Source organism: Podarcis filfolensis (assembly GCF_964270895.1).
Source record: "Podarcis filfolensis genome assembly, chromosome: 10".
NCBI classification, from domain to species: Eukaryota; Metazoa; Chordata; class Lepidosauria; order Squamata; family Lacertidae; genus Podarcis; species Podarcis filfolensis.
The window spans coordinates 40,928,477-41,050,372 of NC_139612.1; the positions used below are offsets into that span (position 1 = coordinate 40,928,477).

General features: G+C 39.8%; 1 protein-coding gene across 2 annotated transcripts; it reads left to right on the forward strand.

Moving 5' to 3' along the window:
* The first annotated feature begins 16,138 nt into the window (after nucleotides 1-16,138).
* Nucleotides 16,139-121,397, forward strand: LOC310743392 (uncharacterized protein). Of its 2 annotated transcripts, none has more exons than XM_083573606.1 (10): nucleotides 16,139-17,646; nucleotides 18,445-18,500; nucleotides 50,560-50,695; nucleotides 53,305-53,429; nucleotides 81,748-81,956; nucleotides 83,149-83,259; nucleotides 83,939-84,071; nucleotides 104,672-104,770; nucleotides 114,510-114,664; nucleotides 115,047-115,267. In XM_083573606.1, the coding sequence occupies exons 1-3, from the start codon at nucleotides 17,425-17,427 to the stop codon at nucleotides 50,687-50,689; spliced, it is 408 nt and encodes a 135-aa protein (XP_083429732.1). In that variant the 5' UTR covers nucleotides 16,139-17,424; the 3' UTR covers nucleotides 50,690-50,695; nucleotides 53,305-53,429; nucleotides 81,748-81,956; nucleotides 83,149-83,259; nucleotides 83,939-84,071; nucleotides 104,672-104,770; nucleotides 114,510-114,664; nucleotides 115,047-115,267. The 2 variants fall into 2 exon arrangements, 1 of the variants encoding a protein (XP_083429732.1); XR_014538989.1 differs by lacking the exons at nucleotides 16,139-17,646; nucleotides 18,445-18,500; nucleotides 115,047-115,267 and adding exons at nucleotides 24,869-25,314; nucleotides 114,755-114,987; nucleotides 119,278-121,397.
* The last annotated feature ends 499 nt before the right edge of the window (nucleotides 121,398-121,896 follow it).

The window sequence follows — 121,896 nt, forward strand, 5'->3', positions numbered from 1 at the left end:
TTCTAGGGCTTCAGACAGGAGTCTTTTCCTGGCCTTACTGGATTGTACCAGAGATTCAACTGGCACCTTTTCCATGCAGGCTTCTGCTCTACCACTGAGGACCAAACTAGACCTGATGTTAACTGTGTAAACATAATTAAATCGTATGTTTCTTTTAAAGTAAATACCATTTCTCTCTCCCTCTCCCTCTCTGTTTCTCTGTCTCCCCCCCCCTCTCTCTGTGTTGAGCATCACTGGGGTCACAAGGAGAAAGAAGGAAGAGTAGAACCTTTCCCTCTCTGGTTTAGTCCCAATGAAAATCCCTCCTCCCCAGTCCTGAATCTGGACAGGAGATTTTACTCAGGACCATAACTGGGAGGGGACATGAAACTCTCCCACTCTAGTGACCTGACCTCATTCTGATAGACTCCCCTGCAGTTTCTATTTATGTAACAAAAATATGCACATTAATTGCCATGATGTAATTATTATCATATTTAGCATGGCCCTGAGTTATGGTTCTATTTTGATGCACATGGGTTGCACACCATGTACGGTGGAACTGCAGCCAATGTAACTCTTACGTGAATTTAGCTGAATGCATGTTGATCTCACTTGCAGCATTTTGTATTCTCCATTTTTTAACAGCGCTCAAAAGCACCTGTGCGGGGCATTGCACAGTTTTAATGGTACAATAATGAAAAATGTCCAGTATGTGTAGGTACATTCTGTTAGCTTCAAAAAGTCTAGCTTTTTGTGGTTCTTGCATAAATGCACATGAAGGTTGCTTGACTGAAATTTGTATTTTTTGCTTTCTGAAAAAAGTCAGCAGAATAGAAAAGAAGAACCATCTTAAAAGGTCCGTATTGTTGGCGATAGAAGAGAACAGTTTTTTCCTGGTTTATCTGATGAGTGAAATTTTGCTTTAGGAGTTTGAATTGTGTTCTTTCTCCTAACTGAAAGTAGAAGATTTTCAGAGAAGACTGAGCAAAGCTCAAGTATTGTAAAGTATATAAAAACACCATCCATTCTGAAATTTTTAGAAGGTGCAGGCTGGAAGCTCCCTTGATGTTTGATCCTGCTACCTTGGCACACAAATTGTGCTGCCTCTGTAAGGACATGACTTAAGACTTTCTTCTATTAAAATATACAGGCTTATTCTCTCTTGCTGCTCTCAGTCTCTACTTCATCTGTAGAGAAGGAATGCTAAAGATTTCTGAGCTGCATGCATTTCAAACTAGGTACTATTGTGAGAATGTTCTTTGGCAGTTTCTTCCATATCTCAGCTCTCTCCTGCTCAGAAATTGAAGGATATAATCACTAAGAATATTTGCATTTTACATTTGGATCTCACAGAAAGTTTATTTTTCTTATAGGACACACTCAGACAGACAGACAGAGGGAGAGAGGGAGAGACAGACTGAGAAAGCCTATAGATTACATGGGTAAACAAATGATTTAGGTATTCTTGGAGGTAAAATATAACCAAGTAATAAAAAAACCCACTGTCACCGCTCTAGAAATCATTTTATGCTTTTTTGTACATGCTGTTTCTCTATTTTACTATCTGTCATTCCATATCCTATTTAAATCTTGCTCAATACTGGAATTGTATTTTGATTTCTAACTAGGTCCAAATAGGTTATTTTCAAGAAGACTTTATTTTCAGGGCTGTGATCAGGGGTTGTCCTCACTGGGCACCTGCTGAACCTGTGCCTGAGGAAGGGGCTCACTACCAACACCGAAGGCTCTTAGTCCTCCTGAGGCTCCTTCTGCTTGCTGTGGCTGCTTGTTCACTTGCTCTCTCTGACAAGCAAGCAATGGCAGGGGTGGGGGTGGGGGGAAGGCGTGGAAGTCTCCACTTTCTGGGTGGCCATTCTGAAGAAGAAGGGAAACAGATGGGCAGCGGTGATAGCATCAAGAGGTGGGTCTACTCACAGAGCCCATTCCCAAGACATAGCGTGCAAAGCCTCCCCCTCAACCTGAAACACAACACTACCTTCTTTGCAGCCATAATAGTTGTGTTGGGTTGCCCCAGTTGCAAATAAATGTCCTGTGTCCTGTGTAAGTGCACTTATTTGTGTACATGCAGGTATGGGGAGAGAAATCTGGGCTATGGCACAGCTTGATAGGATAGAATGTTTTCCCTTTGGGCATTTTTCTGTCCTCTGTAAGACTGCTTATTGGATTTTGCATTCTTTGATGGACTGTGGATAAGTACATGCTTCTGCCCTTGTGGTTGATTTTGATGCCTGCCCCTTGTGCCTGGTGCTATTCTGATTTTTCAGTTCTAGTTTAACATGGGAATTTGTGCACGTCCTTTTTTTAATCCTGTGTTCAGGTTAGTAAGAAATTTCTCTGTTAAGCCTTACATGTTTATGGCAAATATTTCTGCAATTTCCTCCCTGCCTCATAGATTTTTAAATCTGTTTCTTACTCTGTACAGTTCTGGCAATTTCTCTCTCCTCCATTTCTTAGAGAAAAGGGATGTGTGTGATGGGAATGGAGAGTGATCTGAGCCCCCTTCATGTGTTACATGTGTGAAGATAGCCTCACACACAGAAGAGGCAGGGAAGCTATGTCTCTGGTTCTGCCCCAGACATGGATCCTGACACCCATGCATTAAGTGCTGATGTTTGAGCAGGGAAGCCTACATTCTTAGCCTTCTTCTGCTCAGATGTCTGTGCACAATATGTGGACATCAGGGTGGGGGTGGTTATGTTGGAATAGGGACATGAATGCAATTCCCTTGCCTCTTAATGGAGCCTTATTCACATGGAGTTCTGGCCTCTATTCTCAACATACATTTTATGTACAATTATTTGAATGACGAGACCATTTTTGTTGTGGATTCTGATTAGATAATAAACATGGGGACCCATGCAACATTTCAGTACAAATCTTTGGGGGTATGATACCAAAGAATGGATCTCTTCTTTTGTCTGAAACATATGTTGTGTTTTTGAGAAATGACATCCAATGAGAAATAAGAGCAATTAATAAGGTATTAGATTGCATGATAGACAACACATATCAGTGTGAAAATTATTACCTGATATGTGAATGTTCAGCACACAGTAGTGGAGTTAAATTAGTGTGAGATTTTGAAATATAAATGTAAATGAGTTCAATGAGCTAGGTTGCCTGTTCCTCCAACGCACGCCATGGAAAGCAAGAAAATAAGCAGTTAAGTCACAACACCATATCTCTGCTCCACTAATCAGTTTTGCTTTCACATCTCATTCTCAGCCACTGCCTGTCACCACCCACAGCCCATGTACCTTCAGCATCTCCCTGAGCAGTGATAACACAATCCTTAATTACAATACATAAACACAGAGACAGATTATCGTTCCATATTTTTCTGCTTTAAGAAAAAATGCTGCCTTATTTAGAAATTGTGAAAATGTTTCTAAAACTAAGCCTATAGATCACTCTTTGAACATGTGGCTGTACAGTGAGGAAGGAAGAACCTTGAATTTAAGTGACTGAAGGGCTTAAACAGCTAAGGCCAGGACATTGCCACACAGCCATAGTTTGTCCAAGACACCACTGGAGTAATTCTTAACTAGAGCATAGGCAATTGGAGAAAACCTGTAATTGAACCGAAGTTAATCCATGTGCCACAGGACACTGTATGGTCAGAGCTAGGGTTAGTTTCTAATAAGTATTTGCAGCCCCTAATTAACAGAACCAGCAGCAGAACCTGGTGTCATCAGGTATTGCTCCAGCCAAGTTCAGTAGATACCAGATGAATGACAGTGGGGATTAAAAAGTCTTTCCACCAGTGTGTTCCTTCTCATCTGCTCGGAAGGCTTAGAACAGACTTCAAATTCTTGACTGTAAGATTTTAAAATGGCCCATTAGGTTGACACAGCTCTTAAACACATGGATTTTCAGTGACATGTGAAAATGGCAGCATCTCCTTAAGACAGAAAGGTCAATATCTATCTATTTATTTTATTAAATTTGTATACTGCCCTTTATTTGAAGATCACAGAGCAGTTCACACCATAAAAAACATAAACTGAAAACACAAAATACATAATAAAGCAAAAGCAAAACAAACCGGCCATAGAATGTTAAGCAGTCAAATGCCTAGTTGAAGAGAAATGTTTTCACAGGTGCCTAAATATATGCATTGAAGGGGCCAAGCAAGCCTCCTTGTCTAGTGCATTCCATAAATGGGAAGCCACCACAGAAAAGGCCAGTTCCAGTGTTTCCCCCCTCTGGATCTCTTGTGGGGGAGGTACCCAAAGAAGGGCCTCAGATGATGATCATATTATCTGGGATGGTTCAACAGCCAAAAGCTGGAGATATCATGCCATAGGCTGATAAAAAGCAGTGTGTGTGTGTGTGTGTGTGTGTGTGTGTGTGTAGAAATGGATTTATCACCACACTTTACTATTTGTTAACATGTTGACCTTGTGCCTCAACCCTCAGTGACCCTGTTTGGTAGAGAAAAGGATCTGCCAACTGCTCTTTCAAAAACCAGGCACTCTCCCAGCCTCAAAGGTTTCAATGCTCAGAGTACATATATGAAGTTGCTAATTCATGTCACTGATCCATCTATCCCAGTATTTGTCTTCTTTGGCTGACAAGAGCTCTCAAAAGTCTCAGGCATGGATCTTTGCAATACTCTGAGATTCTTCAACCTGAGACACCAGGGAATAAGCTTAGATGCTGGACCAATAAAAAAAAAGTAGTTCTTTGTTGTACGTAGTTAAACTATGGAACTGGCTCCCACGGGAGGTGGTGATGGCCACCAACTTGGATGGCTTTAAAAGAAGATTATTTAAATTCATTGAGGATAAGGCTGTTAATGGCATCTGGTTGGCCACTATGAGACCAGGCTGATGGACTAGATGGGCTATTGGCCTGATTCAGCAGACTCCTCTTAGGAATCCCATACATGCAGAGCATGTGCTATGCCACTAAGCTGTAGGCTGCTCTTCATAGACTGGGCAGCCTTCTCCTTTCTCTGTCTTTGTGCTGGCCAGCTGATTGGTCAGATTTCATCATCACTCTGGCTGATACCATTCTCCTTTTCTTCCATTGTTTTATCATCTCTCTCTACAGTGGGGGCAGGGGAACAAAGTGAATCCAAGATGGTACTGCCTTGGGAAGTTGTCTTTGCCTAGCTGCATCTTGGAGGTCTTTCTGACTGCATGAGGCTAGAGCCTGTGTGGTTAGGGCTTAAAATAGGCTGCCAATAAATTATGTTCTAAGTTTGTAGCTTGAAGTGGAATTTTCATCCCAGCTTGTGACTGGGATGGCACGAAGGATCATACGACATTCATGGTTTTCATCTCAGGATAACCTTGCCATTTTATTAAACATCTCTGAATGGCAAACTGACTTTGATGACAGTTAAAACCAGTTTCATTGTTTCTTTTGTGGTTTCTTTTGTGTGTGTTATGGTTGGTTTTTCTGTAATTTTCTGTAATTTCGTTTTTAGACTGCACAGTGGTACCCCGGGTTACAGATGCTTCAGGTTACAGACACTTCAGGTAACCTGACTCTGCTAACCCAGAAGTAGTACCTCGGGTTAAGAACTTTATCTGAGGATGAGAACGGAAATCGTGCGGAAGCAGCAGCGGGAGGCCCCATTAGCTAAAGTGGTACCTCAGGTTAAGAACACTTTCAGGTTAAGAACGGACCTCCAAAACAAATTAAGTTCTTAACCCGAGGTACCACTGTACATAGCTTTATGGTTTTAAGGAAAAGCAAAATAAAATGTTTTAAAAATGAAAATGTAAATCAAGCTTTTTCAAGTGTTTACAGTTAAACTGTTATATCTCAACCTCTTTCAGAAAGTTAAAAGTGGTCCTTTCTGGTAGAGATATATGTTGACAGCATGGAATGTACTAATGCCAATGATTGTAAGCGTAATTTGATAATTAAGTTATGTTATGGATATTGACTATAAATTATGCTGCCTGAACAAAAGGACCAACTGCTGAGACATCTTCTCTGCCTGCTTTATTTTTACATAATACTGGAAGCTTGTCCATGTGCAATGATTTCCTTATCTAAGGATACCAGCTGCTTACTGTCTGCTGAAAGCAGTTGCTCCTTTCTCAATCACTGTCATTTGAAGACAGAAATATGCGCATGACTTTCATTATGCCTTTTCATAATGATGGATGCACTTTACTTAGAAAATTGATTATAAATATAGAAAATCAGCTTTGAAAAGCAATTTAAAGCTAGGGCATTTGTTTGTTTGTGATCATATTAAGGCTAATGAGTATATTTTCCTTGTGTAGTTAATATTTTCAAAGTCTTACAACAGTGTTAATGTGGGGAAGGCAGTGTTTGCAATATGATAAACATTTTACTGATTTGCACCCAAATTATATGCTAACTGTTTAGTCTATTATTTGAATGGAAGAAGCATGCAGAATGCAAATATAATTTACTGCTAAAGTGGTAATCTGATTTATAATAAAAACAGAACTGCAATAAGCACATTTATACATTGTTAACTTAGAACGACAGAAGTAGATTTGAAGTAATGAATTGAGCTGAATGCATGTTCTGTTGTTAGGGTTTTTCTCCAACTTCTGGATGACTTCAAGGCAGTGTACTCATCTTGAACTTCTCATTTTTTAAAGTTTGTGGACAGTAGTAGAGATTAGAGAACTGAAAGCTATTAAGTTAGCTCTGAAAGCTTTCCTTCAATTGCATATAACAGAAACCAGGACAGCTATTGATAGACAACAGAATTGCACTGTGTTATATCAATCATTAAGGTGGCACTGTCTGACTTCCTGTGCCAAGAGCAAGTCTCACATTTATCAATGGATCATGTCTTTGGCACTTCATAATATAACTAGAGAAATGGGCACTGAATGACTTTGCCAGGGTACTTTGCTGTAGACGACAGGTAGAATAGAAGGAAATTCTGGCTGATAGATAACGTCTAGGAAATTGAAATAAGTATATTTGATCATTCCTGCTATTGTTTGTGAGCCATATGAAGGTAAGAGATGTCACATTACACCTCAGAATACACATAATTTTATAAACATTGGCAGAATTTGGTTTCCCCCCTGCACAAAATGGCTTAAATTCAGTGTGCAATGTGAGACATACCCTCAATGGCATTCTGTGGTTGTGGTCAACTGCGGTGTAACAGCTTCAAATGGTTTTGGGTCATATTTTTTGAAGTCTGATATAATGTGACATAGGCTTTTCTGAATGAAAGTCTACTTCATCAGGACCTCTACAAGGAAGCAGAAATCAAAAAGGTCTCCTGAAGTGTTTTGTGTTATCAAGCACAGATTTATTTGCCTGTAATTTGGCGGGCCTTATCTAGATTGGAGGGTCTAATACTCCTGCAAATTTCATTCAGTTCAGATGAATCAGACTGTCCATAAAATGTCTTAGACTGAGGTGGGCTGTTTTCTGAAGTGCTGAATCAGGGTCTGAACAAAATCCTTTTGTCAATGTACACCCCTGCTGGAAAGAATCTACTATACAAAAGACACAGGACCAACGGTGACAGAACAGCACTTTCACCCACAGTTATTACCTCTCTAATACAGACGGCCCCCTTACACGAAACAGCTACTCACCACCTACAATTACAGGGAAACAAACACAGATGCCAGACTCTGCCAGAAGTGGTTTACTATGCAAATGTGTGTGCTTTCCAGCAGGTGGTCCATCTAGCTTACCAGAAGGGACAAGGGTAAAGCAGCAGCAAGGTTAGTGCAGTGCAAACCTACTGGAAGCAGTGCCAGATTAGTTCTGCCTGTGTGTTCGCACCATGCTGACCTTGCCACTTTATTCTGTCCCTCCCAATAAGCAACAGCAATGCACCTGCTGGTGAGCTGCTTCTGGGCTCTGCAATAAATCCAGGTGGCAATTTAGTATCCATATCCAACCTGGCAACATTGTCACAGGACCTAAGAACATCAGGTGAATGAACAAAGGTGAATGAACAACATCACCTTTTCACCCAATATATCCCAGAAAAGTGCAGTGTCAAAAGGGCAACCAATCCCCTCTGGTCAAACCTGGCGTCTCATGACAGGTAAATGCAGAGGCAGAAAAAGGGGAGGCAGCCCACACAACTCTGCCTAGAGGTTTCATACACACGTACATAATTTTGTTTGTATGCCACCTTTCCATAGTCTGAATCACGCTCAAGGTGGCTTGCAACATGAAAAAATACATAATTACAACATAATAAAAGCAGTCATAAATCATAAATAAAACGTCAAAAACTGCAGAACCAAATTGAACAATTTCCACATAAATCATAATAAGATCTACCATAAAGAAGCAGTACTCAGAAATATATCCCACTGAGTTCAAAAGGTGGGTTTGGGATCCCAAAGTAAATGAGAATACAGTTTAAGTCTCTTTGTTTGGTTTTGAATAAATATTATCTCACTGAAATTGAGACCCTTCTCATTTTTTCTTGCTGTCACTTTTTTCCCTGCAATTGGCTCCCCAACTGCCTCTGTTGTGACCACCTGCTTTATTACCATTTAAATCTCTCTTCCAAACTCATCTTTTCATCCCACTGTACCAGAGGTAGCCTCCAAATGCTGCACACTACAACTCCCATCAGCCCCTGCCAGCATGGCTAATTGTCAGGGATGATGAAAATTGTAGTCAACAACATCTGGAGTGCACAACATCTGCCTTGTACCTTATTGCAGCTAAGGCTCAGCACATATTCTCTGCACTGTTACTCAACCTCTATGGACTGCATTCCTCTGTTGTATTTTAGACAGGAAAACCTTAGAGTAGGGCCTGCTATACCAGATTTTTGTGAAGTTCAACGTGCACAGTTGGTTATAGAAATAAATAGGAAAAATAATAATACTAAATACTAAGATGGTTGTGTGATCAGTTATTGCAGCCACAGAGATATTCTTGCACATATACTTTAATTCGCCATGCAGCCAAAGAAGTAGGCTCTAATCCTTGAAAGCCTATGTCACAATAAGTACTGTTGTGTATTTTACTGTTGTATATTTTTTAATTGTGTTTTGCATTTTAATATATTCTTATTGTGTAGGGATTTAAAACTGTTGCAAGCCACCCTAAGTGGTGCATAGAAACTAGAAGGACAGGACAGAAATGCTTAAATAAATAAAATCATTCTTAAAACATTTATTAGTCTTCAAGGGATTTTTGTCATTTATGCTGCAATAGAGTTATGCTCCTCTGGACGTTTTTTTATTGGGGTTACACAACTGAAGAATTTAGTGCCTTTGCTCTTAGCTTCATTGTCATTTGTTTCGATTGCTTGGTCATATAGAAGAGATTCATTGTTTATTCAAGCAAGGAATTAAGATTTGAAATCTAAAAACACAGTGGTGAGTTCCAGGAAGAAGCTTACAGTCTAAGACTACTCAAACCCCAGTTCTTAACTGGACCAAGTTTTGATATGATGGCTCATCATGGTAAGGCATTTCCGTATGATTTTTTTTAATATATAAAAATTATTTGTAGACTAAATATAATTTCTAGAGGATTATTTGGCTGGCATATATTCATTTTCTATGAGAAAATATGGTTTCGTGTCTCAAAAACCAGCTGACCAAATGGAGAAGTGAGAGAAAAACTTTAAAAAACCTTATAGTTTTTGTACTTTCAGGACGACATTCTTTGCTATATGAACCTTGTAATATTTAAAATGAAATAATAACGTTTTCAGCCTGAAGATATGAACAGAATTCAGGTCCCATCACAAGAAAATCATGATAAAAAGATTTTAAATATTATATTGTGCTGAAAGGGGAAAGTTTCTGTCTGTATGAAATATGCTGTTATTACTTTTCAGCCTTTATTCTTTTGTAAAAATAATACAGCCTTTGTTGTCCAAGGATGACTTGATTTTTGTGAGAAATAGAGTGGTTAATTCTGTCTTCTACTGACAGAAACTTTAATGGAAAAGATCTGAAATCTTCAGGCAATGTCAGCTATAAACTGCTTCCATAGCTTTTCATCAAATAGGCAACAAATGGCGTCCATAGCAGAAATGAGCAAGTTCCCAAATTCTCCTGGCACTATTCTCTTATTCCCTGAAAGACTGACAGTTGTTATTGATGTTTATCTTTCACATTGTGGTAGTGCCCAGAATCCTGTTTTGGTTTGAACAATAAAATATAATAAAAACATTGTCCTCACCCAGTTATAGTCATCCTTGAGAAAAAGCTGAAGAGCACTTGTCCAAAATGAGGTATTTTCAGTTAGTAGCATTTTCAGTTCTTCCAGAATAGGACCTGTCTCACATGGCATCACTCAGTGAGATGTTAGCCCATTCACATGTACACACTTAAAATAGTTACGGACATAAGTTTGGATGTGGTAAACATGACCGGAAATGCAGTGGTTCCACTCTGTGGGTAATTCTAAAGCATTCAATGACATCACCTATTTGGTAAAGGTTCTGGTGGCACTAATGCTGTACTAATGTTGTCTATCGTCTGAATTTGTTTTATTAATGTCACATGATCATGAATCTTATAGCCATGTGAGGTTTAGAGAAGCAAGTAAATCTGAGGTTCACTACATTAACTTCTCCTAATAAAAATATACTCAATTCTTTCCAGCAGCAACAATAAACAACCACCTAGTTCTGTCTGAGAAGTCACTGAAGCTTAACCCAGAGTGAAATGTAATATTCCTTAAATATTTCTATGGACTTTGGTTCTTAAACTGGAAGATGCAGGGCAAAAGGCAGTTCTGACGCTGGTCTAAAGCAGAATTAACATTTTACACATGACCTGCATGCGATGGCCAGCTCAGAATCAAGAACAGGACGTGTGCATATTTGGCTATATCTCAACATGGCTCCAATATCAGAAGTGACTTGACTGAGGAAAAAAGCTGTGAAGCAGTGGAGTCCAGAATGGGTGAAGGGTAGATTTCCCCCTGCTCCCCGCTTGGTCTAGTAAATGAATTCCCACCTTCACTTTATAGCCAAATAAATGGATGTGCATGTTGTTTGTCCCTCAGAAACCATACTTTTGCATCATGTCATGAAGTGAAAAGTAGCGCAGAGGTCTCCAAGTCACATAAATAATGGCCACATTCACAACATACATTTCTCTCTCCCCTGCCCCCCCCCCAATTCTGGCAATTGTTGTTTGTTAAGGGTGCTAGGAATTGTACCTCTATGAGGGGTAAACTACAGTTCCCATGATCCTTTGGATGGGATAACATGCTTTAAATGTATGGGGTATGTGTGTAGCACTGGAAGCTAGCATTCATAAACAGGTAAATAAAACCATGGTCCACAGTTCATGGCCCCCACATAGCTAACTCAGCATGCCCAGCAGAGCTTTTGAGCCTAACTTCTTTTGTCAAACAGCAGTCATCCATGCGGCGCGGCAAGCTACATTTGAAACTCAGGGGGATTTCAAAAGCCATTTGGAATGTGGATGAAGAGCTGCTGTTGAAAAGAAAAAGAGTTGTTGTTTTTAAATTTTTTTTATATAAAAAAGCAACCTTCTGGTCATTCAGAATGAGTCTTGCGGTACTGTGTATTGTGCCTGGACTGTGACCTTTGTTTGGAGGAACAAGTTTCTACCACCGAAAATTAATTGCAAACAGCCTAGGTTAATTAAATACAGGTATCTTTTTTCATAAGGTTACACCCTCTGCTATTCTTACTCACAGTAAACCCATTGAAATTGAAAAAGGTTCAATTAATGGACCCATTAATAAGTCTGCTCTGAGTAGATTTAGTTGGCAACAATCCATAGTTTCATGTTTGTCATGCTTGTTAGGTATACAGCTTTAAATTAGTAGATTCCTCAGTTCATTTTATGAGTTTGTGCTTACAAAGTTACTTGGGTACTTTCCTATTGAAGGAAGGAGTTCATGTTTTGCCCTTTTCATTGACCTTTGACACTTAATTTGAGCATCAGCAGTGCTTGTCATTTCATTTGTGTGATTTCTGAAGCGTCAGGAATTGGAATGTATTCCACAAATACAGACTTGGCATACTTCTGCAACGATATTCTGGCTTTAGCTTCTACAGTTCCCTAATTTTCCCAAATAATTACGTATGCTGTTTAGAAGCCAAACATACAGATGGCACTGGAAACACTGAACTCTAGTTCAGCACTTGGTATCAGTTATTAATGAACATGTCTGACAAATAAAACATTGTATTTTGTTACAGTTTGGTATTTTGGGAGCATGGAATGACAATCTGTTTGGAAGGAGAATGATCTGTTTTAGTGATAATCTGGTAGTGTGTGCATACATATTTTTTCTAGGCTTACGTGAGTTAAATTTGGAAGCAAACCCTTATGTAAATTTGATATAAATTATATATGGATATGTGTGTGTGTGTTGATATAAATGCTATAAATGTATTATCACTAGTTCCAAAGTATCCATGCTCAACTTCTGGGAAATCTGAGCCCTGCAGTCAACTTCATTTAGCCTTCATTGCTGAAAAGGTGAATGTACCTTCTCGAAAGAAATTTGCTAGGTAATGGAGCTGCCTGGTGGCCTCCCTCCTTATATTGGGTAGGCCTGCCGAATGTGAGTTGCCTAAAGGCATTAAACTTGAGAGAGCTAAACAGAAGACTGCCTATGACTGGCTAAAACATTTTCAGCCTTTTTCATTCTTAGTTCATGGACAAACTTGCAACCTGAAGTTGGGAAGAAAGAGTCAGACTCACAGTGTTGGTTGATCTATGGGCCACTTTATTTAAACACAAACCACCTGCAGAGGTATAAGTGGGGAAATGAGCAGCCTGCAGGCAATAGCATACAACCCCCGACAATGGAAAATGTGGTACTGCCTATCCCCTTTCCCTAAGACACCTAAAAGGGTGAGCAAGGGCCTTTCCGGTAGCACCACTCCCCAGGGCCCCATAACTACCCCATAACTTCTCCTTTGTTGAATGTATACTATTCTGTGCCATTTCATTTGGAACTGTTTTTTCTTGTTTTATGATTGTATCTGTTTTTATAATTCTACGTGTTATTGTTTTAACTAGCTCTGGGACCTTTTGGTGAAGGGCAGGTAAGTCATCTTACAAACAAACAAAGATTGAATGAAATGGAAGTCCTCCTTAAATTCAGGGAGCTAGTTAACTATTGAGGAGCCTAACTATTTTCAGAACACTTTATTACGAAGACTGATTCCAGAAGCAGCAGTAAAATAATGTGGGCTTAGCTTGCAGGTTGTGTATCTATGGGAAACAAGGACATTTGGTTAAAATCAGGGTGGATGAGAGGTGTGTGAACTTTACCTATTCCATAGCTTTGTATTCTGGCAGGAAAAAAATTACACAAATGCTAGGTTTTAATTAATGTCTGGGATAGACAACACGTCCCGCATGCAGAAGCTTCAAATTTAAATCCCTGGAAGCTCCAAATAGCTGCTGAGCTGAGAAAAAACACTACTTGAGACCAGGAGTTGTACTGCTAGTCAGACCAGACCATAGACAGAGTAACCTGATTTGGGATAAGACATCATTGTACATGTATTAATTGTTCTGTGTGTCAGTTGATATGAAAGGGCTTTTTTAATGTTCCAGGTAGGCATTAAAGTTAGTAAATTATGTAGATAATATAGTGGAATACACTGGAACTGAGTATTTACCTCTTTTTGTCTCCCAGTTCATCAAATTTTTAGGGCGCGATCCTAGATTCACTTACCTGGAAGAAAGCCCCATTGAAATAAACGAGTCTTACTTCTGAGATGTTCATGCGTAGGACTGTACTGCATTTTTCTGTAGTCATAATGCCCATTGAACTCAAGTTGGATACTTTTCAAAAACCTTTTTAAATGAACCAAAATATGTTTTAGGCAAATCGGGGGTTAGAAATTATTATGAGGTATTAGAAAATGCTGTATTTCAGGACTTCAGTTTGTTTCCAGCTAGAATCAGGAATGTAAGGTAAGTGCGTGAAAATGGATTAAATTGTAATTAAATCATAGAAAACTAATTGGAATTTTGAAAGCCTTAAAATAAGAGTTAATGTCGACTTTGATATTATTGAAGCCCATAGTTTCAGGATATTCATTATAAATGCTCTATTTTTTAGGGCTCTTTTAAACAGGAGTTGTTTGTTTACACATGATACGTTTGCGGAGATGAGCCAGACATTTTGAAGAGACCTGCATCAACTTTTTATAAGCCAAGCTTATTGTTGTCATGGGAGATATAGCCCAACTGATTATATAGGGATAGTCCTATAATTCATAGTGACCATTTGTGACTGGTGTCAGCTAGAGGAATAATTCCAGGCTACAAATTTCTTTCATGTAATAGGAGAGTTAAGGTTCTTACAAATTTATTTGTAAACTCCTCAAAGCATGGAAGGGGTAAGTTAAGGCTCCTGCCTGATCTTTTGCACCACAGTCTTACATATTTCAGGGTCAACCTGAAAATGAAGAGGAGTGGGGCTGAAAGAGTAAGTCAGCTTGTGAATGCATGGACAAACTTGCATAGTGTACCCACAGTCCAAAAGTTCACACAACTGATCAGCTGTGCCTGTGTGGGTGTGTGGGTGTGTGGGTATATCTAGCTGTCTCTCTGTCTGTCTTATATATATACCTCAAAATGAATTCACCAAGGAATGTTTAGCTTCTGAAGGTAGTGCTTCATCCACCATTTTAAATAAAAGCCTTGGAGCTGATGCTGGTTCTGGCTGATAGTGGGCTTTCTTCTTCCATAGTTTAGTATCCTTTTCTAATTGGATTTGTTTTTATTATGGTTTTAGTAGTTTTTCTAAGGTAAGGGGGAGATAAATAAGTTTCAGATGAGAGGTGTCTACTTGTATCAAAAGTGGATTGGATACAGAGCAGATGAAGGGAGTTCCTCTGGACCCAACTGTCTCTTTTTCAGCAATCTTATCTGACAGAAGCTAGTGGAAAGCGTGTTCTCCTTCATGGAGAGCACGTGTTGCGGTGGGGTCTGCTGAGCCACCCCTCTGTTACCAGGCAGGGTCTCTAAAGATGGCCTGGGGCAGTGATTGGTTCACTGGGTTGCTAGGGTAAAAGTTATGTTGCAATTTTGGTGGGAGGGGTAAAATGTTTAAATACTCTGCACACAGCCTGGAGCTTTCTCTTTGCTGCGTGCAACGGATCACCCGCCCACCCGCCCTTGAGTAAGGGGTTGTTGCATTGACCTTGCTATGCCTGTCATGGGGTCGTCTGCCGTTGGGGCAGGGGCCTGGTAGGAATTTTGTCCATCTGGCTGATTGGCTGGGCCATTTGGTTTTTGCCTACTGCGTAGCAAATTGTCACAACTTGTAAGGTTGTGGTTAGGCATTGGTTATAAATTGGTGGAGGAGGGGTTAGGATAGGCTAGGCCTGCCCCTCCATGGTTGCTGCGGAAAGGGAATTCCGTTAAAGGAATCCTGGGGCTTGCCATCTTTTCGTCCAATCCCTGGAATGGGACTAGGGCCGGCAAGCCTTCGGGGAGCATGCGGATGAGAATTGAGGGTCTGTGACTCAGCTCCATTTCTCCCCGACTTGCTTTCCCCCGCACTGTCTTTCAGTGGTGCCCGGAAGTCAGTTCTGTCCCCAGGCGGGGGGACAGATAGTCTTAACCAAAGCCGAAACAACCACTCACGGTTTTGTATTTAAATAAAGTTGTGGCCAAAATTATGCCAAAAACCTTAAACAAAAATTAAGTGTGCGTTGTGAGTTATTTGGGGGGTGGCTTGGTGACCTCGACACACAATACTTTGGCAAGTAGAATAAATATGGGATAGCTTTGAACATAAAGGTCCTGATACAGCAAAAGTTAATTTCACCACTTCAACGAATATAAATGGGCCTTGGTTAGTAACAACTTGTCCCATTGGTTTCAGTTGTATGACTAATTTTGTGTGGCTGAGGCCTTTATGTCCAAACTGGCATTTAATTTAATTGTCTTGAATTGCCTACCTGTTCATTTCAAATACACATTGCCTTCCTGTCTTTTACTGAAAATTATACAAAATGCAATTGTTTGGAAAACAATTGTAGATCGCCCCCATAGATTCTGCCCCCCCATAAATTGTCTATGCGCTTTGCACAGTCTCACAATAAATTGGGAATTTTATTGTTTTTATAGCATGTCAGTACTAGGAGTATTATCACTTTCTAATAAGCTAACTTAGTCTACAACAGGAAGTCCCCCAGGACAGCTGTAAACTGCTCTTGGAATTCACACTATGGAAGAAAATTTGTGAAGGAAGGTTAAATACATTCCAATACACTGGGTAGAGCCAAATAAGATTACTGTATCTTATTTGGGGATAGAAACTTAGGGGGAATGCGTGTATAATATATGCTACATATTAGGAGTTTTATAATAACTCCTTGTTCAAGGAGTTTTTTTAGAAAGTATTGCATTCCAGGACAAAGCAGACAAGTCCCCGAATAATGCCACAACTCTCTTTTTTAAACAGATTATCATTTTAAAAAACAAACAGCAAAGAAAATAAATATATGATAATAACACCAATATAAACATTGTCTGTGGATGAGCTTAAAATAATAAAAGTGACCAATGAATGCAATGTTAAAGCTTTTGAAAAAGAGATGGTTTTATGTATTTTGACCACTTAAATAACTGTATCATAGATAATGTTTGAATGTAACGGTTGTAACTTAACTGTGTACATTTTGACAAAATCACATTCCGCCTTACCATTCTCTGGAGGGGATGCAAATATTATGGAAAGCTTTTTGTGTGTGGCTTAAATAAAGTATATTGTTCCATCTTTGGAAGTAGCACCAGTCCTATCCCATCGACAGTTGGGAGCAGAAGCCTTTTAATGTACAAAGGGTAGCAGTACTTCAGCCAATCTGTGATAAAGGGGGGAAATGAGATCACTATGGAAACGGCAGGGAGAATCTAAAAGGTTTCTTTATAAAGTAAACGTCTGATGTTTGTGACTGCGGGGGCAAAAAAAATCATAAATCTGTATGATGCTATCATTTCTGATTTGTTATCGCAGCAAATGCCAAGTGTAAGCACTCTGACCATGGCTTTATTAAGCGCTTTCGTTTGCTAAGATAGCTACTATTCGACAGCAGAGGAGAGAGAGAGAGAGAGAGAGAGAGAGAGAGAGAGAGAGAGAGAGAGATGGCAGTGCTGTAGGGGAAATCTCATTTGCTTAAATTTTTCATCATACCTTTTTTTTTCTTGTAATCACAGAGAAAGCTCAGAGCTTATGCAGTGAGCAACACCATGAGGTTTCCAGAAAGGCAGTCACTCGGGGAGCTGAATACAACTGCGAAAGCAATGTTTCACCCCCTTACGTGTCTGCCTTTGATCTCAGATTGAAAATCTGTGACCCTCTCCCTCCAATCCAAAAGCAAATAAATGCAAAAGGAAAGAAACCTTCAGAACACAGGCTGGCAAGGACAAAAAAAAAATTAATAAAGAAGGAAGGAAGGAAGGAAGGAAGGAAGGAAGGAAGGAAGGAAGGAGAGAGACTGCAGTTGTAATAGCTCCCATGGACCTCCTTGGACAACAGGCAACTGCCACTGGATTCACTGGACGAGCTAAACAAGGGTTGCAGGCAGCATCTCTGGTCCTGCAAAGGACAAGGAAAGCTTTTAGGCTTTCTCTGTACTTGCTGCCGAAGCTCTCACAGAAGCAACAAGACAGTCGCAGCTCTCCTGAAGTCCCAGTTCTTCATAATTCATCTCAAAGCTTGCAGAGAAAGAAAACGATGGTAAGCCAACAATTATGAATACTGTTTACTGCATTTAAACATGATTTTTATTTTGTGTCTTGCATCTAATAGGAATTATTGCTTCTCCCTAGATATCCTGGTCTTTTAAAAGACAGGTGTGAATTTTGATTGGTTTTCTGAGTTATAATTTGTTGATTTGGTCCAGTTTATTCATTTGTGGCACGAGACATACAGGGGCCATTCAGAGATTGTTGTGGTGCAACTGTAAATGGGTTGTGTCAACCCCAAGTAAAACTACTTCCATTTTCAAAGCACCATGTTCCTATAGCTTAACTTTTAGCATGTGACTCAGATAAATAAATTTTAATGCTAAGGTTGGATATCTGGAATGATAAGGGTTTTAAATTATAATTGCAGTGACATGCAAGGTTCAGATGGTAGTTTTTCTTGTGAAAGCATTTAGAGATTGTAGTAGACTTATGAGTTTTAACTGGAACAAAAACTCCAGCCAAAATCCTGGCAGTGCAAACTTTTGAAAATGCAGAAATAAATATTTCAGTGATAAATAAATGAAATGATTTGAAACCAATTTCAGTGTTGCTTTTTAGGCATATCATAAAAATCAATGATCTGTGGATAAATTTGTGGAGTGAAATGAAACTGCTTTTTTAAAATTTTCTGTATAGCACTACCTTGGAAAAACAGTTTGAATTACCTTACTACATTGACAGATAATTTATTCAGACATTTATCAGATGTTGATGATAAGACTAACTATATAGGGCTGGATGACACTAAAGGGGCAGTTTTTGAATGTTTGTATTTATTTTCTTCAAGATATTCTACACATGGCCTTTCCAGACCAGTAACTTCATCAGAACAAAGCTTATAAGGTAGGTCAGAATAAATACTCATACAACTTGATAGCTGGGGGGGGGGGAAGGGGGAGAATCTAAATTGCATGCAACACAATGTTAATGAATAATCTCTTCTGCCCAACTATATTGTATGCAGTATGAAATGAGAGGTTGATTGATTTACGCGAATGCTCATTTGTTGTACTGTTTTTATTCTGAATATTCGGTCCTGGCTAGTGTTGGTAGGATAACAGAACTGAAAACCAGGAAGCTGTTGCACATATCCCATGCCAACACACCCCCTTGGGTCACAATATTCAGTATAGATACCTAACAGCTTCTGAATTGTACATTTGTGTTTAGAACAAAACGAATACCTGAAAAGAGCTGAGAAACAAGTGTAAAATACACCACAACTGAGAATACTGGAAGAAGTTGTGATTTTTAAGAGCAAGGGAAATGTTACCACCAACATAGTGATGGTTCCTACTGCAATGAGACTTTCTGAAGATACTATCTACCAAAAAGATAATGCTCTAGGAGTTTCAATATGACAAGCACTTTTGATAGTGGTTCTCTGAATTAGAATATAGCAGCTGCCTATCATCTTGCTGTTCAATTCTTTCCAACCTTTTTAGTAGTACCTAGGAAATAATGCAGGATCCTAAACAATATTTCTATAGCAATGATATTTAAAAGGCCAGTTGTTGCACTTGTTTGGGGGAACGCATCTATTTTGTTATAGATCATCAGAAGGGAGTTTAGGGGAATTAACTTATGCTGGGTTTGAATCATTGCCATCAATAGACTTCAACAGAGAAAGTGGTTGGGTTTCAACTTTTATTTTTTTCAGTCCAGTGTTTACATGCTATTGTTATTAAAGTTTAACCCTGATTAATGATTTTTTTTATTTCTTCATGTGGAATCTGCCACTAATTTTGCTAATACCTAGACAATAAAGACTGCAATTGAATGTAAAGCCATGCTGTTTGAACCCCGCTGGAGTCAATGGGCAATATCCAACTAAGTCATACTCAGAGTAGACCTACAGAAATCAATGGACTTTGGTTGGTCATGACTAATTAAGGTACATTGATTTTAATGGGTCTACAATCCAATGGGATTAAAGTTGCATTAAATGTTTTCAGGATTGCAATCAAAGACTAAAATATTTATTTTAGCCTTTAAAAGTTTTAATCTTTAAGAGTTTATGCCTATCCAAACACCATACATTTGTTCTCTCCTTGCACTTTTAATTTTGTTATTAATCTTATTATTTTGTTAATAGATACCATTCATTCTGTAAGTTATATGCACTAGGAGATGCCACATTAGTGATCTTAAACCTATAGAGGGGAGTTCGCCATTTTAAATAATACAGATTTACACAGTTAGATAAAAGGTTAATTAAGGTTAATATTGGAAAACATGTTCTGAGACTTCCTTTAGCAAAAACTTGAATGAATCTGATGTAATTCTATGCATTTTCTCTCTGTGTTTGATATGTAATATTTTTCTAGATCTAGGCTGCTGCTAATTCATTAAAACTTTCCTTGAGGGCAAATGGACCCTAGATATAAGTAAGCGCCTTTGTAGGAAAGCACATAGCATTATGAGTTAGCTAAGGGAATACTGTAACTGTATCCTCAGGTAACATTTTTGTGTACGAGTATATTATGCAATAAAAGTAGGTATTTTTTCCTATTTTTATATTTCTTCTGGGAAATATCCAAACCTTTTCAAGCAGGTTATGCTTCTGGCTGAAATTTGCAGAAAACAATCAAAATAAACCCTGAAGAATATCTAAGAGAAATACTACTTGTGCTTGTTCCTTGGTTCACGAGTAGCATGGGACCTCTATTTTGGTTGAGTTGTCATCACATCATGTGAACTTCATTGTTAATTATGATAAGTATTTGTTGAAATGAAGATCCATGCAGCTGGTCGTTGTTGAATTTAATAGGGCAAACTCTTTGATAACTGTATAAGACTGCAGCCTTACTCTGCAACATATCATTCCAAATTCACAATGAAAGTTCAGCAATTCAGTAGGTTGGATCCAGAATTCACTCTCATCTGCGGCAGCATCCCCTAAGCAGAGTTCTACTCAGGGGATTTACTTGCTGGTGTAGGGAGGGTGACGTCTGCTCATTCCCCCTTTAGTTCCCAGTACCACCTCCCGCTGGATTTTGGGGGGACACTTTGGAATAGTGTGGGAGATGGCACTGCAGTGTGCAGGTGAAAGGAGAATGCCAAAAGGCACCTCTCTCCTCCTACCAATGGGATCTGCCTTCTGGATCAAAAGTCTTCCATTGGCAGAAGTGGTCTTTCTGTCTGTGGAAAGTGAAGTCTGGATCAGCCTCAATTTCTCTTACCTGCCCTGCACCACCACTTTTAAAATGTGTAACTTAAAATAATGGCTTTTTTCCAGCCAGAACTCACTAGAACTCAGTTCTGGCACCTTCACCGCAATGGACAAATGTCCCTGCTGTTCCTGAGTAATGTTGTGTGTTGTGGTAATGGTGCAGTGGTGCGCATAGATCAGCATACACACATATTTGTCTAGTGTACCATCTCTTAAGACTGGGCTGCCACCAGGTGCCAGAAGGAGCAGTAGATTCGTTTTTATTGAAAGATAAGAAAACCTGGACCATCTTTGCAACGGAGTATTCTGACTTGCACATGGAATTGTACTAAATTCCCTATTGACCCTTTTTAAGCTTTTGATTTTGTTCTGTTTTTATTTGATTATTTAAAAGATTTCTAGGCTACCTTTTAGCGTTGTTTTCCTACAAGGTGGTTTTTAATAAATAAAAACGACATGCCATAAATATAACAAAAGACCATAAAACGGTGAAATTATCAATAACAACCAACATAGCAACCTCTAAAATAGTTAAAACTATTTCTTGCCAAACTTTTATGCAAAAATGTATTTTGCGTTTTTCTTTTGTAAACCACCCTGTGGCCTTTGGATGAGGGCTGATATATAAATTTAATATATAATAATAATATTTCCTGAATATACTAATAATACACTAAGCACTGTTGTCAACCTTCCTACTCTACTTTTCCTGGGGAAAGGATATTGGTTATAAGTGTTCATTGGGGACTTGCATTGTGGGAAAGTGACTAGATTGTTTGGAAAGCAAATCGAGTTTGTTTGCATGCCATGTTAGGGCCACCACAATGCATTTTGCTGCCTGAGGCAGGCAAGATCCCCTGCTCTAGAAGTTGACTGGAGTGGCAGCTGAATCATACTTCAAGACTGGTGATGGGATAATATCTTATTGAGGCACTAGGACAGCACAGGTCTGTTCTTCAACAGAAGGGAATAGCCAGGCAGCTTAAGAAGGGCACCCAGGGTGCTGTTGCCTATGCCTCTCCGTAACTGTCATCTAAGGCAGCTGCCTTATTTTGCCAAATGGTAGGGGTGGCCCTGTGCTACACTTTACACCTTGTCACCTGCAAAGACCTCAAAGTACAGTGGTACCTCGGGTTGCATATGCTTCAAGTTACATACACTTCAGGTTACATACTCCGCTAACCCAGAAATAGTGCTTCAGGATGAGAACAGAAATCATGCTCCGGCGGCGCAGCGGCAGCAGGAGGCCCCATTAGCTTCAGGTGCTTCAGGTTAAGAACAGTTTCGGGTTAAGTACGGACCTCCAGAATGAATTAAGTACTTAAGCCGAGGTACCACTGTAGTACAGTTCCTAGGTAGTCTTCAACAGTATCATGGTATTATGTGCCTTCAGGCCATTCTGTTTGCAGATCTGTTAAAAATGAAGGTAATCTTCACATACACACCTCCCCGGGGTCTTTTTCTGTTTTGTTCAGAACAAGCCTGCTGATTAGTCGAGGAAGACCCACGCATTTAGCCCTGTCCATGTATTTCTAAGCGAACATACTCTAGAATAGCTTGGGAACGAAAATTCCTCTGTTTGTGTGCATGCACAAATAATGTTAGGATACGCATAGACTGATCTATTCATAGGAAATATAAATCATTCTGGTAGAATATCTGCAGAAATCTCATGTTAAGGAGATATTTGGGGCATCATGGTTTCATAGCATAAATATTAGTAGAGCCTTGTCTAGATAAGTACAGGATGATTGATAACAGGGTTAGCAGACTTGTCTGATGTTAGCATTTGCTTTTCTCGTGAATCTCCTGTACTTTTGATAGAATATATATAGAATATATATGGTTACATAGATATAGCACAGAATGTGTTTTGAATGTGCTCCTTAGGGGTTTACTTTTAGATGTAAAGAACTACTGGACATTAAACAGTAGAAGATTAATGGGTTCTAGCTTTCTAGCTATGGAACAAGAAGTGTCTGGATAGCAAGTAAAAGTCAAAGCCCATCTAGCCAAGAAAGCAGAGAATTATCATTCTCTGCATATTATAATAGTAGCTGGGATGGGCAACTCTCAGGGCGCCCTAAGAAATTTTGTCATTGCATAGTGGTTGGACTAGATAAAACTTGAGCCATCAGGCAGCTCTAAAGTTGTGTTTCCATTTGAGATTCTATCTCAGTGCTACTTGTCCTTGATAATTGTTTAATTGAACAGTGCCACCTCTACATAAGGAGATAGTCTGAAGCTCCTAGAAATTATTTTCAAAGCAGACATCACTACTGAAATCTAGTGATGTTAGAGCTCGGCTTGGATCTGAGAAATCATTGTCTCAGCCCCACAAGCTTGTTGAGATGCCAAACCTTGCTGCTCACATCTCCTTAGAGGAAGAGCAGGACACAAATGTAATTAACATTTGCCACTATATATGGCTTTGAATGTTTACAGCAGATCAATCATTCCACCATAAATGGTTTAGCCTTTACTACATTGAAAAGTGAGACGGTAGAATTGCATCATGTTTATGAGAAAGTTATAATCTGGGGTGGTATTCAACTACTTTTTACTCAGAGTAGACCTACTGAAATTAAATAGCACGACAAAGTTTGGCTTTGTAATTTCAATGGGTCTACTCTGAGTAAAATTTAGTAGTATTTCCCTTACAAATTTAATTTGGCTCATTTTCTTTATTAGGTCTCTATAATAAAGGTAGTTCTTTAAAATGCCATACTTCTTAAGAGGACAAATCTTTTTTCAAAAGTATTTTTGTTTCATCATATTATATTACAAAATAAAATCACACTTTTGCTGAAACATTTCGTCTGAAATTTTAACCGTGAAGACATTTCACAGCATAGAGAGAGAGAGAGAGAAAGAGAGAGAGAGAGAGAGAGAGAGAGAGAGAGAGAGAGAGAGAGAGGTGTCAAGAATTCACATGGTATCCAAAGTTGCTCTTTTGGTATACTTCTGAAAACCAATTCATGATCCAAAGGAAAGTAATCCTCCAGGAAAAAGAAGAACCCTTGCATCATTCAGGGTTAGGCCAAGATAAATACAAAATCTGAAGATGGCCTCATTCATTAGAATCTGTTTTCAAATAGCATTCTAATTTGCTTTAAAAGGAAACTCAGTGTAGAACACTAAAAAGCTCATCAGATCTGACCTGAAATTATCTCTGTAGAATAAAAATGTGCAATGTTGTCTCTTTGGGTGGTTTTAAATCCAATGCTTAATTTTGAGCTTTTCTTATTTTGTCCATGTAAATGAATTCTTAAAATTTATTTGGAAGGAGGCTTATTTTGGAAGCAAACTTGCAAGGGCACATATCTGCCTTTGGAATCAGGTACAGAAAAAAACTCCACTGTCCAGATCTCACAAAATATAAATATTTTCTAGACAAAGATGTAAATTTATTGTGCAGACAGATACAGCTCACTGAAAGTAGAAATGTAGGTATTTGTTAATGAATCACGTATCCCATTCAATGATAATATCATTTGGGATAGAACCAGGTAGTAAATTGGAATTAGAAAACATTTTGTATGCTAAGATATATATCAGGCCATATATAGAACAAATAATTTAGTTTTTTTTCTAAACGAACAGTATATGTGTTAAACTCTTGTAACAACAAAAAGATTATTCATGGAAGAGTAAAGCAGATCTAGTTCATGTTGAATTCTAAATATGCCCAAAGAGTATTATCAGTTATTCATTTTGCCTACCTACATTTAATCTCTCTCTCTCTCTCCCCCCCATTTTATTGAGTGTGTATGTTTTATAAATCAAGTAGATGTGTTTTTCATTCTCTGGTTTTGTCACGGAAGCCTAGCAATTGACCATTGATTTTATTCCCCCTACTCTTCTGTGGGTTATAAAGAGAACTGTGGGTGGTTAATTTATGAAAGGGATGCGTGAGTAAATAAAGAGTTAAAATAAAGGCAGGCTCACTGGTTTGTTGAGATCTGTCAGAGTCTGAGTGGCTGGCTGCATATCTGTCTCAGGAACAATAGGTACCTGTATTCTGCTGGGCAGTCAGCAGCAATATGGAAAAGGTCTGCTTTGGTTAAGATGTTTCTTCATGAGAAGCCCTAAAGACAGTCCCACTTTTTTTGGCGGGGAAGCAGAGGGATGCAATCTCAACTGCCTTAAGATGAGGGGCAGAGCTTTGATCATTTCTATTCAGCACTGACTTGGCCTGAGATTGAGGTTCCCAGTCTAGAAGTCAGCAGGCTGTCTTTTCACTTTCTTCACAGAGGCACACACACGCACGCACGCAAACATATGCTCTCTCTCTCTCTCTCTCTCTCTCTCCCTTACGCACACACACACACACACCCTCCTTTGCTGGTCTAAGCAGGCAGCTTAGTGTCACAGCTATAACCAAGGCACAGTGCACTGAACACAGCAGCACCAGTCTCTGTGGTGGGAAGAGGGGGCACGGAAGGTGACAACAATGGAGAAGCCTCAGTCCACTTGCAAGTTTAGGTAAGAAAGAATGATTTGTTTTCTCAAGGTTTCAGACACATTAGAATCCGTTAGCTTGAAATGAAACTGCTTAAATGAAACTGTTTAAGGATGAAGATGCCATACTATAGGTTTTTCCCCATTCAGTTTCTGCATTGCTAGTATAAAAACACAACTCCATCCCACCCCCACTCCCGAGATGGTGACTAATCTAATTAGAAATGTTTCTAGCACTCACTTTTAAAAAATGCATTGTGATGCTTTCTTTTACAGGGGGATTGTGTCACGTAGAGCAGTATTTATTCATTACGGTTCAATGGGGTAAAATGCCACTTTGCACCTGCCATACATATACAATATTCAAACTGTGCTCCATCAAACCCAATTTTTAATTATTTTCACACTCTTAACTGTACCGAGTTCAGTGAGTTTTAAAAATTAACGAGCTTCCCTGCGGAGTTCAAATAGTATAATCTACATGAACCACTGCAGCAGGAAGAAGACATTATTCTGGGAATATATTTTTAATGCAGGTGTAACCTTTAAACTTTAATGCATTGCTTTCTCAACAATTTCAAGGAAAACAGAGGCATGTGCAGTCTGTACTTTAAAAGAGTCAGTGGCTTAAAGAAAATAATAATCAAGTTGATCATTAACAAAATGAAGCAAAGCTTATGTATATATATCTGTGTAAATAAATGCATTTATGGTATTTTCTCTTGATGCGCTGTGGGAATGCTACAAACAACTTACTGAATGTGTATTCCCGGATAACCCATAATTGTTACAGGGAAAGTATAGTAAACAGAGTTTCTTTTTGGGAATGCTAGAGTGAAAATGCTGGAGAAACAATTTGAGGCATAAAGTTAGACTGCTAAAAGAACACGAGGGGAGGTGAATCTGCATTGGTGCTTTTTTTTTAATTGACTGTAAACCAGATGCCATCATTTCCTTATCTCAAAAGCCTAGGATTTGCTACAACATGCCATCCCTTTATAAATATAAATTTACCGTGTGACTCCCATACAGGAACAAAGACTAACTTTGACACTGTGAGCTTTATAGCACTTTCTATTTATTGTAAACTACTGAAGATTTTTAATGAAAGAAAAAGGAAGGCAATTTGAAGCTTGAGTGTACAGTAATCAATGTGAGGGATGCATTTTATTCAGTTGCCTATTTGCAAGATTCATTCTGAGCTTCCTGTGATATATTGTTATGTAAATATGGTTCAGCAGGGGAAAGCGGTGCTAAGGAGATTCAATTTACTTTGAAAGTTGTTCATTTTAGCTTGGGATGAATGTTATCTGTTTGATGTGACTCAAAGGAAAGAAGTGACTTTTTCATTGTGAAACCTATTGTGATGCGAACAGGGTGATATAATCTTTTTAATTTTGGCTTTCACACCACAGAAGATAAAGAGAGATCTCAGCTCATTTAGTGATTGCTAAGTCTTCATGGGTGCCCAAGGACTGATCTTGGTTGCTATGGCTAATCTGACCTCAATCTATGCCGCTTTAAGAACCAAGGCACTTTCTCTCTTTTTTACATTTAAGAGCATGTACCTTGATTTATGTCCAAAATTGTGACTAAATGTCTTTGTATCCATATGATAAATGGCGGCATGCAATTAATCATTTTGTAGAAGTAAACACTGCTGTCCCACTCGAAATATGTTTTGTTCTGAGTTAATGGTATGGAACAAGCCAGTCTCGGCAAACAGCTATCTATTATTTTAGAGAACCATTGAAACTTGGATCAAAAAGAAGAAAACTGGCATTCACTTTGCCTTGCATTAGTATTTCATTTCTGCTATCTGGTGATGAGACGGCATGTAGATTGACAATGAATGACTACCATTCCATCTCTCTACCTGAATATATAATAGATTAGTTCTGAGTGTATTTGTTCCACGAGGCCAAAAAAAGGGTCCCTGCTGCTTTATCTGATACTGTTTGTGTGCTACTCCATTATCAGTGGCTGTACAAAGATTTGCAGTTAGAAGTACTTTTGCTCTTCTGAAAGAAGCTCACTGTTTTAGTCTTATGCAAGTTCCCTGAACTCAAATACTATCAGATTTTGTTACTATTAGAAATGTTCTGCCTGTATGATACTTAATGGCCCTTGCATTTTCATGTATTAGAGAATCTCTTTCACAAGGAACTACTGTGATTAAAAGGATTTTTTTGTACAAAGTGTTGGTTTTTTTTAGGGAAAGGAACAGTAATATTTCTTTTCTGCTGGATGGAAATTACTGGTTTGACTTCTTGTTTGGGTTCTGTATGCCAGGATAATGTAACAGTGATCTCAAGCTAAGAGAGAAAATGATCTGGTGTTTTTAGCATAGCTAAAAAGCACAGCAATACTTCACAGTCTTTTGCTTAATAATGAGTTGGCTAGTTAAGATTGCCACTACTGTAAGGACAGCCAGTTGCTGTGTTGTGCCTGATGGGATGGTTGGCATTATAAACAAAGAAAAGCTTGAATTTGTTGGTAATTGTACAAAAGCAGCCCTTTAGAGGAAATCTTTTATTCTCTTTAAAAGAACCCATAACACATAAAGGCGGCAGAAGTGAAAGTTAACAGCTACCGGTAATTGGCTGCTGTTAGAATTGATCACTGGTTCATACCTAGGCACTACTTTGGAGACCAAAATAAGTTCAGCTATGAATGTCATAATTACCGGTATAGTAGGTCTAATGTTATATGAGGGTTTATTTAAAGCACTTGCTAACCTTGATATGCCACTTAAATCTGTTCCACATTTTTATCATTTAAGAAGGTTAGTCTTTCGAGCCCACCCAGGGATGGCTGTGAGCTGGATCCCTGCATTGCAGAGGGTTGGACTAGATTACTCGGGGTACCTTCCAACTGTACAATTCTACGATTCTATAAATTTGAAGTATTTTCATACGGTTTAATTTTCAAGAAGTTCAGTGAAAGTTGCTGGTGTAGAGAAGGTGGGAAACTTAATTAGCTGGTTTGTTAAATGGACTGTAGAAGGTGGCTCTTTTGAGAACTTTTTTTTTGGGTGCTGGATCGATAGCAGTATTTGACAGGATAGTACCAATGGCTTCTCTATTGGATTTTAATAATGGTCAAAATGATAATAAGTACAGCATAACTTCTTGAAAATCAGGAAAAGTTTTGCTACTGACTTTAATGGGATCTGAATTACAATACCTTTCAATATTTACTATGTAAACATGTTTACCTTAAAATAATGACAGCTTAGGAATGTACAGTGGTACGGAAGGGTCCTTCAGTACCTCGGGTTACAAACACTTTGGGTTACAGACTCCACTAACCCAGAAGTAGTACCTCAGGTTAAGAACATTACCTCAGGATGAGAACAGAAATCGTGCAGCGGTGGCAGCGGGAGGCCCCATTAGCTAAAGTGGTACCTCAGGTTAAGAACGGTTTCAGGCTAAGAATGGACCTCCGGAACGAATTAAGTTCGCAACCAGAGGTACCACTGTATTGGCACTTTGATCACATACAGTGTAATTCTATACATGTCTACTCTGAAGTGAGTCCCATTGAGTTTAGTGGGGATTACACCTATAAATGAATAATAGGATTGCACTCTTAGTTTCTGGTTTAATAACAGTCAACATGTGGAGATCCAGATTACTGGAGTGCACTCTCTCTCACTCTCTCTCTCACACACACAGTTGTGTCTGCGTGTGTAACAGCAACCCACTAAAATGTACTTATCACAAATGTACAATGTACCAGTTAATGTCTAGAAGTGAGAGTACCCAAATGGGAATCCTCCATAATTATATGGGATGAGCGATGGCAAAATTCAAACCAACAGTGCCTTCATGTTTTCATTGTCACTTGTCTTTATGGTGTATGCAAATTTCAGTGACTTGAGCATAATGGCCAATGTTCCATGTGTCTACTTAAAAAGATAAAGTGATAGAATTACATTGTCTTAGTTAACTGCTGCCAAATACAGAGGTATTGATTAACCAGCAGGAGATGCTGTTTAAGTGTTTCAGCTGTCACCCTTCTATTGGAGACTGAGTGCATCATTTTCACCACTGACTCATTCTCCACTAATCTATGACAAAAGGGAAATACTTTATTCCTACACTTTGGCTTCCTTATGTTCCCTTATGCTTATGAACCAAGTCTTATTTGCTTGTTGTTTGCTTTTAAAATCTGTGGTGCCATACTGTTTTCTGCTTCTGAAATATAATCTTGTTGTGGCATGTGTTTATAAAACATACAGAAAGCCAAAGGGACAGAAATGTGTTGTTCACATAGAAGTAATGCTATGTTAATCATTGTTTCTTATTTTTCTCAGCTTGCTTAATGCAACATTGCTTGAACCTACATTTTTTAGAAATGTTTTTTTTAAAAATACATACATCTAATACCGCCATTCAGATTTATATGAAAACATTTTTGTGGCTGAATGATGTTCAAAATTATACATGCACACAAATATTCACATGTGAGATATCATAGAATCAAGAACTGTAGAGTTGGAAGGGACCCTGAGGGTCATCAAGTCCAACCCCCTGTCACACAGGAATCTCAAGTAAGGCACACCCAACCTCTGCTTAAAAACCTCCAATGAAGGAGAGTCCATAACCTCCCAAGGGAGTCCATTCCACTGTTAAACAGCTGTTACCACCCAAAAGTTCTTCCTGATGTTTAGTCATAATCTCATTTCTTGTAACTTGAATCCATTGGTTTGGATCCTACCCTCCGGAGCAGAAGAAAACAAGCTTGTTTCATCTTCCATGTGGCAGCCCTTTAGATATTTGAAGATGGCTATCATTTCTCCTGTTACAGATAGGTAGCCGTGTTGGTCTGCCATAGTCAAAACCAAAAAATTTTTTTCCTTCCAGTAGCACCTTAAAGACCAACTAAGTTAGTTCTTGGTATGAGCTTTCGTGTGCATGCACACTTCTGAAGAAGTGTGTATCTGAAGAAGTGTGCATGCACACGAAAGCTCATACCAAGAACTAACTTAGTTGGTCTTTAAGGTGCTACTGGAAGGAATTTTTTTGTTTTGTTTTGATCATTTCTCCTCTCAGTCTCCTCTTTTCCAGGCTAAACATACCCAGCTTCTTCCACTGTTCCTCATAAGGCTTGGTTTCCACACCCTTGATCATCTTGGTCACCCTTCTCTGTACACGTTCTAGCTTGTCAATATCCTTCTTACATTGTGGTTCCCAGAACTGAGCACAGTAATCCTGGTGTGGTCTGATCAAGGCAGAAGAAAGCGATACTTGAAACCTACAGAAGAGATGCAATAATATGTTTCATTGTAATCTGCACCCTTATAAGAGTGTTTCTGTTCAGAATTCCAGCCATTCACTTCAAGTAGGCATTTGAGTCCCCCAACCCCGCCCCCTTACCACACTTACTGTATGCCTCTGAATACCACTTGTTAAGGACCACAAGCAGGAGAGTGCTATTGCACTCATGTGCTTTTGGACTTCCCATGGGCATGTGGTTGACCCCTGTGAGAATGGAATGCTGAACTGATTCAAGCAGCCTTCTTCTTGTGATCTGCTTTTCTGTTCCAAGTACCATGGCATTCTGGAGCCACTGAGCATGCTCACTGGTCTTTTTGAGGGGAAGGTAGTGATTGACCCCATTAGATTTGCTTTCATTTCCTGTATCTCCATTTGCCATGCTAAGAAAAGAGATACCCAACATATTTCATCAAGAGAGGATCTGGAAGGGATAGCCTTGGGAAAATTGCCACCAAACTACTAGAAGCTACTAGAAGGATGAAAGTGCTAAAGATTTGCACAAAGCCTTTGAAACACATTAGGCTGGAACACAGAATATTATTGTAGGGCTTTAGATGGTTCTTCCTGCCTTATAAGAGTGAATTGAACCTAAGTTTGTAGATAGCTTTAGTCCTTGTGGATTTGTATTTTCCTTGCATTCTAGGTAGATAAGCATTTATCTTCCAGTATCATAACTTACAGGGGTAGTGGAAATTTTTGGTTCAGTTAACATTTAAAGGTGACCTACCCAGTTTGCAGTTTTGCAAACAATATGTTAACTAAAAAAGAGCCATCCCTTGAAATATGCATTTCTCCGAATTTTGCAATGCAGTTCTCCAGGCAAGTGAAGTGTAGAAAAATACATATATTTGGGTAAAGTGTGCACAGAAATGCATATATTAGTGAAAATACAACTACAGATGCATTATACTAGTGGCAATTGCTTTGCAAAAATGTGTTATATTTGGGGAAATTGTATACAAACGTGTATATTCTGGATTTAGTCTGTAGTCCTGTGTACCCACTTTCCTGGGAATAAGCCCCATTAAAATTAGTGGGATTTTTCCTTTTGAATAGACACTTATAGGCTTGTGCTGTTTAAAAGTTTAAGAGTCATTTGTGATTATTAAATTATGCAATTTTTTTCTAGACATCGGGAGGCACCAATTCACCTCCTTGCCAAGGGCGCAAGACATGGGAGGGAGAGTCAGATACGGGATGTGAGGGAGCCTAGGTACACCTCTGCCCCTCTTTGAAACCACTGGCAAGCCATGTTGACAACACTGAATGAGATGGTCTGACTCAGCATAAGGCAGCTTCCTATGATTTTTTAAAATATGAGGTGTGAATGTCACAGACAGGTATTTCAAAACACTTAAATGACACAGAAGAGAGCCACAGCTGGGAGCAGCACCATTGTAGCTGTGTGATGTGTGAAACAGCCCTGCACTTTGAAAATCTTTCCTCATTTTAACGTATGGCTAGTTCAGTCTTGCCCCCTTTCCTTTCACCATCTGTGGGCTCTGTTGCAGTGGGAGAAGCCTAGCAGCACAAGTTCCAATACAGTGCAAAATAAAATAAAAATGTTAAGTTAACAAGAGGCCTTGGCAGAGAGACTAAAGTACGGGAAGGAATATTTGCTGCAATTATTTCTTGCCTCTCATCTTAGTCAGAAACATGAAGGGCTGTTACATCTACACAGCTTGGCAAGAGCATCATTTTGTTGTGACTGGGCTTCTGTTGAGCTTTGCCAATGTTCATTTATTTTAGAACATAAAGAATGCTATCCTATCTCCAGTCACCTGGGAGGAAGCCCAGAATTGTGCTGAAAATGGATCAAATTCCAGTCCGTTTCTGATTTCTGTAGGGTAGGTCCATTTAACTCCACTTCTTAGTGGGATACTCCCCCCTTCCCTCCCCCCACCAATGGGATTCCCATATATTGGCACCTTGAATTTGTGTGTTATGTGTCACTCTGTTACACTCTATCTTGCTCATGTCTAGGGCATAAGTGTGTAGAGTATGGGGTAAAGCTGCAATCCAACATCACGTTTCCCCCCTTTAGTGACCATATATTGTGTACAGCTGTGCAAGCAAAAAGCCCAACATCCAAACTCCTGTGCAGTTAATACATCTGATTATTTGGGAGCCTTAATCATGTAGAGCTCCTCCTCAGGTGTTGCTCCTTAATCTATACACATATGTCATACAGGTGAGTAATGTGTGATAGGGCTGAAGTGAACTACTATTGAGCTATAAAAATATCCATTATTTGGGGCTATGGATGTTACAATCTACTCAATAATATCACCATGGCAGTTGTTTATTTCATTGACATCTGACAGGAGGGCATTCCACAGGAGGGCATTCCACAGGGTGGGCGTGACTTCTGAGAGCCTTCTTGGTAGTTGTGGCTGCCCTGTGGAATGTGCTCCTGTCAGATGCCAAGGAAATAAACAACTATCTGACTTTCAGAAGGCATCTGAAGGGATGTATAGAGAAGTTTTTAATGTTTTGTGTTTTATTGTTGTTTTATAATCTGTTGGAAGTTGGGCAACCCAGTCAAATGGGTGGAATATACACAAATTAATATTACTACTACTACCACTACTGGGAGTAAGTGATAGCATATAGTAAATTCCGCTGCCTTTTCTATTTTCCCAGTCCCATTCAGTACATGTCTGTAGAAAAACCACCTGGTGATTGGAAACTACTCTATATTATTCATTCACTGCCTTCTCAATTATTCAGTTCAATATGTCTATGCAGTTTCTCTTGTGGTTACTCTGGGCCATACATTTTCTAGTTTTAAAGTTGATCATGTGTTTATTAATCCTTGAGGTTATTTTTTTACAGTAGATTACTCTTGGTTATGGAGAGACCCTGTGTCTGTTCCTTTGGTAAATTATTCTTGACAGGATGGCCACAGGAAGGGCTGAGATACTTCTGTGAAACTGGCCCAGGACCCCCTTCCCCCTTAGTCACTTCTCTTCATGGATCAAATTTGGGGGTAGAGAGAGTGAGCGCTCACCACTCTGCTTTCTAGCCCTGCCACTGCTGTTGTATCCCCTTCCTGCTACCCACACTTTGGGGGTTAAGATCTAAAGCAGGAAGTCTTCACACATGTAGGCTCTTCTTACGATTTAGAACAATTATAACCATGGGGTGGGGAAGAAACACTGAAGAAGGCTTAGAACTTACTCCTCCTTCAGAGCATATGGTCACACAAATAATTTCTTAGACAGCTATGCCAACAACATTTCTTAAGTTATACCCCCTCTCAGTCATCCAAAAATCTTATGGGCAAAGACAGCTAATTATTTCTAGTTTACTTTTGCTTACTAATGAGATATTGCCTGTACTACAAAATGTATCACCAAATGGCATGGAGAAGGGAAACATTTACCTCAGTTCATATAGATCTTACTCTTCTGCCATAGCCACCAGCTTCTGCTATTATAGATACCTTTCCTACCTGGCTGTGTCTGCAGTTATGTGGAGGCCACACATGAGGGCTTTCTGTGAACCCTCCATTACTTCCTGGCACATGGACTGCTGGAACGATAGTGTCCGAGGCAGAAGGAGCCTCAGGGTATAATTTTTGGGGGTATCTAAATTCCATACTAAGTACTTTGATGGCCCGTGTGGAAAAAAACATGAATCCCCAGGGCCTGATTCTCATTTGGGAAGTAGTCCTGAGTTTGTGCTGTACCTTCAGATTCTGTGTGTGGGCTCTCGTAAGGCAAGAAAGGTAGTAACCTGGAGCCCTTCTCCCCCAATGTGCTAGCTTTCTATGATCAGTTCAGTGATCTAGATGGCAGGATGTAATTGACGCTGGTCACTGACATCAAGAGGTGAGTGTTAGAGGAAAAGAGAAGGGCAGTGGGGCAAGGTACAGGGGAGTTGGGGTGGTGTTTGAGTCCTGCTTCATTCCCATTGACGTCATTTGGACATGGGAGCTGAACATTGGAATGGGCTCAGAAACAGCAGCAGCCTTCTATTTCAACCCCCCAAAAAAACTCCTTACAAATCAAGATGGTGGTGGTTCATCCATCACTCAAAATGATACAGATCTGTTTTCATTCGTGTCATCTTATGTGGAAAAATGAGGTTTAGTACAGAGATTCCGAAACCTCAACTCTCCATCCCCTTCAGATGTCTAGGCCCCCCCATCCAATAGAAATATGGAAACCCAGACTACTGGGGTGAAGAGCATTCTGCTTTGAATTAATCATTGTTTTGCTATCCAAAGAAAGTGATAATATCTGACATCGCATTCAAGTCACCAGAACAACTTTAGTTGAGAATGGCAGCTGTAAATATCAGTTTTGTGTTGCCAAGGCTTGCAGTTTGCTTCGGTGGTTGCTATTTAGCTTGTCACTTTGCAGAACAGATCATGACATCATTGACCACAACTGAGCTCCCTTCCTGGTCGCATTAGGATAACAGTGGCTAGCCATTTCTATTCTATTTCTGACGGTCATTCTAATCAGTCTGTGTATGTGAGCTCAATTTGGAGGGCTAACTGAGAGGGGGCAGCTGCTGCACTGAGACTAGAAATAACACCACAATCAAAGGGTGAAATCTTAATAAAAGAAGTAATAAATTGCTACCTCTCCACAGTTTTACCTTTGGAAAGCCTGCTGTAGAGATCCTGATCATCCCAGCCAGCATAATTTTCCCAGAGTACCTGGTTGGAGCAGACTTGGGAATGGGAATGAATTTACAAGGCTTGAGTACTGTCCTGAATACTAGATGCTCTGGTTTCTATGGCAACAGAAACCAAGGATGACAGTCAGGAGGAGTAGCTAACAAAAGCTCCTACTCAACTGCTGGATACTAATTTGAAAATATTGCCTTTTTAAAAAACAAAAACAAAACAAAAAAGTCTTGCTTTATTTATCCCCATTCAATCCTCTTTCCATGGAAAGGAATAATAATAAAAAAGCATTGGGTTGCGCTTCTCAGCAGCAATATGTGAAAACAATTGCTTGACACTTTGATAATCCAGCTATCAGGCAAAGGCCCATAAGTGTTTCAGTTTTCAAAACTTGGAACAGGCTTATAAGGTGTGTGGTTTTTAAGAGTAAGAGGAACAACGCTAGAGGACCTGTCTCACCTTCAAGTGCACTTAAGCACCTGTAATACAAATTCTACGTGCTAAAGAGGTTTCATGAGATCAGAATCAGGCTGACCAGATGCTGTCATACGTTGAATTGTGTGTATTTGAGTCCTGGTGCAACTTCGATGTGCAGAACTGAGCTTGGCACTGCCGCCGTATTTCATTTACTTTACTTTATAACCTCAAGATAATTTAACAACAGTTTGAAACAATTAAACCTGCAAATATGTCAAATCCCCTGAAAACAAAAGCATAATAACTAAGCATTCCAAATGAAGTTTTATATGTATTTGTCAAGGATGAGTTCTACTGGTTCTAGAAAATGTTTCTACTTTAGCAAACCCTCATTAGATAAGATTTCCTCGGCTGTAAAGGAAAATTATTTTCTCCATGCTTTTGCTTTAAATGCCTGAATGGGTGGAAACAAAAATAGGTGCTCTGTAAATTTTATGACATATTATAGGAGGTCTCTTGGGTATATATGGCCTGAGGACATTTGGGATATACAGATCAATACCAACAGACTCTCTAAGTATCCCTATTTTTCCAGGCACCGTCCTAGATTTACAGACGGCTGGAGAGTATGGAGTTATGTGATCCCCTCCCCCAAGCCAAGGAGATTAGTAACTATACAACCTTTAGAAGACATCTGAAGGCAGCCCTATATAAGGAAGTTTTTAAATGTTTAATGTTTTATTGTGTTTCTGTACATGCTGGAAGCCGCCCAAGTTGGCTGGGGCAACCCAGTCAGATGGCCAGAGTAGTAGTAGTAGTGATAGTAGTAGTAATAATAATAATAGCTGCTATTATTGAATAGGACGTCCCAATTTTCATCGGAGAAATGTTGGAGAGTATGTAGTAACATTCTAAATTATGACCATAAGGCTACAGAAAACTGGTGCACACTAACATGAAGCCGGGTCTTGAAGCCTCGCAAAGACTATAAATCTGAATAGATGTGAGACGTCATGTACCTTCAGGGCTAAAGTGTCCTCCAGTGACCAGTAAATCAGTCATTCTCATTATACAAGAGTTGTGTTGCTTGTTCCAAGGGACATTCATGATAATCCTATGCTTCTCATGCTTATGAGTCTTGTTTGAAAGGGGACAATGTTTTTTAAGTTAATAAAAAAGTCTGTGGGACAGATTTTCATCCCCTTCTGCCCCTGATAAGATCAGAACTGTGGGAAGAGGAAGTCAAAATGATCCATATTTCCGTTTCACCACTTCCTTGGAACGCCCAAAGTGTCTGCTGCTCTTATATGAACTTGGGTTCAATGGACTGACCCTTACTCTGACTTCATCTATAGGTGGTTTCATGGCATGTGGAGCTGAAACAAATGTACTCCCAAATCCTTGTTACTCTGGAGTAAACTGCATGGGAGAGTGGAAATAGTATCAAAAAGTCACATGGAACTGTAGAATACTAATATACTGCAGTCCTATATAGGTTTACTCAGAAATAAATCTCACTTTATTCAGTGTGACTTACCACCAAGCAAGTGTGCATAGGATTGCATTTATACAGTGTCAATCATTTTTAGGGCATTGGATGCCTGGATTGCAGAAACTGATCCTTCTGGCTTTGTGATTCTAGGGTGAGTGTTACATCTTGAGGTAATGAAGTGGGGACAAGAGGTGAGACATCTGTCACTTTTCTTCTCCGGCTGTCAGCACTTCAAATGCCTATTCCCCCACTCCCATCTTTGTCCTCTTCTCTCCAATCACATTTATTCCCATGTGGCCAATTGGCACGCTTGAGTCTCCACTATCTTTCAGGATCACCCTCAACCTTCCTTTTTCATCAATAAATTTACTTTATTTCTCCATCCATCCAATTCATAGCTAAATGAACTAAATTAATAGCTAAATTAACTGTGGATGAAAAATTGTACTGGAGAATTACATTCTCAAAATATTGTTCATTTACTTTCATGTTGTTAAATCCTCTCCATACTGCCCTCTAGCTACCAGTCTAGTGCTTTGGCACTTTTAAGTTTTCTTTTGCAAATGAATCCTTAATTCCACCTTGCATGAGCATTTCTGCTTCTTACGAGGGATAAGCATGTGCTTATTAGAAGATGATAAGGAACATAACCTCAGGACTGAAGTACACGTTCCAAATAAGTGACAACAGAAGATGCACACCTTACTCATGAGCTCTGCCACATTCATATGCTCCCGATACATTTCAAAAGAAAAGGAGTTAAACATGCCTGTAAGCAACAGGTAAACCTTATCCCTGAAAATAATATACAGTATCCTCTCCCTAAATGTTGTAAGGAGCCCCTCTTATAAAATTAAGGGTTTGGATCTGTATTTAATTTCTCAGTCACAGGTACTGATGCTCAAGGGTGCCTGGAAATATATTTCCTCTAATCCTGAACAGAGTCCAACAATCTTGCTTGCCATCTGACTTACCATCTCAGTATGGTGAAAGGTCAGCCAGGCTGTGGTGAGCAGGACTTCTTACCAATGTTGGAGCTGCAGAGTGGGAGATGGTGATCCATGCTCCCTCCTCAAACAGGGGAGGAAACTTGCTGTTTGGTTTACTTCTGTGCTTGATGGGTACAAGCAAAGGCCAACTAGCCAGCTTCTGGCTCCCCTCTCTGGCTCCAAGCTGGCAGGGATGGTGGAGGTGTGCTGGATTTTAGAGGCCTGTCAGCCTGGCACCAATGGAGAAGGCCATACACTTTTGGTTCCGAGCTGTGAAGTTTCATGTCTGTGCTTGTCAGGGTGGGTGGAGGTTGGAGCTCCAACAATCCCATACATTTGTAGGCCTAATGTGGACTGTGGCATCTTCATGCCTTCCACACCTCTGATGCAGCAGAGGTCTTTGAACTTATGGGGCTTAGAATGGCCTATAGACACCCTTGGTTCATGAGATATAGTGTAGCCTGCACAAGGCAGACTCGATCTGCCCAAGAAATTCTAACACCTCTTAAAAACTTGCTCTCTTTCCCCCTGCAGCTTACTAGCATTTGTTTTGGATGGACTTCGTCTTGTTTATGCTTTCACTGGTGACCTCCAGACTGGGTTGCCATATTGTACTCTTTGTGGGGCTGCCTTTGAAGGTGGTTTGGAAACCTTAACTGATACAAAGTGAAGTTGCCCAGATGTTGATTGGGAACAGGAAATCAGATATGATCTCAAGATTCCACCCGTTGTCACTGGTTTGTTTCCTGGCCCAATTCAAACTGCTAGTGCTAACTCTAAACTATTTGGGACCACCTGGACCCATATGACCCTGCCCACGATTTAAGGTCATCACCAGAAGTCCTGCTTCTTTGCCTGTCTGGTGGCCCCTTGTTTAGTGGATCTCCCTTGCAACAGATTTGCATTTGGTCCCTACAGAGCCGGCCTGCTAACGAGCCTTACAAATGTGGTTGTTTGTTTTGTTCTTCATAATATATTTTGGCACTGCTGTTTAGAAAATGATTGTGATGGATCAAGTTGTTCACTGGTCTTATGGAGTGATTGTGGCTTATGTACCTATTTTAAGTACCAATGGTTTTGGAATTGTTTTCAAAACTGTTTTCTCTTCCAATGCATTGTTCTTCAGATGAAGGGCAGTCTATAAAATAAAATAAAATAAAATAAAATAATATAATATAATATAATATAATATAATATAATATAATATAATATAATATAATATGCCTCCTGTGTAATCTACCCTGAAAAAGTTTGTAGGTGAGATCCAACATTGTGTGAGTGGACTCCATCTTCCTATCCTCCTCTCCACAGCCCTAGCAACCCTCCGCTAATATGCTCTGGACCCCACCCCCCCAACTGTCTTGAGCAGATTTTGGGTATGGTGGGGACTTCTGGTTGGGAGAAGAGGAAGTGAAGTTATGCAAGCAGAAGTTCATTTTACTGATGGCTAGACACAATTGAATTTCACTCTTAATAACTAACATAACTGCAGAAAACAGTAATTATAATTGTTTGCTTTGAAGCGGTGAGATTGTTGTTATAACCAAATTAACAATAAGCAGTGCTCAGTCAATCATTGTTTAAAAATGTATTTCATTACTATATGAAAATGGGACTTTAATGACAATTTCAAATGATTTAGAATGTGGTACAATTATTTGATTTTAATCTGCAGTACAGGTTTGTTTCTTCATCTAAGAGGCCTCATTCAGCGTTTTCGCAGGTGAACAGCTCTTTCATAAGTTTTGTCCTTGGAAATTAAGGTGGTACACAAATAGCCAAACATCACAGAAAATTAGGTTGGGTTTTGTGATTTTCGGGTAATGTGTCCACATTTTCATTAACCAGTGGAGATTAATAGTGGCATATACATTCCAAGGTGGCTCATGAATTAAAAAGATACAACTAAAAAAACACCATTTATAAATATTTAAACAGTTACCATACTAAAAGCATCACTGAATCAAAACAACTTAAAACCATTTAAGCAGAGAAGAAAATATTCAAAATCTACCGTTAAAAGTCCCCACCGCTACAGCTAGTTAGTGGCCAAAGGCCTATCTAAACAAAAGAGTCTTTGCCTGCTGCTGGAGGGAAAACAGAGAGGGGACCAGTCTAGCCTCCCATGGAAGCATGTTCCACAATCTGGGCACATCTTCCAAGAAGTCCCTCTACTGTGGCCCAATGCACATGGCAGGACCAAGAGAAAAGCCTGCTTGAAATATAACAAAAAGTGGCTCATATCGTAAAATACAACCCCTCAGATAGCCTGGACCCAAGCTGTATATGGCTTTAGAGGTCATAACCATCACTTTGAATTCTGCCCAGAAATGGACCTATGGCCTGTGGAGCTGTTGCAACAAGGAGTTTCTGTTATCTCTGTAGCTGGCTCCAGTCTAGTTACTAAAGGTTAATTAATTAAAGGACACATATAACCATTGCACTTGTTATTGTAACAGGACTCATTACCACTGAACCTTATTCATGGAGGATAAAGCTACTAACTATGATGGCTTTTCTCTCATTCACAGTTGGAGGCAGTAACATTTCTGAGGACCAGTTGTTGGAAACAGCAAGAGGGCAGAGTGGACTTGTGCTCAAGCTTTTTTTATTTTATTTAAGCTCATTATGTTAGGGACTTAAGTTTCAATTTGGTCTGGGACATTTTCAGTTGCTTTGATAGGTTGCATCTACACACATCATATGAGCAGCGCATCGAGTAGAGATAGATGAGGAATTTGATACAATCTGCATTTAAAGGCAAACCTACCTAATTTGCTCTTTCTGAAATAATACACACATCAAAATGCAGTCCTTCAGAAATTTCCCTTCTCTTAATTTTTCAGTGCATTTCTTCAGCTAAGTCATATTTACAAAATTTTCGCAGAGTATTTGTACAATATAATAAAATACACAGTAGATCTAAAATCTAGTGGATTAAAAGTGTGTGGATCTAAAAAGCTGGGGAAATGAAAAGGTATCTGTCTGGTGCCAAAGAAGGTACCTCTCCAGGGAGGGTGTTATATAATTGTGATTAATAATTATGATTAACTTAATTTATTACTTGCCTTTCACTCTAAGGTCCCAGAGCAAGGTATAACAATTTAAATTACATTAAAAACAGTTTTGAATAACTTAAAATCAGAAAATAAGGTGAGTCCTAAAAAATACACAGCTCGCCACAACCCAAAACTTAGACCAAGATTTCTTTTTCTTTTTTAAATAGAATGCAGTTTTGCCCAGGGTTGTCTTTTATTCCCCTCCAAGGCCTACAATTTTGGTGTCCCAGCAGATGCAGGGAAATTCATTGTTTTGAATTTACATGTGGAAATCTCAGAACCTGTATTTTGCTTATTAATAATGTACAGAGTAATGAATTTATGTGACATTTTCAGTTAAGTGCTATGCAAGTAATTCTTTCCCCCAGATAATACCAAGTAGGCATGCAAGTTGGAAACAGCATGCCTTGATTTTTGTATTATTGAATATTATTGGCTAGTAAAAATGTTTCTGTTGCACAACTAATACTGTGAACAGCTTTACCCAGTTTAAGATGACTGCTTGGGCTCCATGACCTTAAAATGTTTAGCATGGCTGCTGGTAAGCCAAAACTGTATTCTGCCACACTATCTACACTGTGTATATTTGTTTGATATGATTTTAATATATATGAGTCCAGAAGCACATATAGGACATAAGCTTGTCAAGATATATTATCTGTCTGCGGAAGAAATGAATGCATGCTCAAAATGGGTAAAATTACTCAAACACAGAAGGACTTTTTATTCTACAGTTTTCCCAGGAGGATTTGAAACCAATTTTGGGTGTCTGTTACAGCTGACCTTTGAAAGAATAAATTAGGTTTTCAAGATTTCTCAGATGTGTAGCCAAAAGGGAGCTGTCTGGTTACATGCATTTTTAAACATCTGCTAGCAGAATCTAAGATCAAAATGCAAAATCTTTGGCTCCGTGATAGTCCCTTGAGGACCTGGGGAATCTCTGAACTTATAAACCAGAAGCACTTTTAGACATGCAGTGTTTTCTGCACAGAAAACTGTTCTTAAAAAAAAGTGTGATTGAACAAATACCATTGTGGTAAAATCAAGAAGCAAATATGTGGAAACTCATCTGTGTGTTTTGTTTCCTCAGAAACACTATTGGAATTTGAACCATGCATGACAAAGTAATTCATTCAGTTTCCATTTCCCACCCTTCCTCCAATAATGAACCAGAGGAGATGAAGGTTTCCTAATTTTATCTTAGCACCAACATCACAAGTAGGTGAGGTTGAAAAATTGAGACTATCACAAAGCAAGCCAATGAACTTAATGGTTGAGCAAGGATTTGAACTTGAGTCACCTTGGTGTAAGTTCATCTCTTACACACTGCATTGCATATGATGAATATATAGTATCACAATTATATCAAAAAATGTTGAGGGAATTATGATGTATTTGCCATATACTTTGGGATCCATTCAGTGTCTAACATTTGCTTGTCACAGGACTTAATAGAGGCTTCTCAAATCTATTTGTCACCCAGCCAAACACACCTAGCATACCCATTTCCAGTAATTTACAATGTGCCACCAAAAATCGTCCAGAAAATTTGGATATGACAGTACACAACTGAAACCACCACAATAGGAAAATTCTATTCATATGCTTTCTGTTTGGCAAGATAGTACCATGACACATGCTGCCTTTTATTCTGTTCAAACAACACAATCACTGTGGCTGGCACACACACACACACACACACACACACAGAGAGAGAGAGAGAGAGAGAGAGAGAGAGAGAGAGAGAGAGATGATAGGGTCAGCACAACTATTTAACTATTTTAGGGCCAATAAACACAAAGCTAACAGCACACAGAATCTGCTTTAAATATCTCTGTGTGGCTGATTCATCCACTTGGTAGAGTTATTTTGTCCCATACCTAGAATGAAGAGTCAAGACAGAGATATGGTTAAAAAGTAATGATAGATTGCTTTCGTATTTGCACGTTGAGGTCCCCAAGCCACCCCAAATAAAAACACGATTCACACTTATTTTTTGTTTAAGGTTTTTGGCATAATTTTGGCCACAACTTTATTAAAATACAAAAAATGTGAGTGGTTGCTTAGGCATTGGTTGTGACTATCTGACCCTGCTGGGGACAGACTGACATTCGCATGACCGCGAAAGTCAGGAAAGGAAAACATTTTGGGGAGAGCGATGGAGAAGGGGACCTTCCCTCACCTCTCCCCAAATGCTCCCAGGGGCTCTTGCGTGGCCCTAGCCCCTTGTCAGGGGTTTGGACAAAAGCATGGTGAGCCCTTGTATTCCTTTAATGGAATACCCTTGCAGCAGCAGCACAGCCAATCCATGCCGCTCCACCAACCAATTCATAAAACCAATGCCTAACCTTACAAGTTGTGACGATTTGCTACGCAGTAGGCAAAAACCAAATGGCACCAGCCAATCAGCCAAATGGACAAAACTCCTACTGGGCCCCTGCCCCAAAAGCAGACGACCCCATGACAGGCATAGCAAGGTCAACGCAAACAACCCTAAATGAAGGGAGGGTGGGCGGGCAATCTGATGAGCGCAGCGAAAAGAGGAAGCTCAATGCTGCGCGCAAGGGTTTTAACATTTCAAGCTGTCAGTCACGAAATGGCAACATCAAAATCTCCCCCACGACAAGGAGAGTCCAATTACAGCAGTGGCCAACTCAATTTTACCCGCCCAGCAACAGTGGGGTGTCTCGCTAGCCCCCACCGCAACACGTGCTCTCCATGAAGGAGAACACGTTTTGTCTAAATGCTTTCTTTTTCCTGGAATAAGTCCTTTCTCAAGAGTCACTTGTTTTGAAATTCCCAAATCACTTTTTCCCTGCCTAGTCAGTCATCTGATCCTTCCCTAGCCAATCCCCCCATCTTATATGACTCCCTAACCTCTTCCCAGTCTTCCCTGCTGTGTCTGATAGTCCTCTGAGTAAGTAACAATGCCACTTAGCGTTTGAAACATACTGCTCGTGTGGTAAGAGTAAGAGCCTCCCAGTATAAGAGCCTCTTGGCGCTTTATGACCTTGAGAAACATGTAAGCTCTTTCTAAAATGCAGTGAATAATATAACATTACCTTATTATTACAACCTTTGGAGGATTAATTATCTGTAAAAATGTAACACTGTATATTGTATATTCATTTTAAGTGAATCTAATATTCTACCCATCTGCTCTGTTTAAAGTATATTGTCCAAGGTATTCTGTGAATTAATTTGTGTTGAAAATGGGGTTTTGATTTCTACATTATTGTTTACTTCTCAGTAGCTGGTTGAATGAAATAGCTTTGTCATATCAGTTTTATACTACAGTGGTACCTCAGGTTACAGACGCTTCAGGTTACAGACACTTCAGGCTACAGACTCCGCTAACCCAGAAATAGTACCTCAGGTTAAAAACTTTGCTTCAGGATGAGAACAGAAATCGCACAGCAGAGGCGCAGCAGCAGCGGGAGGCCCTATTAGCTAAAGTGGTACCTCAGGTTAAGAACAGTTTCAGGTTAAGAACGGACCTCCAGAACGAATTAAGTTCTTAACCCGAGCTACCACTGTATTTCTTATTAATTTACCCAACAATTTATATGCCACTTATATTTAAGAGAAAAAATATCTTAAAATGTACACAGAAAGAAAGAGACATTGCACGTTCTTTTGTATTTCATGAAAATCTTTAATACAAAATACTATTCAAATTTACAACTTACCTTAAAACATTACAAATAAAAATCAAATAGAGAAAAACTAGAAAAAACATCACAACTAACAACTAAACCGTGAATCCCAACAGTAAAACAACTAGAATAGAATGAAAATTCCACGTTTTAGAACATATAGAACTAAATAAAATCTTCTGTAAAAATCAGATTAAGTATTACAAATGAAAATTAACTACAAAATATGAATTCCACATGTTAAAAATAAAATAATTGACAACTAAGCAAAATGAAACCCAGCCAGATGGGCAGGGTACAAATAACAACAACAACAACAACAACAACAACAACAACAACAACAACAACAACAACAATATTCATTTTGAAAACAGTCCAAGAAGGAACATCCTATCCCTTTCTGCTTCCAAGATTTATAAAATGATCCCCAAATAAATTTCATTGTATAGAAGGTGTACAAAATGGTTGGAAGATTTTCATTACCATCACATTTTACTGGCATATTCTTCCCACAACTTCCCACCTCTTGGGTCGAACTTTAAAAAATCAACATTATGGGAAACTTTCATCTATTACCAAAGTGTAAAACAACTCAAAAATTTCTTACAAGGTTACCCCCTCTCCCTGTTCCACAGTAACCTGTAGCTTCATTTATCCACAGAAGCGAAGCCTAGAATAATCAGCTTCCCACTAAACAGATGATCCTTAATCAGTGTCAATAGGATGCTGGGAGTGATCACATCCTTTTGCCATGATTAAAATAGGCTTTGGCCAAACAATTGATGGAACACCTGTCTGGCTGCAGACAGGATCAGGAGGCCCTCCTGTCATTAGACCCTCCAAGCTTGCTAACCAATGGGAGGTAGCTTAGCTACTCATTGAAGCTAGGTGGCCTATGCCTCTTCTTGGAATCGAAGAGTGTCAAGTGCATAATAGTTGTAAGAGTGGCTGCAGGTGGTATTGTGCTCATCTCCCAGCCAAACACAGTAGGCTAGAGTTTGCCTTCCCCATCTGTAGCCATGCATTTCATGAAATGCTCTACATGCCTAATGATTGTCTTTGTATGCTGTTTTGGACTTTTGAAATTGAGTTCCCAATCAGAAGCAACATTGCCAAAGCCTGGCCTTGAAAGATGCTTTTGCACCTTTTATAGCTGCTGGGAGACGGGGAATATGAACATGCAAATTTGTTTGCCATTTTCAAGACTATTTTCAGTGCTGGATTACCAAATAGGCAGAGTAGGCACCGGCCTATGGGCCCCATGCTTTTTAGGGGCCCCGCAACAACAGATCAAAATAATATTGACTTGATCTTGAAAGAAAATTACAATCAAGCTTTCTTAGTTCAATGTTATCCCACTCAAGCATGCATACGAGCCTCAATATTTCAACTGCCTCAGGGCTTCCACAGGGTTTAATCCAGCACTGACTGTTGTGATAGAAGGAGCTGTGTAAATCCTCCTTCTGCATGGCATATAGCTAGTCAAGACAAAGGGGGATTTCTTTGGCTTGGGGGATTGTAACTGTAGTGGAAAGTTGAAATGCATTACGGTAGCTTTAATATGTCTGTTTCCTCCACAGCTTTGTAGCTCTTAAAGAGATGGGGATTTGCAAGTTTTTGAGATCCTTCAGGATAACAACTTATCACTTATTTATCCAAATTATTTGTATATCACTTTTAAAACAGAAGTCACCAAGGTGGTGAACATCATAATAACTTAAAGACACACATGGAAACACCAGTACAGTATAACAATTAACATCTGTCACACTGAATGTAAGCCTGACTAAAAGATGAGCCTACTCTAAAATGACTAATATTGGAAGAACCAGAATGCTTACTGGCTTTTAAAATCAGCTGTTATTATAAAATAAAGCCACATCTCCATTGTGGATATAAGCCTGTTTTCAGGCTTATAAATGTAGTCCTCCAGGTTATTAAAGAAAAGTATAGGAACTAGTGTTGTGTGAAGGTGCTGGGAATGTTCTACAGATCATTCTCCTTGCTCTTGAAGCTCCACTGTGTTCAGTGGGCCTTACTCCTATATATGCCTCTTAGTGTCCTTAAAGAGCTAAGCATTTTAGATTCCAGCTGGGAAACACTATAACTTATACCACTTCTGAGTTTGCAGTGTAGAGAATCCAACAAATTACTGCTAGTTTATTTGGGTAATTTGTGTACTGTAATGTTTTCAAAAATCACATAAGTGCTCCTGATTCAACAAGCAAATGTCCACCCACCTGGCGCCTAATCATTGTCTAGTTCTTTCTGTCTGGTCAGTATGTTTGCTAAGAAGATTGGCTCCACATCGAGGTGTTTATAAAGCACTTATGTGATATCTAAAAATATTGCTGTGATTTCTCAGCTCTGCTTACAGAACCATTTACGCTTCCCTTGTGGTATAGTTAACAAACAACAGCTTCAGATAGGCTCTGTTTATACATTTCAGAAGGAGTTCTAAGCAGAATCCAGATCCTGAATGCTTTATTTTTTGTTACTTTTCTATACCACCCATCCCCTGGGTGGTTTATATATTTGCTAATACAAAATAGAAATTAAAAACTTTCAATGAAGGATAGTCCGCAACCACCCGAAGGAGACCATTCCAAATCATTGAGTTGGAAGTGATTCCGTGGGTTATCTAGACCAACCTCCTGCAATTCAGGAATCTCAACTATCAGTCTCAACTAATGATGGAATGCTCTGTCACATACCCCTCAACTGTCCCAGGAAAACTGGGACAACCCATTTTTTCCATACAAGAGTGCGGTGGCCATTTTGGGTGCTGTGATCTCGTGCCATTGCATGATCTCCTATGGGTCACATGACTCCCCCTGAAGCGAGGCCCGGAAGATGCAAGAAAATTCTCTTTGTGTGTCTAGTCTTGCCCTCATGCTATCTTTCATGTTCTGTCCTTGAGCCCAACAGGAGAGCTTCATGGGTGCCCTCCCAAACCCCCACTATGTTTTGCACCAATCAGGTTCTACTTTGTCTCTATGAACTGCATGACTTGTGCCATCCCTTTCTCACACTATGTTGACAAGCAGGACCAGACTGGGGGACAAGCTCTGGATGGATGTGTCAGTGAGTGCAAGGGACAGATGAGATACATCTAATGGCTCCTTAAAATGATCATCTGGTTGTACTGTTAAAACTAGTGACATCACTGAAGCTCATAATCAGATGCTGTAGAAATCAGATGTGTTATTTCCCTCAAAAGTTCTTCTACAGCTCAGAATGAAAGTCTCACTTTTGTATGCGCCCAAAGGGTACTTTTAAAAACTTTAAATATACTCTTAGCCCAAGTCCTGGATCCCAGTTAGGGCTTGCATAAACCTAAGGAAATCCCCACCACCACCATCTTAGAGGTTTATTAAAAGGCTCTATGGACTGGTTGACAAGCCTAGTGACACTCCAATGCATTGTGTGGTGCTGGGGGAGGGAAATGTGCAACCCCTTAACTTGACTGGGAAGCTTTCAGACCCAGATAGCGGGTAACAAAAGCAAAGGTTTTCATTACAGGCAATGCTCGCTGTCCTTGCCACCCATGTTTTCGACCTGTGTAGCATGGCAAAAAGAGTCAAAACTTCCTCCCAGGTGCCTACTTCTTCAGGGCAAATTACAGCAGTAATTACCAAGTTCCGAATCACAATGAGCGGAATTAAATCCTCTTGAAAACCATTCCACAAAATTTAGTAATCCACCTTATGTTAGTGATTGATAGCCATTTACAAGGTGGTCACTTGACCCTTTATGTGTCCACACAACTGCTTCGATTTGTGGAACTGATGCTGTTGCAGTTGCTTTGTAGTATTTATTCCACAGTTGTAAGAAATTAAACTTACATGCTGAAACTCCCTGCCTATTGTCATCAGTCAGATACCTTCACTGTACTCTTTTTGGCACCTACTTAAAATATGTTTGTTTAGGCATTCAAGACATGTTGGTTTTAATTCTCGTATAATGTTTTCACTGTTTTTATTGACAATGTTAATGTTTCTTGTAAACTGCTTACAGTTTTTACTATAATCAAGTAGTATATAAATATTGTTAAATACGTGCCCAAGTCCTACCCAACACCCTGGTTGACTGGGGGTAATTCTTATTTTGCTGCAGTGGCCTGGTTTCTAAATCAATGATACTTACATTGATTAGAAAGTCACTTTAAAAAGGCTTTCTCTCACTTTCTGTAGTGTGTCTATGACATTTAATTGTGATATATTGGCAACTAGAATTCCAATCCTATAAGCAAATACTTGGTAGCAAGCACTATTGAATGAAATGAGAGTTGCATCTGGGTAACTGTGTACAGGGTCATACTGTTAGCCACAGATACAGATGCAAATTCTTCTCTATCATTCTATAATGTGACATGTTTGATTAAGTCAAAAGGCTTTTTGCAGCTTTTATTAGCAGAAGCATTCAAGACCTGAACTGACAATGACATGGAGAATGGCTTAATTTAGAATAAGCTTGAAAGAAAACAAATACACAGTGTGATGAAAATTAATCAAGGGAATATCAAGTCAACACTTCAATATGAACATAATTATGTTTGGCAGAATGGGTGTTCTTCTGGATTTAGCTTTCATACCTTAACTCATGCTTTGCCACAGATTAACTGTTCTGTTCAAACAAAGTGCATTTCATGTGTTCTCTGTCAAACGAGTACTACACCTGCTCAGACAGTCTGGCCTTATTTTGAATTGGGTCCTGCTTTCATTGAGCTGGGGTTCACACTCTGCTCCCACTACTATCCAGGATCTCTATCAGCCCTCTAGACTTCCTCATGCAAAAGAAGAAGGAAACTATAGCCTGAGGAGGAGGTAACGGGTGGCAGGGGACACCCCTCATACAAGTAGGGATGGGGAAATCTGTTAATTTTAGTTTCTCTTGGGCTCTCATTTTTCCAATCTTAAATTCACTTATACACATTTCCACATCAATTTGCAATTTTTATTTTTTTGTATGCAGTACAATTTTGAATGCATTTCCCCCCAATATACACATTTTTTTGCAAAGCAATTCCCTGTAACATAATACATTTTTATGCACAGTTTACCCAGTCATGTGTGTTTTTGTACACGTTGCTTGACTGGAGAATGCATTGCAAAATCTGGAGAAGGGCAATTTCCAAAAGAGGGCTGTGTGTCAGCTGATGTATTGTTTCGGAAAGTGTGAATTTTGTTTGCCTTAAAACGTGAACAGAATTTCTCTCTCATCTTTACTTGTAAAGCTTGGTTGAAAATGATGTGACTCATTTCTTGCCAGGGATCTTGGGACTCATAGTTTTTTTCCAGTTAATGAGAAGCTGTGTTGAGCCCCTTCTCTATAGTAGTGAGTCCTGTCTGCCACCTGTTGCCTTCTTCTGTTTTTTTTTTCTGCAAAGAGGTTCTGTTTTGTTGTTGGCTTAGGAAAGGTGCATGGCTGGGGGACTTGCAGGGAGCTGCACTTCCTCCATTTGAGCTTTCCAAACATTCCTATTGAGTACTCAGACAGCCCCCCTTTTCCCCAAGTATTCAACATTTTGATTGAAAAATCAAAATGGTTTCTGGAGTAAGCTGTGGCAGGGGTGGCCTCACATGTCACTAGTTCCTTTTCAAACTAAAATGTCATATTTGTAGTGGAAAATAGACTTTGTCCTTTCATTCCCCCCCACCCCCCACAGATTTGCAAAGAAAGAAAGTTATCCAAAATAATCTCTCTCACACACACCTTGTCTTTTCGCTCTGCAGAAACTACAGGTTTATTGAACGGCTCATCGATCCTTCTGAGTTGAATCCACTTAGAGCAAAATGGCTGCAGGAAATCTGCTCGTATATTCCAGTCAGCCCCACAGAATGGGGCTGCTTTCTTCAGGATTGAACACAGGTGTGTCAGAAAACATTGGGAACATAACTCATTATTGATTTTTCATTAATGTTTGACAAGTGAAGTTGGAGGCAGAAATACAATGACCGTTACCCTTGATACAAAAGATTATATGAAATAAATGTCACTGTGAAAATCTCTTTAGTATACCAACCCACAAGCCCAGCTCTTCACATGTTTACTAAGGTGTAAGTCCCATTGAGCTGTGGGTTAAACCACAGAGCCTAGGACTTGCCGATCAGAAGGTCGGCGGTTCGAATCCCCGCGATTGGGTGAGCTCCCGTTGCTCAGTCCCTGCTCCTGCCAACCTAGCAGTTCGAAAGCACGTCAAAGTGCAAGTAGATAAATACGTACCGCTCTGGCGGGAAGGTAAACGGCGTTTCCGTGCGCTGCTCTGGTTTGCCAGAAGTGGCTTAGTCATGTTGGCCACATGACCTGGAAGCTGTCTGCAGACAAATGCCGACTCCGTCAGTATATAGAGCAAGATGAGCACCGCAACCCCAGAGTCGGCCACAACTGGACCTAATGGTCAGGGGTCCCTTTACCTTTACCTTTAAGTCCCATTGAAGAGAACATGTGTAGGACTTCTGCCAGCAATCTGTGGCCCTCCAGTTTATTGTTTTCTAAACATTTCTTTAATAACTGGATGGTTGTTCCAATTCTCCAGCTGTAATTAGTTGGATAGATTCTATAGCTTTTTTTGTTTAGAAGCAACCGGGCTTGGTATTTTGCATCTTCACCTAAAAGATCTCAGGTCACAGAGTAGGGAAATGTTTCTGCATGGAAAAATGTGTGTGAGTTGGGTTTCCTCAGCTTGCTGGACTAGGCTCTATAAAGTCTTCTAGTATTCACTGAGTTTCCATGTTTAGATTTCCAAAACATTTTAGTGAAATGTGCCATACACATAGACCCACATAGAAATGGGCTTATTAACACTCTGTCTCTGTCTCCTCTACTGCATTATGAGATATAAAATACCTGTACCTAATTTAAGGAATGTTGGGATTTGTAACATTTTGAAGAGATGTTTGATAAACACTGAACATCATAAGCCTTGTTTCAGCTGTTTTCCATTTGTCTTTTATTTGCCAAAAAGCTGCCTCTTCCATTTGGTTTTATTAGCATTATTTGATTCTGACCCAGTCATTCTGATGCTTTTACTGGAAAATTTACTCTTTGTCAGTGATGTGAAAGATGAAAACCATTAGTACATATAAACACTGAAACCCAAACCAGTACTTGGTATTTTGCAGGACCAGGAATGAAATTCCATTAACTTTGCACTGAACTATCAATTATCTAAAATGTTTAATTTGTGCAGCATGTCTAGCGGACTGCAAGCATTATTATATTTGTAGCTTGTATTGTGTGTTTCCAACTGCATTTTTGAAAGACGATCAGGGCTCCTCCAACTGACCTATTTATACAGTTTTCACCCTGATTTGCTTGCACAAAGTCTGTGTGATGTTCAGACTATGCCCAGTCTTTATTGAGCATTTCGTCTGATTTGTTATATGACAATGAGCTTTCATCCTGATTTGCTTGTGATGAATAGATACATATTCCCCTTAACCATTCATTCTTTCCACACTCTTTAGTGTATTTGCCCCAAAACTTCTCTAATGCAAAGATCCCTTGGTTTGTTTTTAAAGTGCAGCTTTTGCGCTAGGCTGACAAAGCACTTGAATCTGCTTTTATTGTGCTAACCTAACGTTCTGGTGTGCACTTGAATCTCTCCTGCAAAATAGTGATGGCCTGGAGTATTGTTGAGATTGGCCAGAATGGTTGTATTAGAATTTTGAGGAAATAAATTTTCCTTCAATAAATAATCCCATATAGTCGCACCTCTGCTTACATATCCCTCCAGTTACATAAACTTTGGGATACGTAAGTGGCATGCGGTCTGCTCACTCTTCACTTAAAAATGGGGCACAAATTGGAAATGCAACTAGGTAAAATAGGACAAGGAAACGCCCTGTATTTATATTGCTTTTGCCAATGTGCAAACCTCACCCATCTTGTGGTCCTCTGTTCTCCCCATTTACCCATTTGTTTTTTAGTTGGGTGGGTTAGGGCTCCAGGACAGGCTGAAGAATGAGACTGTGTGGGATGTGGGAAACTCCACATGACTCTCAACAAAATTCTATGCAGATTTATTCTGTGAAATGTTAATTCCTAAATGGTACCTAGTCATAGTGGATTCCAAACAGGAAAAAGTGACACCATAAAGCCTAAAAACACATTTCTTGGGGTGTGAGTTTTTGTATGCTGTGTTGTTCATCTGATTAAGTAGACTGAACAACACCAAATTTATACCACAGTAGATATGCTAAGCTTTAAGGTATGCAGGACCTCCACATCTCTTGGTCTGTTGGTCTTCCAATAGATTTTAGTACTACAGCCTTTCTCACCCCCCCTCCATCTCTCTCTCTCTCTCTCTCTCTCTCTCTCTCTCTCTCTCTCTCACACACACACACACACACACACACAGTCCTATTGATAACAAAATGCACTCTAATTTGCTAGGAAAAATATATTTTCTGGCTAGGCTGTCCTATATTCTATATTTTCCTCCCTAGCAATTTTCCTTGTTTTGTTATTTTCTTTAGCTTTCCAGCAGTGTTGTGAATGGAAGAATATTCATCATGCATGTGTAAATTGTAGGAGACGTCTTAAAGAATTTTATAGATCTCCTATCATGTGTGCGCACAATGTCACTCAACTTTACTGCCAGGTAAGGAATTTGTTTTGATTAAGTTACAAAACGCTGAAAAGATATAATGTTCTTTTTTAAAGCTATAATTTTGAGGTATAAGTGGGTGCATCCCTATGTTTCCCCATGAAAAAATTATGAAGAATTGGAAAGGCGTGCACTCTTAAGGATAAATTGCTCTCAAGAGATGAATGTGCTGGTTTTTTAAATGCAAATATGTCAGTAAAAGGTTTATTCAGCAGCATTTTCTAAGTTTTTTTGCAGTGATTTAGGGAGTGCCATTTGAGCTGCAGTTACTAATAATTCGGCTGATTTTAATGATCACTCTGTATAAGGTGATCGGGGGCGGGACTACATGAGACCAATTCTCTGCAAAAATAAATAGTAGTACAGGTCATGTGCTGGGTGTCTATGCAGATCAGATTCAGAATTATGCACATAGGTCTCTATGGAAATGGGATTTTGAAGGTATGGAAGTCCAGGGTTGGCTCGTGGTATGACCTTGAACATCTTACCATGTGCTCATTTAATCTGAACAAGGTTAATTACAAGGACATACAAGTGGTACTGAGTGTTTTTAGTAGCAAAAAGAAGAAGAAAAAAGCAGTGCCAGAACTCATGTCTTGATAAAAGTGCTGTGAGTGTCATCACAAAATGGCTGCCAGAGGCAGCAAACAAAAAGGGGATGGTACTCTGTACAGGGAGGGACGCGGGTGGCGCTGTGGGTAAAACCTCAGTGCCTAGGACTTGCTGATCGTAAGGTCGGCGGTTCGAATCCCCGCGGCGGGGTGAGCTCCCGTCGTTCGGTCCCAGCTCCTGCCCACCTAGCAGTTCGAAAGCACCCCTAAGTGCAAGTAGATAAATAGGTACCGCTTTATAGCGGGAAGGTAAACGGTGTTTCCGTGTGCGGCACTGGTGCTGGCTCACCAGTTGCAGCTTCGTCACGCTGGCCACGTGACCCGGAAGTGTCTTCAGACGGCGCCAGCTCCCGGCCTCTTGAGCGAGATGAGCACGCAACCCTAGAGTCGGTCATGACTGGCCCGTATGGGCAGGGGTACCTTTACCTTTACCTTTACTCTGTACAGGTAAGTACTGCCACAGAAAAAACCACTGGTGGTACTCAGTACTAGGACCCCTAAGCTGAGGTATACACTTCGTTTTGAGGGTAGCTGCAGAGATTATTAGCATCTCATGTTGTAAATCAACATGAATCATTATTTCTTACCACCTCTCTGCTGCTTTTTGTAGTGTCCCCTTGGGATGATAGCTATCTATGATGAGTGATTTGACAGTATTTGACATTAAAATTGCTAAATGTAATTTCAGTCACTGATCTGGTTCACACTTAGACCTGGAAGGTTTGTTTGTGGTGAGTAAGGAGAAAGCTTAATCATGAGTCTAGGTTGGGACAACACACCAAACCAAACTTTCATGTTGTCTCAGTAAGCTATAATGTATATTTCAGTGCTGAGACTCCAATTTTACAGACCTACACCTTGCTTTGTGCCAATATTACCAGAAAATGCCATTTTAAAGATGTGTTAGTATTTCTTACTGCTACCGTTCAACAGCTCTGAGTTCGCCATGACATGTCTCCCTTTTTTCTTTTCTTTTTTGACACAATTGCAATCTGAATTAGTGGAGGATTGTACAAGTTTCCCGTCCTATGCCACATACTTATATGTGCCAAATATGTCATTCCCATGGTTCCTGATAACCTGCTAAAATTCAGCTTGCTGTCAGAAGGCACCTGAGGCTTCTGTCCTATGTTGAGTCAGTGAAAATACTGAAAATAATGAAAGATATTGAAACAATTTCTTGTTTGACATGTGTTTTGCCACGTGGATGAAAATCAGCTTGTAATGGGCACATGAGAGTCTCATCACAGTACTGTTTTATGGTTGGGCAGACTTTTGTGTAAAAAGATCTTCTATAAATGTATTCCACTCAGTCTGGAATGAAGGAAGAAGAATGAGCATTGGCCCCAGTACCTGTCCCTGGCCACACCCCTGCCCGTAGCCCCTTGGCCTGCCAGGCAGGGGCAGGCCAATTACACCCTGTTACTAGGTGGGTGGCACCCGGCCAGGTAAGTCCTGCACGGGGTCGCAAACTCCGCCCACCCGTTGGGAGGAGGTGAGTGGGAATTATAAATGTATTCCACTTAGTCTGGATCCCAGTGAGTTTCCAGGCTTTCATGATTATTCCAGGGAGAGTATTCTAGAATGTAACATTCTTAACATCTCCTCAAACAAACCTTTTGAAACCCTTACAATTTTTCTCTTGGAGTTATCCTAATTGTCACCAGACAGAAGATTAACAGGATGCTTCCCCCCTAATTTTCACTTTTTGAAAAGAACGTGAATATATATATATATGAAAGATTATTTGTTTGCTTTTGCTCTCCTTATCTCTGCATTTAAACACAGAAAAGGTATGTGTGCAGAAAGGATGTCTTGCTGAGTCCTGCAGCTGTGTAAAATCCAGTAGCAAAATCATCATCAAACCTTTTATTGGCATCACATACAAGCATCCATAGCACATTATGGAATGGAAACAAGATGGCGACTGAGACAGCAGCCTGCCTTCAATTAAGCTTTCAAGTAGTTTTTAGCCGCTTCCTAATTCTAATTTTATATTTTTAACGTTTTACTGGCTGCCTCATCACCTCTCCTTGTTTTTAGTTTATCGTTTTATTGTTTTACTGCTCAACCTGACATAACATAACAACAGTAGCAAAATGCAACTCCTCAACTCTTTTGATTTTTTTTAAAAAGGGTTCTCTAGGTCCACCCCTACTCTTTCTGTGTGCTTGGGGGCAGATTTGTGTTTAATCACTTGGATCTGCTGCCATCACTTTGACCCTAATTTCAATTAGACTCCAGTTCTATTTTCCGTATTGCGGACTTTGCAAGCTTAGCTGATGGGTTGGCTTCTGCCATGATATAACCACTTTGCTACACTGATTGGAATATTGATTGCACTGTAGCTGTCAATATTTCTGCAGAGAGAGCAAAGCCATAGCACCTTTATTGAGACCAACCTCCCAGCCCTACAAACAAGATCTTTCTATGTTGATGTGCATTTAATGTGAAGCGCAGTACAGTCCCCCGCCCTGGCTTTCTTGAGATAGTCTGTTCCTCTTGAGATCCTGTCTTTTTATTCAAGAGAAGCACAGCAGGCACACGGGACAATATATATTCTGACTGCTTCTCTCTGTGTTGTCTTCCCTCTAGCCGAGCAGAGTAATAATGGCAGTAAAGTTGCTACTGTTTAGTGACAGAAGCCCTTCAAAATGTTGCAGCGTAGCCTTTTCAGTGGTGGTGTTCTGGTTGTGGAATTCCTTCCAGAGGCAAATTTGCACCATTGCGAACAGTTTCTTCTTCCTGTACTTGGCCTCTTCCCCACCCTTTTCATCCAAGGCAAACAATGGACCGTACACAAATAAAATTTGGCTCTGCACCTATGTCCATTGAGCTAGGAGTAAGCTCTATCAAATGAAGTGAGACTTCCATCTGACTAAACATGCATTGAATTGTCACACAAACTGAAGTCCCATTGAAACCAATGAGATATCCATTAGCTGCAACTAACAACTTTCCAATTTCGGTGTGACTTAAGCACAACCTTCGCTGGACTTGGGCCTTTGATTTTAATCTCTTAAAAGCTGTGCAATTATAGGAAAGGACCTTTATTATATTTTATTTGTTTAAATATATCGTGTACCACTTGATTACAATAGTCTCTAAGCAGTGAACAAAAGATACAATACAGAAAAGGTAGAAACTGGTTGAAACTATAAAATCATACTTCGATTAAAATGCCTGCTGAGATTTTAAAAAGTATTCAGTAGGCTGATTATAATATCAGCATATATTCTATAGCAGCATTCATCAGATGGAGCTGTAGTCTAAAACATCTGAAGGCATCAGGACGGTGATGTTTTTTTTAAACGCTAGCATAAGCAACACATTTTGATATTTCCAAAGCTGCAAAAGATAGACATGAGCATATGCCACTATAGGCTTATTTGCATCTGGGGCTGATGGCTAGGAATTGGGGAGAAATTTAATTCAGTTTGCATTTAAAAGTGAACCTACCTACTTCTTACTTTCCAAAATAATATGTGAACATAAATCACAGCCTTTCTTCGAAATTTGCACTTCTCTGAATTTTGTGGCATAGTTCTCTAGCCATGTATGAGAATAATGTACCAAAATGCATTACATTGGCAAAATTGCTTTAAAAACGTGTGTACTGGGCAAAATTGCATGCAGAAATTTGTATTTTAGGAGACATGCACTAAAATGCTCATGCATTTTCATGAGAACTTTAAAAAAAATAAAAATCACAAGCTGATATGAAAATCTTAAGAGTGGAAAAATGAGGAAGTGAGAGAAACCAAAACCTACACATTCACCCATCCCCAATGATGGCTAAGGAGTTAAGCCAAAGCCTTCACAGGAAAGGTGGGTTTTAAGAAAAGATTTCAAGTCAAAGTCAAAATGAAGTATTCTGGGAGGACATTCCAGGGCCTAGAGGACAGCAAAGGAGAAGGGATTAAGTAGATCAAGAGAGCAGAAAACATTGAGATTATATAGAAGGGTAGATTTAGGAGAATGAGGGCTGGCAGCATGTTTGCAAAGAACAGGAAAAGGTAAATGAGATTTTGAATAAGCAATAAACATTTGTTTGATATATTTATTTTGTAGGCTTCCTGCTATATTTGTTCCTTATTATATTTCACACCTTTAAAAATATTTGACTGTTCAGCTCTCCATATTGTACCATCTCCTGTACAATTCTTTATATTCAGTCATTAAGATTCCATTTTTCATCCAGATAAGCATGGGATATGTGAAATAATAGATTTATGTGGCAATCCCTATTCTCTCCAAAATCATCCTGATTGGCATTGATATCCTAATTTTCGCATCTGTTTTGATTTAGAACTATGCTGGCACTTCTGTTATTTTTTACTGAGAGTTCTGTCAGGGTAGCCAGTCTACTAGTACTATCCTGCTTCTCTTAATTAGCATCTCGGTTGCAATGCCTGAAAGAAGATGGAACATGGTATTATTATTTCTGACCACATCACAAGTTGAAGCTATGTTAGGTTTGCAAGTAGCAACACAGACAAGTGGAACTACCCAGCCAAATACAAACACTTGCAGCCCCATTCAGTTCAGTCAGACTCACACATGTGCTTAACTCTCATCCATTAAAATCTCTGTGTTGCCACATGAAGACTTGAATATGGACCATGTTACTGAAGTTCTGATATACATCTGTTATGTGTATCTTCATGATGCAAAGCTATCTTCAAAGAGCACTTGGGTATTTATTCAGGGCATTATAGGGAAAGTGGCAAATAGTGCCAAAGAAATTGGCTATAATTCAACAGTTGAGCATTTCTCTTGCAAGATAATAGTGATGGTACCCAACCTCAGAATAGGAGAGGGTGGTGTGTCAAAAACCTAGAAACTGCCTAGAAACCTCTAAGATTAAGTCTCGGCTTCTCAAAAGCTTGGGTCTAGTTCCAAAATGGCCCAGGAAAGGTGACAAGCCCAGTTTGGGTAGAGTCCACATTTAAATTTATTTATTTATTTAGGCTTCATTTGAATCAGGCCCAGATTTATTTATGCACTCATTTCAGTCCCACGGGTGCAGTACTTGGGGCAGCTTGCAACAATTTAAAATCACACTGTCATATAAAAACAGTTAAAATACAGTAAGCTGCATCAAAGGCAAAGATCACCAGATAAAAACACAACTGTTATATAAAACAATAGGATACTTACCATGTGGATTAAAAATGTATTTACCAGCTGGCAAAAGGCAGCCAGAGAGAGGGCCACAGCCTATGCTTCAAGTAGCAATGCATTTCTCAGCATTGCTGCAGCCACTGACAAAGCTTTATCTCATGCGGCCATGAGCTATGAATGGCATTCAACTAAGCCATGCTCACCCATTGAAATCCGTGGGCTTAACTTAAGTCTGTTGGTTTCGTTGGGTCCACTCCAACTTAGTTGGATCCATCCATTCTCCAAAATTAGATCCATTCTGAAGCAGGCTGTGAGCAGCTCACACATGTTTGCAAGATAAGTTTTGTAATGAACCGATTTACAATTTCTACCAGTACCGGAGAAACTTTGACGGAAAATTTGTTTCCAGTGTTCATTTTATGTTTTCAGTGAAAATACTATTTTCGGTGGTCACTTTTTTTTATTTCTGCTTGCTAAGCTTTTGTCTGTGTATGGACAGCAGAATATTTCACCAATTATAAAACGAAGCAGGAACTTCATGGCCCAAGGAATTCTATAGGGATTGGAGTGTTTCATTAATTTATAGGCTATGTTTAAAGCCAAGCCCTTTGCTGGCAATCAAAACTTGCTATCGCCAATGGGCAGGCTCTGCCTGCTCAATAACACACTGGGGATTAAATGAAGATCCTTCTTGTGTTCCCTGGAAATAATTAGGCAGAGCTGATTTATATAAGCACTGGAATCTGCCGTCTATTGATACTTTTTCTTATTTTAAAAAGTTATTGAAAATCAAAGACAACCCTTTCACACGAAAATCCACTCTTCATTTCATTCGCTCCTCCCAGCTTTGTTAATTTCAGGAGTTGAATTTGGCAAAGAAAAAGGCTTTTAAGAAGTGGTTATTACTAGACAGCTAAGAGTCAAAAATGCTGGCTGATCCACTGCAATTCAACCACAGATGTATCAATAGAGCCTGACCCACCTTCTCTTTATTCTTGGTATACAGCACTGTTAGCATAGTCTGGTCAGCTTCAGGTTGGAGGGTGCCCTTCCTGAAGTCTCCTCTGGGGGCCCCTCTCCTATGCCATTGGCTTCCCTGGTGATAGTGGGGTTTGGCTGGGCGTACTGAATGACCACAGGGGCAGCAATGCTTCTGTGAGCTTCCCCCAGCAGTAGGGTTGGGAGCCATTGCTAATAAATTTCCCATCATGCCACTAACATCCATTGAAGCCTGCCATTTTTATTTTTCACAGTGTCCTAGAGGGAAAAGTAAAATGGCGGTGGTTCCAAGACTGGGCCTCTTATGGTAATGCTGGACCTGAGGCTGCGTTTAAAACCTTCTAAACAGTGTGCGAAAATACAACATAGAAACAAGAAAACAGTATCATAAAAATAGACACACAACATAACAAACCAGTAAAACAATGTTAGAAACACATATGCAAAGAGGAACTCAGTAATAACAGGGTCTGACCTGATGAATCAAGGAAAGATTAGGCAAATATATATTTCTTTCTAAGAGAACTGAAGCATCCGAGGATTGATGTTTCATGTATGGCAGAGGGTAGGGCAATTCAGAATGCAGGGGCAATGGCTGAAAGTGCCTGATTTTGTGTCACTGCCCTGTGATATTCTGTAGGGTGTGGTGTCGCAAGTAACATTTCCCCTGATGATCTAAGTAAACCTACATGTCGATACAGGGGCAAGTAGCCTTTCGCATAACCTGCTCCTGAGTTTGTTCAAGGCTTTATATATTAAGGAACAGATGTGGGCAGATGCAGTTTAAATGTCCTTGACTTTGAGTTGGAGAAGTGAAGGTTGCAAGTCCAGGCTATCTTCCTGGGCGTATGAAGAGAGAGAACGAGGAGTCTGTGCCATCTACAACTTGTGATGCAAATGGCTGAGATTACTGAAGGAGCAAGTTAGGCAGGAGCTGATGCCATAGCAGCAAATTGACTGGCAAAAGGAAAGAGTAGACTTTTAGTTCACATTCTCCAGCAAGTCTTGAAATGGCAGCCGTGACTTGATTTCACATTGCAGTATTCTAATTAACAGTCCAATATTTCTTTCAACTTTAAGAAGTGATAGGGAAGCCAACCTCCCTGCATTAAACACAATAAAGAAGCAGATATTTGAAGTGTGCGTACGAGAGAGATGACATCTTCGAAAGGATAGGAAGGCCAGCTAAGCCATATCTTGTTTTCATCTTCATGGAATTATCACATTTATATCAAATTTATGTCAGTAGACTCTTGACGTTGTAGTTCCGTCTACCTCTTCTCCTCCCCTCTGTTGAATTTGTGCTTTAAAACAGGTAAAATGTGCTTATGGGGAAGTTTGCAAATTATCACATGAAAGCCAAAGAAAAATCGATGGGAATATTTCCCTTAGGACTGAGCATACTGATTATAAAAATATTAATACTTAATGCCTCTATTACATCTCTTATGTACACAACTGAATAGGGTGGCGGGAGTGGGAGAATGGCTTAGGGTTTAAAATAGAAGCAGTGATATATGCAAATCTTCCAAATGTCAATTTTGTGGGCAGGATTTCTGTTTAGGGTAAAAAAAAAAATGAAGAAAAAAGATGATAAGTGAACACAACTGTTTCAATCTCATGAAGTGTATCACAGATGTGCCCTTTTCCAAACCAGATACCTGCACATAACATATGACAACATTGATGAGAAAACTGATATTTCCAGCTACCTCCAGTAACACTTTATCTGTAATAATACTTTGGCTGTTCTTGTTTGAATTACAAATGTTTCCTCTCATGCAGAGAATAGCAATGAATGTTGACAATGTAATGCATTGCTAAATTCTGTAATTCTTGCAAACAGCCCAGGCCGTGGTAGAATAAAATGCGAAACACTCATTTGCACACCAGAACTATGCATTTTGCATCAGAGAGGGAAGGGAATATGCTACTGTTGCAAGATTTCTGTTTAGTTTGACTTTTCAATTTTTACAATGTAAAAATATCAGAGTCTGAAGAGGTACAATGTACCAGGAATATTTTCCTTTGCTATACTTCTGGAAACGAATGGAAACCATAGTCTTCCACATCTCTTTGATTCATTTTCATAGCTTTTGTTCAAGCAACTTCCTAGAGAATAATGCCATTTTTGTTTATCCATTGCCTATAGTTCTGAATCCCATTCTGTATCTAATTTTACATATATATTGGTACCTCGGGTTAAGAACTTAATTCGTTCTGGAGGTCTGTTCTTAACCTGAAACTGTTCTTAACCTAAGGCACCACTTTAGCTAATGGGGCCTCCTGCTGCCGCTGCCGTGCGATTTCTGTTCTCATCCTGAAGCAAAGTTCTTAACCCGAGGTACTATTTCTGGGTTAGCGGAGTCTGTAACCTGAAGCGTCTGTAACCTGAAGCATCTGTAACACACATTTCCGCTTTTCAACGCCAAAAACTCGGAAGTAACTGCTTCGGTTTTTGAATGATTTCCGGAAGCCAAACGTGCCATGTGGCTTCCGTTTTGAGTTTCCCTATTGTATTGAGGTTTCCGCTTTCAGTTTTCGAACGTTTCAGAAGTCGGATGGTCTTCTGGAACGGATTATGTTCAAAAACCAAGGTTCCACTGTAGTGATAAGTTTTGAGGTGCAGGAGCAAATCATGAGTTTTTGGAGAATCCACAAATGTGGAGAGCATATGAAGGAGGAATGACTAGTCTTTCAATAAGACTTTTAGCAGCATAAATGCACAATCCTAACCATGACTCCTCTGAAGTAAGTCCTGTTAAATTATGAGGGACTTACCTCTTGGCAAATGAGGTTAGGATTGTCACCTAAACTTTTCTGTAGCATGTCTACAGTCCTGTGTATCATTGCCTAGTGGTAAGCTTCATTGAACTCAGTGGTGCTTACTTCTAACTGCATGGGCTAAACTCGAAAAGCACATTAAGCCTTTAAAAAAGGTATTCAGTCAGCTGAAATATTACACCTAGCTTTTAATTAGACATGCCAACAACATTGCAAAGAAGAGGTCCCATTTGAATTGCTAGCATGACGTTGAAAACCCATGAAAGAAAAGGACCTCAAAGCGTTGTCATTGCCTGCTGGAACAAGGACTGGCTGTAAGTTACCCTAGGTCCAGCAGATGATGATGTTGCTCCTGCTCTGAAAATGGTCCCAGAAATGAGATTCCAGGAGTGGCTTGCTCAGTGGGGCAGGGGCACAGCAACAGCTTCCCAGCAGCAGCAGCTCTGTGGTTTATGAGGAAAGGGCAAGCTGGGACTGCACAGATACGCAGGTGAGGGCACCACATCAGTTTCAGTGGTGGATCTGCACAAATGTGATTTCCCTGCCATCTCTTACCTCCGTCTTCCTGGTAAGCAGAAGTGACACTGCTGCTTCGAGGCTATTGTTGCCTTTCTGTTCTTCTAGGCAAGCTGTGCCTGTGTGTTCCTTCACATCCCCCTTCCATTACACCACCAACTGCAGTTCTGAAGTAATGTAAGTGCTATTGTGGATCCAGAATTGGATATTATCCGCAGCTTCCAGTAGCTCCATCAACATGAGCTTCTATACAATGGTTTCCACTTACTTTCCAGCGCAGAGTTGGAACACCTCAAAAGGCTACCCAGGCCCCTGCCAATGATATTTTCTCTGTGTTTAATAACTCTTACACATGAAAGTGGAATAGGATTCTGAAGTGCACCTCCAGACCTCACTGCTCAAAGGCACTGCCTGCCCACATGTACTTAACAAATGAAGCTTTGATATGCCTATACACACACACACACACACACTTGAAACTTGATTATGGAATGAAGGATGACTTCCAGTATAGAACACAATAGAAATAATTGCTGTTATCTGACAGAGAGAAGAAATGTGTCAGATTAATATTCAGCCAGAACAAAACATTATTTCACATAAACCCACCATCCTCGGGGAACCCAAAATAGCATTAAACCTTTGGTAAATGAAGTAATATTTCATATTTTGCCATCATATGGGTGATTTTTAAAAAAGAACTTTTACAGCAGACTTAACAATACCAGAGATACAGGACAAAGCATTAGAATAGATATAGAGAAGAATCTTTCATTTTATAAAACACGGACCATCCTAAAAGGATGATATGAGCACGTATGCCTTTTTGTGTGTAGCCTTTTTCTGGATTTATCTTTTTAAAAGGAAAGGATTTCCATTGGGATTTGCTCGTCTAAATCCATTTTCTCTTCAGCATATGAAATGACAGTCCATTCTCAATGCCCCAATATTAATTTTTCAAGCATGTCTGTATATTCATCTGCCAACCATCAACAAATTTCTTGGGTTTCTATTAGCTTGTCTCAAGCTGCTGGCAAGCTAAATTTCTCTAACAGGCATCAATTCGACGTATTAAATGCCTGTTCTGCCCTAGAAGACATATTGATTATTTTTTTCTCAGCAAAGTGACAAATACCATTTTCATGACTATAATAGAGATTGATTACAATTTTATGGAACACAGAGGGAGTTGATCTTAGTGAGACAGCCTCGGGGCGTATAAAAATTGAAGAAAATCATTTGGATTAATAAAGAAATTAATGAATTCACGGGCTGATGATAAAGTTGAAGCATTCTAGCTACAGTAGATGCATGGTTGTTACTGAATTGTGAAGTAAATTTAAATGTGCTTAAAATTACTAGTGATTAAAAACTTGTGGAAAATAACAGGGTTTTTTTGTTCAAATTTAAATGTAGTGTGGCTTAAGCTTGAGTTTTGAACAATTTGATGTTTTAAAAGTGCTGGGTGTACTTTTTGCACAATGGACTTTTCAAGGTAACGGTGTATTTAGATGTATAAAGTGAAATTATGTATCTCTCTGCATATCCCATATTCATGTGTGCATGCATACTTACACACACGGACAACATGAATTGCAGTTAGAGAATCCTATCCTCCAGTTCTGTGTATGGCTAGCTGTTCCCCTGGAATTCCTCTGCTACTCTCAAGGAAAGACAGATTTACTTTTTCTTTGCTGGAGAGTAGCAGATGGACTTCTGTACATACAATATTTATGCACTAGGCAAGATGTGCAAGAACCAGACTGTAGGTTGCTGGATGTTAACCAGTCAAATTTGGCTTAACAGGGTGCAACATTATTACAAAAAATATTTATATACCATTACGTCGTGTGTGTGTGTGTGCAATAAAACATAAATCTGAACAATAAAAAACATCAAAAACATTTAAAAATGTTCCCTTTCCAGAATCCAAAACAAGTCTTAATATCAGCATGGAGGGTCGCAACCCAAAGGTGCTCATCTGAGGTTTTGTGCACAGCTCCAAAGAACTTGGAATCATAGACTCATAGGACTAGGGACCCCAATGGTCATCTAGTCCAACCCCCTACAATGCAGGAATCTCAACTAAAGCACTCATGACAGATGGCCATCCAACCTCGGCTTAAAAAACCTCCAAGGAAAGAGGCCACAACTTCCTGAGGGAGACTGTTCCACTGTGGAACAGCTCTTACTGTCAGAAAGTTCTCCCTGATGTTTAGACAGAATCTCCTTTCTTGTAACTTGAAACATGAACATGACTCTTTGTCCTACTCAAGGCGCATATTGTCTAATCACTTGATTTACAATAGGACTATCATTTAGAAATTCTAGGTCTCACCCAAAGTGAGGCTGGCCTAAGGGCTGCTTCACATATGGTATTTTAAAGGTATGTTGTTGTTGTTTAGTCGTTTAGTCGTGTCCGACTCTTCGTGACCCCATGGACCAGAGCACGCCAGGCACTCCTGTCTTCCACTGCCTCCCTCAGTTTGCTCAGACTCGTGTTTGTAGCTTCGAGAACACTGTCCAACCATCTCGTCCTCTGTCGTCCCCTTCTCCTTGTGCCCTCTATCTTTCCCAACATCAGGGTCTTTTCCAGGGAGTCTTCTCTTCTCATGAGGTGGCCAAAGTATTGGAGCCTCAGCTTCACGATCTGTCCTTCCATTCAGGGCTGATTTCCTTAAGAATGGATACGTTTGATCTTCTTGCAGTCCATGGGACTCTCAAGGGTCTCCTCCAGCACCATAATTCAAAAACATCAATTCTTTGGCGATCAGCCTTCTTTGTGGTCCAGCTCTCACTTCCATACACCACTACTGGGAAAACCATTTTAAAGGTATATATATCTGTAAAGTTTACAAGCTGATACATCTAAGAACAAATGCACTTCTTGTATAGGTGCTCACACCAGGAAGTTAGAATTGGCTCTGGTTCTGTGTTGTGTGTATATGTGGTTGTATATATAGGTTTGTCACTATTTGCCCAGGCAGGCGCATTATGTGATCCATGAGAGCAGCAAAATAACCAGACTATACAACGGTGATGGGATAAAATTAGGCCAAATTGTTTTTGACACCAGCAGGCAGTGGAAGGGTTGGCATGGCATTGGGTCCAGGATCAGTTCATCATTCCACAAGCCCCATGTTGATGGAATGGAGCCACTGGGTTTGGATTGCTCCAAACCTGTACGACAGGAGTTGGCCCATGTTGAACCTTGTGGTACAAGCCAAGCAAGCAAGTTCTCACTGAGGGACCAGGGTGCAGATTCCAACCAGGCAGATACCGAAGCCATGCTTGAGGTTGCCATGGTCAGTCCTCCCCATAGGCCCCTTATGGCCCCCCATACTATGTTTATCCTGTCCAATGCCATTTCTGCCCTCATACAATGTTCTTCTGCCTAACAAAGGAAAGCCTTAATTTCACTGAGGGAAAGGCGGAAAAAACCCAACCAAGTGCCAATCAGGTTGAGAGAGAAAAAAATCCTGTAACATGCGACTCAAAATTGCTCAGTGAAGGCTCTAACCCGAGGGTTGGTGGGCAGGAAGCTCTCAAAGCAAAATGGCTGTGAGCTCCAGAGGAACCAGCCTTATACAAGCTTTCCCCTCCCCTCTTCAGCAAGGGCTCATGGGACAGCTTTTTCCTATGAGCACATCACACTGGGAAAATACTGGGCAAAACCTTGCCCAGTATTTTGCTGCAATCTATGGGCTACAGTGCCACTGGACAAAGGCGTCCCGCATTTACTGGGCACGGAACAGGGCATAATGTATACTGCAACTATTTCAAGTTTTTAAGTCCTGGAGAAATCAGTCAGACTATTGTACCCTATGGTTTATTGTTACTATTTATCAAAAGCCAATTGACATGCTTTATCATCTTTCTTTTGAAAAGTACAGTAAAATGATACATTTTCTTGGCTCAATTTCCATGGGTAGCTTTGTAGAGGCCTTCTTTAATCAACACAACAAACTCTCTGCACAAAACTTGCGTGCGAGTCTATTTATCAATGACATGTGGACACCAAGAATAGAACCCTTTCTCTCCCGGGTAATAAGACCTCATGCGTCTGATAATAAATTAAATGTTGAGTAAGTTGATGCAAAAGTAACATTTAATGTTAAAGGCATCCTTTTATCGTGATTTGTTGTTGAAAGCAGCTGCAAGTTTTCGGTGTGCTATAACCGGAACATCTCTTTTCCCATCTTTTTTGCCCAACCACTACTGCCCAACCACTATTGTAAGAAAATAAAATAAATTTTTCATACTAAAAGAGATTGTGAGCTTTTCAGTTGCTAACTCTTAATTCCAAAATACCAGGGTAGTAGCCTGCAGCATATTATGCTAAGGGAGATCTTTCATTAGAATCTCCTTTTTTACACTACTGTGAAAAAATGATCATGCAATGCACCCTTGGTAACCACACCTTGTCTGTAGGCAGGTGGTTTGTTTTTTTGTTTTGTTTTACTTAAGCTTGGATGAAGAGCTTGTTGCAGTGCACAGGGAGTGGTATATTTGTTTTACTAGCCCCCTATTTAATCCATAGTGCAGTTGCCAACTACAATGAAAGGTGCTCTGTGTCATGGATAGTTTCAAGGCAAATGGGCTAAGAATAAAAAGTTGGACCTGCCAGTTGGTGCAAGTGCTTTGGATAAGATCTCAAGAGGCCTGTTATGAGCCAGTTAGGAACTTGGACTCAGTCCTCTGACTTGCAAGACATTTGATAGCATGTCGAACCTGATAGAGGTTGATGGTAGTTGTAGCTCAATGACAGCTGGAGGGCCACACATTCCTGATCCCTGAAATAATCTCTAAATGAATAACTGAAATGTTACTCATTGACAGTTGCATGTGAAGACCCCCCAAACCACCCTCAAAATAAAGACACAATAGACGCAGAACTTAGTTTAAGGTTTTTGGCATTAATTTTGGCCACAACTTTACTGATTACAGCATGTGAGTGGTTGCTTAGGCATTGGTTCCAGACTACCTGAACCTGCACAGTGGCAGGAACAGGACTGACATTGGGCACCACCATATGTCAGTAAGGGAAAGCATCCTGGGGGAACGAGAAGCTGGCTTCGACCTCACAGCTCACCCCAGATGCTCCCAGGGGCTCTGGCGTGGCCCTAGTCCCTTGACAGGGTTTGTACAAAAGCAAGGCAACCCCCTGGATTCCTTTAATGGAATTCCCTAGCAGCAGCGATGGAGGGGCAGGCACAGCCAACCACTTCCCCTCCACAAAACACTGAACCAATGCCTAACCACCAACCTTACGAAGTTTGCTACATGGTAGGCAAAAACCAAGTGGCACCAGCTAAATAGCCAAATGGCAAAATTCCTACCAGGCCCCTGCTCCAGAACAGGGGATGACCTCCAAACAGGCATAGCAAGGCCAAAGAACAGCCCTAAATATAGGGTGGGAAGGCGGGTGATCCGATGCATGTCGCAAGAAAGAGAAAGCTCCCAGCAATGTGCAGCAGCTTAAATAGCCCCTTGGTAGCTAATAGACGACCCAACAGGCCAAATTTCTGCCCCAGCAACCGAAGGGCAACCAATGGGGTGTTGTGGCTATCCAAATGTTCCCGCCCCACAACAGGGAGGCAGTTTAGGTGATCTCACTGCAACACGTGCCCTCCATGATGGAGGACACGATTTATGGAAAAGTAGAAAAAGTAGAGATAGTAGTGTTGACATTTTAGGTACAGTGAACCAGTTCATCTCTGAGTTCTAAAACATTGGGATAAATTATGATTTGTTTTAACAACAGGATAACCATCCAGCAATTTTATAACCATAGGAACAAAACTCAATGGAAATAAAATTTAAATAGGAGCCTTTAGGCTTAAGTTGAACTTGCTCTGTGGTAGTTCCACTGAAAGTAAGTTAAAACTAGTGCCCTTTGCAGGGACCAAAATGAGCAAATTCTGGAAGGAAATAACTTAAATATATAAGTACATTTTCTTCAAAGAGCCTTGTGCAACATAATTTATAGTCCAACTATGCTTGTTACAATTTGTTGTAACAGCAACGTTTACTTGGAAGAATTAAAAAAAATCAAATGCTTTATAAGTTTGTTTTTAGAATATTTTTATTTTAAAAATTCTGAGCAGAAACCTTGAGAGCTCATATATACAGTCTGGAAAAATATTCAAGAGGAGACAAAGAGCAACTGCTACTGTAATAAGTAGCAGAGAAAGGTGTCTTTTCTTAGAGATGCTGGAACCCCAAATATACAACAATTTACTAGTAGCAGCAATTATAAACTAATCAATTCAGTTTGAAGCCCAATCCTGGGCATGTTTACTCAGGACTAACTAGATATGTTGGTGGCCCATCCATGTAGGGATGGGTAGGAATTCAGAAAATATGACTTCCAAAGCAGACTCACCTGATCTGCAGCTTTCAGGCTAATGTGTGGCTTGAGGGTTGGTCCACTTCCGAATCTAGATGGCTACCTGATTTTGTGACGAGTTGGCCCAGGGCTGCTAACTCTCTCTCTTTTTCTTTTATTACAGATAGCAGCCATCTGGAGTGGGTAGTGTGCACTGCTCTTTTTGCATGTGTTAAAATAGGCTGCTGTGCCCCCTGGGAGTTCCAGAACCCAATACACATCATCGTCATCATCAAAGAATCATAGAGTTGGAAGGGACCCTGGGGGTTTCTAGTACAACCCTCTGCAATGTAGGAATATCAGCTAAAGCATCCATGACAGATGGCCATCCACACTCTGCTGAAAAACCTCAAAGGAAGGAGAGTCCATCACCTCTTGTGAGAGTCTGTTCCACTGTTGAACAGCTCTTCCTGTCAGAAAGTGCTTCCTGATGTTTAGTCGGAATCTTCCTTCTTGTAACTTGAATCCTTTGTTTTGGGTCCTGCCTTCCAGAGCAGGCGAAAACACGCTTGCTCCATCTTCCATGTGACAGCCCTTGAGATAATTAAAGATGGCTGTTGTATCTCCTGTCAGTCTCCTCTTTTTCAGGCTAAACATACCCAGCTCCTTCAACCATTACTTAGAAGGTTTGGTTTCCAGACCTCTGGTCATCTTGGTTGCTTTCCTCTGCATATATTCCAGCTTGTCAACATCCTCCTTAAATTGTGGTGTACAGAACCCAGGTGTGGTCTGACCAAGGCAGAATAGAGCAGGACTATTGCTTCTCTTAATCAGGGCACTTTATCAATGCAGCCTAGAATAGCATTAGCTTTTTTGCTGTTGCATCACACTGTTGACTCATGTTAAGCTTATGGTCTACTAAGGCCCCTAGGTCCTTTTCACATCTACTAATGGCAATCCAGGTGTTTCCCCATCTTATATTTGTGCATCTGGTTCTTCTTACCTAAGTGTAGAAATTTACATTTGTCCCCATTGAAATTAATTTTGTTACTTATGGCCCAGCTTTCCATTTATTAGATTTCTTACCCAGCCTTCATTGTAAAGTCCCAGTGTGGATTGAGGCAATTTGAAAATGCATATTTAAATTAGTACAGTGGTATCTTTGGTTGGGGACGGGATCTGTTCCGGTGCTCTGGTCAGATCCCGAGGTTTTCGCAACCAGAGGGACCACTTCTGCGCATGTGTGCGGCGCGGTAGAGCATTTCTGCACATGTGCACATGGCGAAACACTTCTGGGTTTGCCGCTTTCACAACCTGAAGTTTACGTTACCCAAGGGTAATGTAAGCTGAGGTGCTGCTGTATTTTAAAAATAGCTAAAACAGATATTCCACCTGTATGTGGGGAAACATGACTTCCCCATGGAGCAACTGAGGGTGATCATTCTTTTTCAGTGACCCTAGCAGAGCTCCATGGGCCCTGACAGCAGAAAAATGAGATATGGGGGCAAGGCTAGGGGTGGGATTGTGGGCTGGAGAGGAATTCCTCCTTCACCTGTTAATCTACTCAATTCTTTAAATGTTAAGCTACTTCACACACACACCCCCATTTGCGGAAAGATGCATGTCAGCCTTGGAAGTGGCCTTAGAGGTCTATGCAAATGGTTGAAATTTATTCCTTTGTTGTTGTTGTTTTAAAAGCTGAGGGAAATAGTGAGGGTTTAAATGATTTCTGAGACACATGCTGTCAAATTTTCACATCTCACCAACCCTAAGATCCATTTTCTTGCATTTTATGTGAAATTTGGTGTGTGTGTTGTTTTTCAAAATAAGTTTTTACTGAACCTATTCATGCCACATTTTCCACGTGAAACTGCTTAATATGTTTGATGTCAGCGTTTGGAAGCTACATTTGAAAAAGCTTCCTCATTCTGCAAATTGCCGAGTATTTAGTTTCATTTTTGTTTTGTAAATATAAATCAAGTTTCTGTGAATATAATTACAGCTAATTAATGTTTGTGATTGCATGTTAAAATGTTGTTGTAGTCATTCGCTCCTTCATTTATTTATGCTTTGTTTGATGCATTGGAATTTTGGCTGCATAGTGACTGAATGATCAAGTACCTGATTCTTGTAATAGGTGGAGGGCTCTCAAATCAGTCTCTCTGGAGTTATTTAGCTGGTACCAATTACTCCCTCATGGTAAACAATCAAAGTGCTTGTATCTGCAAGCAGTAGATAACCTGGAAATCAAATATATCTGCTGTATACAGATCCATAAAGAGATTGTCCTGACAGCTAAAAGATGTGATTGCACATAACACTCGCTATATCTCTCACACAGCCTAACAGAGGCAGTTGTGGCTATCTTGGTGTGAAAGAAAATGTAAGAGAGGAACTTACTACTGGGAATGCAGGGTTAAATCTTGCCTCAGTTTACATATCTGTTGGTCAGTCCTTGCAAAAGGAACAGCCACTTAAGAAATAAGTGGTGTGCATGTAACAATATAAAGGAATTAACAATAATGCACAAATGTAATCAGCAAAATTACAAAGCAAATACATACTGAGATTGGCTAATGTCATTCTCAGGGTGGACTCTAGGCTCGGGTCTGGGTCTTAAGTATATATAGACGGTTTACATTTAAGGGCAAACTTACAAAAGCCACACTTCTGAAATATATGATTCAAAATCCACACTTTGAATTTTGCCATGCAGTTCTTCAGCTAAGTAATGTCTACAAAAACACATAGGCTAGGGTAAAGTGTTAGTGAATGCATGTGTTAGTGAAAGTAGCAAACAAAATGTATTATATTAGGGAATGTTGCTTTGAAAAAAATGTTTGCATTAGGCAAAACGGCTTACAACATGTGTATTAGGAAACATTCACACAAAAATGCTGATGAATTTTCATGAAGATTTAAAGAAAATCACATATTGACATGGAAACGTGGGGAAACGAACTTAAGCTTGGAAAAATGAGAAAGTGGGACTGACTGGGAAATTTACCAGAAGCGGCTTAGTCATGCTGGCCACATGACCCGGACAAACGCTGGCTCCCTTGGCTGATAGAGCGAGATGAGCATTCAGCTCCAGAGTCGTCTGTGACTGGACCTAACGGGCAGGAGTAACTTTACTTTACATGAAGGCCCAGCATCACATATGAGTAGAGAATTTGTGCACAATTCAGCCCATGTGCAGGATACCTCCACTCCTATTGGGAGGGGAAGGATCAAACTGGGTGAAACATGTTTGCCAGTTGCCCAGCTCGCAGATGATGCCAGAGGTGGATTTAGGGCAGCACGAGTCTAGGAGGGCAGCTTCTCAAAGCCCAGTAAGCACTTGCCCAGCTTTGGGAAGGAGGTGTGAGGGCTCTGACAGGGTCCCAGAGTCCTCTTCCCTCCTCCCCAAAGCCATGGGCCATGCCAGAGCCCTGCACCTCTTTCCCAAAGACTGACTTAAGCCAATGCTGTGAGGGCTGGGAGAAGGGCATCAAATGTTGGCCTCACACAGGGCAGCATATTACCAAGGGGTGGACCTATTTATATAATGTTGGGCACATCTGAGATCCCACCCCAGTTTTCATCTCCTGAAGGATGTCACTGGGAGCCCAATGTTTGCACAAGGCTGGTACACGCTGTGTGACAGACTTGCTACATTGCTTCGATAAGTCATAACTTGTTGCCTTTGTTTCATTTTCTGTTAAATTTCATTTCCTTTTCCTTTTCCTGCTTCTCTTAATAACCTAATGAATATAACAGGGTTGCCTGTCTTTTTTCCTTCCTGATACAATGCCCATTTAAAAACTGCTTGCTTATAAACTGCCATACTTTAGAATCCTGCTAATGAAAACTGGAGCAGTGTTTTGATTATGCTACCAGCTGGAATAACTATGGTCTCTGTTGCAACTACAGAAATAATAGTTTCTGCTGAATTATTTATTTGCAAGGATTAAGTTTGAATGGATACCATAGGAGGTAGCTTTGAATGAGTTTAAGCAATAGAACAACAATGTCATTTACATCCCGGCTTTCTGAAAAAGTGTAGTTTTGATGGCCTTTTACCAACCTTCTGCTAGTGTAATGTATATGTAGCTATTTTTAATTGAATGCCTTATTGCGGATGCCAAAAATATGCAAGTAAAACATCCACAGTAATGTGTAAGGATTTTAATTAGTTTAAAGACAGTGGCCTGTCTCCAAAGATCCTCATATTCAGCCACTGAACAGTTGGTCAGTGTGGTCAGATTTGACAGCACAAATTATCTAATTGGACTGGAGAACAGAAGGGAGACCTGGGTGCAGGCCTGCCCTAAACAGGTGATCCATCTACACCTTAAGCCTCCATTGAGTAAGAGGGGGGGCTATGAATGCAGACCTGAGCACAGAACTTTATCACAGAAACACATAAGACAATCTAAAAGGTGATTCATACACCAGTCCTTGCTGGATTGGAGTGCAAGCATTTAAACCTGTTGATAAAAGCTACTGAGAAAACCATATATACTGCCAATTTGGCCTCAGATGAAACCATGTTTCAGAATGCACCAGCAAAACAAATAATTCAAATCAAATCCACACTAGATGGTTATAATAACTAGTCCGCAAATATTAGATACAAATAAATGACACATTGGATGTCTCATTGCCATGAATATAGTGTCAATATCATAATGCCATTACAGTGGATGTTCGGGTTGCAAATGTGATCCGTGAGGGAGACATGTTCGCAACCCACAGTGTTCACAACCCGCAGCGCCACGTCTGTGCACGCATGGGTTGCAATTCAGCACCTCTGCACATGCGCAAAGTGCAATTTAGCACTTCTGCACATGCACTGAAACCCGGAAGCAACCCGTTCCAGTACTTCCGGGTTTGGCGTGGTGTGCAACCCAAAAAAGCGCAACCTGAAGCGTCTGTAACCCGAGATATGACTGTATACAAATCTGATGTGATCAAGGTGATGGAGTAAAGGTTACTACATTTGGGGCTTTTTAGTTTAAAGAAAAGGCAAGTAAGAGGGACACAATAGAGGTGTGTGATGTACGTGGTGTGGAAAAAGTGGGTGGAAGGGAAAATGTCTTCTCATAATATTAGACCTTGGAGTTATCCGATGAAGCTGATTTTGCAAGATTCGGGACTGAGAAAATAAAATACTACTTCACACAGTGCATGGTTAAAACTGGAATTTGCTCTCAAAAGATACAGTGATGGTCACCAACCTGAATGACTTTAAAAGAGGATTAGACAAATCCATGGGAGGTAAGACTATCCATGGCTTTAAGCCACAGTGACTATATTCTACTTCCACTGTCAGATGTAGTATACCTGTGAATGCTAGCTGCTAGGAATCATGGGTGATGAAAGTGGTGTGCTCAGGTGCTGCTCATGGGCTCCCCTGGGACATCTTGTTGGCCACAGTGGGAACGGTGCTGAACTTGATGGGCTTTTGGACTAATTTACCAAGCTTTTCACATGTTGTTTCATACGAAATGTGGCTTGTAGATCTGAGATCTGAGTCAAATGTCTCCTGAACCCACAGGGGTTCCCCAGTCCCTGGTGCTGAGGGCAAACCGATGGTCCTATACTTAAGGAAATGGACAATTCTGCTTGTGTAAGAGATCCAATTGCAATGTGCATTTCCCTTTTTTTTTCTTAAAAAAGTGGGAGGACACATATTGGAAAAGACCAATATATGATGTACATGAACGGTCTGAAAGTAAGCAATGCAACCATTTTACTAGAGCTAAGCATGCCATGGGTTGGTCAGTATCTGGATTAGGGTCTGCTTGGCACCCTGTGTACGTTACTTTAAGATCCATTATGGAAGAAGAAGAAGAAGCCTGCAGGTTGTACAGAAGTGTGTTTACTGAGCCAGATTCTCTTCCACAACAGAGTTGGAGACCACCAAGAGTCAAGTTGGTTGTGCCTAAGAGCGTCCCTGAAGACGCCTCTGCATTTGGTAAAACATGTGGGTCTCAGTCAACACACATCTGTGTACCTGGAGACTTTCAGCTGTGCCTCCTACCTTTGGTACCTTCCTGCTTTTCTTTTCTATTTGCCAACCCACAGGCAAGAGGGATTTAGGGAGACACTGGCAGGTGAAGCAGTTATCATGCTAGCTGTCCATATGTGTGCATGTAGGAATATGTATACTGACTGTTAGTGCCCTCTTCAAAAGCTAGTTGCTGTGTTGAGGACTAGATTATTATTATTTTTAATCATTGTTTGAAAAGCTCTGTCGATTGGACATGCCTTGAATGCTTGATGCTGCACTACTGCATAGCTGGATTGTATCAGATCATCATTTGCCTAGAAAATATCATGTGTGGTATATTTTGTAATAATGAGCAAATGAGATGAATGCCAAGTGCATTTGAATACGATCAATTTGTTGTTGTTTTTTGCTATTTCCTTTCTATGCTGAACAGTTTCTTATACCAGATCAGGGGTGGGGGGAATCACATCATTAAACAATAATTTTCTGAATTTTACCATTTCATTTAAAAAGAACGTACTTATTCAGGACACTAACGCTTTCCATGAAAATGGCTCTTTAGTACATAAGTGGCTATTTTCCCTTGCAGCCTGACTTCCTGTGGGTTTGACTGCAGAATAGCAGGTGTACTATTCCAAAGTGTCTTTACAAGTGGCTCAGCAGGGTCTCTGTGCTGTACATCCACGGGAGACAGCTCATCTGTTTAATCCTTATGTTTTAGTCAACCTTCCTTATTATGTGTGCAGGGCTCCAATGCTCAGCTGGATTTTGACTTTCAGAATGAATTGATGGAGCTCTTTGATCTTTGCTGTGTGTTGCATCTGTTTCATCTTTCATCCTAATGCACGATCTTCCCAACTCCAGCTTTATTTTTTCCACATGAATTCATCATGTATATTTCTTTTACTTTGCTCTCCTATTTCTTTGCGTTCCCTTCTTACGTGCATTGAACTTGATGCGGCCTCATTTGAATATGACAGCTGTTTTGTATATGTAATTTAAGGATGCACAAGATGGCCGAAGAAATGTATGCTTAATTGGGAGGAACATTTAACACAAGTCAAATCTTTAAATGAGATGAGGAACCATCTAAAAAACAACAACAACAAAACCCCGGACAAATTCTTGTAGACATTTCATGTGGTCATTATCAAGAGAATGACTATATCATTATATAGTCTCCCATAAACATGGGATAACTTCTGCCTATTGAGAGGGAGGGAGGAATATAATAGAATTAAATAGACATTTAGCAGTGCCATCCTATACCTGCCTGTTCAGAAGTAAACCCCATTGAGTTCAACAGGAATTACACTCAGGCAAGTGGACACAGGACTGCAGTTTATGTTACTTTATTTGCTATTATGTATTATTGTGATACTTATTAAATATCCTAGGAAACTGCCCTCTTATTTAGGAACTGAAATGCAGTGCAGTTGTATTTTTCTGGCACAGTAGTATGTTGACGGAGGTAGCAATCTGCCTCCAAGAAGATGGAGATTGGATCGGCTTCCAAAGTACTTTAATTTCATTGATTGGCCAATATTGGTCTTTACATTTGGCGCAATATTAGGATTCAGTGTATTTTAGAAGAGTAGGTCTACAATGATCCAGTAAATTTCAGGAAGACTTTTACAAACCCTCTAGCAAATTTTCCAGACTTGTTTTTCGAGCTCGCCTTAGAGCTTCAGGTCTAGGAAAGATATTTCTACCTTCCTTCATGTACCTTCCAGATAGGACTAGGGAAGACCCCTGCCTGAAACCCTGAAGGATTGCTGCATATTAGCTTAGACAATACTGAAACAGATGAGCCAATAACTGTGCATGTGACTATATGCAAACTTCTCCTACGCCCATATAGATAGTTGTCTAGGACTTAGATTACAAATTCTAAAATACTTGAATTTGTTTGCTTCAGGTACAATATTCCTGATAGCTTACTTACTGTTTAAAAATGAATGTGTATTGAGAGTGCATTAGTGGCAGATTTGGTGGGACGTGGGTGGCACTGTGGGTTAAACCACAGAGCCTAGGACTTGCCGATCAGAAGGTTGGCGGTTCGAATCCCCATGATGGGGTGAGCTCCCATTGCTCGGTCCCTTCTCCTGCCAACCTAGCAGTTCGAAAGCAGGTCAAAGTGCAAGTGGATTAATAGGTACCGCTCTGGCGGGAAGGTAAACGGTGTTTCCGTGTGCTGCTCTGGTTCGCCAGAAGTTCTGGTTCGGCTTAGTCATGCTGGCCACATGACCCGGAAGCTGTCGGCCAATAAAGCGAGATGAGCGCCGCAACCCCAGAGTTGGCCACGACTGGACCTAATGGTCAGGGGTCCCTTTACCTTTACCAAGGTGGGGTGGGGTGGCAGGTTGGGATTGTGAAGGTGCACCAGTGGAGCCAATCTGATGCTTCTGCTGGTGCAACTTGACATCACAACCACCCTGTTTCACCCCCATTCAGATACCTTGCATTGATACTGGTGTCGGAAGGGCAGGTCCACCTTCCCTTCCCCAGATGCTGCTGGTAAAGTATATGAAAAATCCAGAGGCCAGGTGTAATGTGCTAAATTTATCCCATATACAATAGACTATTGCAGTTCCTTTCTGTTTTTGGGTAATAAATGAGATCGTCCATAACACACTTAACTGCAAAACTTAGACTGCTATGCCAACCTTACATCTCTATGTTATAGAGGAAGATATGGAGTAAGAGGGTTCTTGAAACATACATATACAAAGCTCTGGAGAGATAATGCCATACACATGACTATATAGCTTATTTCTTACTCAAGGACTTCTTCCCTGCCATGAGCATATCATTTATTTTCATAAGATGGCTGGTTGAGGCAGGTAGGAATTAATAGGAATTTCAGTTGTTTTTGAAAGGATCACACTATTTCAACAAAGATGATTCCTAGTGAGTTCTTCTTAATCCTGAAGACTTCACAGGGTTCACTGGTTCCTTGGCTGTTACTATCTTTATGAGCCAGGGTGGATGTTGGCGCTGAACTGTAGCAATAAATGACAAATAGCAGAGCAAATTAATACCTATCTGTCTCCATCAATCAGAAACACGTGAGAACTTCTTCCCTGAAAGGCAGTGGGAAAGGGTGCAGAACCTTAAAAAGGAACCATGCTACTTTTTATGTACAAAGAAATGACTATGACGATTCTAACCCATACCCTGCTGGCAGGTGTTAGGAAGTTGTGGTGTTCCTCTTCTGGGCTCCATGGAGTGGGGGACTCCAGTGTTGTGGAGAACCCCAGTGCAGCCACTGAAAGCGCAGGCCAGTGCACACTCCCCTTGGTGGTGGTCCCACCAGCAATAGCTCTTGTAAGGTTGAAAAAAGGGTCATTACAGAGGTTGGGTAGAGCACAGCAGGACTGGCAATGGATCTGCTGGATTCAAAGCCAACCCAAGGGAAGTGATTTGATTGCATATGCTGCATGACACCCCATGCCAGACCCAGTTAGGATTGCTCTCATGCCCTAGGTACACACACAATAAGAGGCTGCACTCCTAAACATTTGTACTAGGAAGTAAGGCCCACTGGCTCCTGTGTAGCCAACATTGTTAGCTATCCTAATATAACTCTGCTGTTGAATTTGTGTGTGTAGCACTTTTATTTATCTGGCCTGTAGTCACTTTGGTGCCGCTAATGCAGCGGTTTGACTTCACCCTCGGAGGGGCACTCCATTGTCTCTCGAGACAGACAATAATAGATTATCTGGATCTATTGGATGTTCCCCAAGCCATTCAGATACCTGAGAATTTACTCGGCTTGAGTTACATATTTGTTTCCATAAATATGACACTCGCTCTATGCAGTGATTTCATAATGAGCCCTGGAAAAAGACACCATGCTTTCAGGTGCAATGCCGTGCTAATGGGGAAAAATAGGCATCTGGTATCTGTAGATTCTTTCCCTCCATCATTGCTACATTTCTTTGGACAGCTCTCTCTCTTGCTCCCATTCTCTTTGGCAATCTAGGGGTGAAACTTTTCATTCCAGGAAAACTGCTTGTATGGTTCTACAGCAGCATGATTGGTCTCCTGTGTAATTTTGGAGCTTCCCTCTTTAAAGACTTCCTTTCTCTCTCTCTCTCTCTGTACTTGTTCCTTTCCCTTTATTGTCTTTCTTCATCTCCTACGTTATAGTTTTGAATTTCAACTTTTTTAAGGTTTTGGAAGCATTTCCTTAAATTTCCATTCATTTTGAGGGTTTTCTAGGTCGTTTCAGCCCCTTAACCACTTTAATTCTGAAACAGTCACCAAACATATTAGTTCATGTTGCATTGTATGTACACATATTATTTATATTGCAAATTGTAAGACAAAACCGGGTTGGGGGAGGGTAATTTTGCACAACAGCTGTTTCAAAACTTTTGCAGCTGGGTCATTATTACTTTAGTTTGGAAAATGAAGGGTGTAGGTCAACTTGGGATTGTGTGTGTGTTTATATCTAAATGCTCCAGATGTAAGCTTCCTTGGATTTTTAGAAAAATAAGTCTAGAAACATTTTAAATAAATAAAAAGGATGTTCTAAAAATAGTAGAATTTTATACTTGCATGGTTGAACTAGTTTTCTCCTGGCATTTTAAATGCAAGGCAAAATGCAGGTCATAACCAATTTCCACAAGTGTTTTGACTTTCGCCTCAAGAATAGAGATGGGTTGCATACTTTTTATGACAACTTTAGAAAGAACCAAGTAAATTGCTTGCCTCATAATCCTTAAAGTGCAGCAACATAGCTTGCAGGACCAGGCATGAAAGGCTTACAGAAAGAATATTTTGATTCCGAGATATGAATGATCGCTGCTAGCAATGACTAGTCAGAGTGGAGTATCACAGTGTGTGTTTACTGTAACTCCTCTACAAGTGCTAATAGTACTTGAAAAAGTGAGATAAATTTTGCATTGCTCTGTAAAATCATCCTAGTCAGGGAAAGCACTTATATCCAATTTTTGAAATGTAACTCTCAGCATGCTGTTTTCTATCAAACTGTGATATTGGGTGATAACAAAAGTTTCTTTATGTTGCACATGCTTATTATTATTTTTTTGTTCTTGAATTTAAATGACCCAGAATCTGCTGAATAGTTATTTTATTTTCATGACACGTCTTGCAGTAAGGATTCAACCATTTCCCATAGTTATCCAATTTTTTTTGGTCCGCTGTTTTAAATTGATGTATTTAGTATTTTTCAAGAGTGACAGTGAAATGTTAACTATCACTTAACTTACATTTATTTAGAAGGGAGCCTTCCTGTAACAAGATTACGGTAGAATTTAGGTGCCTGTTCCACTTGTTGGAGTCCATAGGCTGTCAGACTAGTTAAGATGGAAGGTGCCTACAGAGAAGACTTTAATGAAAGCCAACTGCTTCTGTGGGCCCAATTAAGACTACCCAACTGTAAAACACAGCCCTCTGGGCAGAGTTGGACTGCTCATTTTGGGAGCGGGGGGGGGGGGGAGCAAAGGGAATACCTAGTGTCATGGTTAAAAGGGAATTGTCTTAATGTTCAAGGGTTCTACCTAATCTCCTAAATTTTAAGTATGTATTATTAATAAGGTTAGCACTGATGTCCCTCAGTGCAGGTTTACATATGCACCACTGTCTGAACTTGAAGCCCCGGTAACAGTTCTTGAGATATGGATGTGCTCTTGGTCCCAAATCAATCTTGTCATTCCTCAGAAAGCAATGAAAGATAATAAGTACTATTCACCTGATTGCCTTCCTGCTCTGAGACAGCTGCTGACGCTTGTCTTCCTGATAACCAGGACTTTCAGATCTAAGGCAGGGATAAAGAAAAGCCGGGAGCTTGCTGAATCTAAATTTGACAGTCGATGGCAGTGTAGAGGGGTCAGGAGGGATAGAATCTCTGACACGTATAAGAAAGGAACAAAATTTATCTGCTCTGGTTGCAATGATTAGATGTCTCGTTGTCTGGCTTTCTTATAGTGGATGATTGATCGTGCCCGCCAGCTGCCTAATATCATAATTAACAAAGTTGCTACCGTGTCTGAGAAGTTTAATCGAAAAAAATTGCCAGCAGTATGATGCCATTGTCGCCCACAAAGATCACAAGCGTGGCAGAGTCGACTTTTGGACTAATGGAGCTGCAGAACTATGTGGCTGGAATGAGAAGCACCGTACCTGAATGGCTAATGGTATGTCTGTTTTTTCACAATTGCATTTCCGCTCTTCATTTTCCTTTTGTGCAGTCTAAGAAAGCATGGATTTTCATTTCAGGATGTCATGGGGTACCTACATTAATATTTGATGTTTCTTTATCTTTGTTTATTATCTGCATAACAAGTTTTAAATATCCTGCCTTTGTTAATTATTGTGCCAAACATTATTTAAATCAGCTGTGAATGTGGTAATTGCTGCTATGGTTCAGTGTCCCCCTCCCTCTTTTTCTAGCTGCTAATAGGTTCTCTAAGGTTTTTCCTCTTTTTGCCTGCATATATCTTTAAATGTATGATGCATAGCCTAGACCTCCTGGTATTATGCTAAGGAATGTTGTTAAAATATACACGTTTATGTATCTCCTTATGCATATAGAGGTAACAATACATGGTTAACAATCTTGACTCCAAATACCTCAAACCGTTTAAGAAATAATCACATATCACAGTTCTTTATTTGAAATATTTATGTGTTTTATGGGTAAAAAATTGCTTTGCAGATCTCTTTCTTCTTTGCAGTTGTATTTTCTTCCTTCTTTGTGAGCGGTATTTGCTCACATAGTTGTCCCCAGAGTACATGTTGCTATTGCCAAGCTAACATATGACTCTGAATATTGACATTGATGGTTCTGTGTATGCGCTCTGCAAAACAAAACAACAAAAAAACAAAAGAAAGAAAGAGAAATAATGGGAAATTATTGAAAAATAAAGACAAAGGAAACACTACTGGATTTATGAAACAGGACATGAAAACTTGAAATAAGAAAACATTGTATATAAAGCCTACATACTTTACCACTATTTTCATTTAATAAAGCCCATGGCATAAAAAGGGATATTTTCTTGACTTGTTGAGAATTATAGAAGAAATTGTACATTTAAACAAAATTTGAAAATAGTTTCTACTGCAGCTTAAGTGAATATGCAGTAGCTATTGTGGTGGGTTGTCATTCTGATCACAGAAATATCTCTGAAAATATTCTATTTCACACTGGGCTCCCCCCCCCCCCCCGTTACAGTATGTCTGTCATTTGCAGATTGTATAATATATTAAAACATTATTGATCCCATTGTATATTCACTAAGACTTTTAAGGATGATTCAGTAAGTATTTCATATTGGTAATTTATACTGTCTGGTCAAATTTAGTGATTTATTTTTTAATTCCTAGAAGAAGAAAAACAGCAGTGGCGGCTGATATTCTTCCTTTACTCAGGATATTGTTCTGAACTGAAATACTATTTCTTGATCTGAAATGTGCTTTCCACATCATCAGTTATAGGTAAAAATGTTAACCTTGCCTGGCATTTTTATTGTTCACCACTGGTTTTTAAAAACTCAATACTTTTCTTGGAAACAAAGAATGGTGTAAATATAGAAGTAAAAAAATCAGATTAGTGATGCAAATTTCATACAGAAGGAAAGATTATGCTACTAGAACAAGTATATTGTTGTTTTAATCAGCACTCCCATAATAATTCATGTAATTGAGACTTAGGGCATTGTTAGAACTCAGCTGGAGAACCAAATGTCTATATGGATTACAGGAGGAAATGCTAAAGCAATGTCACAGCAGATGTGTCTGGCTTTTAACAGGATTAATTCCTGGGATATGTAGCAATGAACTGCTTGTAATAGTTTCAGAGGAACTAATAATTTTGAGAAATATGTTAATAGCAAATGTGCTAATATAAAGGGCTAGAAGATTAGCGATGCATTCTTTTGCACTGAAATAAGAATATAATAAATGTCTCCCAGGTGACTCAGGCTACAGCAATTTTTATTGGAGATTAAAGCTTGATGGACCTTTGCTCGGGTGATTAACCCTTCAGAAATTAAAACCTAGTGCTAAAGTATTCAGTCCAATTTAAATGCAAACAGAGAAAAAAAAAAGGTTATCATTCAAGTTTTTAAAAACCTTTTAATTTTCTTTTTTCCTCCTCCCCTATGTCATTGAGAAGATAGACGCTAGTAAAAAGGAACATGATTTAGTTTGGACAAAGCTGTTCAAATGGCAAAATCGCTTTCCAGAATTCAGAGAAGAATATTGTTCAAAGGAATTTCAGAAGTAAGCGTGAGCCTGGGATGAGACAGGTAGGACAGTAAACATTATCTGTTTAATATCTCTTAATATCAAGTTTAATTAGACTGTGTTCTTGCAAGTTGATTAACACTGGTAATTAATTTGTTAATGTTGCAGCCTAGCATAGAAAATGTTTCAAGAGTTTAACTTGTACGAAGTATGAAAGTCTGCTTTTAAAGCTGACAAACTATTATGGAACATGTTGAGTCCATTAATTCACAGAGGCCTAAAAATAACATCTACATACTTTCCCAGGTTAAGGAAAAGAATTTTAGGATAGCTTTATAATAAACTTTTGGAATAGTCCTTGCTAGCAGTCATATACCACTGGTGATATTCAGTTGGATTAAACAGAATAGTTCCATTGGTTTCAATAGGTTTACACATCTTTGAACTAATGTTTGTAATCACTTGTGTTATCTTTCTGTGATTCTGCATAGGTTATACATTGGTATTGACAATATGGCATTACTGCATTCTAATTGAACTGGTGCAATATTTTGGAATTCCTAGCTTCATTCCTTATGAAATTGAAGTTTCTTTGCAATATTTATGTTCAATGTATTTGTTTGTTAGCTTGTTTATTATATTTGCAGGCATCAGCGTTCATTTCTTCTCATAAACTTTCATGAGTCATTTTGGGATTTTGATTTAGCACTTCCCACGGATTAAAGAAAAAATCATAAAATGGCATGGAAAGGAAATATGGAATATTCACTTTACTAATGTCCAAAATGTTGATGAAATGCCATAATTTCAAGTTCATTATAAAATCTTCTCTTTTTTTTGTAGAAAAATTAAACTAAAAGCAGAGTGAAAAATAGGCTCATTATGTAATAGAAATCAGTGGTTTAAGAGTATGGAAATAAAACACATATTTGGGGTACATATGTTTTAAGCATTATAATGCAGAATTTGACTGCTGAATCCCTTCTGGTATTATTATTATTATTATTATTATTATTATTATTATTATTATTATTATTATTATCAGTTCACCTGCTATTACATAGGAAAAAACAAGATGAGTTGAGGTTGTAATCCTATATTTACTTACCACACAGCAACTCTACTTCTGTCTAGACATGCATACAATTGTGCTGTATGCTAGTAATTCTCAAACTGGTTTTTGTGTGTGCTTCCTTGAAGCATGTTTCTCCACATCCTCCTATATTCCATACTGACACCTCAAGAATCTTGCTAGCATCATTTTACATATGGATCTGCCATATTGCACCTGACCAGCAGGATAGTATAGAGGAAGCAACTTTTCATAGTTCTCCTTGGGACTTGGCTATACAGCTGCAAATAAAACATTTTAAGTGTGCTTTAAGTGCAATATACAATATGACACTAGATGGCGATGGTGAGTCTTATGGAAAATTCACTGTATTTTAAAAAAAAACACTTTTTCAAAAAAAGCATTTTCAGAATGGTTTTTATATGTGTGTAGATTCCTCCCAAATTAACTCTTTTTGCATCCTGTAGCTAGTGTGGTGAATCTAGTCTGCAGGTGTTAGTGTGTATACATAAGACAGGATGCAAAGCTCCCCAACTAATTTGCATGCAAAACAAGCAGACAAAAACCCACTACCACTCTCTCCAGTGTGGACAAGCAGAAATTTTCTTGAGGCTTTTCAGAGTCACTACTGCGCCTTTAACTAGAAACTTCCTCATTGGAGTGTCTGACACAAACTGCTTCATGTTCATTGTGGCATAGCATAGCTGGTTAACTAGTTCTTCTTCACCAACAATGGGAGTTTTAAATTGCAGGGTTTTTTTCATTTCTTTAATTTTCTTTCATTTCTTTTTGACTGTGAATAGTGTCGTTTTACTTTTTTTTTTTTTAAGTGGAAGCTTGGGGAATTGTACAATTATGGGGAAATTAAGAGGTAATTCATCACTAAAGTCACAAAAGGCAGCTTCTAATTAAAATTCCAGGTGATGTTTGTTGAGTGGAGCTTACTCTAATAATAATAATAATAACAACAACAACAACAACAACAACAACAACAATAATAATAATAATACTCCACCCGTCTGACTGGGTTTCCCCAGCCACTCTGAGTGGCTTACAGCAGATATGAAACATAGTAAAATAGTAAACATTAAATGGATACAGACCATTAAAAGGATACATGCCCATTTCCAGAAACTATAACACAAATGTAGGAGTTAGTTAAGGGACTCGGGTGGCACTGTGAGTTAAACCACAGAGCCTAGGACTTGCCGATCAGAAGGTTGGCAGTTCGAATCCCCGTCACGGGGTGAGCTCCCGTTGCTCGGTCCCTGCTCCTGCCAACCTAGCAGTTCGAAAGCACATCAAAGTGCAAGTAGATAAATAGGTACCTCTCCGGCGGGAAGGTAAACTGTGTTTCCGTGCACTGCTCTGGTTTGCCAGAAGCGGCTTAGTCATGCTGGCCACATGACCCGGAAGCTGTACGCCGGCTCCCTCGGCCAATAAAGTGAGATGAGCGCCGCAACCCCAGAGTCAGCCACTAATGGTCAGGGGTCCCTTTACCTTTACCTTTAGGAGTTAGGTGGAGCCACAATTTTAGTTCTACTTCTACAAATGATTGCAGAAAAGCAAAGTGTCAGCAGTGTTAAGGGCTCTAGTATGGAATAGGTCTTGGTGAGAAACCTACTACAGTACCTGAAATCTAATTTTCTCTATTTACAGATTATTATTATTTTTAACAGGAGAAAACGTGTAACAGTGCTAGCGCACGAGTTTGTGAGAGGCTTCCACAACTTCCAAATGAAGGCAGGGAATTAAATGCTGCTCTTGCAGTAAAAAGGCCCTGTGGCCATAGAGCAGAAGATGCAAATTTTGTTTTTAATTTGTAATGGGCCTTCTCACACCCTTAGGTTAGGTCAGAGTGGATTTGTAGCTATGACCAGGGTGTGTGGGTGGAATTTGGGGAGGATACAGTTGGGACTGAAGGAATGCAATCTCATATATGAGACAGGGGCCTCAACCAGTGTTGAGAAACACTGGCTTATATCCTCCAGTATATACCTGTACAGTTAATGAGCCTTTTGTTGAATAGCAGATGGAAAGAAGCTTATGTCCTTTTCATACGAAAGTGCAAAGTTAAGTACCTGCTTCCTTTTCTATCCTGCTGGCTCACAAAGGTTAGAATCAGCACTGGTGAGCCAAGTTAAATTCTGGCATTACATTCACTGCATAGTTAAGAGTTCCTATCTTTTAAAAATTTTATGTATGTTATTAAAATTGTAATAAATATGCAATCTCCTGTCCTATTCAATTTATTTCTCTCTTTCATCAAAGATGAGTTCCCACTGACTCTGTGAAGATAGTGAAGTCCTAGGCATTGTAGTGGAGAAATTAAGGAGCCTGAGGCAGCAGCAACATCCTACCTAGCCCTTTCATTTACACTTAAAACACCCTCCAGGGAGGGGGGGAAACCTTTTTATGGGACCCCATGAAAAAAAGTGAAAATGATGAAAACTAAACTTGGTGTGGAGTTCGTTCAGTTGGATAACCTTGAAAAGAAAAAAAAGGAAAGGAAAAGTAAATCCTTTCAGGACACAAAACATACACACTTTGAGACCTAGATTAACCCCAGTGTTTGAACTAAGCAATCCACATGCTTAAGAGACCTTTAATGGTCTCTTAACTATATTCTGCTCAACATTTATAACCATTCTATTATCCTTTTGGATTTTTATATAAATTACTAATTGCTACCTGCCAGCTTTGCCTCTCTGCTTTTCAATTTACCACGTAAACTCCCTTAATATATGTTGAAATGTTTGCATAAACTAAAATAATACACCTGTTCTGTCAAATGCCTCAATCACATTTAGATTAGAGGCTTGCAAAAACATGCATTTAAAACTTGACAATGCATGCACAGAATTTAACCACATATAACATAGCATTCCAAGCTGATTATTCAACTATAATTTATTTTACTATGAAGGAGCCATTTGGCTTTGCTAATGGTGTATACTGGTATATCTAGTATTAATGCATCTTTTATTGAACGTTGCCATTATTTCCACATTTTAAACTGAAGAAAGAGATGAAACAGTATATTCTGAATAGATATATATAGATATATCTCACGCTTTCTACATGTGTATGAAATTTTCTGCCTAGCTGCCAGTTTATCACCTCATTTCAAAAACTATACTGCATTTCTTAAATAATTATAAATTATTGCTAATTAGGATATATACATATTCATGACTTACAACAGGGTCGTAAAACCCCCCAATCAAATGACTTGGAGGGTCAAAGTGTGCCCCTGTAAAGGCCCAAGGGCTGCATCCATAATATTTCACACACATTCAGGTCTATTTCCCTTCAGTTTGATGGGTACAATTTGCCAGTTGTGAGGTTCACAAGTTGTTACAAGTGTTTCACAAGCCGTCACAAGTGTTTCACTTCTAGAGTTCCAGGCAAGGAAATACTGGAAGGGCATGGCAATAACAAGTTTTTGCAAGATCGTTACCTGTCAAAGCCCACATCCTGATAGCTGGCTTCTTTCCTCATCAATATGAAGAACATTGGCTTGCTTTGGAACCTCAGGCCTATGAACTGGTTTAAAGGGCAAGCTGGGTCCATTTCAGTACTTCTGAACAAAAAATATAAAAAGAGCCTTGCTGGGTCTGTCCCAAAGCTTAGCGAATCCAATCTCCTGTTTCTCACAGTAGCCAGCCAGGTGTTTTGTGGGAAGTCCACAAGGATGATATGATGACAGCAGCCTTCTCTTGCTCCTGTAATTGGCCCCTATTCATAGATACGCCATCTCTGATCATAGATGTAGCAGGTAGCTATCCTGACTGGTAACCATTGATATCTTCTATGAATGTGCTTGCCTACACTCCCTTTAAAAGCTACCTAAGATAGTGGCCTGAAAGTGGCCTGAGGTAGACCAAACCTGGAAAAGGCATAGGAAAAATAAAGTTTTGGAAGAGAATCAACTGCCCAAGTCCATATCCTGAAGTTTGCCTTCTTTCTTCATCAATGTGAGGAATACTGGTTTGCTGTGCAATTGCCTCAAGTCCTGATTTAAGGGACAAGTATAAAGGAACTGAAAAGATATCAGAGCAATTTACAACAATTATATAGGCAATAAAAAGAACATCAGAACTAAAAACACAGTTCACTAACTATTTCATCAAGACTGTGGAAGAATTCAGTAGCCTATCTGCTTGTACGCAAACCTTGTATGGCTTCTTAGCCCTAAAAAACACTGGATCCTTAGGGATCCTTATTGCACATCATGGGGTGAAAAATGTATTGACAGAGACCCCAGAGAACCAAATAAATTAGCAGGGTCTTTTGTTTGAAACCCCTTGCTTATGGAAATATACCAGCAAACTACCAGCAAAGATTGTGCATGTGCATATTAAGGAGTTCTGACTGACATTCTAGGGTGACCAGGCCCCTGTGTCTTAAATAGTTATGCAGCAGAAGAAATGTAAGTAGGATAATCATCTGAGTTGATATGCAACAAAGTTTTACTCAGATATACCCATCAAAATTAAACTACCTACCCTTACTTTTATTTGTTTACACAATTTATATATTGCTACAATGGTTTCCAAGCAATATCTAAACAACATCATGTTCATTAATTTCAATGGGTCCCCTCTGAGTAAAACTTTGTTGAATACCATACATTGTGTGGTACTGCTGCAGGACTGAACATGAGGAAACTTCTCAATTTTCAGAAATGAATTCACTAGTTATAATCTGTCAGCCAAGAGATTACGAATTAAACTGCTTGGCTAGAAATGGTTTTTATTGCAAGTGCCGTAACTTTATAATTTATGGGTTTCATATGGCAAATGCTAGTAATATGGCAAATGCTAATAAACACTCATATATAGGATTTAATTTTTATAAGGGTAATACATGTTCCACAGCACTGTTACTTCTCGATAAGAAATTGTGTGTATCTCACATGTACATTGTCACATAATGTTCATGTGGAGGAGCCCAGCAGGTGGTAGACTTCCCATCACAGTTATGCACAAAAACCCCAGCATATCTGTGTTCAACACATAAGACTTTGAACATGCAGAGTTCAGACAGAGGTTTCTCTTTCTCTCTCCTCATAAAATAAACTTTCAGATATGATTGTGGCTGGAATATTTAAGCATCTCAGTCAGAAGACCTTTTTTAAAACCCAACTAGCTTTAATTTGATTTCTTTAGATACAGTACTCATCTTTCCTGAAAACGTGATAAAGTAGTAAATTAATGGTTTGCTGACCATTTCATACAGTGCTGTGGTATGAATGATCTTTAGTCTACTCAGTAGACAAGGCAACAGTTATCCTGTTGTTGTTGTTGTTGCAGTTAAACAGCTATTCTGACATTTAACTGGTTTATTAGAGACTCAAGTGAGTTCAAAGTGAATCCTGGCAATCTAAGAACCTTTTCCTCATCTCTTTTTGTGCAAGAGATGAAGCCCCTTCACAAGTACGCATGCAGTGCCAACTGAAGTCCACCCACTAGGAACAAAGGTTTCAAAATTCTTGCTGCATCACTTGGATGCCAATTTCTGCCTTCGGCTGTCACTCCCTGCCTATTAATGGTACAGCCTGAAGCATCTCACTTCACCCTGCTATATCAATGGGCTAGCTATATACACATGTGTAGTAGCTGCTTTCCCTATTGTGCAGTACTGAAGCCTCGTGATTGGATTGGAAAGACCCATGTGATTATTCACGGCCACAACTTCCTCTATCCACACGTGTATTCACATTCACCCCAAGGAAGCACCTGTCTCCACAGCTGAGGTGTCTTCATTTGCATGGATATATGTAGGTTAAAGAAGTTCAAAATTCAACGCAGGCACAATAAAATAGCAGAAAGGACCTGAGACAGTGGAGGAGGCTGCAATACCTTGTTATTCTTTGGTGTGTAGAGAAGGGTTGTCTGTTCAGATAACAACCCTGAATCAACCATCTGTCAAACCTTTTAGAGTACACACAATAACACAAATGTGTAAAGGAGGACACAGTATTCCATAAATATTCTGTTTCACTGGTTTCAATTAGTTTCACACTGCCTGTTCCAGAAAATGAATAATAGTAGCATGCATGCATATATATATGATTTGTTGTTTGCTTGTGAAAAGATAACACATTATTTTAGAAAAAAATAAATGTTGGGTTATATTGGTTTGTTTTGAGAACATGAATTTGCCATGGGTAGGTAGACTGATAGATTTATTTTAGACATCTGTAAAAAAACACATCAATAATACCCTTTGTAACGTTTTCCCATGGAATTCCTGCTGCAACATGACAAAGGCATTTGTCAACGAGAATTGCATGGCTTTTTTTCATTCCACCCCCACCCACTGTGGCCCTTTTTTGGGAAAGGAGGACACAAATTTAGTCACGGTGCAATTTGTTAAAAAATCTACATGTAATATTAAAAACGTCATTGCTAGAAGTTAAGTGAATGGTTAAAGGCCACGATCCAGAGTGTGCGTTTTGCATCTGCCAAGCTGTTCTCTTGTTTGCTTCCCTCCTTTCTCCCTCCCACACCTCACTATGCTGCAGCTTTGTCTCTGGATAAGCATCTATGGTTTAATGGAAAATTATATTTGGCATCATGTGGTTGCCTATGTACTTTCATTAACAAATAAAATAGGAGAATTTTAATGAGATGCACTGATATCAAAGTGTTTGCTGCTTAGCCACATTAGATATATGATTTGCTGTCATGATAATGAGTTGCATATTAACTTTGTTTTATTGACTTTATAATGATGTATGACTGTGGGGAGGATGACAGATAGCGCACAGGATTGTTGTGGGGGTAAACAAAATCGATTTGTAAAGCACTTTGTAATGTAAAATATGCTATAGAAATATAGAATTGAATCCAGACTGAAATCAGTGGAATTTAAGATAGTCATGACTAACTTAAGTCCCATCTATTTCAGTGGGTCTACTCTGCCTAAGTCCTCAAACCAGAGTGGTTAATAGGTGATGCTCAGAATGCCATTGGACTTGAACTCCCATCATCCATGACCATGGAGCATGCAGGCTAGGACTAATGGGAGTTGGAATCTGACACCTGGTGGTCACAAGTTACGTAGCTGCCCCTGCCTGTTTTCAACACATTACAGTGGTGCTTTGGGTTACATATGCTTCAGGTTACATACGCTTCAGGTTACAGACTCCACTAACCCAGAAATATTACCTCGGGTTAAGAACTTTGCTTCAGGATGAGAACAGAAATCGTGCTCTGGCAGCAGCAGGAGGCCCCATTAGCTAAAGTGGTGCTTCAGGTTAAGAACAGTTTCAGGTTAAGAACGGACCTCCGGAACAAATTAAGTACTTAACCCGAGGTACCACTGTACTCTTGAAGTTGCTCTACTGTAAAAAGGTAAAGGGACCCCTGACCATTAGGTCCAGTCATGGCCGACTCTGGGGTTGCGGCGCTCATCTAGCTTTATTGGCCGACAGCTTCCGGGTCATGTGGCCAGCATGACTAAGCCGCTTCTGGCAAATCAGAGCAGCACACAGAAACGCCGGAGCGGTACCTATTTATCTACTTGCACTTTGACGTGTTTTCGAACTGCTAGGTTGGCAGGAGCAGGGACCAAGCAACGGGAGCTCACCCCGTCGCGGGGATTCAAACCGCCGAGCTTCTAATCGGCAAGTCCTAGGCTCTGTGGTTTAACTCACAGCGCCACCCGCGTCCCTTGCTCTACTGTACTACCCTATTAATAAAAAGTGGCTCTTTAATAGATCTTGTTTTACTGTTTTCTTCTTCAAAAATAAAATAGGTCTATAGTCTCCCTGGCTGAAATGGAATAGGGCAGATCGCAGCAATAATAAATTTATTCGATGGGCTTACAAATGAATGACCTGATCTTGTCGCCTCTTAATCAACCATGCGATGGACTCATAAGATAAAGGCGCTGCTTTTATCTCTGACAGAAACTGCAAAGTGTAGTATGGTGTAGGAATGTCAAATTAGGACTGCAGAAAGCCAGGTTCAAATCTCCGCTCCAACATGAAGCATCCTGAGTGACCTTGTGTCAGTTTTCATACCTAACTTATTGCACAGAGTTGTCTGAGAAGTGGGTAGCCACATACACCGCTCTGAGCTCCCTGGACGAAGGGGGTGGGGGAAAACGTAAAAAATAATGTAGCACTGATGGCTGGACAGTGGCATAATGATGACAGCATGAACGGCTATTGCATATTGTTTGTGGTGATGGGTAAGAGATTCAGAAGAGGCATGGTCATAGGCAGATCTGCTATTTGTATAGTGAAATAGGGATAGATGAATCTATTTCAGTTTCATGTCAGTTTTCTGTGAGGTTAAGCATTATTCCATTCTCTCCTGTTTTATGCAGATTAAAAGAAACAACTCATGAAAAATAGCATTTAAATTGTATGCAGTTCTCTCCCTGATATACCAGTTTAGTAGGCTCTTCCTCCTAAAATACACATTTTCAGCTTTTCTATGCATTATCCCCTAAAATATGCATGTTGTGTGCATTCCCCCCACAAAATGAGTATTTTTCTATTTGTTTTTGAACCAATACTACATCAAAACATTGGGAGGTGTTCTGTATCCACGTATAAATTTAGGAGCTGTGAATTGTGTTTTAAAATGTATTCCTACATCATAGTGGCTGCCTCCAGTCCACCTCTCCTAAACGCTGTCACCTTTTGGATAACTATAGTCTAGTAAAGGACCAACACAGGAGGCATTTCTCCTGTGTTCCATTGCTCCCTTCCTGTTCTGCTCCTTGTGAGTTTGGACTGGTGAAAGAGTGGGGAGGGGGGACTTGGTTTCTCAAGCTCAATGGGAGTCACCATGAAGTCCTGTCCCCAATCTACATGACCTTGTTCTATGGCATCAGATTCAGTGGGCTCTTTCAAGCCACACAATGGTTCCTTGATCACTGATGGGAAACCCATCTGGCTCCTTAGCTAGTGACAATCCAAATCAATTTTGTGACCACTGTTGGATTCCATGGTCATGACAACTCCACACTCCTCTAAGGCATGTCCCTTTTTTTCTTTAATAGTCTTTAATCCTTAATGATATGAATTGTTCTTCATTCTTATTATGGAGCTGCAGCTGTTCCCTGCACATAACTCAGTGTTCTTCTTTACGTTTCCCCAAATGGTTTCCTTCATTTCGTCCCATGTACTTTTAAGTGGACTAAGGATGGAAAACTTAAGGAGAAACTTTTTAAATAACGAAACATGTTTATATTAATGCAAATAATCAGTGCTTTGTGAATAGTATTTTTAATTTTTTTTTTTTGCAAAATTGCCATAGTAAATTTTACCAGCAAAGTCCATGTTGATATCTGTTGAATGTTCTTTAGTGGGAATCCATCAAAAAATATTGAGGGGTCTAATTATATTTATATGCATACAGTTTCTGAAAATACAGGTCAATTAATTGCTGAGATTTAATTTAGATATTTTTCACTGAGTCTGCAATTCATGTTCATTTTGGCTAAATTACCCTTGTTTCTTCATCTTATTTGCAAAAAAGGGGAAAGAAAAGACTTCTGCTTATTGAACTATTACTACAGGATCCAGCTTCCCCCCTAAATTACACACTTTTTGCATAAATGTGCCTAATTACCTGAATTCAGTTTTGATTAGCAGTGTTAATTGATGCAGCTGTGGATGGGATCTGTTTACCTAAATTACCATGTGCAAACAGCAATACGTCTGAAAGTGAATATGCTGAACTGAAAATACTAATTAGCTGAGACAGATTGTTATTCAAGTCACATCTCAGGGCCTTTTTAATGAAAGCCTGGATATGTCAGGGCTTTATGATATGCAGACAGAAATCTCTATATTACATACGATTTCCTAAAGTTAATTCATGAGAGCAGATGGGAAGTCGTTTGGGTTTCTTGTGATTTACTTCTAGTGTTAAATATGAATATTGTGCTTTATTGACAACATAGACATTGTTTTGGAACCCCCTGCTTAAAAAATCATTGTGAATACTATGACAACAAAACCAGAATTTATATTTTGAAGCTAGCATGGCAGTGCTCAGATCTTCCAAGAGTTCTGATTACTAGGAGTACTTTGCACTAAGTACATTAGTGTGTCACCTGGAGGATGTTCATGGGACCAAGAAAAGTGCTCCTATATCTTTCAGGGGCATGAAGATCTGATTAAGGAATAGCATAAGAAAGGGATGGACAAAACTGTTAATTTCAGTTTCTCTCTCCTCTTTCTCCCAGTCTTAAGTTTACTTTGCCACATTTCTGAATCAGTTTGTGATTTTTTTTCTTCTGAAAAGGCTATCCTTTTAGGGCACATTTCTACTATTATACAGACTTTTACGCAGTTTCCTAGTATCCACATGTTTGCAAGCAATTTTTCCTAGTATAATCATTTTTGTATGTTTGAATCCAAAAATATATGCATTTTATACACTCATTCTGTACACATTTTTTCTTTTTTAGAACATCACAAAATTCATGATGTGAATTTTACAGGATAACTCATTTCTTGTACTGTTTGGGGAAACGCAAGGTAGGTAGGTTCAAATTAAAATGTGACCAAACAGAATTTCTTCCCCATCCTTAGCACCATGACTATGAGTCTGAAAAACAGAGGCTGACTAGTAATCTCATTGCCCCCTGTTTACATATTTTCCTGGCCTTAGACACAATAGTGTAAATGCTGTCTTGAGTTCATTCTGAGCTCATTTTATTTAGGTTTCCCAGCCATGACCAGAGATTGCTGATGGACAGAAGGTTGACTCCAGGACTAAAGTGGCTTTGGGCAAAGTGTCCTCTGTTGGTTAGTCCTCGTGGGCTTACCTGGCTAAATTGTCAGCACTCCGAGCATCTGTCCTTTACTCATAGTGCACTAGGAGGGTCCAGGACAGGTAGCAGTGGGCCCTACTAGGCTTCTGAGACCTTGGCAGTTCCCCAAGGATAAAGGACCTGCTGGTTTGGTTGTCATATTAAACCATAGTCTAGTGTAGCATCATGTACATGAACGTCACTCTCATACTCTCCCTGTTCTCTCTCCTCTCTGCTGTGACTACAAGAAGCAGATTGGAAGAATTTTCTTCCTTTTGAAACAAACCTCAGTTTATCCTCAGGGATTGACACCTGTGGAAGAAAATGCTTTGCCTCTTTCATAAAAAAAATATGAAATTGCTGCTCTTCCTGCAAAATCAACTGCGTAGGACAACTGCCCCAGCCATTTATATGAAAAGCTCACATCTTTGAATGACCGTGTTGCATATATTTTTTAACATCTGAGTTGGCTGTAAGGGTGTGAAGATTAACGTGTTCTGTTGCTGAGAAAGTGGCTAGAGAGATGTCCCCGCCCCCCTCATAATATTGGAATTTGAGGTTCTCCAATGAAGCTGACTAGTAGAAGATTCAGGACGAAAAAGGAGGAAGTGCTTCTGCACATTGTTAAATTATGGAATTTGCTCCCATAAGATATGGTGATAGCCCACAACTCAGAATGCTTTAAATGGGGTTAAACAAATTCATGGAAGCTGCTATGATGTGCTGTAGACTATCTCCAGGAACAGCTGCAATGTGCCTCTGAATATGACTGGAGAGCATCAGTGGGAGAAGGCATTGGTGCTCATTTTTGCTTGTGAACTTCCTTTAGGCACCTGACTAGCCACTGCAGTACACAGGATGCTTAACTAAAAGGGCCTTTGGTCCGGCAGGGCTGTTCTTATGTTCCTTAACAGTGAGATGCAGCAGCTAGAACAGATTTAACCAGACGGATTCAGACTGAAATTCTTGCTCTGCCACAACCTTCTCTCAGTCCAGCCTACAGAGTCATTGTAAGGCCATAATGGGACAACTCTGTACATTGCTCTGAGCTCTTTGGACTAAGGACCAGTGTCAGATAACCAAATAGGCAGAGTAGGAACTGGCCTATGGGCCCCACACCTTTTAGGGGTCCTGCAACAACAGATCAAAATAATATTGACTTGATCTTGAAATAAAATTATAATCAAGCTTTCTTAGTTCAGTGTTATCCCACTAGAGCACACACACGTGAGGGTCCCAAGATTTCGACTACCTAGGGGTCTCCACAGGGTTTAATCCAGCACTGGAAAGGATAAGTTAAAATTGTAATCAATAAAAACCCACTGCATTGTGGTGACAGAGATATTATGTCATTTTTTGTTTGCTGACCCTGCTTTGTCAGACTTAAGCTACACAAACCACTTTATTATGTGGTGGAATCATTCACGGGCTGCACCATTTTAGACTGTTGGTGAGGCATTGTGTTTTTGAATGCTCACCCTCCTCAAAGAAAGCCCTCTCATACGTAGAAAACTTGTATGTCAGAGATAAGTCTAGTCATAACTCTTTATGGTTTTCTTTGTGCAGAGAATTTTTCTTTAAAAAAAATACAGTTCTGTAATTCCCTCACCTGTACAGCCTACAGTGTAACTACTAGGAATGTTTGTACATGATACGGTGTTTGTACAGATTGAGAATTATACAAACATTACCAGGAATTGCCTATTTGTGCAATACATGGATGCAGCACTCTTAAGACACTTGAAGAAAGAGTTGAATCCTAATCACGTTTACTCAGAAGGAAATCCCATGCAGTTTAATAGGATTACTTGGTAAGTGTTGTTAAGATTTGAGCCTAAGGAAAACGTATCAGTCTAACAACAAAATGCAGCATCAATGTCTCATAGGTGAGAAAATGATGGGATAACATGAAAATATCAAGGTCAAATAGTAACAATCTTGCAGCATATTTTTTTTTAACTTGCTTATAAGACCTTTAGGGCAAGAATGATGCCTGTCTTTGTGCAATGCAAAGCACAACAGCTCCAGTGAGCCCCCTCACAGTCTCTTGGTGCTAGTGAAATATAAGTATTAAATAATTCAAGACTAATAAAGATAGGAAACTGCAGAGCTAGAGGGAAGCAACTCTGCAACTAAAGCTGAACAGAGGCTGATAAAATATTGGACCTTGTTTTAGTGATATCAGCAGAAGAGGCCATAATGCTGTGTGTTTCTGTGAAAACCATGCAGCAAAAGTATTGTCAGCAAACTTTCCAATGCATAAGGGATTTTAGAGGTCTGATCCTCAAGATAGCTCTTATGTCAGTTCTAGATCCTACAAGGGTCGCAGTGTCCTAGCAAGATCAACAGCAATTCTTATTTCTCCTCTGCAGACGCAAGGCTGATTTCCTCAATATGTCTTGATCAGTTAAACTCACTAGAAAATTACGTTAGTATATCAGTTTCATATCATATACGTGTCATTTGTGTTGAAAGAACCTGGTAATCGTCACATTTGGAGGAGGTCCAGATTGTAATATTTCCTTCTTCACAGAACCTCAAGCAGAAGTATATTGTTGCATGACACCCAATCTCTGGACGATGCAAGATTCCCGGGGTTCCCGGGCTCCTTTGAAGGGTTTGGTTTCCTTGGAATGAGGGGCAGTTGAGATTGTGGTATCTTTATGATACATGGTTTGTTTACACAAATACACAACCTGAGCCTACAATAGAGGGGCTTGCAGCATTGACACCCCAAGAAGTTTTTGCTTTTCCCACAGTTGCAGGATCGATTCAAACAGGAATTGGGCACGACTCTGTCTCTCCCAGCTGCCCATCCTGCCTCTCGCTCTCACACACAACTCCCAACTCTGTCCTTTGTCTTTCTAACTACCAGTGAGTTCAGGGCAGGGGGCCCATCCATTTTCTCTTTGGCACAGAGCAACTTCCTTTGTTTCCTTAATAGCCCATCCTTAGAAAGCCATTACCTCACCAGGAAGCTAGCTTGGCTCTTCCAGGAATTGAATCTGTCCTGTATCCAGGAATTAGAAGGGGCCTCAAGCATACAGCCTACCCTTGTCTCCAAACTCATAACAATATTTAATAGTATTTAAACTAATTATGCCTAAGGACATTTGTTGAAAGCTGCTTCTTAAATGAATTTAGATTTAAGCCCCTAATTAAAAGAAAAACTAAATAATAGAATCATAGAATTGTGGAGTTGGAAGAGACCCCGAGGATCATAGCCTCTGGACCAGGAGGAAACAAGCTTGCTCTATCTTCCATGTGGCAGCCCTTTAGATATTTGAAGATGGCTATCATAACTCCTCTTAGTCTCCTCTTTACCAAGCTAAATATACCCAACTCCCTCAACCATTCTTAATAAGGCTTGGTTTTCACATCCTTGATCATCTTAGACACCCTCCTCTGTACACATTCTAACTTGTTAATATCCTTCTTAACTTGTGGTGTCCAGAACTGGACACAATATTCCAGGTGTGGTCAGAATAAAGTGAGACTGTTCCTTCTGTTGATACAACCTAGAATAGCATTCGCTTCTTTTCTTTTCTTTTTTGCTGCTGCATCACACTGTTGACTTGTGTTAAGCTTGTGGTCTACTAAGACTCTGAGATTCTTTTCATATGTACTACTAACAAGCCAGGTGCCCCCATCTTATATTTGTGCAGCTGGTTCTTCCTGCCTAAATGTAGAACTTTACATTTGTCTCTATTGAAATTCATTTATGTAGTGTGCAAGGTAGATGCTATAAACTCCTGAGATTAGTCAAAAGATGGGAAATGGTATGTGTCTATCCCTCTCCAGTAAATTATTAAACAATTACTGCCAACCATTATTAAACCTTTTCTATCAAACATTGTTATCATAGTCGCCTGTTGTGATATTTTCATGTTGTATAGATACACAATTTGGATTTGCATTGCTAAATTGTGTAAACAGCCATCCAGTCTCCCAGATGTTGAGAGTCCTTAAGAACAATTGCTCCCCCTCGGGTATTTGTAATGTGTGTTAAAGAAATACATAAGGGAAGGTGTAGCAGGAGCATGAGAGCTTTGCCTGCTCAACATTTTTATCAGTTATGAGTTAAAGAGGAACCTTCTAAAGCCTGGAACCTCTGCAGTCATGGAGGCCACCCAAAAAATCAGGGTTCTAAAACACTTGAGTAGAGCAGAGTTGATAAATGACAGAGCAGCAGAGGCAGTGCATTCATCTGCATTGTGTGCTATCCTGGTATGCTAAATTAACACACATTAGTAATGCCTGTAGAAGTGTAGTACCTACTGCCAATCTGGAAAAGCAATAAGAAAAAAGAGGTCCATATTGTCATAGGGATTAGGATTTACTGGCGCTTGTTTCGCATGACAGTTGATCTTGCAAGCAGATTTAGATCAGAAGTGATATTCTTGGGAATTGACAAAGTGGCATGTTGAGCACACTGATTTGGCATGTATCTATGTGCGATAGGAGCCCTGGGGAAATGAGCACCTGCATTTTGTCATTTTCAAAATGAAATATTGATGTGGGGCACATAAATTCAAAGATTGTATCCTCTGAGCTGAAATGTCTTTGAAAATCTGGTACCTTGTAGAGGTTGACTCATATTGGAATGCTAGAATTCCCCCCCCCACGCCCACTATTGTTATTTATTTTTGACATTTATACCCTGCCTTTCTATAAAATACTCAGTATGGTGTAGGTTGTGTAGCTTTGCTGATCTTTCTTGCATTTCCTTTTTACTGGCAAATGTAGGCTTCATGCCTATGCTCCTATGCTGGAAGTATGTTTCATTGAAGCCAATGGAACTTCTGAGTAGACATGCATAAGATTGTGCTGTAAGTCTTCTAGTACTGTATTTGCTCTTTTGGTTGTATTCTTGAAATTTGTCTACCAGGATTGTGGAGGTGCTTAGAAGTCTAATCTTGAAAAGTATTTGATGGGATAAAATATTAGCACCCGCCTTTAAAGCAACGTTGATTGTTTTATCTAAGGTTTATATTCTGGTTCAGGTTTGCAAGCACTAATCACTCAAATGAAATGCTAAAATAAGCTACTATGATTTGTGAAGGACAAAGAATTCTTTACACCTTTTTTCTCTTTTAAAGGTGATGAAATATTAATCAGATTCTGCTGCAGCACATACAAAATTTAATCGCATTGTTCCCAAACCTCATTTTTGAAAGCTTATTCTCATGATATTATTGCCTGGAGCTAAATCAATGTTCACATGAGAGATTTGGTAAAATGAAACTTGTATATACAATAGATTCACAAGGCTTTTCTATTATTATTATATGCCTCCAAATATCTCTCATTTTTTCTTAGTGGGTAAGCTGGCTCTAATGCATAAACATTGCAGTTAGCAAGTGAACCATATATTTTCCAGAGCCCCCTTAACTGTCTAGTTTCTTTTTAAAGGGTTGAAATAAAAAAGCTATGCTTCTAAGCAGTTTTGTGAATATTTTAATGAGTACTTTTAGAAATGATCAAGCCTGGATATATTCTCAGTAATGTCAGCTCTTCCCAAATAATGTCTGGTTGTAATTTTAATGAAAGTTCCAGCTATTTATTATCCTATCTATAGGCTATTAACAACCCAATACATAAGTCATAGAACCAAATGAGATATCCAGCGGCTAACACTGTTAGGCCTGTAAATCAGGAGGAGTCACTCAAAACTGAGCTGCGTTCTTAAAACATCTTTATCTGTACTATAAAAAGCTGTGTTTATCTGGGTGGCGGGGAGCTGCTGGCAGTAATTGGCTGAGCTGCTGTGATGTCATGGGAAATTCCAGTTGCTGGAGGAATAAAGATATGAGTTTTGCCATAGTTATTCACATTTGGGAAACTCTTCTTAGACCATTGTACATGAGGTCACCATGCACAGAACCATAGAACCACAAAACAGAACCACAAGATTATTAAATGGGACTGGATATTTTGATTGTATTATGCCAGTGACTTAACAACTGCACTAGTTCCATATCCATTTACAAACCCAGAGCTGGTCTAAATCAATGTAGCTTTGAATGGCTTACAACCAGGTTACCTGAAAGATTGCCTCCTCTTGCAGATGCCTTCCTGAACCTTAATAGTCCCTTTGGAGATCCTGCTTCCAACATATAACTTGAAGTGACTATTAAGCAAAGGGCCTTTTCCATATGGCACTCTGTCTTTGGAATCACCTCACCAAGAAGAAGTTCATCTGGTGGTTTATTTTTTATGCCAGCTGAAGACCTTTTTATTCACCAAGGCTTTTGTGTTAAATCCAGAAGATTGTTTTGTGCTGTCTCTTGTTGTGAGAGAGCTCTCTTTTATAATTTATTGTTTTAATAGTGATAATTATAGTTATTTGACAGAAGACACATGTTAAAAACTTCTTTAAATGTGACATTTTGTGTAGATTTGTTTTATTAAATAGCACATTTATGTGGGAATGGGATAGAGCAGACCGATAGGTGAACACTTGACCGTGACATGGAGTGGAAATAAGAGTGATTTGTCAGTCCTCAAAAGCAAGAAATAAAAGCTTACAGATGTATCCTGCTTAAGATGTTTCTAGCTGGCACCTAAGAGACAATCACCTCGGTTGCAAATGAGGATTTCTAAAGAATTCCAGAACTGGGTTACCGCAGCTGGAAAAGTTCCCTACTTAGTTGACATCTGCCTCACCCTCTGAAGGAGGGCTCACTCAGAGAAGGGCATCAGCAGATGAAGTTAAAGTGAAGGCAGGTTGCCATAGTAGTAGATACCTTCTCAGGCATCTTATCAAAGTGGCTGCTGTTTAACTAAGCTCCAGGCTTTACTTGCTACTTCCAGAGTATTCAGGCATGGCTTTATTTTCTCTTTACGCTCCGCGACAGCAACAGTGGGGGACAACTTTAAACACTGACTAATTTCAGTTTCAAAGCATTGCAGTTCAGCTGTTTAAATGCATGTTTAATTTTCCCTGGTTAACATATGCAAATAGTTTTCTTGTTTCAACCCTTTAAATAATTGAAGGAAGTGTTGTTGTTTTAAAAAATTGTACACACCCACCCACCCACCTATACACACACGCAGCACCAGACTGTCCCAGTTTATTTGAAAGCCTCAACTTCAGTTACTGAAACAATGCTCAGTCTTCACATTCCTTTTAATAAGTGTGGTCTGTTAACCCTTTCTGTCTTCTAAAATGGCATCATGCTGGAGGGTTGAAAAAGTACAGTTTGGTTGTCTGTTGCTCTGAATGTATTGGTCTTAGGCAGAGGAAATGTGGAAAGATATGGAAATCTCTTTCCTATTCAAGTGGAAACTGTTTAGTGAGATTTGAGGCAGGTTCCATAAACATAATGTGGCAGATGAAGTCACAGAACCATACTTTGAAAAGTCCATTACAAATGTCTTGCAGCAATTGCACAGTGAATACTGATTTTGCGTGGTACGGCTGCAAGACAAATGACTCTGTAGTAAAAGAAAATCTAATGTTAATTAATCTTCATCAAGGTTTAGTGGATGATAGAATTTATGTGTTGTACATCTTACTGGATTGAAATTGCATGAGGAGAAGAAAGCCTGGCTGTAATTCTGATGCTGCCATGTTGATTGCAAGTCATTTGGATAGGTTAACATTAAACAAATTTAATAGATTTTTTAAAAATTAAAAAATCCAGCCATGCTACCAGCAAAGAGTAGATTAAATCAGGGGGCATAGTTTTAAGAACTACCACTTTAAATAACTACCACTTTCAGATCCAAATTGTTGAACCCCTTCCTGTATGGTAAATTCCAATTCCTTCCAAAACAAGTTTAATACTATTATACATTCATGACTACATTGGGGCTTATTCCCAAGTAAAGCGTGCCTAGGATTTCAGTCAGAACCTAACCCTGCCCAGGGGACAATTGGAAAAGCAGAGCAACCACCGCATCCAAAGCCCTGGAGACTCCAGCCAGTCATGACAGTAGGTGGGAAGGCTCTGTCCTTCCAGGCTGGTGCAATAGAGCAGCTTGAAACAGGCCCCTCACCTGAAAATGGAATGGCATAAGATACAGAAGATCCTTGTCTTACTTAGCTCTGGCCCACCTGTGAAACCCTCTGTAGCCTCCTGTTTGCTTGGGTAGAGATCAGGCCATGGCGGCAGAGAAGCTCCTCCCCTCAGTGATTCTTATCTCTGTTGATGAAAGTCAACAGAGAGGTGTCTGTGCTTCAGTCTAACCTCCCCCAGCCATCCACATCAGGGGTGTTAGGGTTGTTCCCGTAATCTATGTAAATGGTCTGGAGTTTAGATAAATACAATTTACTTGCTAAATTTAATCTGATTTTTAAATTCTTAGGAGCACTGAGTTTATTCTCACATCATATGCCAAATGAACATGAGATGTGCAAATCGGATTTATCTGTGATCTGTTTTATCATAAAGCAGACTTTTAAGATTCAGAAAATTCTCAGATTTTTTCTTGAGAAGACAGGATATACGGTATGTTGACTGTCTGCCATGCCTCTCCTTTGTCTGTCTTTCGATAGCAAGTCAATAAAAATGATTAGAGTTGGCACCTCACAAAATGTACGCCCTTAAACCATGAAGCTATAATACTGTGAAGGATTTTTTCCCCTGACCTTTTCAAATTACGTCCAACCATCTGGGGAATTTCTCAGTGACTAGAGGTAATAAGGTTCAATCCTTTTTTGCTAGTTGGCTTCAAATTCAGCTCCTCGCAAGCCTTAATTTATCTATTCTTTTTATCTCGACCTTGGCATCTTTTCAATACTGTAATCCATGCATCTAATCTTGGTTGTGTTTCTCTTCCCACACCCCCTTCTTCCCCACTCAGGTTTTGCTGTACAATCAAACTGTGAAAACTACAGCCATGAAAGACCCTCCATTTATTACATTCTCCAAAAATGTGATATTAGCATGGGAGGCTAAGCTGGTATGTTGCCTTTTGAGAGGCGCTTGTTGAATTTAATTAGTTTTTAGATTTCATCTCCAACCTGCATCTCAGTTCTTTGCCATCCTGGGTGATTTATGCTTCAGTTGCTTTCATTCTATAAAACTTTCTAAACTTAGCTGTGCTGTTGCACTCTGCGGATTATTAAGAAGTTGGAGCGAGGTGCTGGTGGGGTGAATGAGTTTAAAAGTTATTTGTGTTAAATTGATTTCCCTTTAGTTATCAAATGTGATAGACACAATGGCCCGGTAAATAAGTGAGTCACCCAAGTGAAACACACAAACAGACAGCTGCTCTAGCCTTTTCTTTTTTTTAAGCTTCAATGAATAGAATAGAATAGAATAGAATAGAATAGAATAGAATAGAATAGAATAGAAACTGGAAGTTAAGAACACATTTACCAAAAAAGGTACAGAAGTCCCTGGAAGTTCTTAAGATAATAAAAGCTTACTTAGTGTTTTATCTAGCCAATATTCTTGCATTTCAGTTCAGAGATCTGTGCATGTAATCATCTGTCTACAGTATGTACATTGCTGATGCTCAATTAGACACCCATTCCCACTTTGAGGCTCACTGGCCATGATGGCTGCGTTCTCCATCCAGTGCAGCATCCTGTTCGCACAGTAGGAAACCTGCAAGTAGGTTATGAGCTCAATGGGACTCTTCCCACTTGTGTTCCCCAGCAACTGGTATTCAGAGACACACCACCTCTGATACTAGAGAATAAAGGTAAAAAAGGTAAAGGACCCCTGGACGGTTAAGTCCAGTCAAAGGCGACTATGGGGTGCGGCGCTCATCTCGCTTCAGGCCAAGGGAGCCGGCGTTTGTCCACAGACAGCTTTCCGGGTCATGTGGTCAGCATGACTAAAATGCTTCTGGCACGATGGGACACCGTGACAAGTGCCAAAGTGCACAGAAATGCCACTTACCTTCCCGCCGCAACAGTACCTATTTACCTACTTGCATTCACGTGCTTTCAAACTGCTAGGTTGGCAGAAGCTGGGACAGAGCAAGAGAAGCTCACCCCGTTGCATGGTTTCGAACCACTGACCTTCCGATCAGCAAGCCCAAGAGGCTCAGTGGTTTAGGCCCCAGCACCCTTTTACCTTACTAGAGTACATTGCCATCATGCAGCCACTGATAACCTTATCGTCTATGAACTTGTCCAATCTGCTTTTAAAGTCATCCAAGATGGTGACCATTACTACATGTTGTAGTAGCTAGTTCTGAGTTCTGCCTAAACATACTTCATCTCTTGTCACCAGCATTTCCCTTAAACTTGTTTGGGCAAGACTTCAATTTTCTGAAGTAGTCCTTTGTGCCTCAAATTATTTCCTTGACTCTCCTTGTTGACCATGCTGGCATCCTCTTGGCCTTAGTTGTATCTTTGCCCATCTGTGATATACATTGTAGCTTAGCTTCTATTTATCGTGGTTTGAATAATCCTCAAACTTTTTTTTTTTTTTTTGGAGGGGGAGATTATACTTTCTTGCTTTTCCCTTTCAGCTTCCTTGTTATTAATCCCCTCAGTTTTGAATCTTTGGAAATCAAATGTGACAGGATTGGACACTCACATCCCACAAATATTGAATTCGACAGTTCTGTGGTCACTGTTTCTAATAGGTTCAACAGCACTTGCACTCAATACCAGGCAAACTGCTAACACCATATTGGACCCAAATATGTATACAATCCAGCCAAACATAAGCCTTTTAAAATCTGATTGATCTCAGTCAGTGAAACTGAAATCAATAGGCTTAGAAGTGTTCCGTTTGTTCCGTTTGTTTCTATTAGCACAGCCAGACATCCCTTTCATTCATCACAGCAGCATCTGCATGACAAAGTTTCCATGGATTAGGCCATTGCACAGTTAGCCCTTGCTATCCACTTGTGGTTCTTGACAGGAAATGATACACATGTGTATGTTATGTTTCCTTCACATCCTCTCTTCTGAATGTGGAGAAATGATGTTGATTCAGAAAATATTTAGAAGCCCCATAATACATTCCTGTCACTGAAAATGTGAACAACCTGACTTGTTGAGCACTTGTTGAACCAGATATGTGACTCCTACCGCTTTGTCACTTATTAATGGCTTAAGAAAAAAGGGCTGTTTGTTAGATCTGGATTGTGTTGAGCTCGGGTTGTGGCTGACTGAGGCAGGTTGCAAGGCAAAAGTGGAGAGACAACAAGGTAAAATCAATCGGTGGCCAGCAAGAGCAGGATTTCCTTGCTCTGATCAAAAAGGAAGCCTGACCCGGTGGCTTCTGTAGTATTTGGAGAATGCTATGTGACTAGCTATAGCTTATTGTAATAAAGAGACTTCCGTGCTTGTGAGACATTGCCTTTCCTATGTGTAACAATTACAGTGCAAATGATGACGGTGATGATGACAGGCAAAATCTAGTTGGTGCAACTCTACATTGCCTTCAGCCAATGTGATATTATACAAGTGTTGTGGTGCTCAGGACCTGCTTTTAGGATTCCCGTAGGCATCTGGTTAGCCGCTGTGAGAGTAGGATGTTGGAATCGATGGGCAATTGGCCTGATCTAGAAGGCTCTTCTGTTTTGTGTTCTTAATTAATTGCAGCAAAATCATGATTTCTGGAAGATGTATTCTATTCCACAGGGGTGGCGCATCCCATTTTACTGCTTGAGGTGAAATAGGAAGTGCCGTCCCTCCTTGCCGCCACTACCACCTCACCTGCTACGCTGCCTCTACCACCAGTTCTCTGTCGGCTGAAGAGGTGGTGGGGCAAGAGGAGATGCCACTTCGTGGTTGGACTGGGTCTGCTACTCCAACCCTGCCAGGGACATCGGTGTGTCAAATCAGATTTGTGAGCAAACGAAGCTACCACAGGCAGTCCATTGGTCCTGGTAGCTTAAAATAAGTGTTGTTAGCTCTGGGTCTTTGGTGCCAAGCCCTGGATCTTCTGCCCCTTTCACCCATACTTTAAAAAAAAATCCACACATTTTAATAACTTTGCTTACAGAGTAGTTGGGGACTTTGGTGGATTCCAGTTCCAGTGAGATTCCATACACCTTCTCTCTTAATTTTCCCAGAAGCATAGTATATATTTATGCAAACGTGTGTTATGGGTCTGTGTCCCAAGTCTTTTAAGTACCTACTAACACCCCTGAAACTTGGTATTGTGCACTGTGACAGGCAGCAGCTCTCCAATGTTCTGAAACAAAAAATAACCCTTTTGAGGTATATAATCAGAAATCCTAGCTCTCTGATCTTCACTGCAATGTGCATGCATACCCCATTAAACCTTTGATATGCATCCTTATTCAAAAAGAACCACAGTCATTGCACAAAACAGGTTGCACTTTGCCAAATCTGGAGTGAAGTCATTTTTAAATTATTTTGTACTATAATTTTTAAAGGTGTCTTCAATGGTTTAATTCATCACCTTTTATGTCAATTGGTATTGATTGCCTTGTTCAGTTAGGCATGTCCACAGTGTACTTCTTAGCTCGTTTTTAAATTAGACCACCCACATGCTATTACTTATTCCTTTGACCTCTTGCACCAGCACACAGGTGCTGAGACTGGGGGTGTCTATGATGTTTCACGGGCACTAAAGACCAGGTACACTGTCAGCATTTCAAAACACAACATTACCTGGCACAGTTGTTAGCGACCACGCTTTAAGACTTTCATTTCGATGTAAGCTCATTTCCAAAATCATTGTCTTTCTTAATGAGCCTGATCTTTCATAAAACACAAAGAATATCATCAAGTAACCGTGTTCAAAAGGTAAATGGTCCATGTTTGCTCATGCTGTCTTCTTTCATTATAATTTCTTTATAGTCCAAAGTGTGTTACCCTGTTTTAAAAAAATGAGCATTGCCACAGAGGAAATGAAGTGTCCAATTATCTTCCTTAGCGAACCGTGACTGCAGATTTCTGTGTCTTTGTCCCCTTTTGTCTGAAGAATAAGTATTTCCTCCACTGAGATTGCTGTAATCACGTATTTGGGTGGAATGAAATAAGATACCTGGTATCTTAGCAAGGAGGGGTCTTAGCTCAGTGGCAGAGCTTTGCAGACAGAAGGTCCATGGTTCAATTCTTTGTATGTCCTGATTTAGTTGGAAGAGACCTTTGTATGAAATCCTACAGAGCTGATGCCAATCAGCATAGACAGCATTGAGCACTCCTAGGTTATAATATTCAATATGATCCCACATCATATTTGGACCACTCCAGCTACAGAAACAAGTGCTTCTTCCACTAGCCACGCAGTACCCATTTCCAATGCTAGGTTGAGCCCTAGAAGAAAAAGAGCATTAATAAAAGTAATAAAAGAAATGGATGTGTGGGGAGCAACTTTGCTCACTTCTTAGCAGCCACAACCAGCTCCCTACATAACTTGAGCTTCTAAGGCAGAAGCTGTGACTTCCAGGCAGATTCAGCCCCAGCAACTCTCTGTTTAGAAATAAAGCAGCACTAAGGGAAAGCTAAATGGTATAAGCATGGCACATCCTGCAAGTACAGCAGCTAAAGCAGTCTCCTTCCTTGTTTAACAGCTGTCACTGCTCTGCTAAAGTGTGCTGGCTTTAATTCAACACATTTGAAACTTCTTTAGCTATAATGAAATCCCATTTCTAAAATGATGTCTGCACGGGAAGTTCCTTTACTCCTTGCCCAATGCTTTCATGCTACCAGAAATGTGGTGTCCCATAAGTGTAGTGGAATGTAAGGGTCTATATAGGAAGCTGCCTTATATTGAGTCAGACCACTGGTCAGTCCAACTCAGGGTTATGTAAACTAAATGGAAGCAAGTCTCCAGGATTTCAGACAGGGATCTCTCTCATCCCTACCTGGAGATGCTGGGGATTTGGGGATGGAAAACTGTTATGTACTAATCTTGGATCCTAGAACAATAGGCAAGTAGGATCCTAGAATGCAACAACTGATTGGCCTGAGGCTTGGGGGGTAATTCAATCACTGTTTTACAAGCTGCAATAAAGAGCATGAAATCACTACAGGACTCCGAGTATATTTCAGAAACCCAGGCCCTTCTGCATGCAAAGCAGATGCTCTGTCACTCAGCTATAGCCCTTCCCCAGAGGTGCATGGCTTGCATTCAAGTGGCCGCAAGTTCAGTCCCCATCACCTCCATTTAAAATGATTATAGGAAGCAGTACTGGGACAACTGGCCCAGGACCCAGCACCAATAGTTGGGCTTAGTATTAGGGGAGTGGACCACTGCTCAGTGGTACATACTTTGCATGTATATGCTCCCAGATTCAGAGCTCACTTAAATAATCTCAGGGCCAGGAAACACATCTGCATGAGTTTATTTATAGTAAGCCCTCAACTTACATGGGGGTTATGTTCCAGGAATCACACCTAAAGCCAAAATCGTGTATAGTCAGCACCCATTGGGTTCATTGACAGCCGGGATTGCCAAAGTAATTTCCCCCAGAACTCTACCCACTTTCTGTCCCCTTTTAATTTTTTAAATATTTATTTACACACGTGTAAAGCTGAATGGGAACAAGTTAAATGTGAGTACGATGCCGGCTTACTGTATAATGACCGCTCCCCGCTTAAAACGGGGGGCGCCCTTTGCGTGGACGCGTGCAGCCCCTAGATCTGGAGCGGCTCCAACAGCATAGGCTTGGCTTTGCCTTCCCTCAGGTGGGATACCTGGAGGTCTCCGCCTACCTCAGTCAGTTGTCCAATCCCACCTGGGGGAAGTGTTGCCAAGGAGACCAGGCCAGGTAGGGGAGGGATTACCTGCCCACACAATAGAGGGAGGATCTTACCTGGGAATCCTCACTTGGCTCCAGAGCTTCTCCCACCCTACCCACCCTCAGTTAATGTCTTATTTTGCAGGTTAACTTTTCTTCACAGGTATGCGGGCGCTGCTACGTTAAGGTCGCTGTTAAAGGGCCGGAAAGGAATTTCCCTGCATTGGCAGGTTTCGCCTTTCCTGTAGCAAAACGTCACAACTTTGGCGGTATCAGGCCTTGGGCAGAATCCTTTAGTCCATCTTCCTCTTTGCGGCAGTGATACCAGGGTTCCCCGTTAAAGGGGTTTCTGAAGGGAGGCTTTGACCGTACGCCGAAAAGTCGTCATTGCTCTCCCCTGCGGCGGCGGCGTAATGGGGACGGCTATCTCTGCTTGAACATATGTTCTCCAGAGCCGGCCCGTCCCCCCCCCACACTGGATAACCCTGATGCTCCCTAGGTCCCCGGCTGGGGACCGGGGAGGGAGAACGCCCAATGCCTGAGCCAAGGTCTACCCACATTTGAAATTTAATAAAGTTGTGGCCAATTTAATCCCATAGCACGTTGTCTTGAGTCGTTATTCCACATGACGGGGGGACCGCGCGGGATCTGGGGACTCCGCCTGTCCACGCAATAGTTTTATGCAACCCTTCATTAAATTTGATTCTAAGGTGGTTTACAACATTTAAATTGCTAAAAGTATAATCCACAGTGAAATCAGATTTTAAAACTACTTCAGATGCTGTGGTGAATAAAGAGCAGGTGCAATAATAAGGCAGGTATGGAGAACTGCCTTCAGCCCAAAGATTGCATTTTCCTATGGTCAACCTTTGACGTGGGGCACATGTCACTGGTGGGTGGGGCTCGAGGCAAAAGTGGGAGGCTGTATTTGACCCCCGGGTCTTAGGTTCCCCACTCCTGTGTTAAGGGGCTGCAAGACTCTTTTTGGGAGGTTTGAGGACCCTTGAACCAATGGACTTTCTTAGCCTTAGGTAGCCTTATACGTTCAGGAAATCAGTGCTTGCCTTGTTGCATGAACAGTTTTCAACCAAGTGAAATCTACCACCATCTGCCTTGTGAACTACTGGGGAGATTGCTGCAAGGGCATCATATTTCTGTGTCACATACGTAATAATAATAATAATAATAATAATAATAATAATAATAATAATAATATTTATACCCCGCCCATCTGGCTGGGTTTCCCCAGCCGCAGCCCCTGTCTGCTATAGTCTTCCTGCACCAGTAGATAATTACTTACTTGGAATTTCCAAAAACTACTATTACACCTACAAACCTCACAACAGCACCCTTGTGGTGCCAGCAAATACACATTGCGCAGATATTTGGGCTGCCAGATATACATCTTCTACTGCTCTTTATGTGGAACAATTTAGTCATCTTAGGACTCTGGCCCATGCAATTGGCTTGCCCATCTAATAAAAACAACTTACAGACACCCACTGTTTTCTACCCATAACCTAAGAATAAAGAGGCCTCTTTGCAGCAGCACGTTTGAATGTCATTGTAATGTCACCACTGTTAGCTGCATTTATGTATCTTTTTACAAGGATGTGCTTTGGGAGAAAATGCAGACAGCATCACTTATAATAGATGGCTCATTTGTAATTCTGCAAGCAATAAATCCAAAGTAATGTTATAATTTTGAATTCAGACAAGATTTCTGGACTGTGCCACACTACTAGAGCTGTGTGTTTTTTTTAACTACACATTTTTAATATTCAGAATTACATTTAAATAATAATGCTTCAGGTAAGAACCGCCTTAATAATTTGAACTCTCCCTCCACTCTTACTTTTTTTAAAGCACCGAAGGCATTGAAATTGAACTTGAAATTATAGAAGGGATAGCACCTTTATTCATTCCTGTAATTTCTGACATCTCAGTTTGAACATTGCCGTTCATACTACAATTCATGTGGGGAAGTCTAAATATATGATCCATTGATACTAATATTTTGCATTAAAGTCTTAGTATTTTATAACAAAATGTATAATTCCACTGTTGTTACAGTGATATCCTTTGTGCATAGTAAAGTGAAGTATCCAAAACCACTTTTGCATTACTAGAATTTAGTTTTGCAGTCAGTGCCTGGCGTGCTCTGGTCCATGGGGTCACGAAGAGTCGGACATGACTAAACGACTAAACAACAACAACAACAACATATGTGCCATTAAGTAGGATTGCCATATGTCTGGGAAAACGTGGACATGCCCTCTTTTGGGGGGGCCAATGTGCCCCCCAGGTGGATTTTTACATTTTAAAATGTACTTACGGGACTGCCTCTCCTGGTATGCATTGTGGAGGACCTTACGGTCCGCAAATAATAATATCTTGGAGGTCCCAGGCCCCAAGGAGGTTAAACTGGCCTCAACTAGGGCCAAGGCCTTTTCAGCTTTGGCCCCAGCCTGGTGGAACGCTCTATTGCAGGAGACCAGGGCCCTGCGGGACTTGAAATCCTTTTGCAGGGCCTGCAAGACAGAGCTGTTCTGCCTGGCCTTCAGTCCGGACCCAGTTTGACCCCCCCTCTATGGGACTCTGTACGTTACCTCTTTGCACCTTTTATAGGCTCATGTGGGACCAACATGGATAGCTGGCCCTGATATATACTTGAGGTTCCCAACCCCTATGGTTGTAATTTCATGGACAGGCATTAAAAGTTGATGTGCATTGCCATTCAAATGGTGTGTGAGAGCTGCATTTTGCTATCAGTTATGTGGAGCAGGGCTTACCTTCCATATTTTATTCACGTTGGCACCTCTGTAACACAGCATCTCAGTCCTCAGAGTTTTGGAGACCCTTAATGGAAGAGCTGTTTTGACTAAATGATGCAAGTTGGCTTTGTCTGAAAATTCTGCGCAGCAGAATCATTAAATGAACATGAGCATAGAAAGTTTACATCCTTTCACCAAGGCATCCTAGAATAAAACTACATTGAAGTGCTCAGCAGTTTAAGGAATTAGTATTTTAATTGCATTGTTTAACCAATTAACTCAGCCTCAGTGTTTAATAATGTATTATAGGAAATAGTAAGTGAGACTTGTGGGCATAGGGCGGTATATAAATTCAATAAATAATTATGATAATAAATCCAATAACTGGTATTTTTTTCTCCTTCTTTGCTGTATTATAGTATTCCATTTGTTCTAATTTACTTGCATACATGGATCTAGAGAGAAATCAGAGGCAATTATTACCAACAGATAATGCTAAAAAACTTAGTACTAAGAAATTCTAGAAATATATATATATATTTTTGGATGAAAAGGTTATGATGACATCATAACCAACTACTCATGATAGTCTGAGCTGTTAATGAAAATCCAAACCTAGCCATCCATACACCTATTCAGGATATTTATTTGTTTTTATAGCTGCATCTCTATTGTCTGGTGCTATTTCCGAAGATTAGTCCATCCAATCATCATAATCAGTCATCTATTTTCCTACAGCAAAAAGAAAATATTTCTTTTTTTTTATTGAAAATACTGTTTTATTGAACAAAAAGAAAATTATGTTTGCATTGGGAAACAGACAACAACAAAACCTTAGGAGATTTGCTTGGCATTGCAAATTAATAGTGGAAAAACAGAAGAATTATAATTAGAAAGGAAAATAACTTTCCTTTTTCATATACTTTGTGTGTTTGGGCGGGGGGAGTGTGTGTGTGTGTGTGTGTGTGTGTGTGTGTGTGTGTGTGTGTCCCCCTCACCAGCTTCTTAGAAAATAATGCAATTCAGGCTGAGGAGAATTACCGCCTAGCAGATTCTATTTATCTGTAGCTTAAAAAGCAGCTGCGTTTTTGTAAAAACCAATGAATGTGGCAGTCCTACTTAAAGGTAGAAGAAAAAGAACACCCCTTGTTTTGTAATAAGGGGATTTTCAATTTAAAAGCGAGAGAGGGCCTGTTGTGTGAAGTATGGTTATTACATTCATTGTATTCTATCTCACCCACCAGGAGGCTAATAATGAAGGAGTCAGTAAAGGAGGCCAGTGCCATGCGGGTTATCTCACAGTCCCAGATGATGGCTAAGTTGAAGAAGGCAGAATCGCTTTTGGATGACATTCAGGTCTGAATGATGATTTAGAGAAGAAAAGGCTATTCTTTCCAAGGTAAACAGTCCATTTCATCTGTCGGCTGTATATATTGGTCTAAAATATGTTTATATAGATATCTGTAAAATTTACTTTTATCACTTTCAGGTTTTTTTCTTTCCGTGTGACAGTGAGCTTTCAGCAATGTATTTCTGAGACAAAAGATGCACTACGGACTCAGCCACACCTAAAGGGAAGCTTTGAAAGAATTGCCAGGCTCACTTTTAATAATGAGATAAAAAATTGCCCACATGGAATCAGCAGAAAATGAACCAGTGGCAGGCCTGCTGCAAATAATTCCAGCAAGGGCCAAGAGACTAGTTTAAAAATGACTTCATGAGGTGAATATCCTTAGTTCTTACCTACGGTTTTGTAACCATGCAATCATTTTCTCTTTTAGGAGCCATGAATGAAAAGCGTATTTCAGCACAAGCGCATCTCCACGCTAAATGGCCCTCTGAACATTTGTCATTTGTGTTGAGTCCGTTGACAGACCAGCTATCCTTATTGCTGTTATTTATGACAACTAGTTTAATATATGTAAATAGGCACAAATAGCCGTCAAAAGGCTCCCAGAGTGGGAGACGTAATAAATGTGTGTGTCTGAAGCATCTATGTGAATGTGTGTCCGTGTCTTTGTTTGTCTCCTTGCTTCCTTGTGGCAATTTTGTCATCCTTCGTAGCTTACATTTTTCAAAGGGAGGTGCTTAGAGATGCACATTGTGGTTTCAATTCTTCCTAAAACAAGTTAAATATATGAACATATTTAACTTGGGTTCTGTAACTAAACTTTAATTTCCAATACATGTATGCTTAAGAGGACACAACTGGCATACATGGTGATATGTTAAGCATTACTCTCTGGGCCTCTCCAACAAATGAATAATCAGTTTTCAATGCAAACTAAGCTTGAGAATCAATCTATCACTGGGTTGTAGCCACTTTTGCTTTATTTTGCCCCATAAACAAACACATAATCAAAACAAGTTTTCTGAAATATCTAACCCCCAACCTTTTTGTCAGTGCTATTCATTTTCTTTTTTTCTTTTATCAGACATGCAGCCTTCCCTTTAAAAAAATGGAAAAATTGGAGTCTGGGCTTCCTCCCTGCTGAACGTCCTGTAGCTCTTTGCTTCCTCCTTTTCATTTCAGGCTGTCAGCCAACAAGGGAGTGCAGCTGAGACAAACAATTTCCTTCTTTCACAAATAAAGGCTGCCATGCAATGCAAAAAGCACTGAAAGAAAACTTTCAACCCAAGGCTGTGTTTCTTAAGAAGACTCCCAAGAATGAAAGGATTGATCTGGCCCCAAGCCAATTTTCTTACGTGAATTTTGTTTGGCTATGCAACAGCACAATAGTGGGGGGAGGAAAAACCCTCTCTACTCCTCTCCTTCCTACCTTGCCAAATAAGAAAAAAGAAAAAGTTTCATGACTCTGTTTCCCACATATCGGAGCCATGTGATATCACCATGCCAACCTAGCATTAATCTTCCCCAAAATGACTGTTTCAAAAGAAACAAGGCCGCAGCTTAACTTGCAACGCCCTGAAATTCAAAGCTGAATTAGGAACAGTGGGCATAATTAGGCCAAACTTTAACCATGTCCTGCTGATTTCGATGAAAAAGTTAATTATGTGCTTCTGTTTCCCCTATTTATAGCAAAGGGTTTAGAAGTACTTAACTTGGACTGGATTTGGCCCATTTTTCCTCTTATTTTCAAAAGACTGGTTGTCAAAAGAAGATAAGCAAGAAATTGTTTTAAAGCACAGGGACTCCTATCATCTGTAGTCTGACATAACTAGCCATGTGCAACAACCACTGGGCATAAGGCAGTTGCGTATCCCCATCATAAAAAAGACACATCCATCCAATTGACTGGGTTACAGATGAACATCACAATAAAGGTGCAGATGTATAGCTAGGTGGGCACTGCAATCCTCATAGAGTGAGCGAGCACAAGGAGGCTTATTTCCTGTTGGACTGAGTCAGCTACGAAAGGGAGAGATGATTAAGGCTGCTTGAGTTGTGTATGTCAACATACATGAAGCGGCATATAACATAATTGAACATGCTTGTTTTGTATTGATATTAGTATTACAGTATATTTTTATCCCAATATGATACTGTATTTGTTGCCATTGCCCCAGAACCTGAGAGATAAAAAGGGAAATGAGTAGCTATTTACATTTTAATATATGTCATTTAAAACTCACCTAAAACACACTGGAAGGTTTGGGAGTGCATTAATCTGGACCCAATTAGCGTCTTTTTGTCCCTCAAAAGTGCAACCTGAGATTAATGAATATAAACTAGAGTTTCATATACAGTTTTTAAATCATTTGCATGTTTTATGCATGATAATTTAATTTATTTATGCACCTCCTTTCATTTATGGGTTTCATTTATGCTAAGCATAGGGTGCTAGACAAGAATAGGTTTGATAGGCAGCCAGAGAATAGTAATAGGTAAATAAAATAGAGGAGGCTTTCAGTGGTAATCATTAGCTGCAAATTAAAATTAATCCTAACATCAGGTTTTTTGGGTTTTTTTGCTAAGGTTCACATTAGCTATTTTCTTTTATCATATTGATTTTAGCCTTGTGTGGCATATATCAGATATTATTTAGTTTATGAACAAATGTGGAAGCAAATTTATTTTCAAAAGGCTTTGAATTTGTGATAGGTTCTCTTATTGACAATTCAATGACCCTAGAGACTTGTGTTTCAATTTGGCCAATTAGTGGGAATATGAAGACTAGTAATTTCATTTATGTAATACTGTACTACATTAGTTCCAGGTCCTATGGATTCCTAGCTTGATTTGGAAATAACAGTACACGATCATTTCTTCACTGGCTGATAGAAATGTGACTGTGGGTAGGTGGTAGATTAAGTCTGGTTTGGGATATATTTAGGTCCAGAGAAAGGTTTGCCTTTCAGTTTGTGGCCTTGAGTTTTGCGGCACTGGTACTGACATCACCATATTACCAGCTCCCTGTTAATCTGAGATGCTTTCTGTCCCTATAGTGATGTTGTCTGTTCTCACCCCAACCCTGAAAGCAAATGGCAACATCAGGAAAATACAGTGGGGAAGGCTGAAAGGATTCTTAAAAGTTTCCAAGGCAATGTTCATAGTTCCCTTGTCTTTTGTACGTGTTCAAAGATGTCTGTTCCAGTGCTATTTTCTGTGGTGTCCTGTCTATTCAGTGGATTCAATGGCTGTGTGTTGTGACTGTCCCCCCAATCTGTTTAGCTAGCAACCTCTCTGAAGTCTAAATTGCTGTTAATTTGTGATGTAACCATTGTGGAGTGTGTGTTTTTTAATCATTGAAATGCAGTTTTAAAATGTTGAGCAATGTAGCATGAAATTCTCAGTTAGTTTGGAAATGGTTGTGAAATCATGTGAAGAAAATCAGTATTGCTTCTGATCAAGATAAATTCACTTTAGTGTTTTATGGCTTTTTATTCCTATGTGATAGTAATAAAGTCTCATGTAGGGATGGAAGCCATGAAATACATTGTGAAAAATCATCAACTAAGATGAGCCATCAGAATAGAATTGTAGTAGCAGAGCTGCTAACGATTATTGGAAAATGATGTAGTATGTTGTGTTGTTGACTTCCACGCTTGCACTGTTTCTTCATTGCTTCACCCTTAGAGTTTGAAGGATAAGGGAGCTAGTTTCTCACAAGATAATTCATCTTTTGAGCCAGCATCCAAGTCTTATCTTTTAATACATTTTTTAATTTTTTTGTTATTAAATACAACACTGTGCATGAAACACTGAATTATGTGAGCTATAAAATAAACAAAACAAATTAAATTCTATTGTTTTATGAGGAGGTCCAGGTTTCTTTACTCCCATACTCAGGAAATGATCCTCTAAACCAGAAGACAAGCTTTAGTCTCAATATTGTGCGCTGGCATGTTTTTTTCTCAAAGCGTGTGCTGTTCTTTTTCCTTTCCTGACACGAATTCTGGGAAACTTGCAGGCTGATCCAATAGGGCAGATGGGGAACTGCCCATCCAACCTCAGTCTGCCCATAGCCATCCCTCACCTGCCTGCCAGGGGTTGCCACTGGCTGTCAGCTTCCTTCCCCTTAATCTGTGTTCCCCTTGTAGAACTCTGTCCATAATAGGCTCTGATTCCACCTACTGTTGACCTCCCTGCCTTCTGCTCTGTTAGACCCAGTGTGCATGAGTCACCACTGTGGACTAGTATAGTTGTGGGACAGGGGAGCAGTGCCATGGGAAGCAGATGACAACAACATTCCTGTGCTGGTATACATGGTACTCCTTTACAAACATGATTGCAGTGATATGGTACCTCAGCCATGCCACCAGGGCTTCTACACAGCCAAGAGTCTGCCTGGATACACTCTATTTACTCAGCATCATCAGCCTTGTGTATATCATTTTCTTTTTTGTTGGTTATTCTGATCACGATGTATTTGGGGGACTATTAAGCAACGGTGTTACAGTGCTATCATTTATTTTATTTTAGCATCTATTATTTCTCTGTCTTTCCTCCCCACAAAGTTAAATTTAATAAAACTCACTTTTATCGTTTTCTATTCCTCTTAAAAACAACAAATCTGACTTTCTCTTTTATCTCCACATCTCTTTCCCTAGTTGACTGTTCTGATGATGCAGCCCCAACAAGAGAAATAAGGGTTTTCCACTGCATGGCACACACAATTTAGGATAAAGTTAAATGACATGCTGAATGCATGATTACAATTGCATGTCATGGAGAGGTCCTAATCTGCATCAGAACTGGGGCATGGGAGAGAAACTGCCGAGGACATAAATAACAGCTCCCTTCTTTTGGGGGGTGGGGAAGCTACAAATCAGGACAATGACATGGGAGAAAATAACACCACAGTCTCAACTCAGATAAGGGCTTCCTATGACTTCAGTCACATGTGTTGCCTAAGGTTTGTCCCTAGATTAATTTTAAAGTATCACTTGTTTGAATAAAACAATTCACAAGTTTAAAAGTAAACTGAACCACAGTTTGAGGTTGATCACTGTATGAATGACACCTTGTTTTACACATTTATTGGATGAGATTTGATGATAGCAAAGTACTCTGGGGGAGCCATGGTTGCAAAAGCCATAAAATTGTCTTAGGAGTATGATCATGAGTCCTTTAGAGTTGCAGCGTTGATTTGAGTCCTATGAAATGCAGTGGCATGGTTGAGATTCTTCATGTGTCATATTCCCCATGCCTGAGGAAGCACTGGCTGTTTCTCCTTAGAGACAGAAGCTCCTCCTGCAGTTTTTCCACTCCCATCCCACAATGGTGAATATTAAACAATGACTATCTTTTCCATGTCTGCAACTGCAGAGGGGCCCAGAGCTGTGGAAAGTTTTGGAGGAATGAAGATATTTCCATAAGAGTGGATTAGAAGATTTCATCCCTTTCTACTTACCTTTGTGAAAGTCGAATGTGGAGATTCTCAAGCTGTTTCTTTCTTAATTTAGGGCTACTGGGTCTCAATCAAAAGCTGAGAAGAATTGCTCCTGTTCAGTGGATTGGGTTTTATTTGCAGATGAATGGATGATCTACCACAAACTCAGTACCTAAGGATGCAGTCAAGAGTCTCATCTACTCAAACACTTTGCTGCTCATCTGTGAAGTAGCCTATGTCCATAACAACTAAAACATAATGTTCCTTTGCAACTAGTACACCAACTAATTTGCACTTGGACTTTGTGGCAGAAAATCTACATGTAACAACACCTGTCCCTTAACTAGTACATGGCATTTTTGTGTGTGTTAAATGATGGGCATGAATACACTAGGTGGACTGACCAGTATGCAGGTGGGGAAGGGCAGGGAAGGATGGGGAAATGTGAGAAATCACATACACTAATGTATTCTTCCGATTATTATTATTATTATTATTAAAAAAATCTATGCCACCTTTCATCCAAAGCTCACAGCATGGTTTACAACATAAAACCACAAAAATACATACCATAACAACACAATACGCCACACACCTCCTCACATCCCATCTCATCACTAAAAAGGATCTATCAAGCTGGTGAGGTTGAATTCTGACTGTATTTGCTGTGGAACAGTGTTTTCTGCTTTTATTGGGGAGATTAAGCTGAATGGTGGGAGATGCAGTTAACAACTTCACAGTAGTACAACGTTACAGTGGAATTCATTTCCACATCATGGGAGTGATGGGCACAAACTTAAAGGGGGTAAATTCATGGACAATAAGCTTATCTATCTATGGCTAGTAGTCATTATGGCTATAGACTATGTCCTGTATATGGCAGTATGCTGCTGAATACCAGGTCCTGGGGAGCACAAATGCTGCTGTATTCATGTCTTTCTTGTGGGTCTCCTATAATCTAGTTCACTGTGGGAAAGTAGATGCTGGACTAGATAGGTCTTTGGTCTGATATTATGTTTTTAGGACTCAGCACATCTTTGGATGAAATATTATTGAAAGAGGCTCAACTTTCAACACTCTGCTACAAGCGCAACATATGCATATGTATAAAAACACCAAAACCAGAAATAGCATGGCAATGCATACTAGTTGAATCAGTAGCACTGTTTCCCATGTCATGACGTAAAAAATGTTTGTTTCACATAATATCAACTCGACATCTTGGAGAATGACAAACATTTATGCCACTGGACTTGGTCTCACTCATACCTGAAAGTAACTTTTTTGCAAATGTTATGGAATAGCTGCATAAAAAAAATAAAAGTTTTGGAAAATGAATCCTGTATAATAATAAATCATTGGGTTTTTATTGACAAGCAGGATGATGTAACAAAACTTTGTGAAGTGCTGTAAATTTCTAAAAAAACAATTTTACATATACCCCCAAAGCACAAAAAAATTCTCAGTATGACAGAAGCTTCTGAAAATTACCTTGCTTATCGTGTCTAATAAATTTTGCCTGTTCACTACATAATAGAGTTGTGTGTTTTTGTTTTTGTTGTTTAAACTGGTCACATCCATAAAAGATCTGCTCATCACCAGTCAGAAAGTGAAGTTAAGGAATCCTAGCAAAGTCGGATTCTATTTTAAATAGGATTGCTTAATTTTCTAGCAAAACATTTCTTACCCTTCTAAAAATCAGATGGTTCTTAATTATTTAAGTGAATGAGTAATTATACAGAAATCCACTGTTGAGCTTTTGTATCTTAAATAGGTCTACCTATTAATTTGTAAAAAATTTCCTCAAGATGAATGTATTCTTTGTATGTTGAAGCCA

Bases quoted from the DNA above. Each gene is read 5' to 3' on its own strand.
- LOC310743392 (XM_083573606.1), top strand. From the start codon at position 17,425: ATGGACCTCCTTGGACAACAGGCAACTGCCACTGGATTCACTGGACGA. The intron at 17,647-18,444 runs GTAAGCCAACAA...ATTTTCTTCAAG, and splicing joins TGCAGAGAAAGAAAACGATG to ATATTCTACACATGGCCTTT. The intron at 18,501-50,559 runs GTAGGTCAGAAT...TTCGCTCTGCAG, and splicing joins ATCAGAACAAAGCTTATAAG to AAACTACAGGTTTATTGAAC.